General features: G+C 42.0%; 6 protein-coding genes and 2 long non-coding RNA genes across 12 annotated transcripts in view; 4 read left to right on the forward strand and 4 right to left on the reverse strand.

Moving 5' to 3' along the window:
* The first annotated feature begins 2689 nt into the window (after positions 1-2689).
* On the forward strand, positions 2690-8192 carry LOC135564564 (uncharacterized). Its single transcript, XR_010461148.1, has 2 exons — positions 2690-5314; positions 5347-8192. It is a non-coding gene; the product is annotated as an uncharacterized LOC135564564 (long non-coding RNA).
* A 1319-nt stretch (positions 8193-9511) lies between these two features.
* On the reverse strand, positions 9512-20712 carry LOC115114741 (uncharacterized). 2 transcript variants are annotated; one of them, XM_029643234.2, is made up of 4 exons: positions 20559-20712; positions 14880-15242; positions 14491-14763; positions 9512-14277 (listed from the first exon to the last, which is right to left on the reverse strand). In XM_029643234.2, exons 1-4 carry the CDS (start codon positions 20632-20634, stop codon positions 14171-14173), a joined length of 819 nt encoding a protein of 272 aa, XP_029499094.1. In that variant the 5' UTR covers positions 20635-20712; the 3' UTR covers positions 9512-14170. The 2 variants fall into 2 exon arrangements, with proteins under 2 accessions (XP_029499094.1, XP_029499087.1); XM_029643227.2 differs by lacking the exon at positions 20559-20712 and having other exon boundaries at positions 14880-15492.
* Positions 20713-31472: 10760 nt separating this feature from the next.
* On the forward strand, positions 31473-44435 carry LOC115105031 (26S proteasome regulatory subunit 6B). The gene is made up of 10 exons (XM_029626565.2): positions 31473-31579; positions 32334-32432; positions 34004-34190; positions 36232-36378; positions 39954-40157; positions 40330-40497; positions 43222-43298; positions 43463-43631; positions 43995-44050; positions 44246-44435. Exons 1-10 carry the CDS (start codon positions 31496-31498, stop codon positions 44357-44359), a joined length of 1305 nt encoding a protein of 434 aa, XP_029482425.1. The 5' UTR covers positions 31473-31495; the 3' UTR covers positions 44360-44435.
* A 204-nt stretch (positions 44436-44639) lies between these two features.
* On the reverse strand, positions 44640-47009 carry LOC115105051 (uncharacterized). Its single transcript, XR_003859832.2, has 3 exons — positions 46789-47009; positions 45068-45282; positions 44640-44933 (listed from the first exon to the last, which is right to left on the reverse strand). It is a non-coding gene; the product is annotated as an uncharacterized LOC115105051 (long non-coding RNA).
* A 99-nt stretch (positions 47010-47108) lies between these two features.
* LOC115105038 (beta-1,4-galactosyltransferase 3-like) lies at positions 47109-75602 on the forward strand. Of its 3 annotated transcripts, none has more exons than XM_029626578.2 (7): positions 47109-47272; positions 65472-66792; positions 68155-68390; positions 71175-71362; positions 71588-71710; positions 71902-72006; positions 72223-75602. In XM_029626578.2, the coding sequence occupies exons 2-7, from the start codon at positions 66507-66509 to the stop codon at positions 72482-72484; spliced, it is 1200 nt and encodes a 399-aa protein (XP_029482438.1). In that variant the 5' UTR covers positions 47109-47272; positions 65472-66506; the 3' UTR covers positions 72485-75602. The 3 variants fall into 3 exon arrangements, with proteins under 3 accessions (XP_029482438.1, XP_029482446.1, XP_064865965.1); XM_029626586.2 differs by lacking the exon at positions 47109-47272 and adding an exon at positions 47340-47632; XM_065009893.1 differs by lacking the exon at positions 47109-47272 and adding an exon at positions 57169-57193.
* Positions 75603-79108: 3506 nt separating this feature from the next.
* LOC115114756 (serine/threonine-protein kinase Nek8-like) lies at positions 79109-86825 on the reverse strand. Its single transcript, XM_029643245.2, has 5 exons — positions 86778-86825; positions 83429-83574; positions 83120-83258; positions 82810-82917; positions 79109-82648 (listed from the first exon to the last, which is right to left on the reverse strand). The coding sequence occupies exons 2-5, from the start codon at positions 83572-83574 to the stop codon at positions 81683-81685; spliced, it is 1359 nt and encodes a 452-aa protein (XP_029499105.1). The 5' UTR covers positions 86778-86825; the 3' UTR covers positions 79109-81682.
* A 9034-nt stretch (positions 86826-95859) lies between these two features.
* LOC115105058 (serine/threonine-protein kinase fused-like) lies at positions 95860-137139 on the reverse strand. Its single transcript, XM_065009941.1, is given in 6 exon segments — positions 95860-97180; positions 97183-97707; positions 97879-97986; positions 98183-98321; positions 103558-103703; positions 137087-137139. Coding segments are annotated over 5 exon segments (1497 nt in total). The 5' UTR covers positions 137087-137139; the 3' UTR covers positions 95860-96601.
* Positions 137140-137248: 109 nt separating this feature from the next.
* Positions 137249-144179, forward strand: part of LOC115105083 (lipolysis-stimulated lipoprotein receptor-like) — an 8501-nt gene continuing 1570 nt past the window's right edge. The window contains exons 1-10 of one of the 2 annotated variants that reach the window (XM_029626666.2): positions 137249-137336; positions 138538-138867; positions 139055-139174; positions 139714-139770; positions 141161-141307; positions 141898-142101; positions 142285-142344; positions 142673-142801; positions 143140-143476; positions 143610-144084. In XM_029626666.2, coding sequence (XP_029482526.1) covers positions 137297-137336; positions 138538-138867; positions 139055-139174; positions 139714-139770; positions 141161-141307; positions 141898-142101; positions 142285-142344; positions 142673-142801; positions 143140-143476; positions 143610-144084 — 1899 coding nt within the window. In that variant the 5' untranslated portion in view covers positions 137249-137296. The remainder of the gene's footprint in view (positions 137337-138537; positions 138868-139054; positions 139175-139713; positions 139771-141160; positions 141308-141897; positions 142102-142284; positions 142345-142672; positions 142802-143139; positions 143477-143609; positions 144085-144179) is intronic. The other variant, XM_029626676.2, reaches the window with a different exon arrangement.

The raw sequence follows: 144179 nt of genomic DNA on the forward strand, positions 1-144179 counted from the left end.
TAATTCTCGAATTTGGGAGGGATTATTTAGGATATTTATTGATTAAAATGTTATGAAGGAGTTTGAATTTGATCAATAATAGGTGCTTGAATATTCCGAACAAATAAAATGGGTTTCTACCGGGGGTATTAACCAGGATATCGATAAAATGAAAGCAGGTCCGAAATTGACCTGAGGTAAAGCGCTACCAACAAATAAACTAGAGCTTAATACGGCCTGGTTTTGCAAGCCAAGGATTATTAAGGAGTGATATAGTACGCATTGGAGAATTAGGACGCTTGTTCTGCACAAATAGGATGGCCAATAATTCAATAAACATACCTAAATAAAGTTTTTACCTAATAGTCTATCTGTATATGGGAAGTAGTCTGACTGTGGAAAGTAGCAGATAGATTTGTTTAAAACAGGTGAGGATAAATTAGGCTTGGTGAGAAGGCAGGGTAATTCTAGGCGAACAGAATAAATGAACCTGTACAATGCTGAAAGAAATTAATATCAAAAGATAAGTGATTAGTCTAGAGTAGTGAGATTTGAGACATTTTACGTTGAAAGTGAAATTGGATGTCCGATCAAAAGTCTTCTATAGACGTGGTTCACAGGAGAGGTCAATTTAGTCTAGAGAAGTGAGATTTGAGACATTTTACGTTGAAAGTCCCAGAAGGAATATCCTATGGGGAAAATGTGATGTCCGATCAAAAGTCTTCTATGGACGCGGTTCACAGGATGGAAAATACATACTGATTATTTTTAAATGAACGATGATTACTGTATACGGGTGAGTTAAATGTCAGATTGAACAATGTATCCAGCGGAGAGACGGAACAAGTGACCCCATAGATATAAAGGTCTTTATTTAGATTATGGGGAACAATTGAGTTGCTTTTCCGTTGGTCATTTTCAATCAACTCTACAGATTAAGCTATATTTGGGGCGATATTATAGTTCAAAGTCCTATAGGAATAGGGATTACTATATATTACTGCAGTGATCGCTATATACGGGTGAAAACTAATATCAGATTGAACGACGAGTGAACGGAGACTTTTGAGACTCGGTCTATTTGTCTTCGGTCAACTCTACAAGTAGGCTGATTTGGAGCGACAATCTTAGTAAAAGTCCTAAAAGAACAGTAATGTATTGTATACGGTGAGACTTAATGTCAGACTTTAGTAGATGAGGATTCCAATAAAAGAGATATGGGCGTTTAAATTTGGGCTATTTTCTGTTGTCTAGATGTCGGAGTAACAAATACAATTAACTGTGAGTGAAAATGGGTATATTTGCGGAGAGTCTCAGTCAAATTCCATTGTGCTGGTAGGGGAGTGGTGAGTGCGGCAGTCTCACCTACGATAATCCACGGTTCGGTTCCCGTTTAACTAAAATTGATTTTAGATCGTAATTGACCTATTTGCATGTTTTTCCTGAAAAATACGGTCACCAGTGTTTGCAAAAGATATAACGGAACGGATATTATGTGTTCTAGATAGAATTGATAAAAGAAGTCATTAAAAATAATGGCGAGGCAATGTCGATGTAAAACGCTATTTCGCCCAAAATGATCTGGTGGAATAATGTATTGAGATGAGAGTCGTAATTAAATAGATGTATCATAGAAGAGAGTTACCTAAAGTTAAATGGAGGGGATACCGGAGAGATACAATACAATTCCAGCCTGCCTGGACGTTACGGCTAATTATGAATCAATTGACATGAGAAGTTTAACACAAAAACATGGTACGTTTAATGTTAGGGTATAGTAAATTGAGAAATTCGGTTGAGTTTACTCTGATGATTAGAATTTAAAACTGAACTCAATCTGAATAGGGAATATATATTTTACAAAGGCGGGCAGATTTGTGCCTACAGCCAAGCAAAGGAATTGCGAGACACTCAATGGGGCTATATAGTGCAACGCTTTGGACTATAAATTAGGTAAGAATAGTTTAATCGTAAGAAGTTGCGATTGTTTTTCTGATTATTGATCTTTGGTTAAGGTAACACCAGTGAATTTGAACAAAAAGTAACGTATTCTAAAAATTATCTGATTTCCGTTCTCGTTGCGGGGAACAAATGAAAAGTCTTATCTTAAAGAGACAGTGCACGGTAATCACAGTGGTTTGAGTGTATGACAGTGGGAAAAAATATTGTGGGACGACAATTCAAAGAGAGAAAAATAAGTTACATGAAACATCAAGAGATTTAAAACGAACGACGTGAAGGGATCATAAGAATTATTGGGTGTCGTTGTAGGAGTAAATGTTTGGGTTAAGGGGATTTCCCTGTTCCCAGAGACAAGGCATTTTTAAGGCGAGCACTCGCTAATGCTGGTCTGAGTTGTAATTAGACAAGTGAATAACGTATTGGGAATAGAGTTGTAATTAAAATACTAAGTCAAAGACGAGACAGGTATTTAGAGCAAAATGGATTCTAAATGATAACAAAGAGACAATTATGATTTATGCCCATCGAAAAGCTTTTATAAAATTGGCGAATTTAGAGATGATTGGTTGGGGTGGTAAATTATAATTCAGGATTTGAACAGATGTGAAAAATTAGGTTTGGTTAATCGAACAAGAATTATTTACAATTCATTTGAAGTCGCTACGAATTGGCAGATTGAGCGCTTTGATGATGACGTCACTAGCGCGACACTTTTGTCACCAGAAGACTGGGAATAACGGAGCAAACTGTATGGCTAATTAGAGTGTGTATCGAGGCTTCGAGTAAAACCTTTCAGAAGTTGAGATAAAAGTGTTTTGTTTATTTGTTTATTGGTTATAGTCAATTTTTGGGTTTGATTTAACTTAGTTGAACAGTGTGTTCTGGCGGGTTTAGGTAGAACTCTTTGTTCCGGAACGGATGAAAGTTACTCATAAGTAAGTAAATTAAAAGAGCCATGAGGGAATGTAAATTAAATTACGGATTCCTTACACTGCGAAATGTACGACATTTGCGGCAGAGAGAAAAAATAATGCATTGGATAATAATGTTATCGGGTTAATTGTATCTAAAGGTAGCATGGTCATTTAAGTAAACATATCCGTAGACGATGTTTAAAACTTATGATTAATGATTTGAGTCAAAGGGGAATTATCATTAGGTTTTAGTTATAGTTCACTTATTGAGTTTCTGATTCGAGGTAGCATTAGTGAATGATAGTTAGGGATGTGGTGTCACTTTTAGAGGCCTCCTGGGATTATAATTTTGGGGGAGAGAGCAGCTTTAAACGACCAAATTGAAAAAGGTCTGCAAATTATATATATATAAAACAACTGTTACAATGATTTGTTTTAGTGCAAGGAGATTTTAAAGAGGCACGCTCACATATGGAACCTTATGAGATGTTTTTTTATGGGTTTGAATTATACAGGTGACTATTTCTATTGTAAGGATAAAAGGGATCTTTATGTCTAATATGGTATGACCTTTTGACCTTGTCATGACTGGCTTCTGGGGTCTGATCAGCCCCAGGGGAGAGTCATTTGTATAATGAATGGAGTCATATTGAGTTACTAGTGTTAAGGTAAATTCATTAGAAATGAAGCAGTTTTGGTTGAGGGTTTAGAATTACTGTTTGAACCGCAAATGAGAAAGCGGTTCAGGATTCTGTCTTATAACATTAGCTGTGAGTTTTTTTGAATGGGCTATTAGGAAGTCTGTATTGTAACAGAGAGAAAGTCATGTTCATCATTGAGAATAAATAGGGGAAGATAACATATTTTGAGCCAACAGGGCAGGGAAGAAATTTAGGTATTTTTATTTGATTTTAACACCCGTGTACAGGAGTGTCAAAAGACGGGGGACATTACCTGTGTAATGGGGGAGGGTGTCCGTATGGGGATTACATGATAACCAACTTGGAACAGTTCTGGGACTGGAGAAGAGGATATCCTTATGGCATAGGGAATCCCACAAAGGTGGATAGGTTTTCCATGATATGGGGGAAACCTGGGAGTACTGTTGAACTTTGTAAAGGTGATGAAATCCTACTAACCATCAAAACTATTAAGCTCTCTGATGCAGGCACTTACACCCCCGGACTACAAAGGACCGGGACAGACACGGCGGGTGTGTTTTCTATTAAGGTACTGCCAAAACCGGAGGTCTCAGACGGACCGGGGCCAGACACACTCCTCTATCACCCCTGGACCGAACCTGTCACCACTATGCTAAAAATCCCATTCAGGTAATTAATGTTAGACTATTCAGCTATTGATCAATTAGGCACGGAGACTGGTTTTGATGGTAGGGACAATTTGTGGCTGTCTTATACAGAATGGACTTGCTTAGAATATGCTTCTTGCTAGTCAGGGGGGAGTCTACAAAATGTTCAGTGAACAATGTTGTACGTATATCCCTAATAACACCAGTCCAGATGGTAGTATATCTAAGGGCCTTAAATGGGCTGGATGCACTATCTGCTGAGATGAGGACCATGGCGGGGGTAGAGGAGTCTGACTGTCCACCCTGGTTGGGAGACTGGTTTGATAAGTATACTGGTATGGTGGTTACTGGATTTCTGACCCTAATTCTTGTATTATTTGTTATTAATGTGATGTGCTGCTTGCATCATACCGTGTTTTAAGAAGTCTGTTACAGATGTGGTGAAGGCTTCAGGCATGATGCCTTTGCTTGATGCTCCAGTTGGAGAGGCTGAGGTGAAGCATGCTTTGAGGGGAGGATAAGACTGACTGAGGATGACCCATGTATGTTTGTTCTCCCTGTCGTGAAGGGTGGCATGGTGCCCACCTGGTGCTGGATAAGAATAGCTGAGAGGACCAGATGGGTTATAAGAATGCTTTGTTCTGCTTTACTCTGTTTTACAGGACCAAAGTTTTATTCCACACTTTGCAACACATTAAATCCATGTTATTGTCAGATAGAATACTGAGGGTCCCCAAGGAGAGGGCTTGTTAGTGTAGGAAGTATTTTTAATATGGTTAGCATTTATTAGATTATAAGTTTTTAAATAGTATTATATTTAACAGGAATATAGGACATCTATGAGGAGTTAGGATTATTGTTAGGATTAAGATAGATTGATTAAGGAATTTGGAGAAAAGCCGCTCATAGACATGTTTTTTTTTTTCTAAAAGAGGGTCCATGGGTTTGTAGTTCCCATGTAGTTCAAATTTGGAAAACATGAGAAACATACAGAGGAGCCCTCCCCCGCACTGCAGAGACCTTGAAGGTTGGAGAGCAGAGAAGTTAGAGGGGGGGCCAGGAAGAGCAAAGATAACATCCTAAATGGAATTTCAGACATAAGGATAATTCACTAAATCTTATCTAAGTCATTGTATAAGAATAAGGCAAGGTTGTTACCTGGGCAGAGCCAGGTAACAAAAGGGGGATGGGTAAATAGTGTTCTAGAATAGGATGTGACCTACGGGATAATTAACTAATAAAAAATTTAAAAAATTGTTAATTGGTTTGACGAATAAGAAACTGTTTTATTAACCAAACCTGTATGGTCAAAAGTTTTATGCCCAGCAGGAGAACTACAGAGGGAGGTGGCACACGAGATTCAACCAGGAGACTGGATCTGGATCCAATCACTAAAAAGAAAAAAAAACTGGAAGCAGCCTCGGTGGGAGGGACCATTCCAAGTACTACTGGTGACTGCCTTCGCTGTGAGATTAGCCGAAAGAGCTACCTGGGTACATATCACACATTGTAGGGGGGTAAGTCACACTAGCGCTGTCGGACGATCACAGGAGTAGGAGAGGAACCGTGACCCATATGGAACGGGGGTCAAACTCCTTCTGAAGATTCCCTATACCCGACCTTTCCCCAGCTGTGAGCGTTCATAGAAGTGAAGTGATGGCTTGGCCTCTGGCTGTTGATATGTTCTCGGGGAGAGGGTGGGGCTTCACGTGCGCACTGACCGTCCTGAGCTGTTTTATTGTGGGGGCCATATTCCTGATTCACCATGATCCCCGGAAAGTGCCAAAGAGGATAATTTGACTCATGTGCTAGATGAGGGAAATGGGATGTTACCTAAGATTCTCAGAAGGTCACTGAAACAAAATAGTAAGGAAGTGAGGGTGGAATTGGGCAAGGATCTCTCAGTAGAATTTTGTGTAGATCAATTGGGGTCATTCACCCCTTGGCAGTCTAGAACCATGGGACTCTATGGGAAGTATTTGTGTAAATCACCATATTGATCGTGGACAGGTCATAGCTCACACTGAAAGGGATGGCTACGTAAACCCATACACTCAATTTGGGACCAGGTGGAGTATAGTAAGGGTTGGCGTTTTGGACTGTGTTCCTGAACAGAGGAAGTATTGTATAAAGGTACGAATAGTTCAGACCAAAGACCTCAAAGAAGTTATAGAAGTGGAGACTGGGTTTGGGGAGTCCAACTTATGGTTGGAATGGATTCAATACGGCCAGATCAGTGGCTAAAGAAGAATATTATGTCTGTGCGAACGCTAAACCCCAGTTAACAACTATCCCTTTTCCACTGAACGGAATTAATTCCCCTAAGGGAATGGCATGTATGGTAAAGCTGTTCATGAAAGCAGGAATGCCAGATAATGACAGTTGTCACTATTTATATCCCCAGGAACCAAGTTGGTACAGAGAAAATGACCACTGACGAGACCATGTCTGAATTGACAGGCTGGTTGAACTCTGGGGATTTCAATGAAATAAAATGGGCCAGTGTCGCCATCTGGTGGTTGTGCGGGGGAATGAGTTTGACTGATTGGACGGGTTAGGAATGCCTTTTACACTCATACAACACCAAGACATGAAGTTAGCCAAAACGAGAGAGAAGAGATGCTCCATCTAGGTGTTTTGGCGAAAGAGTATATATTGATAACATTGGGGTTCCACGAGGTGTGCCGGATGAGTTCAAGGCAAGAAATCAGATACTAGCAGGATTAGAGTCAAGTATTTTTGGTGGTCTACTCTCAATAAGAATGTAGACTGGATTAATTATAGTTACCAGAAGGGTTATTAAAGGGTTTGTAGAACAGACTAAAGCAATCAGCTGGAAGGCCTGACAGAATAGAATTGCATTAGATAAAAGGAGGAAGTGGGCGTGGTAATCAGGACCGTGTCTTACATCCCGGGTAGCACAGCTCCGGACGAATCAGTGCCCGAAGCCTCAGCTGGTTTGACCACCCTGGCTCACGGGTTGGCAGAAACTCTGGGGTGGATAATTCTCTGAACTAAATTGGGTAGACAGTATTTATGGAAAAATGTGGTGTTTTGGGCTGTATCTACCTGTATGACTGTTTTAATTTTATGCGGCTGTTGTCTAATTCCCTGTGTGCGAGGCCTTGTTTCCAGGACTCTGAAAAGATCAATGACACTACAGATGGTGCGTTATGGGCCGATTCCAGGTTCTGACCCATGTAGGACTGAAGGCATGTCTACAGAGGAAGTGGACGAATCTGGATCTGTCTGGATCTGTCATTGTGGGGAATTTATGTTTGATGAGAATAGTGTTGAGATGAAGGGGAATCAGATTGTAATTTGTTTCAATGATTAAACTATTTTTTAATGAAGATTGTAAAAAGAAAAAAAGAAAAAATCCTAAAAGAGGAGTTATGATTCTGATGTAGGTTTAAAAGCAGTTGGAGTTAAGGTTAGAATTGATTAATGAAATGTGAAGAGTTGGATAAACATTTATAATTGATTTGTTGATTATTTGTCTATTCATATGATAATCTGATAAACCTCTATAAAAAGGTTAGTTAAGTTCGTTTATACTTTCATTTTTTATGGTTAAATAAAACTAGATGTAGAATGGAATGTATAATATTTGATCAAAGGGAGGATTGATAGAGGAAAATATGTTTGAAATGACTAATTATGTATACATTCCAATCAGAAACTGACTAGTCCAAATGCTATAATGTACTGTCCCTCTTGCTCCCTTTCACAATTGTATATAATGTAGTCAGGAAGTTTAGTAACAATGAAGGTCTGTTCCTTAAGTTCATTCAGTTGTACAAATCTCCAGGTGGTGGGAACGGGCCATCTCCAAAATGGTCGGGAATGTTGATTTATGCTGACTGGCCTTGACTTCGTGCTGATAACGCGGAGGCTTGAGAATTAGAGGGGCCCTCTGTTTGTGAAACGGAACGTTTGGAAAACGCTGACGTCATTTTCAGTTTATAACCTGTGGTAATGTGTGTAAGCATTTAGTACTCACTTGAATTAAACGCTATTTACCTGGCTTTTAAGACTGGTCTCAATCTATTTCATGCATAATTAATGAACTTACAATTCATTAATGAATTAGATATGAGTGTTAATTGGTTTCGGCAATTAAAGCAAACAGGAATTTAGAATTCCTCTATCAGCTACATAGAGAAACAGAATACTGCAATTCGAGGTCACATGGCATAGAGCAGTGGTCACCAACCTTTTCTGAGTCAAGATCACTTTCTGAGTCAAAATGCAAGCTGAGATCTACCGCTCAGACATGACTGAAAAAACGTAAGCCTATGCAACATTAACCAATAAAAAACAATACCGTAGCAATGAGGTTTGTTCTGTAAGCTATAGGCCCAATACATTATCATCATATATTGGCTTTGTTTGAATTGCCTTGCATTGTTGTTCATTACATTTTTAATTTGAGGTAGGCTATATGATGATCACACCGGTAATAGATCCGTTGTTGTATTACTTGTGAGGCACAGCTGAGTGAGCATACATGTAAATCATTTCTTTGTATTTTTATTTTACTGGGCTGATGGTGCTTGCATCTGATGGTCAGTCTCAGAGGACGGAAGAGAAGAGAATGAGGGTCCGCCTCTCAACATCCCTTCTCTCCCTTTCCTCCATTGACAAAATGGGACACCGTCTTCCAGCTGATTGGGAAAATCGAGTCGCACCGCATTATTTCTTCCTCATGCACAAATTCATGTTGTTACTCCTATGAACTGAGAAAGTGAAACATTTAGAAATGACCCAAGCCACTAATAATAACAACTACGCAAGCCTATAGATACAATTTCTTACTCATTCATTACAGCTGCACTGCTTGTTGTAGAGCTAAGTGGAACAGTGGAGGCTTCTCAGAGGAGGAAGGGGATGACCTTCCTCCTCAGTGAATTTCATAAAAATAAAAATGGTAAGTTAACCTTTTTAGATAAAACTATACTAAATATAATCACGTCACCAAATAAGTGATTAAAACTCACTATTTTTGCAAAGAAGGTCTACAGTAGCCTCAACAGAACTCTGTAGGTAGCACCATGGTGTAGCCAGAGGTCAGCTAGCTTCCATCCTCCTCTTGGAACATTGACTTAAATATAAAATCTAGGAAGCTCATTGTTCTCACCCCCTTCCATAGACTTACACAGTAATTATGACAACTTCCGGAGGATGTCCTTCAGCCTATCAGAGCTTTTGCAGCATGAACTGACATGTTGTCCACCCAATCAAAGGATCAGAGAATTAATATAGTATTGAAAGCACAAGCTGCAGCTAGCTAGCACTGCAGTGTATAAAATGTGGTGAGTAGTTGACTCAAAGAGAGAGACAATAGTTGAACAGTTTTGAATTTTTTATTTTTTCCAAAAAATGTCAAAAATTCACTTAGTTTCACTTACTTAGCTAGCAAATGCAGCTAGCTAGTTTAGCATTGAAGTCCACAAGCGAAGGGAATAGAAGGAATACCACGTGGCTGTTATGAGAGTGAACTCTGTTTATGCATGTTCGGGGGTGTATTCATTCCGTGGATTCTGTTGAAAAACATTTCTTCTTGTGGCTTGCGGGCAGTATATTTTGACGTCTGGATGAGAAGCATTCCCAAAGTAAACTGCCTGTTTCTCAGGCCCAGGATATGCATATAATAGATATAGTAGATTTGGATAGAAAGCGCTCTAAAGTTTCCAAAACTGTTAAAATAATGTGAGTATAACAGAACTGATATGGCAGGCTTTCTGATATAGTCATGGTTTTAAATGTTTTGAAATCTCACAGTATCAACTTTGCTGTAGCTTTCTTTTATGCCTCCTACGTTACTGCCAACACAGTAATTTGAGCCATCCGATTGGCCAGTGGTAGGCCTATTGGGCACTTGATTTGCTCTCTGGGCCCGCTGGGAAGGCAGAGTTTGTACCTTCACAGCCCGAGACGAATAAAACAAAATAGAAACAAGGCTTTATAGTTGTTTTTTTTACAGAAATGTTTGGCGATCGATTAGGAATGCCTTGGAGATTGACCAGTTGATCGCAATCGACCGGTTGTTGACCACTGGTATAGAGTCTTACAAGCACTGGAAATTGAAGCAGTGGGAACACGTCGGTCTGAGCATGTGTGATGTCCTCGATGTTTGTGTGTCTGTCTATTGTATTGTTCATTTGGGTTTGAAAAATGTAACATTTATCTTTAAAAAAAAATGAGTTGCGCAACAATTGAAATCCTGTCAAGTGTAGCACATGACAATAAACATACATTGTCTTTCTTACAAATCACACAAGTGTAGTTCATCAAAACACCTAAGTTACACGTTACACTATAACTTGCTGTGGAAAAAAGCCTACACATTATTTGGAAACCTGAGAGGTAGTGTTATAGGTTGTGAGACTTCTGAGTCATTTGGTTGTTGCAGATGGAAATTGTTTCGTTGAATGTGTCAAACTGCAATAAAAAAAATCTGAACTTCAACATGCATGATATTTACTACTGAAAGTTTGAGGGAGTAGGAAGGGGTAGAGGAATCTGTGTTGTTGACAGTGCTCCAATATGTATAAAATCCAACGTTCTTGTGTTAGATTTGGTATATAGCACTTTTAAAAACAGTTTTAGCTGTTGACAGATTTGACATAAGAGAAACATACTTTTGTATATATAGTGTATGTGGACAACACTTCAAATTAGTCGATTTGGCTATTTCAGCTACACCCGTTGCTGACAGGTGTATAAAATTGAGTACACAGCCATACAATCTACATAGACAAACATTGGCAGAAGAATGGCCTTACTGAAGAGCTTAGTGACTTTCAACTTGACACCGTCATAGGATGCCACCTTTCCAACAGTTTAGTTAGTCAAATTTCTGCCCTTTTACTAGGATTAAATGTCAGTAATTGTGAAAAACTGAGTTTAAATGTCTTTGGCTAAGGTGCATGTAAACTTCCGACTTCAATTGTATGTCATCAGCTAACAGTAAAATATACCAATTTAAAACATTGAAGGAAATTGTGAATATGGCTGAGAATTGAACAAAATATATTGAGTGTCAGTGTTGTCTGTATACAACATCTAGCAAGCTCATAGCTTGTTCCCACTGGCTGCCAGTGTCAAGATGATGATGTAGCTACCTCCAACATACAGTAGATCAAATAGTTATCCAATCAACACATGCTGCATTCTAACTTTTAATGAGACTGTATGATCTGTAATCCTAATTCTGTCTATCTTTTTCTGTTTCTAACATTTAACAACTGTTAAATGTTATGAAAAATAAAATACTAATCTCTTGATTACATAGCTATTCAACCCATGTGTCAATAAATGTTAGAATCACCTTTGGTAGTGATTACAGCTGTGAGTCTAATTGGGTAAGTCTTTAAGAGCTTTGCACACCTGGATTGTACAATATTTGCACAGTTATTTAATGTTATTCTTAAAGATCTATCAAGTTGGGTGTTGATCATTGCTAGCCAGTCATTTTCAAGTCTTGCCATAGATTTTCATGTCCATTTAAGTCAAAACTTTAACTAGGCTACTCAGAAACATTTAATATCGTCTTGGTAAGCAACTCCAGTGCATTCGGAAAGTATTCAGACTCCTTGATATTTTCTACATTTTGTTACGTCACAGCCTTATTCTAAAATGGATTTAAAAAAGAAATGTACTCATCAGTCTACACACAATACCCCATAATGACAGTGAACAAAAGTTTTTTTTTGCAAATGTATTTAAAAATTTACATAAGTATTCAAACCCGTTGCTATGAGACTCGAAATTGAGCTCAGGTGCATCCTGTTTCCATTGATCATCCTTGATGTTTCTACAACTTGATTGGACTCCACCTGTGGTAAATTCAATTGATTGGACATGATTTGGAAAGGCACACACCTGTCCATATAAAGTCCCACAGTTGATAGTGCATGTCAGAGCAAAAACCAAGCCATGAGGTCAAAAGAATTGTCCGTAGAGCTCGAAGACAGGACTGTTTCGAGCCACAGATCTGGGGAAGGGTACCAAAACATGTCTGCAGCATTGAAGGTCCCCAAGAACACAGTGGCCTCCATCATTATTAAATTGAAGAAGTTTGGACCCACCAAGACTTCTCCTAGAGCTGGCCACCCGGCCAAACCGAGCAATCGGGGGAGAAGGGCCTTGGTCAGGGATGTGACCAAGAACCTGATGGTCACTCTGACAGAGTTCCAGAGTTCCTCTGTGGAGATGGGAGAACCTTCCAGAAGGAAGAACCTTCAGGCCTTTATGGTAGAGTGGCAAGACAAAAGCCACTTCTCAGTAAAAGACACATGACAGCCCGCTTGGAGTTTGCCAAAAGGCATCTAAAGTACTCTCAGACCATGAGAAACAAGATTCTGTGGTCTGATGAAACCAAGATTGAACTCTTTGGCCTGAATGCCAAGCGTCACGTCTGGAGGAAACCTGGCACCATCCCTAAGGTGAAGCATGGTGCTGGCAGCATCATTCTGTGGGGAAGTTTTCCAGCAGCAGGGACTGGGAGACTAGTCAGGATCAAGGGAAAGATGAATGGAACAAAGTACAGAGAGATCCTTGATGAAAACCTGCTCCAGATTGCTCAGGACCTCAGACTGGGTCGAAGGTTCACCTTCCAACAAGACAATGACCCTAATCACACAGCCAAGATAATGCAGGAGTGGCTTCGGGACAAGTCTCTGAATGTCCTTGAGTTGCCCAGCCAGAGCCCGGACTTGAACCCGAACAAACTTCTCTGGAGAGACCTGAAAATAGCTGAGCAGTGACGCTCCCCATCCAACCTGACAGAGCTTGAGAGGGTCTGCAGAGAAGAATGGGAGAAACTCCCCAAGCTTGTAGCTTCATACCCTAGAAGACTCGAGGCTGTAATCGCTGCCAAATCATTGCCAAAGGTGCTCAACAAAGTACTGAGTAAAGGGTCTGAATTCTTATGTAAATGCAATATTCAGTTTTTTAATTTTTAATACATTTGCACAAAAAAACCTGTTTTCACTTTCACCAATCCAAAATTAAATCTAGAATCGGCTTCCTATGTCGCAACAAAGCATCCTTCACTCATGCTGCCAAACATACCCTCGTAAAACTGACCATCCTACCGATCCTCGACTTCGGCAATGTCATCTATAAAATAGCCTCCAACACCCTACTCAACAAATTGGATGCCGTCCATCACAGTGCCATCCGTTTTGTCACCAAAGCCCCATATACTACCCACCACTGCGACCTGTACGCTTGTAGGTTGGCCCTCGCTTCATACTCGTCGCCAAACACACTGGCTACAGGTCATCTACAAGTCTCTGCTAGGTAAAGCCCCACCTTATCTCAGCTCACTGTTCACCATAGCAGCACCCACTCGTAGCAAGCGCTCCAGCAGGTATATCTCACTGGTCACCCCCAAAGCCAATTCCTCCTTTGGTCACCTTTTCTTCCAGTTCTCTGTTGTTAATGACTGGAATGAACTGCAAAAATCACTGAAGCTGGAGACTCACATCTCCCTCACTTGCTTTAAGCACCAGCTGTCAGAGCAGCTTACAGATCACTGCACCTGTACATAGCCCATCTGTAAACAGCCCATCTATCTACCTCATCCCCATACTGTATTTATGTATTTATCTTGCTCCTTTGCGCCCCAGTATCACTACTTGCACATTCATCTTCTGCACATCTACCATTCCAGTGTTTAATTTATATATTGTAATTACTTCGCCACCATGGCCTATTTATTACCTTAACTCCCTTATCTTACCTCATTTGCACTCACTGTATATAGACTTTTGTTTTATTTTTTTCTACTGTATTATTTACTGTATGTTTTGTTTATTCCATGCGTAACTCTGTGTTGTTTTATGTGTCGAATTGCTACGCTTTATCTTGGCCAGGTCACAGTTGCAAATGAGAACTTGTTCTCAACTAGCCTACCTGGTTAAATAAAGGTGAAATAAAATAAAAACGTTCTGAATGCACTGTATATCTGGCATTGTCAGTCTTACTATCTCCTGTCTTATCTGCTTAGAACAAGAAGGGCTGTGAGCAGAGTCAGAAGCACGGTGATGGGGACCAGGAGGATGGCCACAAACAGGAAAACTGGTTCAGGAAGCACCTTCTCTACTGTTGAAAAACACAAGAGGAACAGACATAGGGGTGGCGTCAGTCATTGAGTGGTATTGCAGATACGGAGAGAGAGCTACATTTCATTGCTATGCACTGACTCAAATCGCTGTATACTGTATGATAAACCTGGATATAAGTCGACTTGGCAGTCTTCAGTAGATGTGACACACTGTAACTGTACGGTCTGTGTACGTAATGAGAAAACACTACCTGGCGTCTCAAGCGGCTGTTCGAAGGGCTGGCTCATTATCATAGTGGAGCCCAGGTGGATTTGACACTCATAATTCTTTCCCTTCTCCAAGGGAAGGATCACAGACAGGGTAACAGACAGTGACATGCTGGGGTGAAGAGGATCAATGGACTTTTGGAATACTTTAGATCCGTCTTGTAGCAAGGATAAGAAAAACCCATCATCCCGGGAAACATTCACAGCACACATGAGTTGGGTCTTATTCTCAGGGTCAAGCCCAAAGAACATCGAATCTGTTTTAGACACACAGAAAGACACACACATTTGTATCATAACATGGTCTGGTATAGGAAATGAAAAGCGGCAATTAGTGGACAACATGACAAAAGCATAGAAATTGTATCATTACCATGTATCAACAGCTTAACGCCGCTCCCTTTCGTCCTCTTATCTTGTTTGGCGGCCCTATAAGACAGTTTACACTCATACTTTCCACTGCTATCCTCCCACTGGACATTCTTCAGAAGTACAGATCTGTTCGGTGAGTTGTGGTCACTGTCCAGAACCTCCACACGACCCTTGTACGGTGACTCTGAGTCAGGCCACAGTCTTGTCATTTGGGTCAAACTTGTAATTTTATGCCAGTAGAGAATGGGATTCTTTGCCACCTGCTGGTCTGGAGTGTGGATGAACTGGCAGTCCATTGAGGCATTCTGAGCCAGTTTATACACAACCTCATCAGGTTTCTGGGTAACTGTCTGGGCCCAGGCTCCTGAGAAAGAAAGTGTATATGGAGGCTCTATGATGAGTCTGAAATTATTGGAAGCGTTGATAAAGATGAGCAAAAAAGACTGCATCAAATAAATCATACAAATATTGAGATTTATTGTATGCTCCAAAAGAATGGGAAATTATATTATGTCATCCTAATACAATTTCTCAGAGAAAAAATATTTGATTTAACTTCTTATGGCTGCAGGGGCAGTATTGAGAAGCTTGGATGAAAGGTGCACAGAGGTGCCCATATTCAACGGCCTGCTCCACAGTCATAGTTGCTAATATTTTAATATTAATATTAGTATTGGATAGAAAACACTCTGAAGTTTCTAAAATTGTTTGAATTATGTCTGTGAGTATAACAGAACTCATATAGCAGGCAAAAACCTGAAATTCCACTTATTGTTAGCTTTTTTCTGGGGGTGGCAGATTTTCAATCAAGCTCTCATTGAAATTACAGCGAGATATGGATGAGTTTTCACTTCCTACGCCTTCCACTAGATGTCAATAGAACTTTGTCTGATGACTAATGTGAAGGGGGGTCGAATGAGACAGGAAATAGTCACCACTGACACGAGTTGACCATGCATTCACTATGCGCGTTCACAGGGGAAGGACCTGCGTTCCACCGGTCATCTGAAGTCATTCTAATTCTCCGGTTGGAAGATATATGTAAACAACATTCTAAAGATTGATTCAGTACATCGTTTGACATGTTTCTACTGACTGTTACGGAACTTTTGGACATTTCGTCACGTTATTGTGGACGCGCTATGTGGCTTTGGAATTGTTTACCAAACGCGCTAACCAAAGCAGCTAATTGGACAAATAACGGACATTTTCTAACAAATCAAGCATTTATTGTGGACCTGGGATAGCTAGGACTGCATTCTGATGAAGTCTATGGGGTTTTGGTATGTCTAGGTAAATGTAGGTCTATGGCCTGAATTGGTTCCCAATCAGAGACAGCTGTTTATCATTGTCTCTGATTGGGGATCCTATTTAGGTTGCCATTTTCCATGTTAGTTTTGTGGGTTATTGTCTATGTATAGTTGCCTGTGTCAGCACTAGTGTTTATAGCGTCACGGTCGTTTTGTTAGTTTAAGCATTCGTCGTTTAATAAAGAGGAATGTATTCTCATCACGCTGCGCCTTGGTCTCCTCTTTACGACGAACATGACAAGTAGCCTAGCTAGGATTGTGGCATGTGTCTGTAAACTTTCCCTCCTCTGCACGCTGTGAATTTACCAATGCATCCGCATCTGGCAGTCATTTCATAAAGTAGATAACTCAACTGTTAACTCACTCATACTCGTTTGTGTGTCCTATTCAGCCTGTGGGCCTTGTGTTTGACACATGTGCGCTAGCCTATTAGCCACCTTTTGACTGACTTCATTGCCCTTACTCGTTTGATTATATTGACATTCCCAGCCTTAATTACAGTTGTCCGTTTTTGTTCAAAAGATTTGAGTAATTGAAACTGAAACAGTGCATCCCGAACATTTGGAGGCAGCAAACAATGTACCAAGCCAGTTGTGATTTACAACCTGATAGCAATATTTTTTGGACTACCAAGAAATGTATTGGTGAATTATACTGAACAAAAATATAAACGTGACATACAACAATTTCAAAGATTTTACATAGAAATCAGTCAATACATTCATTAGGCCCTAATCTATGAATTTCACATGACTGGGAATGCAGATACTCTGAGATTTTGTGACCAACAATCATTTGTTGGTCACATATACCTTTTTCCCATGGATCAGAAAACCAGTCAGTATCTAATGTGACCACCATTTGCATCATGCAGCGCGACACATCTCCTTCGTATAGAGTTTGCAAAGTAGTTAAAACGCTGTCCAATTCACTTTAAACTGGGATCAATTATGTTTTCAAGTCTGATGTTAATATAGATAACATTTTGGTAAACAAAATCTCTTTCTCTGAGCAATTGTATTACTATAAAATAACAATTTAATTTTTTTAGGAGCATACAATATAATAATTATGCTATTTAGCAGATGCTTTATACAAAGCGACTTACAGTCATGCGTGCATACATTTTATGGAAGGGTGTTCCCGGGAATCAAACACAATACGCTGGAGTTATAAGCACCATGCTCTACCAACTGAGCAAAGGACCACTATATACACTGAGTATACCAAACATTAGGAACACCTTCCTAATATTGAGTTGCACGGATGCCATTGATGACGCGGATGCTACCCTACCGGACTGTTTTGCTAGTACAGACAGGAATATGTTCCATGATTCATCCAATGGCATTGAGGAGCATACCACCTCAGTCACCGGCTTCATCAAGAAGTGCATTGAGGACGTCGTCCCCACAGTGACCATACGTACATATTCCAACCAGAAGCCATGGATTACAGGCAACATCCGATTCGAGCTAAAGGCTAAAGCTGCCGATTATCAAGGAGCGGGACACTAATCCAGACGCCTACAAGAAATCCCGCTATGCCCTCAGACGAACCATCACACAAACAAAGATTCTATACAGGATTAAGATTGAATCCTACTACACCGGCGCTAGTTGGATGTGACAGGGCTTGCAAACTATTACGAACTACAAAGGGAAACCCAGACGCGAGCTGCCTAGTGACGCAAGCCTACCAGACGAGCTAAATGCCTTCTATGTTCGCTTAGAGGCAAGCAACACTGAAGCATGTATGAGAGCACCAGCTGTTCCAGACAACTGTGTGATCACACTTTCTGAAGACTGAAGGGGAAGACAGATTACCAGGTTGTGTACTCAAAGCATGCGCAGACCAACGGTCTTCACCGATATTCTCAACATCTCCCTGACAGTCTGTAATAGCTACATATTGCAAGCAGACCACCATAGTCCCTGTGCACAAGAATGCAAAGGTAACCTGCCTAAATCACTACTGCCCGTAGCACTCTTTACATTTTTGTATTTTACCAGGTAAGTTGACTGAGAACACATTCTCATTTACAGCAACAACCTGGGGAATAGTTACATGGGAGATGAGCCAATTGTAAACTGGGGATTGTTAGGTGACCATGATGATATGAGGGCCAGATTGAGAATTTAAGCCAGGACACCAGGGTTAACACCCCTACCCTTACGAAAAGTGCCATTGGATCTTTAGTGACCACAGAGAGTTAGAAAAACCCTAACCCACAGAAGCCCTAGACCCACTCCAATTCGCATACCGCCCCAACAGATTCACAGATGACACAATCTCAATCGCACTCCACACTGCCCTTTCCCACCTGAACAAAAGGAACATGTATGTGAGAATGCTGTTCATTGACTACAGCTCAGCGTTCAACACCATAGTGCCCAAAGTTCATCACGAAGTTAAGGACCCGGGACTAAACACCTCCATCTGCAACTGGATCCTGAACTTCCTTACGGGCCGCCCCCAGGTGGTAAGGGTGGGCAACAACACATCTGCCACGCTGATCCTCACTACCGGGGACCCTCAGGGGTGCGTGCTTAGTCCCCTCCTGTACTCCCTGTTCACTCACGGCCAAGCACGACTCCAACACCATCATTACGTTTGCTGACGACACAACGCTGAGACATCCTAAAAGGAGGAGGTCAGCTACCTGGCAGTGTAGTGCCAAGACAACAACCTCTCCCTCAATGTGAACAAGACAAAGGAGATGATCATGGACTACAAGAAAAGGAGGGCCGAACAGGCCCCCATTAGTATCGACGGGGCTATAGTGGAGCGGGTCGAGAGTTTCAAGTTCTTTGGTGTCCACATCACCAACAAACTATCATGGTCCAAACACACCGAGACAGTCGTGAAGAGGGCACGACAATACCTTTTCCCCTTCAGGAGACTGAAAAGATTTGGCATGGGTCCCCAGATCTTAAAAACGTTCTACAGCTGCACCATCGAGAGTATCCTGACTGGTTACATCACCGCCTGGTATGGCAAATGCTTGGCATCCATAAGGCGCTACAAAGGGTAGTGCGTACGGCCCAATATATCACTGGGACCAAGCTTCCTGCCCTCCAGGACCTATATACTAGGCGGTGTCAGAGGAAAATGCCAAAAATGTCAATCTCCAGTCACCAAGGCTTAGACTTCTCTCTAAGCCAAGCGGCCCAAATGCTCCTTAACAGCTTCTACTCCCAAGCCATAAGACTGCCGAACAATTAATCAAATGGCCACCTGAACTATTTACATGAACCCCCCGCCCTTGTTCTTACACTGCTGCTACTCGCTGTTTATTATCAATGCATAGTCACTTCATGTATGAATTACCTTGACTAACCTGTACCCTTGCACATTGACTCAGTACCGGTACCCCTTTTATATAGCCTCGTAATTGTTATGTAATCTTATTGTGTTACTTTATTTAATTGTTTACTTTAGTTTATCTAGCAAATATTTTCTTACCTCTAGTTCTTGAACTGCATTGTTGGTTAAAGGCTTGTAAGTTAGCATTTCATGTGACAAATAAAATTTGAATTGATTTTAAATTTGGTTTGAATTGTCTCAAGGCTTAAAAATCCTTCTTTAACCTGTTTCTTCCCCTTAATGTACACTGATTGAAGTGGAGTTAACAAGTGACATTAAACAGGGATCATAGCTTTCACCTGGTCAGTATATGTCATGTTCTTAATGTTTTGTATACTCAGTGTATATAGCTCAGTATTTGTATTATTTATTTGATAGTCTTTTTTTTGCTGATCTTTATCAAGGGTGCCAATGTTTTCAGATGTGACTGTACCTAAAACTAGCCATGATATTTACTTGTGACAGACTTAACATAGTTTATTCTTAATATACAGTTTGTGGCTGCGTGCTTATAATGGTTTAGTAATAATTAAGGAGTCAGAATTATTTAAAACATTAAAAGGTGCAGTCAAAAACATGGTTTCATATACATTTCCACACTATGAAGTAGAAATAATACTGTGAAAATGATGATAATACCCTTTTAGTGTAAAAGCTGCTTGAAAATGTCTTGGTCAGATGGAGTTTTGGCCTGCCTGGTGACATCACCATTCGGTCAATTAGTTAATAGACCAATAAGAAAGAGAGATCCAAACCTCTGCCAATAACAGCTAGGTTTCAGTTCTCCCCTCCTACTCAGTCCACTCCTAGCAAAGTTATTGAAAAATTACTCTTTGCTAAGAAGTTACTTTTTGAAAAAAATATATAACATTTTGATTGAAAAAAAAGTCAGTTACTTAATTGTTACCCAGGAATGATTTAATATTGAGGTAAATTGGACCTTTAATACATTTGCCAAAACATTTAAAAGGTGGTAAAAGTTTAAGGAGCTTCAAAAATCTTACCTGCAGCGATGAGGGCAATACTTAGAATGTTCCACAAATCTCTCTTTGAATTTGAGGTCATCAAAACTTTTGCCATCTTCCTTTTTACTGCAATAATGACCTGATTAGACTTTAATCAGCACAGACAAAAGTGATAATACAAGCTGTGCTGAAAATGATAATTTCCTGTCTCTGTCTGTATGGTTAAGTTTCGTAATCTATTGTAGAGAACGTCATAGGAAACACACCCACTGAAAGAGTTGGGCTGATCTGTGACTCACTGATATCTTTCCAGTCAGAGGATTGAAGGGACATTTCACTCAAAAACAATTTAACCCACTGTTGATACAGTCCCAAAAATATATAGTTTTTTGTTTCCAGAGGACACCTGAGATGTAAAAACTAGGTGGCAGTATGCACCCTTTCAGTTTATCTACCAACTCATAGAAGTAGTAGAAGAAAATTGACCACTTCAAAATGGAAATGGCCTCAGTTGCGCTGCCTGTGCACTCACATACACCACAATGGGACATACACCAACCTGAAACACAATGTATTGGGGCGGACTGTTCTGCCCTCTGCATTTCAGACCAAAGTGAGACAATCTTAAAGCTCACTATAGACCTATAAAAACAGGTTAGCCTCTACAAAGTCTTTGTATGTATTTACAGTATGACTATACTGTGTTCTGTTATTTATCTGTCTTTTCCAGTCCTAATTGAATGGGCAATTCATGTATTTACAGTGTGATTGTGTGTTCTGTTTCTCCTGTCTCTGTCCTCCATAGAGGCACAGCCCCCTACTGGTTTAAGTCTCCATTTTCCCATCTTCCCAAAAAAGCGTGTATGTGAGTTAATCAAAATGACCGGTAATGACTAGTGCTTTCTAACATTTCTACGTTTTGCCATACTTTGTCATAATCACTGCAGCTGATAGCATAGCACATACTCAACTTTTACTTGACAATAATCAACGGCATCCATCAATGTCAAATCAAATGTTATTGGTTATATACACATATTTAGCAAACGCAGATGTAGCTAAATGTTTGTGTTCCTGGCTCCAACAGCGCAGTAATATCTAACAATTCACAATAATACACACAAATCTAAAAGTAAAACAATGGAATTACGAAATATAAATATTAGGACCAACAAAGTCGGAGTCCGGAGTGTATGTATATATATTATTATATAGTACCAGTCAAAAGCTTGGACACACCTATTCATTCCTGTTTTTTAATTTATTTTTTACACATTGTAGTATAATAGTGAAGATGTCAAACTATGAAATAACGCATATGGAATCACGTAGTAACCAAAAAAAGTGTTAAACAAATCCAAATATATTTTATATTTGAGATTCTTCAAAGTAGCCACTCTTTGCCTTCATTACAGCTTTGCACACTCTTGGCATTCTCTCAACCAGCTTCATGAAGTAGTCACCTGGAATGCATTTCAATTAACAGGTGTGCCTTGCTCAAAGTTAAATTGTGAAATTTCTTTCCTTCTTAAGGCTCAGACCCTTTTCTTTTCTTCAATTGTTGCCTAAAATGACATACCTCTAGCTCAGGACCTGAAGCAAGGATATGCATATTCTTGATACAATTTGAAAGGAAACACTGGAAATTTGAAAGTTAATATAGGATAAGATAATACATTTAAGCTGGTAAAATATAATACAAAGAAAAAAAACATGCGTTGTCTTTTTTCTCTCCATCTTTGAAATGCATGAGAAAGGCCATTGTCTGATTTAGGACTCTAGGCCCAATTTAGATTTTGGCCACTAGATGGCAGCAGTGCAAGTGCAACATTTTACACTGATCCAATGAACCATTGTATTTCTGTTCAAAATGTTGTATCAAGTCTGTCCAAATGTACCTAATTGGTCAATATATACTTTAAGTATATAACTGTGCACTCTCCTCAAACAATAGCATGGTATGTTTTCACTGTAATAGCTACTGTAAATTGGACTGTGCAGTTAGATTAACAAGAATTTAAGCTTCCTGCCCATATAAAATATGTCTGCCCTCGAAAATGTATCTTGTTACTTAAAATGTCATGCTAATCACATTAGCGCATGTTAGCGCAACCGTCCCGAGGGTGGGACACTGATCTGTAGAGAATCTTAAGAGGATTTATTAATGTGTTTGAGCCAATGAAATCAAAAATCTAATTTTATTTGTCACATGCGCCAAATACAACAGGTGTAGTAGACCTTAGTGAAATGCTTACTTACAAGCTCTTAACCAACAATGATTTAAGAAAAACATTAACGTAAGTGTTAAGAAAATTAAAATTTGAAAATAAAATGAACAAATATATAAACAGCAGCAGTAAAATAACAAGTGAGGCTATTTACAGGGGGTACCGGTACAGAGTCAATGTGTGGGGGCACCGGTTAGTCGAGGTAATTTAAAGTGACTACGCATAGATTATAAACAAAGAGTAGCAGCAGCGTAAAAGAGGGGTCTTGGTAGTCCTTTGATTAGCTATTCAGGAGTCTTATGACTTGGGGATAGAAGCTGTTAAGAAGCCTTTTAGACCTCGACTTGTCCTCTGGTCTGATGAAACAATAACAGAACTGTTTGACCATAATGACCATCGTTCTGTTTGGAGGAAAAAGGGGGAGACTTGCAAGCCGAAGAACAACATCCCAACTGTGAAGCACGGGGGTGGCAGCATTATGTTGTGGGGGTGCTTTGCTGCAGGAGGGACTGGTGCACTTCACAAAATAGATGGCATCATGAGGTAGGGAAATGATGTGGATATATTGAAGCAACATCTCAAGACATCAGTCAGGAATTTAAAGCTTGGTCGCAAATGGGTCTTCCAAATGGACAATGACCCCAAGCATACTTCCAAAGTTGTAGCAAAATGGCTTAAGGACAACGAAGTCAAGGTATTGGAGTGGCCATCACAAAGCCCTGACCTCAATCCTATAGAACATTTGTGGGCAGAACTGAAAAAGTGTGTAAGGAGGCCTACAAACCTGACTCAGTTACACCAGCTCTGTCAGGAGGAATGGGGCAAAATTCACCCAACTTATTGTGGGAAGCTTGTGGAAGGCTACCCGAAACGTTTGACCAAAGTTAAACATTTTAAAGGCAATGCTACCAGATAGAAATTGAGTGTATGTATACTTCTGACCCACTGGGAATGTCATGAAAGAAATAAAAGCTGAAATAAATAATTCTCTCTACTATTATTCTGACATTTCTCATTCTTAAAATAAAGTGGTTATTCCTAACTGACCTAAGACAGGGAATTTACTACTAGGATTAAATGTCAGGAAATGTGAAAAACTGAGTTTACATGTATTTGGCTAAGGTGTATCTAAACTTACGACTTAAACTGTATATATATATTTTTTTTGTCATTTCTTTTGTTGTTTGTTTTTATTGTGTCCTTTTACGATATAACAATGCAATGCAATTACATTTTGCACTAAACAATAACTTGGCAGCCATTAATATACAGTACCAGTCAAAAGCCTGGTTACACCCAACCACTCATTTGAATGGGTAGGTGTGTCCAAAACCCTGACCCGCACCGCACATACAATAGAGAAGATAGAAAGGGAAACAATCTCAACCTTGTAATTTTTCACCAACAACCCCCCAATAACAACTAAACAAACAAAACAAAAGGCCCACTCGTACCAGTCGTCTATGTATGTCTGTAGTCTATCAGGCCATTACAGATTGTTTTCTCTTCCTATCTCTGAGAGAAAATGTCCTCAGATATCAGAAAAGTTATTGAGTTTACCATTCATTTTATAAATCAATCTTTCATATGAAGCTTTGTCTGCCAAGACTATGTACCATTCCTTATATGAGGGAGGGTCCATCTCCCTCCAGTGTCTCAATGTGAATCTTTTGGCTGTGGTTAGAGCAACTTTTAGCCAGTTTAAACATGAGATTCTAAGTCTATCAATATCGTTACTGATATTCAGTAATAGCAAGCAGGATTTACAGGTGTGGTGGTACCCAGAATATCCCCAATCTTTTCCATCACCTTCTGCCAAAAGGTATGCAAGCTTTGACAGTCACAGAACATATGGTCTATGTCACATGTACTTGACTGACATCTCCAGTGTAGACTGGATTCTATCAAACCTATTCTGTTCAACCTCAGAGGAGTCCAATAAATCCTAATGAACACTTTAAATTGAATCAGTTTGAACCAGGCATCTCTCATAGGGAGGAGCATCTGTTTTACTGTTATATTCCATTCCTCCTCTCCAAAAGTTACCTCCGGGTCTTTTTCCCCATACGGCCTTTAGGGTTTTACAAATTCCATTAAATCCACCTACAGTATAAGGCAAGCCCTGCGGTTTGTGGTAATTTGCAAAGAATTTCTATCTTAACACATATCGGAATGTACAGAGAATTTGTTGTTACTCTGTCCTACCTTTAACATAAGCGGGGCATCTCTCCAAAAGTCTTGTTTCTGTCCATTATACTTGGACCTTAGTTCTTCAAAAGAGGTAAACACGTTTTCTTGATATAGACAAACAATATTCTTTATCCCCGTTCTATATCAATCTTTCCAGAAAACCATGTGTACCCCTATTTTCAATTTAGGGTTGTTCCAAAACTAAGCAGAGCTTGTCAGGAAAGGTGAAGATTTCTCTCGCTTATGAATCTGATATAATCTTGATATAGTCGAGCCAGTTCCTGTCTTCCTCTGTTAGTTTACGAAGGTTCAAATTTGGAAAGAATGCCTCTGCTCTCTGCATATCTAAAGGACCGTCTGTAGTAGAAAGGTCCTGATAGAAGTCTCAAAATATATTGTTTATTTCTTTATGATTGGTAATCAGCTTATCAGTATGTACAGTATGCTTTTCCCAGAATGCTTTTCCCATGTACCTGTTTCGCACTGTTGTTTTTTGTTTCAAAGAATATCGTAATGTGTGTTTTAGGGAATTCCTGTAAGAGGCTGGTGTTCATTTGCCAACATTTACATTTTTCTATTTCTTCTCCTATTGCAACAGTCAGATCAATGGGTGCATGATCAAATCAAATCAAACTTTTTTTGTCACCTGCACCGAAGTGTAGACCTTACCATGAAATGCTTACTTTACAAGCCCTTAACCAACAGTGCAGTTCAAGAAGAGTTAAGAAAATATTTACCAAATAAAAAAAGTAACACAATAACGAGGTTATATACAGGGGTACTGGTACCGAGTCAGTGTGCGGGGGTACAGGTTAGAGGTCATTTCGGGAATCATTTTGTCTTTTCAGTAATCATTTTGTGAAGTGACTATGCGTAGATCATAAATAGCGAGTAGCAGCAGTGTACAAAACAAATGAGGGAGGGGGTCAATGTAATAGTCCAGTGGCTATTTGATTAATTGTTCAAAAGTCTTCTGGCTTGGGGGTAGAAGCTGTTAAGGAGCTTTTTGGTCCAAGACTTAGCGCTCCGGTACTGCTTGCCATGTGGTAGCAGAAAAAACAGTCTTTGACTTGGGTGACTGGAGACTCTGACAATTTTATGGGCTTTCCTCTGACACCGACTATCATATAGGTCCTGGATTGCAGGAAGCTTGGCCCCAGTGATGTACTGGGCTGTACACACTACCCTCTGTAGTGCCTTATGGTCAGATGCCGAGCAGTTGCCCTACCAGGCAGTGATGCAACCGGTCAGGATGCTCTCAAACTCATGCCAAATCTTTTCAGTCTCTTGATTGGGAAAATGTTTTGTCGTGCCCTCTTCACGACTGTCTTGGTGTGTTTGGACCATGATAGATCATTGGTGATGTGGACACCAAGGAACTTGAAACTCTCGACCCGCTCCACTACAACCCTGTTGATGTTAACATGGGTCTGTTTGGCCCGCCTTGTTCTGTAGTCCACGTTCAGCTCCTTTGTCTTGCTCACATTGAGGGAGATGTTTGGGGTTTTAGGCTGGGTTTCTGTACAGCACTTTGTGACATCAGCTGATGTAAGAAGGGCTTTATAAATACATTTGATTGATTGATTGTTGTACTGTCACCACATTGCCATTACAAACAAAATAGCACAATTGATTACAGGCATGTAAAACGTCATCCGTACTCTTCAGCGCCATTTCAAAGATTTATCATAGCTATCATGCCCACACTGCAAGCATCCACTTTATCTATGAGAGAGTGTGAGATCAGTAAATTGTCGATGCGTGAATTAAGTGTTCATATTTGAAAATTTTGTGTAATCATGCTTACCTCCAAGTGTTTATTCAAGTTGGATAATCTTTGGATGCCGACAGCAGATGTACCATTGGAAGACATAGCTAGGATTGTAGACTACAAAAGCCTATTCCTGCTCTTTTCCCGCGATCCATCAAACCCATTTGGTGTGTCATCATAGTGGTCCTCTGGCTTATGGTCAGACTCGCTCAGGTGGAACAAACTTAAACTTGCGCCTTTTTTCAATGCTGATTTGAATGTCATTGGGAAAACAGTACTGTGACTTTATTTTCATTAATCTGATGACTGTTATTTATCTAATCAGCTAACTATGTTTAATTGTTACCCAATTAAATTAATAATTCATTCATTAGGATCTGGGGCACCACGAGAGCAGTTTTTTAAAGAGTTACCATCTCCCGAATTAAACTCTAAAGGTCTTAACCTATCACATCTATAAACAATCAATTTATAAATCATTAACTCGTATTATTTCATAATTCTGAACAGTCGTAACCTCCTTGCATCTGCAAAACCCGAGCCTTACTTATGATTCAGTACTACACAAATTGGTTTAATTATTTATTTACTAGCTAACTAAATGGTAACACAGGATAAACATACACACTTAATATATTAGAAACGGGTCCCTAGAGGACTGACACAAAATGGCTGCTTGCTACAAAGGAGAGGGCGAGAGAGAGAGAGAGAGAGAGAGAGAGAGAGAAGGGGACAGAGACATAATACTTTGGTACATTTTCTAAACTACTCTCACAGTAATCATATACTTTGCACACAAACCGTAAATGCCTTGCTTCTTCGTGTATTTCTGTTGGAACCAGGCCGCCTAGGAAAGGGAGATGGGCCATTTTGTGGCACGCTTGTAAGGCTCTGATATTCCAAAAGGAGTTCCCACCCGTCTTCTACTGTTGTTCTCCTCTGCTGTCGTCCGGTATACAGTGACTTGTCTTGTAGTCCTGAACAGAACTAAAGAGTTTATTTTACTTTCATTCGCTCTGGAAGATGCTTCTTTGAAGATAGGCTAGCCAGCAATGTCTATGGTTCCCGGTGGGGTGATGAGAGTATTTTACAATGGTGATTTGAGTAGAGTAGTAGAATGTTCCTACTTAAATTCACTTTTGAAGATACTTTACTTATGCCAGCTAATCAGCCGTACCAGTGATTATCCGGAAGGTGACTTTATCGTCTCTTCCTGGTGTTGAAATTCAGAGTTCAAACCACTTTGGATGTGAGCTGCAGCTCGACATCTTTCTGGTCTGATAAGTTCATTTGTAACCCATCATTTTATGCAGTTAATTCAAATGGGTGGTTCCGTCAGGCTGACACGCTCCCTTACCTCACTCAGGGGCGTAGCTTGTCACTTGTACAAAGTTATGTGAAACTATTATCTCTTATGGCTCCTAAAATCATGTCCCTCTCTTAATAAAAAACACTTCTTTCATAATTCTTCATATTTCATGCTCAATGCATTGAATGGACACTTCACATAAATAGTTGGTATACTTTCCAAGTTATAGTATTCCATTTTAAATGACATCACAAAATAACACCCGAAACGTCACCAGTGTTCTCCAGATCGCCTCTGACCATTCCCCACGTTCTATGTTAGAAATATTGTTCCAGTATTCACTTTAGAACATGTCAGGAAAAGGTCTGGCACATTCCTTGGGTGAATTTGGAGAGGGAGATAGCAGGATGTTCTGTCCTTTATTTATAATAGTGCATGAGCTGTCACCCACCCACCAGTTCCATTCTCCCCCCTCTGCGGGTGAGAGGGGGTCTGGTTGAAGTTATTTATTGCAAAGCTGATTTGACCTATTTGGATCTCCCCCTGACAGTCATGACAACAGAGAAGTGTAAACTAATTATTTTGCAAACATCCTTTCTGAATTTAAAAGTAATCCTCAAAGTAATCATCTAGTGTTTCAAAAGTATCTGTAATCTGATTACAATATTTTTGTTGGTAACTAAACGGATTACAGTTACCATTTTTTTGTAATCTCTGTGAGGACCCTCCCACTCTGTCTGCCGTATTCTCTCTTTGCTCTTGTTTTCCTTATTAGGATGCCAGTGGGCGGAGTTGGGAGGGTCGTCAAATACATGGGAAACACCTGGGCCAGGTGTGTCCCAGGATAAATGAACCTCTTCCACATTCATGGAAGAGACTCTCTACATGCAGACACCTTTCTAGATTTTGTTGTGTTTCTTGGAGGCCTTTTGGTTGTTTGCTTTGGCACCTTTCAACACCCTGCATTATCACATTCATGCATGCAAAACACTCACTTACACTACTGATTACACACACCATTGTATATTGTACTTAGTTTACTTTATGTAATAAATATATGTTTTGTTACTCCTTATCTCCACGTTGTCTCCCTTTTGTTACGGGCTTTGAGCCGGTTCGTGACATCTGTTACTCTCCAGCCCTGACTGTATCTAAACATATCATCTTTATCAGTAAGATGTGGTCTTTTGATATAGTTGATGACATTAATTATTATTGAAATTTTTAGTGTTGTTGTCGATACACATCAAATATGAATATTTGTCAACAGTTGACACTGTACTTTATTCATTGATTGCATGTTTGGATTTCTGTGACTTTAAATGTCAATACAATACATTTGTGACTTTACAAGTTTGCCACCCAATCTTATTTGTATTATTATTATTGTTAATATTACTCATTCATAATAGAATACATTGGACAGTAACCTGTGAAGGAACATTTTATGCTTGTGCTTTTCAACCAATTTGACTCGGTTCATTTAAGTGAATGATTGAGCTTGCCTGCGAGGAATCCTCACTATCAGTCTAATGCAATTTTGCAGTACGCCCAGAATATTGTTTTGAGAACCAAAAGGGGTGTCTCAGTTTCAAGGTCTCAGCTTAGAGAGAAGAAGCCTTGTGAGGTATTGGTCAGTCACATGCATGAACCGAACGATAATGATGAATTAATGATGAATAATGTAAATCATACAAATATAACCTGTCTGTTTAAGCAAGTGTAACAACTTTAGTCCGTCCCCTCGCTCCGAACCGGGCGCGAACCAGGGACCCTCTGCACACAGACAACAGTCACCCACAAAGCATCGTTACCCATCGCTCCACAAAAGCCACGGCCCTTGCAGAGCAAGGGGAACCACTACTTCAAGGTCTCAGAGCAAGTGACATCACCGATTGAAACGCTATTAGCACGCACCACCGCTAACTATTTCACATCCGTTACACTCACCCCCCTTTTGACCTCCTCCTTTTCCGCAGCAACCAGAGATCCGGGTCAACAGCATCAATGTAACAGTATAACTTTAGTCCGTCCCCTCGCCCATACCCGGGCTCGAACCAGGGACCCTCTGCACATATCAACAACTGACACCCATGAAGCATCGTTACCCATCGCTCCACAAAAGCAATGAAAACAATGCAGTGGAAGAGCAAAGGGAACCACTACTTCAAGGTCTCAGAGCAAGTGACGTCACCGATTGAAACACTATTAGCGTGCACCACCGCTAACTAGCTAGCCATTTCACATCCGTTACACAAGTATATAAGAGAACTCACGGGACTGCCCCGACAGAGCTCCTACCAGACATGTACTACTTTGTGTATTAAGTTTGTTGGAACCTCTCCAGATTGCTGATAAAAAAATAATTATTTAAAATTGACTCAGTGTCCCTGTGTTGATTTTCTACAACAAACCTTAAAGCCCTAGATTCCTAGAAGGTTCTTTAAAAAGTTTCCACTGGTGTTGCAACCTGAGGAACCCCTAAAGGCGCCTCCAGGAACCTTTTCATTTTAAAGCCCTCAAACTCAACTCTGGACCTCGAAGACAGTTCCACTGCATTGTTTTCATTGTTCCCCTCTAATCAGGGACTGATTTAGACCTGGGACACCAGATGTGTGCAATTAATTATCAGGTATAACAGAAAACAAGCAGGATTCATACCTTGTAGGGTAAGAGTTGAGTATCGCTGTTTAGAGTATACTGTTTGCTCAATACATTTTGATAACTCAATACTAATTGAGGGCCTTTCCGACTGTCGGCAATGCGATTAAAAAACAATCCACAGCTTATTTATTTCAAAGATGCTAATGATCCTCTGTGGCCAAATCATGCTTTCTGGTGTAGTAGAATATTTTGAATTATTTTATTTGTTTCTGTATAGACAGGAGTAGGCTAATTAGGCTATATAATTTTGGCAATTTTAATTCAATTTACTTTAGGGGAAGCTTAGCCTATGGGGGACAGTGATCCCTCGAAAACAACTGAACGTTAATCGTGATAGATTTGGTATAAAGCATGTTTTTTTTCATCTGTGGACAGACTTGAAATACAAGACAAAAAAACAACAACTATGCAACAGAGGAAAGATGCAACAGACTAGGTGTGAAAGATGCAGCAATAGAGTCAGCCTATTATAGCCACAAACTAACTGGCAGGAAATCCACAAACCTCACCTCACCTAGCCTATTGCACGTCACTGTCAACATCTTTTGCCAAACTGTTCTGTACATAAAGCTATTGTTCTGCTAAAGAGAGCATGAGCAGTCATTCACCTGCTATCCATCATATCTATCATCAGTAATTCATCTTATTCATAGTGATCTGAGGGTGCTTGCTTACTATATCAGATGGAGGCAAGGTTTAGAAAACAAATTACTCAGAAGAACGCAACATTTTATTTGTGGAGCAATCTCTCAATTAATTTACGTTTGTTGATAACACTTGTCCACAGAAACTTCATTACCCATGAATCACAAAAATGTCGCTTGGATCCTTACGTAGAACGTCACATGATAAGGAATTCAACATGGAGGACATTGGAGTAACTGTTGAAAAAATTCAGGTATGATTCATTTTGACCGTGTACATTTTCACGCCGTTTCACCGTTGTTTTTGATTATACAAAGCTTTAAAAAGTATAGACAACTTAAAACGTACTATCTTTAGTCTAAAGTCTTATTTGAATACATTTAAATCGTACGTCATCCAACTAAACGTGCCAATTTATTCACGGCACTGTAAATGCTCTGTCATGTAAGCTAACATGCTATCGCAACTGGCAAGCTAGGCAACTTTAGCTAGTTAGCTAAACGTTTGTATTTTGGTGTGGCTACGTAGCTATTTATGTTGTGGAGGTAGTATTGGTACGCTTCAAGCTACAACGTAAACAAAATAAGTAAACGGCCGACAGGTAAGGTTAGATAGCGAAGTTAGTTAACAAGTCAGAAAACAACCGAATGTAACGTTAGCGAGCTAGCTAAGTAGCTAGCGCGATAAATTAAATTGCATATGACTGAGCCTAATGTTGAATGACTTATTAATTATTAGCCAAGACACCTACCACAGTAACGTACTTATCCGTTACGGAACAGCACTGAAACAATCGTGGATTGAAATGTCTTCCAATCCGCGTCTCTCACATTTTCTGTCGGTCATCACTCACCCAGCATTAGGCAAGTAAATTAACTAGCTAGCTAGCAACACAACAAACAGTTAGCTAACGTTAGTAACATTAGCTATAGAGTTTTCACAGATTTGGGGGTATGCTCTCAACGTAGAATTTGTGTAAATGTTTGTGTTGTCTTGTGTCTACACAGGACGAAGTGCCTGCCATGCTGAACTCACGACCCCAGACGGGGCTTTCTTTCCTGGCCCCAGAACCAGAAGATCTTGAAGACCTTTACAGCAGATACAAGGTCTGTACTGCGAACAGCTTCTGTGTGTCTATGCTTGACTGTTGAGATCTAATTTCTTTCAGCACCACAAGAAATGCAATATAAATCATACAGGCCCTTTCTGTGATTTCTTCAATCACTGTAAAGATGTGAACTATTACGGTGCCTAGAGAAAGTATTCACACCCCTGGACTATTTCCACAATTTGTTGTTACACCCTGAATTTTAATGGATTTTTTTTGGTCTCTGGCCTACACCCAATACCTCAATGTCAAAGTGGAATGATATTTTTCTATTTTTTGAAACAAATTTATTAAAAATGAAATGCCGAAATGTATTGAATCAAGTATTCAACCCCTTTGTATGGCAAGCCTAAATAAGCTCTGAAGTAAAAATGTGCTAAATAAGTTGCATGGACTCACTCTCTGTGCAATAATAGTGTTTAACATGAATTCTGAATGACTACCTCATCTCTGTACGCCACACACAATTATCTGTAAGGTCCCTCAGTTGAGCAGTGAATTTCAAACACAGATTCAACCACAAAGACCAGGGAGAATTTACAATGACTTGCACAGAAGGCAGATATCGGCAGATTTTTTAATTTATTTTTAAAAACAAACATTGAAAACTGACTTTTTTAAAAAAGCGGACATTGAATACCCCTTTGAGCATGGTGAAGTTATTAATTACACTTTTGATGGTGCATCAATACACCGAGCGACTACGAAGTTACAGGCGTCCTTCCTAACTCAGTTGTCGGAAGGAAACCGCTCAGGGATTTCACCATGAGGCCAATGTTGACATTTAAACAGTTTCAGAGTTTAATGGCTGTGATAGGAGAACTGAGGATGGATCAACAATGGTGTTATTACTCAGCAATATTAGCCTAATTGACAGAGCGAAAACGAGAGCCTGTACAGAATAAACAATATTCCAAAGCGGCATCCTGTTTACAACAAGGCACTGAAGTAATACTGCAAAAAATGTGGCAAATCAATTAACTTTTTCCTGAATACAAAGTGTTGTGTTTGGGGCAAATACAACACAGTACCAGTCTGTATTTTCAAGTATAGTGGTGGCTGCATCATGTTATGGGTATTTATGTAATAGTGAAGGACTGGGGATGTTTCAGGACAAAAAAAGAAATGTAATGAAGCTAAGCACAGGCAAAATCCTAGAGGAAAACCTGGTTCAATATATTTTCCACCAGACACTGGGAGATGAATTCAACTTTCAGCAGGACAATAACCTAAAACACAAGGCCAAATCTACACTGGAGTTGCTTACCGAGAAGACTGTGAATGTGGCCAAGTTAGTTTTGACTTAAATATATGGCCAGACTTAAACTGTTGTCTAGCAATGATTTGACAGAGTTTAAAGAATAAAACAATTTGGCCAAATCTGGAAGATTGGTAGGAGCAAGCCCATGTAATGCTTTGTAGGTTAGCAGTAAAACCTTGAAATCAGCCCTAGCCATAACAGTAAGCCATTGTAGGGAGGCTAGCACTAGAGTAATATGATCACTATGATTAATCAATAAACATTAATTCTCCATGACACCATTTCCAATCTCCCCTTTACTATTGTAGAAGCTGCAGCAGGAGCTGGAGTTTCTGGAGGTGCAGGAGGAATACATCAAAGATGAACAGAAGAACCTGAAGAAGGAGTTCCTCCACGCCCAGGAGGAGGTGAAGAGGATACAGAGTATCCCCTTGGTCATCGGCCAGTTCCTGGAGGCTGTGGACCAAAACACAGCCATCGTGGGCTCTACCACAGGTACAGTATTTTTACACTTTTGTCTGTCCTCACATAGATTGTGTAGGTAAGCCTCTGGTTGTTGGATCCAGAGACTGGAGACTTGAATCCAAGTCGATATCGGTCCGATTATTGGCCCTTTTCTAGTCTATCGGCTTTGCTGATTGTCCCTCTGCCTAGCAATTCTGCTGCTATGCCAGCCGCCACTCACAACCTGAGCCACGAGCACCGCACAATGCCGATGAATGTCTAGCTGGGAAAATCAGCAGCAGGAGCAAGCTAGCTCATTCTCCAACAGAAAGGTGCAGTATTGAGAATCTGATGAATTGACACAGTGAACAAAATTGCAGATGCGCTTCCCTTATACGGTTAGTTGACAGTTTGTGCAGAAATTCTTTGGTTGTGTAAGCCCACAGTTTCATCAGTTATCCGGTTGGCTGGTCTCAGACAATCCCGCAGGCGAAGGAGGTCCTAGGCTGGCGTGGTTACACGGGGTTTGCGGTTGTGACGCCGGTTGGACATACTGCCAAATTCTCAAAAATGACATTCAATGTGGCTAATGGTTGAGAAATTAACATAAAATTATCTGGAAACGGCTCTTGTGGACATTCCTGCAGTCAGCATGCCAATTGCCCGCTCCCTCAACTTGAGACATCTGTGACATTGTGTTGTGACAAAACTGCACATTTTAGTGGCCTTTTACTGTCCCCAGCACAAGGTGAACATGTGTAATGATCATGCTGTTTAATCAGCTTCTTGTTATGCCACACCTGTCAGGTAGATGGATTTATCTTGGCTAAAGATAAATGCTCACTAACAGGGATATAAACAAATTTGTGCATACATTTGAGAGAAATAACTTTGTGCATATGGAACATTTCTGGGATCTTTTATTTCATCTCATGAAACATGGAACCAACACTTTACATGTTGTGTTTTATATTTTGTTCATTGTATTTACCGTAGTAGCAGTAAACAGCAAGTGATATGAGCGATGGAGAGATGTGAAAGGGAGCGAAGTTGCAGCCTTGCTCTATCCAAATGTAGAAGTAGAATCAAGTTCTAACCCACCCATTTCTTGACAGATAGCTGGAATAGCCAATTGAGATGTTTCAAATTTTGTCCTTGCAGCTGAGTTGTTGAGAGAGGATATTTTCTCCCGGTACCGGAAAATGACATAAAATACTAGTTTCGTAAACATCCTTGTTCACAAATCATAACGTTACGTTGGACTCATTTGTGTTAAATAGAGATTTTATATTCTCAAACGAACAGCAGCGCCTATATGATGTCATTCCATACAGGTGTGACATACTAGAGTGATGCTCCTGTGCAAATGTTGATCAGTTGGCTAATATACTGTTAGTCCAAAATGAAGGACTAACAGATTGTCATCTGTAGCGCCATAGACTCCATTGATCAGCCAAAACAAGCTCAATAACTCAATGCATGCACACACTCCTATTGAATATGGATTCACCTGTATTGTGAGTATGCCTATGACATCTTCATTTACCCAGTTTATCAAGATATTTACCATTCAAATAAAGTGACCATTGTTATTTCGTTTGGTAATAACTAAGTCAAATGTATTGTTCGGTTTTAATATTGATGCGTTATTGCATACATGGCTGTCTTTGGGAAATGTTATATTGTATATCTGCCTAAAATATCGGACAACTTTGACCCCTAAAAAATCCATACCGGTCATTCTCTAATAGCCACACACCCATAAGCACCTATATTTTACACAGTAACACCAATGCCTCTTCTTACTGTGATGCTGAACATTTGCCTCTAATATTCACTAATTACATTTCCCCCTCTCTTTCCCTGTGCCACCCTCTTTCTCTGCTTCTCTCGTTGTCCACCCCCTTCTCTGTCTCTGTCCACCCCCTTCTCTGTCTCTGTCCACCCCCTTCTCTGTCTCTGTCCACCCCCTTCTCTGTCTCTGTCCACCCCCTTCTCTGTCTCTGTCCACCCCGTCTCTGTCTCTGTCCACCCCCCGTCTCTGTCTCTGTCCACCCCCGTCTCTGTCCACCCCCTTTTCTCCTTGACTCAGGCTCAAACTACTATGTGCGTATCCTAAGCACCATCGACAGAGAGCTGCTGAAGCCCAATGCGTCGGTAGCCCTGCACAAGCACAGCAATGCCCTGGTGGACGTGCTCCCCCCAGAGGCTGACAGCAGCATCATGATGCTCACATCAGGTACACATACACACTATTCTACCCCCTGGTATGCCTATCCCTTTTGTAATATGGGTCAAAGACGTACAAGGTTTTCAAAGTAGCAAAAAAATAAAACATAAATTACAATTCCCTAAAAGGCTTTTGTACGTTCATTGGCGTGTCACCTATGCCTTTATAGAAGTTATATTCAAGAATAAAGCTAATCATTTATTTTTTATCGTGATTCATATGACTGTACCCTAGTAAAATGTATTTTAGAATAAGACTAAGTGTTTAAAAAAAAAAAAAAAAAAATTCATAATCACAACATTTCTGCTTCGACTGGCAGAAATATAACTATAACTGAGTCAACAAAACAAAGTTATTGTATTTTAATATAAAATACTGGTGTTAGACTGTATGACAATATTTTGTTACCCTGAACACATCGCTACAGCCCACAAATATTGATTAAATGTGATTCCTTGAGCAATAATTTAAGTTATAAAACTGCATAAAAAGACAGGATAAGATGTTTAAAATGTGCAGGCTAGCTGAACTTAGATCACTTCCATACTAGAGAGAGAGAAATGACCCATACGCCACACAGATAAAGAACATGGGCTTTACTATGCAGCATAGTTTAATTGGCACATGAGGTACAGTTTAATTGGTTTAATTTAGGATTAAATCAGCATTGAATATTTCAAACAAAGCATTAATTAGAAAACATTCCATAAACATTGCGCAAAAAAACAGTTTTGCTTAAAATTTAGTATCCATTTTTCAGATTTTGTCATTGTATGGATCTGTGGATGATCAGATTGACATCCTTCTCTGATAGCTGGAAAATGTAATAGTTATGACACTGGCACAGAATAAGATTCACATCCATTAAAAGTTATTAGTAGTCTTTTAATAGTAGGCTATACAATGACACTTAATCAAAGTTTAAAAGTTAAATCAACTCCCCCTCCCTTTCTCAAACATGTTTTGTTATTATTTCATTGCTTATGTTAATAATCACTTTACTATAATTTGAGCCTGTGGCAACTTTACATTGCGTTAATTTGCATTATTACATGATTATTACATAGTTAATGTTTTCATTATACATTGTTACACTATAACTGGTACATTTCGCTTCAATGCAGGTACATAAATGCAATTTCAAGATGACTATAGACATAGCTACATAAAATGGCCATCAAACTACTTCATTCAAACTTGTACAGTCTCGATTTTTCATAAAGTCCCACAAATGTGAAGCAGCTATTAACTAATATAATTCATTTTTTATCCATAATTATGTGTGTAATTTTTATTAACTAATATAATCCATCAGTTATACCTTATTAACTTCTTGCGTCGAGCCATCCCGGATCCGGGATCGTGAATACAGCCTCAAGCTCATTACCATAACGCAACGTTAACTATTCATGAAAATCTCAAATGAAATGAAATGAAATCAATATGCTAGCTCTCAAGCTTAGCCTTTTGTTAACAACACTGTCATCTCAGATTTTAATATATGCTTCTCAACCATAGCAAAACTAGCATTTGTGTAACAGTATTGATAGCTAGCATTAGCATTTAGCGTTAGCATTCAGCAGGCAACATTTTCACAAACCAGAACCATTCAAATAAAATAATTTACCTTTGAAGAACTTTGAATGTTTTCAATGAGGAGACTCTCAGTTAGATAGCAAATGTTCAGTTTTTCCTGAAAGATTATTTGTGCAGGAGAAATCGGTCCGTTTTCTGCGTCATGTTTGGCTACCAAAAAAAAAAACGAAAATTCATTTGTCAAAACGCCAAACTTTTTCCCAAATTAACTCCATAATATCGACTGAAACATGGTAAACGTTGTTTAGAATCAATCCTCAACGTGTTTTTCACATATCTCTTCGATGATATATCGTTCGTGGAAGTGTGCTTTCCCCTCTGAATCCCATGGGAAAATGCCTGCAGCTGAAGATTACGCACCAATTTAGACAAAGGACACCGGGCGGACCCCTGGCAAATGTAGTCTCTTATGGCCAATCTTCCAATGATATGCCTACAAATACGTCACAATGCTGCAGACACCTTGGACGAACGGCAGAGAGCTTAGGCTCGTTCATGGCACATTCACAGCCATATAAGGAGATGATGGAAAACAGAGCCTCAAAAATTCAGCTCATTTCCTGTTTGAGGTTTCATCTTGGTTTCGCCTGTAGCATGAGTTCTGTGGCACTCACAGATAATATCTTTGCAGTTTTGGAAACGTTAGTGTTTTCTTTCCAAAGCTGCCAATTATATGCATAGTCGAGCATCTTTTCGTGACAAAATATTGCGCTTAAAACGGGCACGTTTTTTTATCCAATAATGAAATAGCGCCCCCATAGGTTGAAGAGGTTAACAGTGCAATTAAACATTAACTACAGTGTAATAGTGCAACTTAATGTTAAGTGTTATCCACTCAGCTTTATATCCTATTCTGTTGCTGACGACTGCATGGAAACAATAACTTGCTTTTTTTCTGGCTGGTCTTTCTGGTTCTGCGCTAATCTTTTGTCTGTGCCGTGCAGCCCTCTCCTTATTAGATAACGGCATCTATGCCTTGAAATACCTTAATGCCATACAATTGTTTAAAATTATATTCAGTATTCATACAAGTAAATATGAATTGCATAATAGACTAGTGAAAACATGGGATAACAAAGCTACTGTCATTCAGCCTAACGAGTGATGTAACATGAAACTTTTGTTGTGTTGAAGGACAAAAGTGTGATACTGAAGGACAGATTTCATACAAACATATTTAACAGGCAGTTCTTTGGCAACCTCTATAAATTAATGACCTTGACCTATAAAGATTATCCTTACTTTTTATATTTAATATAGCTTTTTATAAAATAACATTAAAAGTAAGTTTTCTGTGTTGTACTGAAGGGCATGCGTTTTTGTTACAAAGGTTACTAGAGGGTGAAAAGGTGAAATCATAAAATAATTCAGCCATTTACTCACCTCATCACATTGATAGAGCGTCTTTGTGATGTCACACAATTACCATGTTATATGTTTTAAAATGGCTTTTTGCCTTTGTTCTACTTTATGACATTGATGAAGTGCAAATGCTCGGACAAAAGTTATTCTCGGTTTAAAATATTTTTTAGATACAGTATTGTCGCCCATTATTCTATATATTGTTGCAAACACTAACAGTTATGCCATGGGTGTTCATTTATATTTTTTTAGGATGAATTTCTACATTTCAAAAACGCATCATTCAAATTTTAACCTGGATAGTTGCACTGAAGGACACTTTAGAGCTCAATAACTCCCTTATTGTAATAGTTTGCAACACAAATATTTCTGGATGAAAAGAAGGGTAAGAGTGATTTAATATTATATTGATCAATATATTTTTATGTTAAATTAATGGCTTTCGGACACCAAATTTACACGTCTTTGACCCATATATATTGCACAGTTGTGAGTGGAAAAATCATGCATTCATGCGTGCTTACATACATTGCATGCATATTCCACTCATTGATACCTTATCACTTGTAGTGCAGCTCCTCTCCTCTTATGTTATATGCGTTATTTTCCTGTATCTCTCCTTGCAGACCAAAAGCCGGATGTGATGTATGCTGACATCGGAGGGATGGATATCCAGAAGCAGGAAGTGAGGGAAGCAGTGGAGCTTCCACTCACACACTTTGAACTCTACAAACAGATTGGCATTGACCCGCCCAGGGGGGTTCTGATGTATGGGCCTCCTGGCTGTGGGAAGACCATGCTGGCCAAGGCAGTGGCTCACCACACTACAGGTAGGCCATTCACCATGTTCACCATTATCTATAGGATGCACTGGTGCTAACATGATTAGGCTATGTTGTCATTTTTTTGTTGCAAATAATTGTCATGTTACCATATCAGTATTTGGTTATTGACCAATGCATTTGATATCTTGGTCTCTTTCTCTGTCGCTTTCTCTCTCAGCGGCGTTCATCCGTGTGGTAGGCTCTGAGTTTGTGCAGAAGTACCTGGGTGAGGGCCCCCGCATGGTGCGTGACGTCTTCCGGCTGGCCAAGGAAAACGCCCCCGCCATCATCTTCATTGATGAGATCGATGCCATCGCTACCAAGCGTTTTGATGCACAGACTGGAGGTATTTAGAATCAGCTGCACAGAATATGCTATGGAATGGACTGGTCATTGGCTAATCACTAGCATTGCACATAGCAACCAAATCCAATAAGACAAGCAAAATAGAGCAGATTTACAGATTTGCATTTCTTTTATCAAATGTTTCTACCTGTGTTCTTCAGGGTTCTCAAGGTGCTTAAAGTACTGACATTCAAGTACTGGAATACCTTGAAAATCTTGACGTTTTCTCAAGTTCGCACTTAAATGAAAATGAGAGGAGAGGGCCTCCTGAGTAGCGCACAACCGCCCGTGATCGGGAGTCCCAATAGGGCTGCGCACAATTGTCCCAGCGTTGTCTGGGTTAGGGGAGGGTTTGACAGGGGGGGGCTTTACTTGTCTCATCGTGCTTTAGTGACTCATTGTGGCCGGCTGGGTTACTGCAGGCTGACCTCGGGAGTCAGTTGAACGGTATATCGTCTGACACATTGGTGCAGCTGGGTTAAGCGGGCAGGTGTTAAGAAGCGCAGTTTAGCGGGTTATGTTTCGGAGGACGCATGACTCTACCTTCGTCTCCCGAGCCCGTTGGGGATCAAAATTTGGGAGAAAAGGGGTGTTAAAAAATATATATATTGATAGGAGAGGAGAACAGATGATGATCAAATGTGTTTATGAAAAATATTTTTGTGTCTTGACAAAATAATTTCCAGGCAGACTACAGAGTTTTATTTCCTCATGTGTTTCACGCTTGGTTGCCAAGGGAGCTTCCTCATTCCATACACACTGCCAATTATCCAGGCAGGTACTGAACTACAGCCATCACTTCGATGTCTAAAATACAGGGTAAATGTTGATTCAAATCCTGCCTTTTGTGCATATGGAACATTTCTGGGATCTTTTATTTCAGCTAATGGAACATGGGACCAACACTTTATATTGCGTTTTATATTTTTATTCACCTTTTTATACCACTACATCACTGGACCCAATCAACCGACGCCATGCCATGTAAGGCGCAAAAAATGCGCCAGACTTTGACATTGCGAGCACGGGTAAATCGACCCTGAAGAGCCACATGAAGGGGGAAAGTCACAACGCTGCATCTTGCGCTGGTGCCAGTTCTACGTTGTGTGACTCTCTGCTACAAACTCCAGAGCTTTTTTGCCCATCACCTCATTCACAGGGGGCATGCGATATTCCGCTTTATCAAGTGGCATCCGTGCTCCTGCCGTTCTAGTGGCTGTTTACGTGCCGTTTTTCTGACACAGCCCACCCGCCCTGCGAGACGAAAGCTGCCAGTCAGAAGCAGGACGCTTTTTCGTAGCTATTAACTAGTAGAATGGCTCAATTAAAAACATTCATTATGGGCCTCCCGGGTGGAGCAGTGGTCTAAGGCACTAAATCGCAGTGCCACCGGAGACTCTGGGTTCGAGCCCAGGCTCTGTTGCAGCCGGCCGCGACTGGGAGGTCCATGGGGCGACGCACAATTGGCCCAGCGTCATCCGGGTTAGGAAGGGATATCCTTGTCTCATTGCGCACTAGCGACTCCTGTGGCAAGCTCCTGTAGCCTAACCACATTGCGGATGGCCAATTGTGCGTCGCCCCATGGACCTCCCAGTCGCGGCCGGCTGCAACAGAGCACTGCGCCCGGCCCATCACGGGTGCACGCTGACCAGGTCGCCAGGTGTACGGTGTTTCTTCCGACACATTGGTGCGGCTGGCTTCCGGGTTGGATGAGCGTTGTCAAGCAAGTTGGGTTGTGTTTCGGAGGATGCATGGCTCTCGACCTTCACCTCTCCCGAGTCCGTACGGGAGTTTCAGCGATGAGACAAGACTGTAATTACTACCCATTGGAAAGGGAGAAAAAGGGGTAAAAAACAAAAATGATAATAATAAAGTTTAATGAAAATGCGAATAGGAAATGTGTGTTCACCAGTAGACATCTCCCAACACTCTGCTCATCACTACTCATATTACAGAATCATCAGTACTGACTTATGTATGTAGTAAATAAGTAGTGAAACAATGTTTTTGAGTAGAGCTTGTAAGGTAGCCAAGTAGTTTGTTTTTAGTTTGTGGTGATATATTGCCATCCGGTGGCGACTACGAACAATTGCGTAATATGAACTACTACAAATTGATGGTCCTTAACAATAAATATTAGTGCTTGGAAAAAGTACTTGAAAGTCCTTGAATTTGACTTGCTATTGTCTGTACGAACCCTGGATCTCACATTTTAGCTGTTTACATTGTTTTTGAAAAATTACAATGTTCAAATCAGCCTCAACTAAGCAGGTGGAACATGTTTCTGTAAAGGCCCCCTAGTTGCTGTGAGTGTTGGCTAGGCTATGGTTTCTCCTTGGCCCAGATGGAGACAACAGACCCTAGAGCATTGGGGAAATAAATAACATTCACATTTTTTGTGGCCAAGTGATTTGTTTTGACTGCCACCACCATAGAGTTGGATAAAGTTAAGGACAGGGTAGTTGCAGTTAACATCCGGTTAGAGTTGGGAATCGGAAGTTGCCCACAAAACAGAACTACCTGTAAAGATTTCAGTAAATGTCATTGTTTAAAGCATCCAGGTGAACAGATTCACACACATCCACAATAGAGACAAACTTTGTTGTGGACTTTATAATTTTGAATGGGATTGATTATTAGGACTGAAAATAAGACCAAGCAGTTATTGGTGTGGTTGAATCCCGACATTGGTAATCCCTCATTGTATTCTCTCCTTCCCAAACAGCTGACAGGGAGGTGCAGAGGATTCTGCTGGAGCTTCTCAACCAAATGGACGGCTTTGACCAGACCGTCAACGTCAAGGTGAGCAAAGTGTGAGAGCGCTATGGGCTTTGCCTCTGACATATTGTCTCCAGGGCTTATTGTATGTTGTAGTCCCATTAATGCAGCTAACCTGTAACTTTGTGTGTCACATTGAGAATATGTAAAAAAAATAATAATAACCCACCTTTTTGTTCTCTTGTCAGGTGATCATGGCCACCAACAGGGCTGACACCCTGGACCCCGCCCTCCTGCGTCCAGGACGTCTGGACAGAAAGATTGAGTTCCCCCTACCTGACCGCCGACAGAAACGCCTGGTCTTCTCCACCATCACCAGCAAGATGAACCTCTCTGAGGAGGTGGACCTGGAGGACTGTATCCTTATTATGCCCAACTTACAGCAGTCTCTCATAATGTGTGTGTGTTAATGGGTGCAGGTGTGTATTGTACTAGCAGCATCATGCAATCTTTTCCTGCTCAGAACAAATTCTGTGTCCAGTTCATTGAGTGTGCTTGTAAGTTTTCATTAAATATTTACCTCCTTGATTACCCCTCTGATCTGGAACAATAGTCTCATTAAATGTCAAATGAACCATGACTTTAGTACTCTAACTGAAATCCCGCCTTTGTAAAGTCTAATGCACTTCCCCATACCTTTCTTTGGTTGCTAAGTAACCGAAAGAACTCTACATTGTTCAGTGTCATATGTGTTTGCGGTTGTCCTTAACCAGTGTGTAGATGTGGCCAGACCAGACAAGATCTCCGGAGCGGACATCAACTCTATCTGCCAGGAGGTGAGTGGGACCCCGTGCTGTTGGGAGGAAGTCTTCCATGGGGGGTCAAACTACTCCGAAAGACTATGTCAAAGAGTCACAAGTTATTGCGTTTGCTAACTCTTGTTCCAAAGAGAACTAAATATCACCTGTCGTCGGTGTGAGAACTGGAAACACTCTTTTAAATGTTATAATTCTTTCATTCCTCCCACTCAGGCTGGCATGCTGGCAGTCCGTGAAAATAGGTACATTGTCCTGGCCAAGGACTTCGAGAAGGCCTACAAGACAGTTATCAAGAAGGATGAGCAGGAGCATGAGTTCTACAAGTAGAAAGTAACCCCCCCCCTCTCTAAAAAATAAATAAAAAGGCATTCACACAATTTTGTGTGATTTATGTGTTTGTCTACTACCGTGTCCATTTGGTTTCACAGACTGACTAACACACACACATAGTGAATGGACTGTCTTTATGTGCTCTGCAGGTTCTAAAGTATGTTTTACTTGACTGTAGCTAGTATAATGGCCGAGAGTTTGTACCTGTAATGTACTCACTGATTAAACAGTACTCTAAAACATATTAAAGAAGTTTTCCATAAAAATGTAAGAAAAGTATGCATAGTTGGTCTTTATTGTTCATGTGGACTGAAATATACATACTGGTTTAAAGTCTAGTGATGTAACAAGACAAACACACTAACATGCCCAGGGTCATCTGCAGTGGTAGCCATACATTTGATAGATAAAGTGACTGTTGGTCATAGAGCATCTGACTAGGAACAGAGCGCCAAGAATAGTCTAGGCACCACTGATGCGGGGTCCTCCGTTAGAGGGGACATGGCGGCTTCTTTCCCTCTCTGTGTCTGCCCATGATTCAAAGCAGTTCAGCCTCAGGTTGAAGTTCAGCCTTACACCACAAGGGGAGAAAGACTTTCTGTTAGTCAAGCTCTCTGGAGATGGACATTAACTATTAAGGGCAAGATTGTGGTTTAGAAAGTAAAAGGCACCTTATACAGTATATCAATTGGAATTAGTACCCACTTGTGTCCTAATGGGAAACATGGGCAGGTGGTCAGTGACTGGGTCAAGGTAGTTGGTGTAGAGGTCAATGGTTACAGACTCCAGGTCCTGTGACATCTTGGCGAAGATTGGTCCCAGGTCATGGTTTGGTAGCATCAGTGGCGGTTCTGGCTGGTATGGCTCACTGGGTGAATCCCCCCCCCCCCTTCAGCTCCTCTCTGCTTCAGCTACGGTCACTGAAAGAATAAGACAAAAATTCTGAGAGCAGTCCACAAATTTGGGTACATTTCCGAGAGATCTCTTTCGTATATAAATATCAGCAGCTCAAGCAGGGTCATTGTTTAAGATGTCAAGTTCTTCAGTTCCTGTGCAAGCTCTCTGCCATCCAAGTTTGAGTGTTCTTTATAGTTGTGGGCGGCAGCGTAGCCTAGTGGTTAAGAGCGTTGGACTAGTAACCGGAAGGTTGCAAGTTCAAACCCCTGAGCTGACAAGGTACAAATCTGTCGTTCTGCCCCTGAACAGGCATTTAACCCACTGTTCCTAGGCCGTCATTGAAAATAAGAATTTGCTCTTAACTGACTTGCCTAGTTAAAAAAAAAAGTGCAGTTGGGCCTTGTTGTTCTGTCAGCTTCTCATTTGAGAGACTTTGGAAGGTTGACCGCACTCAACTTCTCTCCCACATTTTCCAATGTGGAAAATCTTTCCTGAAGGGCAGCATCAACAACGACATTGAAAAATGTCACCTGCAGCTTCTTCAAATCATCACTCAAAGGCTCATCAAATGATTTGTATGAGAAGTGCCACTTTGTGGATCTCAGACTTTTTTGTTGTAGAACGGCCTCTAGCCTGCCTAGCTCACAAACTAGAATCAGGGCGCTCACTCCGACAAGGTTAATTGACCCACAGTGACATGAAATCATTGACGTGACGTGCAAATGTCACCATTCCCCCCAAAATTGTGCCTCCCCTGGCAAGATGAGCGCCCAGGGCGGCAGCCCATATCGCCCATACCTAAATCCGCCACTGGGGAGCATCCTTTGACCAGGGCAGAGACTGCACCACATTGCTGACACTACAGCATCCAAGGTGGACTGGGGCTTCCAGGAGTGGAACTGAGGAAGAGGTGGAAGCTTGGACATTCTGAAGAAGGGTTTGGACAACCAAATTCAAATGTGTGTGTGATCACTAACGGCCATAACTATTTGTTCATAACTACAGTTTCAGAGGATCAATCCATCACCTTAAGGTGGCATGTAGTTATTTGTCAGATTATCGAAATATATTTAGTTTAGTTATGTTAGTGATCATGAAAAGGCTATTAATTTTGGTAACCACTTCATTGCCTTTATTTAACTCCTGCCAGTGGACCAGTAATTTAACCTACATTTAACAACTACCCAGTCCCATAACGTAGAATACTGAACTATTGAGTGGATTCCTTACCTTTTAAATAAGATGTTTTGTGTTGAAATACGCCAAAAAGTCAGTACTTTGGCTATGACCACAATTGGTTTACACTTGATTTTCAACTAAGAGATGAGTGATGCACCATTCTAGAATCTAGAACACACCTATTACAATAGTATTTTCTCCCATCTGCCATTTGGTATCAAATCTATATTTTATTTGAAAGTACAATTTCTACATAAAAGCACAGCTCAGAACGTGTACGAAAGATACAGTAGTAGGTCTAAATAAACAAATGTAATTTGTATTACACAATTTCTGTAATTTATATTTACCATGTCTCATCGAGTCAAGCATATCGTGTTTTCCTCGTTCTATATTCAGTAACCCATAACACAAAAGGGTCGTTATGTCACTGTGTACTACCCAACGTCACCCCATTCAATTGTATTGTCGGTGCGTTCATTTAATTATTGTGAAACCAAAACAGCAAGTCGTGGTGAAAATCAGGACATGCATACAGCACGAAAAGGTTCGAGGAGGTGCGCTAAACTAACTCTTAAAGTCTCTGCCGACGTTACCATTCATTACTACAAGCAAAACCAAACAGCTGTGTACATCACTTCCTGTACTGGTTCTACATGTGAAGTGTGGCTGAAGAAGCCGCATTTCAACTTCGAAACGCAACCCTGGAGCAACTCGAATTGTGAAAGTGATGTTTAGTAATTCTGTTGCATGGAATAAATTAGGAAAGGAACCATTAAGCTATCCACGAACAAGAGGGGTGGAATGGTAAACACCGTCTCGTGCGTTTAGTTGGTAAGCTGGCCACAGTTTATTTATTTTATCTAGCTAACTAGCTAATAATGCTAACTGGATAGCCAGCAACGTTACGTTTAACAAATCATGACCGTGTATGAAATAAGTTAGCTAGTCGTTAGCAAGCTAGCAAAGCAGAAGGAAGTGGAGTCAGTGACGTTAGTTTTCCGGCTTTGCTTGTTTCTCCGTCACATTTGCTAGTTAGTCCGTAGCTAATGTTGGCTATCTAAAATGTTAAATATTTATTGTGGCCGCTTTAACAAGAGTTGTTGAGGCAAGGCTCGAGCCCAGGTAAATTAGCTACGCCAGAAATGGTGGAATCTTTGGTTACATCATCATGACTCTCGTACAAAATCTAAAGTAAGTCTTGAATGGTCTAATAATGTAAAAACACAAAACGGATTAATTTACTGAACACCATAGAGTGTTTGTGAGTGGGCAGGCTACATGGTATTGTTGCATCTGTTCATGTCTGTGACCAAGCAAAAAAATCTTATTCCAAAGGAATAGCTGGGTGATTTTGTTTTATTTCATCTTTATTTAACCAGACCCGTCAGTTAAGAACACATTCTTATTTACAGTGACGGATTTAGCAAATATGTTAGATTTTAGAGAGAGAATGTGAATTGTAGATTTTTTTTCTTTCACAACCTTTATTAAGACTAAAATAACCGTAAACTTTTGGGTTAACAGCCATGTTCAGGGACAGATCGACTTTTTTTGTTTACGTCGTCAGCTCGGGGATTTGATCTAGCAACCTTTCGGTTACTGGCACAACGCTCTAACCACTAGGCTACCTGCATATTAGAAGTGCATAAGCCATTTGTTACTTTAAAAAACAATTAGACAGACAATATGGTTTAAGTATTTTGTCGTTACCACCACGACAAGCAAATATATCTTGTTTTTTTCAAGTGTGTACTTTGTTACCATGTATATGAATAGTGACAGCTGAGCACATGGAGGGAAATTCACATTTTGATGCCGGGAAATTATAGAAAAATTAAGGTAAATATAATATTTGTATTGAATGTCATTACCAAGTAGGCTATAATTAAAACAAATTGTTACATTTAAAAAAAATAGTTTTGATTATTTATTTAGGATACATTGTATGCTAGCTGTTCAACTGGAGTTAGCATGTCATTCCCACCACACTTGATTACCACCACATAATGAACTGTGATGGTAAGGAAAGAATGTGGTAATGACGAAATGTATTAGGTCATACATTTTTACTAACCTTAAGACCTGAAAAGACTAATTGCGTATATGATTAAGTTGAAATTGAACACTTATTTGCTATTACATTTTGTATTATGTTAGGATGATGGAGTGATTGTGATGTCTATTTATGTGACTTACTATGGTTATTACTGACTTCAATTATTTTCTATGAGATGCCCCCTAAATCAACCAAGGAGAGGACAAGGACAATTTTGTGTATATATAGTGTATGTGGAAACCCATTCAAAATAGTGGATTCTGCTATTTCAGCCACACCCGTTGCTGAAAGGTGAATCAAATTCAGCACACAGCCATGCAATCTCCACAGACAAACATTGACAGTAGAATGGCCCTTACTGAAGAGAGCAGCGACTTTCAATGTGGCACAGTCATAGGATGCCACCATTTCCAACAAGTCCGTTCATAAAATGTAAGCCCTGATATAGCAGCACTGGTCAACTGTAAGTGCTGTTATTGTGAAGTGGAAACGTCTAGGAGCAACAACGGCTCAACTACAAGTGGTAGGCCACACAAGCTCACAGAACGGGACTGCCGGGTGCTGACGCGCGTAAAAATCACCTGTCCTCAGTTGCAACACTTGCTACCGAATTCTGCACTGCCTCCGGTAGCAACGTCAGCAAAATAACTCTCGTCGGGAGCTTCATGAAATGGGTTTCCATTTCCGAGCAGCCCCGCCCAAGCATAAGATCACCATGCATAATGCCAAGCGTCGGCTGGAGTGGTGTAAAGCTCTCTGCCATTGGAGCAGTGGAAACGCATTCTGTAGCGTGATGAATCATGCTTCACTATCTGACAGTCCAACGGATGACTCTGGATTTGGTAGATGCCAGGAAAACGATACCTGCCCCATGCATAGTGCCAACCTTACGTTTGGTGGAGGACGAATAATGGTCTTAGGCTATTTTTCATGGTTCGGGCTAGGCCCCTTAGTTCCGATGAAGGGAAATCTTAACCCTCCAGCTTACAACGACATTATAGACGATTTTGCCTTCCCAACTTTGTGGCAAAAGTTTGGAGAAGTCATGCTGAAACAGTAAAGGGCCAATGCCCCCGCGCACAAAGCGAGGGTCCCATACATAAATGGTTTGTTGAGATTGGTGTGGAAGAACTTGACTGGCCTGCACAGAGCCCTGACCTCAACCCCATCAAACACTTTTGGGATGAATCGGAACTAATGGTCTGTTCTGTATCTTCAACAAAATGAAACATACTACTGTGACATTAAAATGTTTAATGGTATTTCTCATCAGTTTTATATGAAATGCCATTTCCACCACAGTGTCATTACCACAATGCTAAGTCATTACTATCACCGTACATATTTGAAGCAAATGTGTATTAATTACAGTTGATATTGATTATTTTTGCTGTATGTGAACCTTGTATGCTTGTTCTTAAGATAATTCCTAAAATAATGTAAAATATTACAATTTTAATGTGGTAAATACATGTTTCTGAGTATCTTCAAGGCCTATATGGACATTTAGACATGACAATGATAAATACATGTAATCAAAACTACCTTAGGCACAATTTTATGTAATTTCCTTTTCAACTAAAATAGCACATTTTATGAAGTGGTGGCAATGACATTTCCCCTCGGGTATATGGGGAAACCAATAAAAATGTTTAATTTCTTTAAGTCCTATGGTCTCAGACTCTTAGATCTTGTTTCCAGACAGAGTGAAGAACATATTCAGAGATAAGAAGCAGTTTCAAGAGGTTTAAATTTAAAAAACTTTTAACATCCAGAAGTGCCTGAATTTACTAAATCAACCAGCTATGATGGAAGACTTGTATACTCAAGGTTTAGGAGTATCCTGTGTACAGTTCCTGAACCAGGATCATTTTAAATCCACCTAGCAGCCTCTCTGTAAACAGGATTAGGAGGGAGTGAATGTAATTTAAAAACAGTTTGTGCAATCAAGCTCAGAAAGTGGTCTGTCTTTTGTTTTCTATATTTGCCCAGCCATGGCTGTTTGCCATCTTTTGAAGGTGGACAAAAGGGGCAGCAGGTAGCCTAGTGGTTAGAGCGATGGTCCAGTAACCGAAAGGTTGCTTGATCGAATCCCTAGCTGACAAGGTAAAAATCGGTCATTCTGCCCCTGAACAAGGCAGTTAGCCTACCGGGGAACAGTGGGTTGTCTTTGTAAATAAGAATTTGTTCTTAACTGACTTGCCTAGTTAAAAAATAAATAATAATAAAACCTGCTCTGTCATTTGAGCTGGGCAAACCTTACTCCCTATTCTCCTCTCTGTTTTAAATAGTTTCCAGAGTGAGAAATGGCCACAACGACCCCGTCACAAGAGCTGTCAGGTTGACTGAGTGAATACTGGCTCTAACGTTAGACTTGCAGAGGGGACTGTATTATAGGACTCTGTGGTGTTCATGGGATAAGAGCCTGACTTTATTAATGCAGATGTCTGCTGAACAGCAAGATCCTATCACAGAGTTTCCAAACTTGTTTGTATTTGCCCAAGCACTACACAGCAGATTCAAATAACCAACTAATCACTCATTTGATTAATTTGAATCCGCTGTGTAGTGCTAGGGAAAACCCCAAAACGTGAACCCAGGGGGGACCCCAAGGCCGAGTTTGTGAAATCCTGTTCTGGTGCGTTTAGTTCGCGTGAACGTTTGCAACGTTGCGTAACTGTTTGTACTGAATGACACTAATCCCCAAAACGTTCTTGAACAGACATTGAGGTACGATTCCTCCCATTTGGTGGGTGTGGCTTGAAGCAATGAGTGATGTATTTAAAGGGCAGTGGCCATGCTGACAGCGTTCCCGAAAACCTCAACCCAACCCCTCACTGTTTTTCAGCTGGTCGTTCAGTACGGCACTGTTTGCGATCAATTGAACGTTCCAGAATGTAAAAACATACTGAACTCAGCTCTGGTCTGTACAGACATGCATTACTGTTCGAAAGTTTGGGGTCACTTAGAAATGTCCTTGTTTTTGAAAGAAAAGCACATTTTCTTTGTTCATTCAAATAACATCAAATTGATCAGAAATACAGTGTAAACATTGTTAATGTTGTAAATGACTATTGTAGCTGGAAACGGCAGATTGTTTTTATTTTATGGAATATCTACATAGGTGTACAGAGGCCCATTATCAGCAACCATACCTCCTGTGTTCCAATGGCACATTGTGTTAGCTAAACCAGAGTTGCAAAGAAAAAGCCATATGTCACTGGCCAATAAAAATAAAAGATTAAGATGGGCAAAAGAACACACTAAACCAGCATCCCGGAGTCGCCTCTTCACTGTTGATATTGAGACTGGTGTTTTGCATGTACTATTTAATGAAGCTGCCAGTTGAGGACTTGTAAGGCGTCTGTTTCTCAAACTAGACACTAATGTACTGTCCTCTTGCTCAGTTGTGCACCGGGCCTCCCACTCCTCTTTCTATTCTGGTTAGAGCCAGTTTGCGCTGTTCTGTGAAGGGAGTAGTACAGAGCGTTGTACGAGATCTTCAGTTTCTTGGCAATTTCTCGCATGGAATAGCCTTCATTTCTCAGAACAAGAATAGACTGACGAGTTTCAGAAGAAAGGTATTTGTTTCTGGCCATTTTGAGCCTGTAATCGAACCCACAAAATGCTGATGCTCCAGATACTCAACTAGTCTAAAGAAGGCCAGTTTATTGGCTTCTTTAATTAGCACAACAGTTTTCAGCGGTGCTAACATAATTGCAAAAGGGGTTTCTAATGATCAATTAGCCTTTTGAAATGATAAACTAGGATTAGCAAACACAATGTGCCATTGGAACACAGGGGGGATGGTTGCTCTCCATTTGTGGAAGAGACTGCAATGATTGCTTGTTCTTCTCCTACAGTTTGATGCTGAATATGCAAAAACAGGATTTTACAACAGTTAGCGAACTACTGTTTACACAATCAGCCAACCAGTGCTGTGTAACCATTCATTTGCTACCATTTAACATGTATTGGACATTACAAAAATCCGGATTTTTGTAACAAAGCCCTTTTACTACTTCCCCAGAGTCAGATGAACTCATGGATACCATTTTATGTCTCTGCATCCAGTATGAAGGAAGTTGGAGGTCGTTTTGTTAGTGTTAGCGCAATGACACAGTCTATGGTATCTACTAGTATCCTAGCAGTTACCATAGACTTCCAGTCATTGCACTAACGCTAGTTAGCAATTGTGCAAACGCTAGTTAGCGATTTCTTTCCAACTGCGCTCAGAGACATAGAAATGCTATCCACAAGTTCATTGGACTCTGGGGAAGTAGATAAAGGGCTTGGTTGACAACATCCTGAAGTATCCCTTTTATGGTCTGAAGTGCACTTGCCCATTAGCCAAGTAAGGAGTAGGCTTTTGGTTGCCTGTCAGATATGATCACTTACATGCAGAAATGTAATATTCTGTCTTTTATATGAACGTAGTGAATGAACCACACATTTTTATGTTGTGTGGTTGTTTTCAGTGTAAACTGTCACCTGCCCAATGGAACAACCACAGAGTAAGCTCAACTTGCACGAATGCTCAGTTCACTTGCCCTTGGTGACAAGGCAACTTGTTATGCCTGTTGATACTTGTGGCTGTTTCATTAGTGTTAGCCTTCCTATTTGTCAGATCCATTGCTGACCCTGCTCCCTTTCTGTCCAATCAGGGCAAGACATTACATTTTCCCCCAACACAATCTAACAATGATGTTGAACCTGTCCCAGGCTGCCATCTATATGTTTTCTGTCCAGTACTCTGGAATGATAGTAGCGGTGGAAAGGCAACACATTCGCCGTTCATGTCTGTGTGACTCTTAGTGCCCTTTTTTGTTATGTTTATGTGGTTATCCTCAGTTTTTCTGGTTGGTCCCTATGGTTGTCATTGCTTAGCTACTGAGCCGTGCAGCTTGTCATCATGGTTGCAATGAGTGCTGTCCCAGAGGTGTGTGTGGGTGCTTGTGCCACAAATAAACTTTGCACTATGGAAACTCCTCAAACTAGTTACTACCCAAGCAGCAGTAGACAGTAAAGGAGAAGCTGTAGACAATTATTTTTCTTTTTTTCTCTTCAGCGGTGAGCCTGTCCCAGTGGACTCAGACCTGAGGGAGCAGCTAAAGAGACATGTACCAGCTGCAATGACAATGAATGGCCAGTGTGTTGCCATGGGTTGCTATGACAAGGGCGCTAGCCCTCATTAATATGCTGACACTTTTTTTCACACTGTGTATGCTAATGTTTTAATTGCCTGGAGCGCGTTCTACGGGTGCGTGCTGCTATGGTGACCAGTTAGCTGAGAAGGCGGGGCTTTACTTAGAAAATACTTGTAGATGACCTGGAGCCAGTGGGTTTGGCGACGAGTATGAAGTGAGTGCCAGCCAACGAGAGCATACAGGTTGCAGTGGTGGATAGTATATGGGGCTTTGGTGACAAAACAGTTGGCACTGTGATAGACTGCATCCAATTTGTTGAGTAGTGTTGGAGGGTATTTTGTAAATGACATCGCCGATGTCAAGGATGGTCAGTTTTACGAAAGTATGTTTGGCAGCATGAGGATGCTTTGTTGCGAAATACGAAGCCGATTCTGGATTGGAGATGCTTAATGTGAGCCTGGAAGGAGAGTTTACAGTCTAAACAGACACCTAGGTACTTGTAGTTGTCCGCATATTCTAAGTCAGAACCGTCCAGAGTAGTGATGGACGGACAGATGGGCAGGTGCGGTTGAAGAGCATGCATTTAGTTTTACTTGCATTTAAGAGCAGTTGAAGGCCACGGAAGGAGAGTTGTATGACATTGAAGCTCGCCTGGAGGTTAGTTAGTGTCCAAAGAAGGGCCAGAAGTATACAGAATGGTGTAGTCTGCGGAGAGGTGGATCAGAGAATCACCAGCAGCAAGAGCGACATCATTGAGGTGTACAGAGAAGAGAGTTTTCCCGAGAATTGAACCCTGTGGCACCCCCATAGACTGCCAGAGGCCCAGACAGCAGGCCCCCCTGATTTGACACACTGAACTCTATCGGAGAAGTAGTTGGTGATCCAGGCGAGGCAGTCATTTGAGAAACCAAGGCTGTTGAGTCTGCCTATAAGAATGTGGTGATTGACAGAGTAGAAAGCCTTGGCCAGGTCGATGACTACAGCTGCACAGTATTGTCTCTTATCGATGGCGGTTAAGATATCGTTTAGGACCTTTGAACGTGGCTGAGGTGCACCCATGACCAGCTTTGAAACCAGATTGCGTAGCGGAGAAGGTACGGTGGGATTCAAAATGGTCTGTAATCTGTTTGTTAACTTGGCTTTCGAAGACCTTAGAAAGGCAGGGTAGGATGGATATAGGTCTGTAGCAGTTTGTGCCTGGAGTGTCTCCCTATTGTGTATTGTCACCTTACACCTGAGAGTGGTAGTGAGCCGAGGGGGAGAGCTGTTTCGTCTACTCTTTCCCCTCACATGGTTTCTGTAAGCTTTGTTCATATCGTATCTTTCTTCCTATACCCTCACACAGGGTGATAACAGCTTTGTTGAGCAAGAGGTGACACATAGAGACGTCTTGTGACTCATGGCAATAGATAAAGAATGAGCTAGTGACACTAGATAATGCAGTGGATATGACCAGTAACTTCATCAGACAGGCTTGACAGGTATAGTATTTGTGGCAGTTTGCTTCGTAATGGAACACTGGTGGCAGGTGATATGTTGGTAAGGTTCTTTTGACAATCCTGAGGTAGCAGAAGTCTGCATGACTCTAAGTGGAGCCGATCTTCAGTGTGGAGAACTGAATGGTTCTGAATAGAGTGCAAGGATTTGAGGGCCTTTTCCGCCCAAGCTTCAAAGCTGTTTTGGAGCAGATTTGCAGACTACAGAGATCACAAGGTTAAAGCTGGAGAGCACAGTCTTCCACAGCTGACGGATGGATGGATATAGTACGCGTTCCTCTAATCAGACGAACATGGCATCGCTCCAGTCCCTCATCCTTCTTTTCGTGTCTGGCATCCCGCTCTGCTTCGGCAGGTTAAGGCTTTGGCAGCAGACTAACGCAAGGCCTATCAACTGTTTCTACCCCATCCTCTTCCTCCCACTCCTACACCCCCACTGCTGCTCTGCAGCTCTCCTTTGGGACAGACACGCACCAGATGTTTTCGAGTACTTGGCTACTTTCCGCCACTCTTTTCTTCTCTTCTGTTGCGCTGCCTGTCTTTGCTTTTTGCTGTGTGGGGGGGGGGTGTCGTCGTTCTGTATTTCCCAGCAGTCTGTTGAGCTGGCTGGCTGACTGCTCCCCTCCCCCGGGACTGCGGGTCTCTTAGTGGGTCCCCTGTGCCTGGCGACAGACTGGTCGGCTGGCTGGCTGCATGGCTATGGGCTGCGCATGTGTGGGATCCTGAATAACCAGCTACGCTAACAGAGATCCTTAGATAATGATTTATATATACATTTCGCATACTTCTCGCTCTCTGCCCCCCCTTCCATCCATCCCCACCTCGTTTCTCTCTCTACCCTCAGCCCCCTCGATGACTACTATTCTCTCATCCATTCCAGTGTGTGCGAGTATGCATGTGTACATACAGTATACATGTAATAGTGATGGCTCCAGGCAGAAAAGGATTGTCCCATATCTTGCCTGTAATCTTCCATAGCTGCCATCACTCAGTTTAAAGTGTGTGCTGCTGTACTGTCTGAGGAGGAGGGGGCGACGTGAGGAGGTGGAAGAACACTGGAGGGAAGATATTTGTTTTGGCCGACTCGGGCCTGCATGAGCTAGTCATGCCAGTTCTACCTCTTTGACTTTCAAATGTCGGGACTCGAGAGAGAGGGAATGTAGCCTAGATTGAATGCTGGTGAGACAACTAAACTAGCTACTTGCATTGGGCCTACTCTGCGTCCTCTCTCCCTCTCCTTTTGTCATTCTCAGATTCCCTCACATAGCCTGAGGAACAGGGGCATCGAAATCAAGTCACTGGCTCTTTTTATATGTGTGCTGAGAAGGCAAGGCCCTGGCTTTGTCAAGGGAGTTGCCAGCTGCCAAGTTGTCCTGCTACACTAAATCCCAGGCAGCAACCCTATATCCCATTTCAAGTCAATACGGCCCCTGAGAGCTTAACCGGGCTGGGATGATACTATACACACCCTGTTGATCAGCTGACTATTCATGTTAACACCTGTGAAACTGCAATGGACATTGGACATGCGGCAGTATAGTGTGCATTGAAACCATAGTAAATGAAGGGTATCATGTTTGCTCTAAGGATTTAGCCACTATGCCTATATGGTTGCTGTCTATATGATGCTGCTGGCCACACTCATTTGAGAGGACTACCTGAAGTTTCACCTTCCACCTGCTCATATTTAAAGTTGAAAGAAAAAAAGTACTCATCAAAAGCAAATGTTTTTTTTCCTTCTTCCTCTCCTCACTCCCTCCCCCTTTCTAACTCTCCTTCCTGTTCCAGTATCTCCACATTTTGCTGACTCATGTCATGCTCTCACCCTCTTGTCTTTCCATTTCTCTCTCTCTCTCTCTCTCTCTCTCTGTCTCCCTGTCTGTCTCTCTCTTTGTCTCTCTCTCTGTCTCTCTCTGTTTCTGTCTCTGTCTCTCTCTCTCTCTGTGTCTGTCTGTCTCTCTCTCTCTGTGTCTCTGTCTGTCTCTGTGTGTGTGTAATGAACTTGTTTCCTCATTGTCTGGAGATTAAGGAGTATTGAAGCTGAAAAGGCTGGGTAAGGGAGATTTCTGTTGAAACTGATGTGCTCACATTTGCAGATCTCACACATGCATATCAGGGTTTTCAGGGCTTCTGTTATGTAAATGTGGAACCGGACATTTGACCAGCAGCACTTTAATTTACCAGACATTTGAGAAATGTACCGAACCCATGTGCATTGGGTGCATAACCTGAATAGGGCGTCCACCCACGGTGCTCAGAATGACAATCACATTTAGAAAATGTAAATAAATAAATGTAAGTTGAGGATGCAAGGACGTGTATCCTTACTGTGCACTTTGAAGATGAGAAACAAAGCCAATCACTAGCATAGGCCGAGCATGAGTTTCAAGTTTGGGGAAGCACATTTTCACCATCAAAATGCACCATTATAATATAGCATTCCATGCATCATCGCATTTGCAGATTTATGTAAGAGCCTACTATTTGTAATGTGATGAGTAGATTGGACCCTTTACTCAGTCCTTTGTTGAAGCACCTTTTTAGCAGCGATTAGTCTCGAGTCTTCTTGGGTATGACACTACAAGCTTGGCACACCTGTATTTGGTGAGTTTCTCCCATTCTTCTCTGCAGATCCTTTCAAGCTCTGTCAGGTTGGATGGGGAGCGTCGCTGTAGAGCTACATAATTTTCAGGTTTCTCCAGAGACGTTCGATTGGGCTCTGGCTGGGCCACTCAAGGACATTCAGAGACTTGTCCCGAAGCCACGCCTGCGTTGTTTTGACTGTGCTTAGGGTCGTTCTCCTGTTTTGAAGGTCAACCGTCCTGAGCGCTCTGGAGCAGGTTTTCATCAAGGATCTCTCTGTACTTTGCTCTGTTCATCATTCCCTCGATCCTGACTAGTCCCCCTGCACCTGAAAAACATCCCCACAGCATGATGCTGCCACCACCATGCTTCACCGTAGGGATGGTGCCAGGTTTCATCCAGACGTGATGCCTGGCATTCAGACCAATCTTGGTTTCATCAGACCAGAGAATCTTGCTTCTCATGGTCTGCGAGTCCTTTAGGTGACTTTTGGCAAACTTCAAACTTGCTGTCATGTGCCTTTTTACTGAGGAGTGGCTTCCGTCTGGCCACTCTACCATAAAGGCCTGATTGGTGGAGTGCTGCAGAGGAACTTTGGAGCTCTGTCAGTGACCATCGGGTTCTTGGTCACCTCCCTGACCAAGGCCCTTCTCCCTCGATTCCGGAGTTTGGCCGGGCGGTCAGCTCTAGGAAGAGTCTTGGTGGTTCCGAACTTCATCCATTTAAGAAAGATGGAGGCCACTGTGTTCTTGGGGAGCTTCAATGCTGCAAACATTTTTGGTACCCTTCCCCAGATCTGTGCCTTGACACAATCCTGTCTCGGAGCTCTACGGACAAATCTTTTGACCTCATGGCTTGTTTTTTGCTCTGACATACACTGTCAACTGTGGGACCTTTTTATATAAACAAGTGTGTGTGTCTGTGCCTTTCCAAATTACCTGTGGTAAATTCAATTGATTGGACATGGAGTCCAATCAAGTTGTAGAAACATCTCAAGGATGATCAATGGAAACCGGATGCACCGGAGCTCAATTTCGAGTCTCATTGTCACGGTCGTCCTCCTCTTCATCTGAAGAGGAGAGGCGAGAAGGATCGGAGGACCAAAATGCGGCGTGGTATGTGTTCATCATGAATTTTAATAAAGAGAACACTGAACACTGAAACGCTACAAAAACAATAAACGGAATAACAACTATGAAGCTAATGAGAACTGTGCCGAAACAAGCAATCAACATAGACAATCACCCACAAACAAACAGTGCAACCCAGGCTACCTAAGTATGATTCTCAATCAGAGACAACTAATGACACCTGTCTCTCATTACCATACTAGGCTGACACATAGAAATCCCCAAAATCATAGAAAATCAAAACAGACTGCCCATCCTCGCTCCTACCTGTGCTCGAACCAGGAACACAACGACAACAGCCACCCTCGAAGCAGCGTTACCCATGCAGAGCAAGGGGAACAACTACTCCAAGTCTCAGAGCGAGTGATGTTTGAAACGCTATTAGCGCACACCATTTACATTTACATTTAAGTCATTTAGCAGACGCTCTTATCCAGAGCGACTTACAAATTGGTGCATTCACCTTATGACATCCAGTGGAACAGTAGTGCATCTAAATCTTTTAAGGGGGGTGAGAGGGATTACTTTATCCTATCCTAGGTATTCCTTAAAGAGGTGGGGTTTCAGGTGTCTCCGGAAGGTGGTGATTGACTCCGCTGTCCTGGCGTCGTGAGGGAGTTTGTTCCACCATTGGGGGGGGGGCCAGAGCAGCGAACAGTTTTGACTGGGCTGAGCGGGAACTGTACTTCCTCAGTGGTAGGGAGGCGAGCAGGCCAGAGGTGGATGAACGCAGTGCCCTTGTTTGGGTGTAGGGCCTGATCAGAGCCTGGAGGTACTGAGGTGCCGTTCCCCTCACAGCTCCGTAGGCAAGCACCATGGTCTTGTAGCGGATGCGAGCTTCAACTGGAAGCCAGTGGAGAGAGCGGAGGAGCGGGTTGGCCTCGAGAGAAATTGGGAATGTTGAACACCAGACGGGCTGCGGCGTTCTGGATGAGTTGTAGGGGTTTAATGGCACAGGCAGGGAGCCCAGCCAACAGCGAGTTGCAGTAATCCAGACGGGAGATGACAAGTGCCTGGATTAGGACCTGCGCCGCTTCCTGTGTGAGGCAGGGTCGTACTCTGCGGATGTTGTAGAGCATGAACCTACAGGAACGGGCCACCGCCTTGATGTTAGTTGAGAACGACAGGGTGTTGTCCAGGATCACGCCAAGGTTCTTAGCGCTCTGGGAGGAGGACACAATGGAGTTGTCAACCGTGATGGCGAGATCATGGAACGGCAGTCCTTCCCGGGAGGAAGAGCAGCTCCGTCTTGCCGAGGTTCAGCTTGAGGTGGTGATCCGTCATCCACACTGATATGTCTGCCAGACATGCAGAGATGCGATTCGCCACCTGATCATCAGAAGGGGGAAAGGAGAAGATTAATTGTGTGTCGTCTGCATAGCAATGATAGGAGAGACCATGTGAGGTTATGACAGAGCCAAGTGACTTGGTGTATAGCGAGAATAGGAGAGGGCCTAGAACAGAGCCCTGGGGGACACCAGTGGTGAGAGCACGTGGTGTGGAGACGGATTCTCGCCACGCCACCTGGTAGGAGCGACCTGTCAGGTAGGACGCAATCCAAGCGTGGGCAGCGCCGGAGATGCCCAACTCGGAGAGGGTGGAGAGGAGGATCTGATGGTTCACAGTATCGAAGGCAGCCGATAGGTCTAGAAGGATGAGAGCAGAGGAGAGAGAGTTAGCTTTAGCAGTGCGGAGCGCCTCCGTGATACAGAGAAGAGCAGTCTCAGTTGAATGACTAGTCTTGAAACCTGACTGATTTGGATCAAGAAGGTCATTCTGAGAGAGATAGCGGGAGAGCTGGCCAAGGACGGCACGTTCAAGAGTTTTGGAGAGAAAAGAAAGTAGGGATACTGGTCTGTAGTTGTTGACATCGGAGGGATCGAGTGTAGGTTTTTTCAGAAGGGGTGCAACTCTCGCTCTCTTGAAGACGGAAGGGACGTAGCCAGCGGTCAGGGATGAGTTGATGAGCGAGGTGAGGTAAGGGAGAAGGTCTCCGGAAATGGTCTGGAGAAGAGAGGAGGGGATAGGGTCAAGCGGGCAGGTTGTTGGGCGGCCGGCCGTCACAAGACGCGAGATTTCATCTGGAGAGAGGGGGAGAAAGAGGTCAGAGCACAGGGTAGGGCAGTGTGAGCAGAACCAGCGGTGTCGTTTGACTTAGCAAACGAGGATCGGATGTCGTCGACCTTCTTTTCAAAATGGTTGACGAAGTCATCTGCAGAGAGGGAGGAGGGGGGGAGGAGGATTCAGGAGGGAGGAGAAGGTTGCAAAGAGCTTCCTAGGGTTAGAGGCAGATGCTTGGAATTTAGAATGGTAGAAAGTGGCTTTAGCAGCAGAGAGAAAAGAGGAAAATGTAGAGAGGAGGGAGTGAAAGGATGTCAGGTCCGCAGGGAGGCGAGTTTTCCTCCATTTCCGCTCGGCTGCCCGGAGCCCTGTTCTGTGAGCTCGCAATGAGTCGTTGAGCCACGGAGCGGGAGGGGAGGACCGAGCCGGCCTGGAGGATAGGGGACATAGAGAGTCAAAGGATGCAGAAAGGGAGGAGAGGAGGGTTGAGGAGGCAGAATCAGGAGATAGGTTGGAGAAGGTTTGAGCAGAGGGAAGAGATGATAGGATGGAAGAGGAGAGAGTAGCGGGGGAGAGAGAGCGAAGGTTGGGACGGCGCGATACCATCCGAGTAGGGGCAGTGTTGGATGAGAGCGAGAGGGAGAAGGATACAAGGTAGTGGTCGGAGACTTGGAGGGGAGTTGCAATGAGGTTAGTGGAAGAACAGCATCTAGTAAAGATGAGGTCGAGCGTATTTCCTGCCTTGTGAGTAGGGGGAAGGTGAGAGGGTGAGGTCAAAAGAGGAGAGGAGTGGAAAGAAGGAGGCAGAGAGGAATGAGTCAAAGGTAGACGTGGGGAGGTTAAAGTCGCCCAGAACTGTGAGAGGTGAGCCGTCCTCAGGAAAGGAGCTTATCAAGGCATCAAGCTCATTGATGAACTCTCCGAGGGAACCTGGAGGGCGATAAATGATAAGGATGTTAAGCTTGAAAGGGCTGGTAACTGTGACAGCATGGAATTCAAAGGAGGCGATAGACAGATGGGTAAGGGGAGAAAGAGAGAATGACCACTTGGGAGAGATGAGGATCCCGGTGCCACCACCCCGCTGACCAGAAGCTCTCTGGGTGTGCGAGAACACGTGGGCAGACGAAGAGAGAGCAGTAGGAGTAGCAGTGTTGTCTGTGGTGATCCATGTTTCCGTCAGTGCCAAGAAGTCGAGGGACTGGAGGGAGGCATGGGCTGAGATGAACTCTGCCTTGTTGGCCGCAGATCGGCAGTTCCAGAGGCTACCGGAGACCTGGAACTCCACGTGGGTCGTGCGCGCTGGGACCACCAGATTAGGTGGCCGCGGCCACGCGGTGTGGAGCGTTTGTATGGTCTGTGCAGAGAGGAGAGAACAGGGATAGACAGACACATAGTTGACAGGCTACACAAGAGGCTACGCTAATGCAAAGGAGATTGGAATGACAAGTGGACTACACGTCTCGAGTGTTCAGAAAGTTAAGCTTACGTAGCAAGAATCTTATTGACTAAAATGATTAAAATGATACAGTACTGCTGAAGTAGGCTAGCTGGCAGAGGCTGCGTTGTTGACTATGTAGGCTAGCTGGCAGTGTCTGCGTTGTTGACACTACACTAATCAAGTCGTTCCGTTGAGTGTAATGGTTTCTACTGTGCTACTGTGCTGCTATTCGGGGCTAGCTGGCTAGCTAGCAGTGTTGATTTACGTTACGTTGCGTTAAAAGAACGACAATAGCTGGCTAGCTAACCTAGGAAATCGCTCAAGACTACACAATTATCTTTGATACAAAGACGGCTATGTAGCTAGCTATGTAGCTAGCTACGATCAAACAAATCAAGCCGTTGTACTGTAATGAAATGAAAAATGTGATACTACCTGTGGAGCGAAGCGAAATGCGACCGGATTGTTGAGTGCGGAAGTTCTGTTACGTTAAGGACGACGAATAGCTGGCTAGCTAACCTCGGTAAATTAAGATAATCACTCTAAAACTACACACTCTAAACTACACAATTATCTTGGATACGAAGACAGCAAAGACAACTATGTAGCTAGCTAACACTACACTAATCAAGTCGTTCAGTTGAGTGAAAGTTGTGCTGCTAATCGGTAGACGTTAGCTAGCTAGCTAGCTGCAGGGCGGTGTAGACTGCGTTAGGACGACGAAATACGATAATTACGCAATTATCTATGATACAAAGACGGCAATGTAGCTAGCTAAGAAGAAAAATTGCTAAGATTAGACAAATCAAACCGTTGTACTATAATGAAATGTAATGAAATGTACTACTACCTACTACCTGCGGACCGAGTGCAGATGCGACCGCTCGCTCCAACCCGGAAGTCACTGCTAACTAGCTAGCCATTTCACATCACTTCGTTACACCAGCCTAATCTCGAGAGTTGATAGGCTTGATTGAAGTCATAAACAGCAGAGCTGCTGGCAAAACGCACGAAAGTGTTGTTTGAATGAATGCTTATGAGCCTGCTGGTGCCTACCATCGCTCAGTCAGACTGCTCTATCAAATCATAGACTTAATTATAACATAATAACACACGGAAATGCGAGCCTTAGTTTCCGGATTCGACCATATTAATGACCTATCATCTGGAAACCAAGACGTTTTATTCTTTCATTGAAATACGGAAACGTTCCGTATTTTATCTAACGGGTGGCATCCCTAAGTCTAAATATTCTTGTTACATTGCACAACCTTCAATGTTGTCATAATTACGTGAAATTCTGGCAAATTAGTTCGCAACGAGCCAGGCTACCCAACTGTTGCATATACCCTGACTCTGCGTGCAATGAACGCAAGAGAAGTGACACAATTTCACCTAGTTAATATTGCCTGCTAACCTGGATTTCTTTTAGCTAAATATGCAAGTTTAAAAATATATACTTCTGTGTATGATTTTAAGAAAGGAGCAACGACAGTCCTTTTTCGCGAATGCGCACTGCATTGATTATATGCAACGCAGGACGCGCTAGATAACTACACATGGTTGTTGATATTACTAGTTTAACTAGTGATTATGATTGATTTAAGTTTAATGCTAGCGGGCAACTTACATTGGCTTCTCACTGCATTCGCGTTACAGGCGGGCTCCTCGTGAGGCAGGTGGTTAGAGCATTGGACTAGTTAACCGTAAGGTTGCAAGATTGAATCCCTGAGCTGACAAGGTAAAAATCTGTCGTTCTGCCCCTGAACAAGGCAGTTAACCCACCGTTCCTAGGCCGTCATTGAAAGATAAGAATGTGTTCTTAACTGACTTGCCTAGTTAAATAAAGATTAAATAAAGGTGTAAAAATAAAATCGGCGTCCAAAATTACCGATTTCAGATTATGAAAACTTGAAATCGGCCCTAATTAATCGGTCGGCCTCTAATACACATGTTTAGCATACGTTTTCAAAATGCATACTGCCTCCAGCTCATTGCAACGTGGTGTGTGATGCGTTGATGAAGCCTGCCTTACGTTGCCTATGCATTTGAATGAGAAGCGCACTTCAATAACCAGTTGATTAAAAAAAGCTGCGTGTTTATTATAATTAAAATGCTCTCTTTTTAATCGTGGCCCTAAAACTATGGTTAACAGATTGCATGAATAGTTTTTGTGAAATGGTTTGGCCCTAAAGGGCTAGCTGACAGATTTTCCACAAAAAGGCTGTATTGTGCGTGTGATGCATAAAGAATATACGTGCCAATTTAATTCTACAAAATTATGCAAATTAACCCATAGACCAATAAGCATGACTGGTCAAATGTATTTCCATCAATGAGTAGGCTATAAAGCATTATTTCGCAATGTGTTTTTTGAGGTGGGGGGGACAATTGTCCGTTGCCAATTTCATTTATCGGTGTTTAAATGGTTTTATGGCCAAAAGCCGGCTATTACTGGCTAACAGCAACCTTGATACATATCATTATTATACATGCACACACCCTCGCCCATTGACTCTCATCCTGTTTTCTGCAACTCTATCTCTCTCTTCCATTCTGCCAATCCCTGGGCTCTCAATTTGGGATTAGGATTAGAGTTAGTCTGAGGCTGGCGTCTTTAATGTGCACTAATTGATTCGTGAGTGCCGACGTGTCGGGTTCTCCAACAGATAGCCTTCGCAAGGAAGGAGGATTACGTGAGCACACGTAGCAGGACCGTTTAACGACCCACGATCATTCTATGGTCTGTCTGAGGGGTAGTGGTGGTAGTAGTAGGACATTTTCCTAGAGCTAAAACGTTTTACACTGCTTTCTATCTTGATTCTCTGAATCGCTTCAGCTTCTCTGAGCTTGTTTCTTTCTGCTCCTCGGTTGCTGCCAGCGGTCTGTTCTCTTCGAAGGCGTCCATATTGAAGCTCCTGTTATGCCTGATTCCTCCTGGCTCTTTCCAGCTGGGCTGTTTAGCTGAAAACAAACAAGCTGTTTGTTCCGGCTGTGCATTATTTATGTGGTAAACAGTTAGTCTAATTGGGAAAGATGCCAGCAGCAACAATAGATTATTATAGGATGTCAATTGTAACAACTTCTTAACCACCTACCTCTCTCTCGTTGTCTTTCAGAGCACCATTCTCGTGATTGGTCTGAGCCCCTGTCTGCCAGGCGTGGTGGACCCCTCCCCCTTGGAAGTGTCTCTCAGCCCAGAGTGTCCGTCAGAATGGGACAATAGCCGCAGTCACCATCGGACCTTCCCCTTTCTCTCTTTGCTCTCTGTCTGCCCTGTCCCCACACCCTTCCCCTAACACACACACACACACAGCCAGCCCCTGACTACTCCTCCTCTCACTGTACTGGTTTCGGTCCACTCCCTCTTCCTACCTCTAGCCAGCCTTGTCAAGCCAAACGAAACCATAATCCTCTGTAAAAGATAGGGGCCCATACAGCTGCCTGTGCTCTCTTTTGTTGTTGGCGGCTGTTTGTTTAGAGGGCCCCATGAGAGTAGCGGCTAGAGAACACAAGGCAGCACAACAGCACCCAGTCAGCCATTTTACTGGAAACAAACGAGCTGTGGTGGTGGTTTGGACACTGATGGAGTTCTAGTAGCATGATGTTGGGCTGGCATCGCCACCACACGCCATTGATGAACCAGAGGGCCACCAGCAGACTTTGGAGATCAACACATCTCAACTTGTGGTGGGACAAGAGATTGAAATAAAGACCTCTTATCTTTTTTCAGAATATTTTTTTTTTACCTCCATTTTTTTGCCTCTCCAGTGATCAGCTAAACCAAAGTGCCTTTCTTGGTTTCTCACTGTGCTTTTACTATAAACTTGATCTAACTTCATATCACACTCCAATATCTGAAAATAGATTAAAAAAGAAACATTTCAACATCTCAAGGATTTTGCACTTTTCATTGATGCACCTCCATACCATTGCTTGTTGCACTTGTCATATCATACAGTTGCACAATACTGACAGTGCACACTTGTTTACAATAAAAACATACACCTGTTGACAATCCCACCCCGTATTTCACCCAGCCACAAAGTAAGCATTCTCTCACAGCGTTCCTCTAGTGTAGGTTGCTAGGACTAACGAAGCCAAACCTATCACCAAACCGCTCTCCAAGTTCCTTGTGACGCAGAGCCGGCGAAATGGCGACGTGGCTACAGTCAAAATGGCGCTACCTGTTCATGTTCCTGGGTGTCCAGCTGGTCGTCATGGCACTGCTGTCCCGTGAGGGCTACCACAAGCGAGTGTCGTATTTCATCAGGATTTTCCGCAAGCTGGAGACCACTGCGACGGGGACGTCCGGTGCCGGCTCGCCCCACGCACGCAATCACACGGGCAGTGACGTCTATGCCAACTTGTCCCTCCTGGCCAAGGCCCACGGCCGGGGCGAGGACATGCCCTACTGCCCCAAGACGTCTCCCCTGATAGGTGAGTTCACACACAGAAATAGAAGTCCTAGAACTGGCAGCCCCATTTATATTTCTCTGAGTTCACCAGCCGTCATCTTCAGTTACCCAGCGCTCCCCGTACCTCTTACTTCAATCCCTCTCCAGACTGAAACGGAAGAGGGAATGTTTTTTACAATGTACGCCAGAACAATACTTTCTGGTAAAAAGAAAGTGGCTCGGATACTTGATTAGTGTGCCAGAAAACAAAATGTGGGCAGTCAGAAAGCCTCGGTTGGTTTGTTGTGGAAGGGAATTTCCAAATAATTCCACACATAAAACCGTCCTTACTTGTTAGTTGGCTACTGATCTGACCAGGTTGGATGGGTACCCAAGGCACCCTGGATTCCTGGGAAAGTTACCAGAATTTTGAGTAGACATGATATGGTGGAACCTTTGCTTCACCTATACAGTCAGGAATTGTTCAATGATGGCCCCTAGTAAGGGAAGGAAGGATGTGTTTTGACTTGGAGATCATTCAAACTGAGCCAAGACTTGGTGGCGGCTGACCCAACAGGAGTGTTTGTTGTACGCTTCGACTAGAGGGACTGAATATACTTGTTCAAATGGTCAGTTTACCTTGTGTCCAACTTCCTACTTTTTTGCATTCAAATTTGGATAAACACACTGAAGCCAAGAGATTTGCCTACAGCAAAGGCTCCTATAATGTTTTGCTTTTATTTATTTGTATATTTTTTTTGTACTTTTTTATTTAACTAGGCAAGTTAGTTGAGAACAAATTCTTATTTTCAATGACGGCCTAGGAACAGTGGGTTAACTGCCTTGTTCAGGGGCAGAACGACAGATTACCTTGTTAGCTCGGGGATTCGATAAGTCCAACGCTCTAACCACTAGGCTACCTGCCGCCCCAATCAGTAGGTTGTCCATGCTAGCATGCTCCGTTCTAACAGGGTTTTGGGGATTTGAGATCAAATGTTTGACATGAGACGACCGTATGTTCCACAAGTATTTGTTTGCAGTGGTTACTAACTTTGAAGTGACAAACTTCAAAGCACATAGGCTACATAGCCTAGGCCTACACTCCCCCATGTATTTATTTGGACAGTGAAGCTAAAATGTTTTAATTTGTCTCTATACTGCAGCATTTTGGATTGGAGGTACGTTTTATGAGACAACAACAGAATGGATTAAAGGGGGCACACTGCATTCTGTACTGTCGTCTCATGTAAAACATTTGATCTCAAATCCCCAAAACCCTGTTAGAACGAGCATGCTAGCATGGACAGCCTACTGATTTTTAATTAATTGGTGTGTTACGATATCGGTCTAGCAATAAAATGCTGTTATGACATCTAGCTTCTTCTCATCCCGTTTCTCTTTTCAGGTGGACCGATCCACGTCAGCTTTCCTTCCGGGTTGACGCTGGCCCAAGTTGCGCGGAAGAATCCATTGGTGGTCCTCGGGGGGCGCTACAGGCCGCCTGACTGTGAGGCGCGGCACCGCACCGCCATAATCATTCCCCACAGAAACCGGGAGCACCACCTGAAGTTCCTCCTCTACTACCTTCACCCATTTCTACAGCGACAGCAGCTCAACTACGGCATCTACATCATCCACCAGGTGAAATGCATTCGTATATATACACACACACACACATTGTTTCAACAGGTTCATTTTTAAAGGGGCAGTCGTCAGTTGCTACATACCTTTTTGGATGTATAAATTAATGATATGTACCCATTGATTCTTGAAGAATATAACTTATAAATGCCTCATGAGCCTAGTTCAACTGTCACACTCTATGAGAACCCAACATAAGTTTGTTTTTCTTCAATGTTTGTAAACAAACACTGTCTAGCCTCAAAACATGGTTAAAACGGTCATGAATGTTCAGTCCTTGCATCCATAGCTCTATGAATTGGAGTGGTAACACATTTCTCCAGCCCCATCCCTCAGCCTTTTACCGAAAAGCGGTTGTGAGAAACACTTTGTTTCAACTGCTGATTGCTGTTTTAAAGACAACATTAATGTTATCAATTGATTGTGCAATCTGTAATACAACCTATCAGTATGAATATGTTCTTTACACTTCCTGCAATTGACCAAAAGATATATTCATTTGGACTACCTTCTAGCTGTAGTGGTGAGGCCAAGTATACATTCAGCCTAGATCAAAACCACCCTCTGGTGTCCTAACCATGGAATCACACACAGCCTTATGGTTGAAAGATGCTTACTGGAAGGCTTAACCGAGTTTAATCTTCTTAACAACTTGTAGCAATCCCTTTGTTTACACTTTAAACAAGCACTTTGTTTTACCCTCACACTGTTAGTCAAGTTGTCACTGCCTGCTTGTTGTTTACCTGCAACATATGAATGCCAAGCTAACCTCTACCAAGTTAGAGCCAGGTTAATTTTGAGACGCTAAGGCATTTACCATTAGAAAGATGTTACAGCATTATGTCTAAAGCATTTATTCATGACTCTGCATGTGTGCAGTATTTTTGCGTAACCACTGCCAGATTGCACTCAACTCAAACAAGATAATGCAAGCTAGCAGCAGTTCAAGCATTTGTGTGTCTTCAGCTGTGGTTGGTTGTCATAGTTACACACACACACACACACACTGAACCACAGGAACAAATACTACTCATGCTATTGACCTCGGTGAGGAACTAGAGGAACTAGTAATTCAATACCTAAAGTGACCTAAAGCAGTGACCTAGGCAGTGACGTAGTTCCTCTATGCCAACAGAGTCCATCATTGAAACCAGACCTGTGTTGCCTACGGTCGGCTTTATGAGACTACTAATGGAGATTAAACTGTATAAAAATGAAGTCGCACACTCCTTATATTTAATACACTTATGGAACCAATGTCAATGTTTACCCTATATTCATTTATCAGCGGGGGCCCAAATATGATATATGCACTACATGGTCAAAAGTATGTGGACACCCCTTCAAATGGTTTAGGCTATTTCAACCACCCTTTTGCTGACAGGTGTGCAAAATCGAGCACACAGCCATGCAATCTCCATAGTCAAACATTGGCGGTAGAATGGCCCGTACTGAAGAGCACAGTGACTTTCAACACGGCACCGTCATAGGTTGCCACCTTTCCAACAAGTCAGTCAAATTTCTTCCCTGCTTGAACTGCCCCGCTCAACTGTAAATGCTGTTATTGTGAAGTGGAAACGTCTAAGAGCAACAACGTCTCAGCCGCGAAGTGGTAGGCCACACAAGCTCACAAAACGGGACCGCCAAGTGCTGAAGCACGTCGCACGTAAAAGTCTGTCCTCGAGTTGCAACACTCACTACCGGGTTCCAAACTGCCTCTGGAAGCAACGTCAGCACAAAAACTGTTCGTCTGGAGCTTCATGAAATTGGTTACCATGGCCGAGCAGCTACATACAAGCCTAAGATCACAATGCTCTATGCCAAGCGTCGGCTGGTGGTGTAAAGCTCGCAGCCATTGGACTCTGGAGCAGTGGAAACATGTTCTCTGGAGTGATGAATCACTCTTCACCATCTGGCAGTCCGACGGACGAATCTGGGTTTGGCGGATGCCAGGAGAATGCTACCTGCCCTAATGCAAGTGCCAACTGTAAAGTTTGGTGGATGAGGAATAATGGTTGGGGGCTATTTTTCATGTTTTGGGCTAGGCCCCTTAGTTCCAGTGAAGGGAACTCTTAACTTAGTGGCAACAGTTTGGGGATGGCCCTTTCCTGTTTCAGCATAACAATGCCCTCGTGCACAAAGCGAGGTCCATACAGAGATGGTTTGTTGAGATCGGTGTGGAATAACTTGACTGGCCTGCACAGAGCCCTGACCTCAAACCCATCGAACACCTTTGGGATGAATTGGAATGTAGACCACGAGCCAGGCCTAATCGCCCAACATCAGTGCCGACCTCCCTAATGCTCTTGTGGCTGAATTGAAGCCCCCGCAGCAATGTTCCAACATCTAGTGGAAAGACTTCCCAGAAGAGTGGAGGCTGTTATAGCAGCAAAGGGATGACCGACCCCATATTAATGCCCATGATTTTGGAATGATGTTTGACAAGCAGGTGTCCACATACTTTTTGCCATGTAGTGTATCTTTAGCCATCTATGGTTCTGCTGAGACGCGCTTTTAAATGGATCGTCATTAGCTCAATGACAGGAAGTCTATGGGAACAGCTAGCATGTCATTGCACTACCGCTTGCAGCAATGCACCCTGTTACCCTTGCCACCACTGCAAAAAAAAAAAACTAGGGGAAATGGTGAACGTTCATAATGAATAACCTATTTTTATTGTTATAATTTGTATAGAGACCATGTCAATATTGAATATTTGCAGGTTGTTGCTGACATAAGGGTCTCTAAATGCCATTAAAACATGTCTTACTTGGCCCTCTTTAGGCTGGTAACTACACGTTTAACCGGGCCAAGCTGATGAACGTTGGGTTCCGGGAGGCCATGAGGGAGGAGGACTGGGACTGCCTGTTCTTCCATGATGTGGACCTCATCCCTGAGGACGACCGCAACACCTACATGTGCGACGCCAACCCGAAGCACGCCGCCATCGCCATGGACAAGTTTGGATACAAGTCAGTCAATTCTCATTTTTATTTTTTCCCCCTCTTTTTCCTCTTATGGTTATTAGTTCCTCTTTTCACTGTGAGTCTCATTGATTTTCACAAGTTTATTCAACAAAAAATGTATTATTTTAGTTGTCATTTAGTTCTTTCATTATGCGTGGCTTCACTCATTTCTGATTTCACTTGTTCCCTATCTGATCCTTCATTTTTATTTTAATCCTGTCATTCTCCTAGGCTGCCTTACAAGATGTATTTCGGAGGGGTGTCCGCGTTGTCTCCACTGCACTACTTGAAGATGAACGGCTTCCCCAACAACTACTGGGGCTGGGGAGGAGAGGACGATGACATTGGAGTCAGGTGAGAGGGGTCCTTGGGAGTTTTGGGGGTGGAACATTGAGCCAATTCATTGAGCTATGGACCCATTGTGGTTTGTTCTGTCTAACAAAAGGATACAATTTAAAGACACTGAATAATCCTATTATTTATAATAGATAATAACCCAATTAAAATTCTTTCTCTCTCTTTCCTTCCCTCTCTCCCGTTCTCAGAGTATCCCTAGGAGGGATGTTCATCTCTCGTCCATCGGTGAAGGTGGGCCGATACAAGATGATCAAACACAAGCTGGACAAGGGAAACGATGTGAACCCCAGGAGGTATGGTACAGGACTGACACGTGTTTGTGTATGGCTGGGGTCCATTCAGTAGGGTGACACGTTCAGATTCTTTCAAATAGGCAGCACATTGTATCTGTACATTTTTTTGATTTCCATCTGCTACCTCTGAATGTTGCCCTCTATCGAATAAGACCTAGGTCTGTTGAATAAACCCACAGTCCATCACTAAGCTCCCCTCTCCCTGCCTCCTCCTAGGTTCAACATGCTGGCCAAGACACGTCAGACGTGGAAGCTGGACGGCATGAACACTGTGGAGTACGAGGTGCTGTCACGTGACCACTTCCCCCTCTACACCAACATCACTGTGCACATCGGCACTGAGGCCGGCCTGCATGCCATGGCGCCGTCCCCCAAGATCCTTGCCAAAGCCCCAGAAAAGCCGCCAGTCGAAGCCCCCACCAAACCTCCAGCCAAGCTCCAACAGGAACAACAACAGAACCAACCCACGAACCACTGACTTGGACCACCTTTACCCACTCCACTCCCATCCACCACCGACTCTTCCCTCCTAACTTATACCTGGGAGCAGGGATGTGAGAGGGGGCCCTGGACCCTTAAATCGCTCCTTTCTTTGCCTTCACACCTCCTATCAACGCCTACAGTGGGGAGAGGTGGGTGGCTCCCCCTATTGGACTAGAGGCCATTATACACACATGCCTTTTCCTTCTGTTCCTTCCTCTGGTCTGATCAGCATTCTCAACTGAGACTTTAACAATAGCAGAGACTGAACCGAAGACCAATGCTCTCCACTGCCTAGATAGAATCTGTGGGCCGAGTCTTTGTCTGCCTATATGAATTACTGTCGCATTCTCCACTCTAGTTGTGATTCTCGAGCTTGTCCAGCTATGTCTCACCACTCCACTGACTGACTCTGTGAAAGGGACTTATGGTAGAGGAGAGGAAAAAAGACTGACTCTATGAGTTTATATCGCTGCCAAAAAAAAACGTTGCCTTAGAAAAACCTGTCTTGTTCTATTTGTCCTTTTAGTAGAACTTCAGGTCGAGAGTTATGAATGGAACCGGTTTCTAGTGATAGCAAAATTAGGGGATAGAATAAATAAATGAAAAACCATTTTATGCTACTGATATTGCAATAGCATATGGGTCTTTCTGCTGATTAGGTGGCTTTTGAGTAGGAGAACTTGATTTCACCCAATTTTAACATTCTGCCATAAAGAGCACATGTTCAAAACACGGTTTCCCATCTTGAGGTCAAATGAAAGAAATGACCATATAAAGTAACAGAGTTGACCGTAACCGGGTTAAGTCAGCCATAAATCCCCCATCCGAGGGAATGGAAGCTTGTTGTGTGCAACAGGGAGGGGCAATTGAATGCAAATTCAATTGTTCAAACATTTCTAGCCTGTTTATTTATGGGTAAAAGGGTAGACGTGTTATGTTCGACCTGCTCTGTTTTCCATCAAAAAACACAAGACAATGGCCAGAAAGAGTAGAACCAGCTCACCTGCTTGTACACTATGATTTGATGTTCAATCTTTCTTTTTAAATAAATATTTCAAGAGGAATTTCACCATATTAAAACGAGAGTTCAGTTCACTTTTTTTTTTTTTAAAATGAATCACTAATCACATTAAGTCATTAACTCTTCAGAAATGACAAAATAACTAGGGCTTTCAAATAATGGTGAGTTAAGTAGGTTAAAATCTTCCTAGAAGTCACAGGATGCTTAGGGATATGTCAAAATGCTGAATTTTGGCAATTTAAAAAGTCTTTATTAAATCAGATTTATTACATTTTCCTTGTGGTCAGCATTAAATGACACTTCATTTAATAGAACAGGGTTTTAAAATTTAATTTCTACTTAATATAGCAAAGGGACACAAAAGGCACTAATTTCAGAACGACCCATATGTAACTGGTTTTACAGTTTAATATTATACGAAGTGAAGCTGCTACCCTGAATATTGACAGGGGTAAGTGCTGTTTGCAATTAGCGTGGTAGTCACTCCCTGGGCCCGTCTTCATAAAGCATCTGAGTAGGAGTGCTGATCTAGGATCAGGTCCTCCGTGTTCATATCAAATTCTTTATGAAAAAGGCAACAATGATCCTATATCAGAACACCTAGTCTGAGGCACATGCACAATACAGGCCCTGAATATCAGGCTGATTATTGAAGGATTTTCTCACAGTATGTTCACAGTTCTGGCACATCTTTTTGGTATGGTTGGGTTTCATCTTATCACTACAATCAGAATGTCTTTTCTCCAGTTATCTCCTTCAATCTCTAGATTGCATTGACATGGGGTTGCATTTTGCCTTGTCAAATAGAATAGGTGCGGTTGACATGATCAATGCACTGCCTTCAGGTGGGCTGGCTATATTCACATCAGAATGGTGGTGTGTCATGGTCTTTTATCTTATTTGTTACCTTATGGAGCTTTTATGTTGGTTTCCTATGATTTGTCAATGTAGCTTAAAACTGAGGGATTCAAGTCCTAGTGGGCTCTCCATAGTCAGAGACTTGGGATCCATCTCCATACTCTAAATTGGCTGAATGGTTTGAAAACCAGGAGAGCTGAAAACCAGGAACTTTGTCCATGGATGACCAGAAACCACTATAATTAATTAGGTCTATAAACGGAATCAGGCACTGGTAAGTGACGTGGAAACAAGTGGTTGTAGTACACTCATTGGTTGTACTGATTCTGCTGAAGCACTGATTTAAAGATTGATATAGGTATACTGGGTTAGCATTTACAGCATTTCTCCATTAGCCATTCTTTCAACATATTACCTTTTTTTATTTTGTGCTATCTAAAATCTGTCACCCCTAGAATTCCCCAGTGCAATGTACTCCTCACTGCATGGCTTGTCCCCTGACTTTCCTCTTTGCATGCTGTCTGGACCCCCTGACCAATATGATTGTTTACACTAGATCCCTACTAGGAATTGAACCTTTGTGTGTACATTACATAGAGGACTCAGGCCTCTTGGCTGAAACCAAAGATGGCTTCGAGAGAAAGCATTGGACGCCTGATAGTTGTGCTGGCGGTTGCATGCTGACATGGGAATAGATAGGATTCCACTTACTCCAGGTATGCTGAGGTTTTTGTGTATGTTCTATTATCTGATCTATGAATCTCTTGACCTTTTCTACTCCATATGAAGCCTGATTATGCATGACACACAGACCCTGTATTAGATGAGTGGAATGTACAGAAAACCACACACAGACCACTGACATGAATTCACATTTGAGTTTTTAGAAGCATGCTGAAGTGTATGCTTGTGTAGTGATTCGTAAGACGTATGCTATATGTACCTTTTAACACTTCATGTAGTGGTTTATTATATATCATGCGATTGCATTATCATGTCTATTTGTGCTCTGCAGTTTGTTTCAGTTGATGTATAGCTTGACTTTCACTCCATTATGATGTGGATACGCTGTCCAGGGTGACGGCGCCAGAAGATGGAACTCACCGCAGGGCATTGAAAATGTAACAAGGACAATGTGATACTGTATTTCTGATTTTTAATTCCTCTATCAATGAAGTCTGCACAGTCCAGAGTGGCCTTATACAATGATTAATAAACAAAAAGATTAGTCAAACACCTGTGAAGTTCCTTCTGACTGGATGAACTGTGTGGGATACCCTTTCTGTAGCTGAACACAGCTTTGGTTGACAGTCTTGCAAGAGGCCATTTCTTTACACTATTGTAAAGTAGTCTGTCTGACAGCTCTTGGTCACAGCTTTTTGCTGTGTAGTCACGTGAGTTGCGTCAGCCAGGCTAATTGTATGTAAAGAGGATAGAACACAATCTACAGTATTTGAGAAAAGTGACGTAAGAAATAATGAACAGCTTCTTGTCATAAATGATACAAAACAAATGCTTTTTGCTAGGTACACCAGGGCTCTCCAACCCTGTTCCTGGAGAGCTACCCTTCTGTAGGTTTTCACTCCAACCCTAGTTGTAACTAACCTGATTTTCAGCTTCTCAACTAGCTAATTAGTAGAATCGGGAAAAGGGTTGGAGCGAAAATCTACAGGAAGGTAGCTCTCCAGGAACAGGGTTGGAGAGCCCTACAGTCCTAAAGATGCAACTGATTTACAAGAGGAATAAGATTCCCAGAACCGATACTTTTTTTGACTCCAATTGCCTCTGAACTTGCACCTAACCAGATGTGCAACATTGTAGCCATACTGTAACATACTTACTGTAGCATTAGAAGAAGTGGTAGTACTTTCAAGATCATCCCTAAATCCTTACTCAACCTTAACTCACTCAAAAGTTTCCTTCTTACCAATGAAAGAAAACATTTATTGTTGATTTAGTTAAAAAAAATTAGGTCTACTGTAGTGGGAAATCGTCACTGTTAGATACGTCTAGTATAGTTTTATTGGACATTTAGACTTATTCCATTCGTTAATCCCGTCTCCCAAGTATAATATTCCCTCTCCATAAACATGTCAGACTTTTCCAATGAAGGACGTAAGGGGTGTGGCCCACCCTCTGGAGAAGCAGTCATATCAACTATTTCACAAACACTCCATAACCTTCTTATGACTTGTTAAACATCACATCCTAAAACTTCACTACCCTCCCTCCTTTAGTCGTCACCTTGTTCTGCTCTAACTGAACAGCGTTGCATATATCCAGGTTATATACCCTTGTCCGGCCACTTTCCAAAACAGTAGCCACACTTTTTTTTTTTCTCCTAAAATATAACCAAATACCTAGATGGTCATGGGTACTGAAACAAAGGGCGGCTCAGAATCTCTCTGTTCAAGCCAATCCTTAGCTTCTGCCACTTGTCAATACTTAGCCTATCAGTGAGCAGTGGTGGATATGTTCTAATGTAGAAGGGGGATGCCATTGGAGCAAGGGATTGGTTTGAGATTCTCATCGTCTGTTCCCACCCCTAGACTCTTTTAGATCTGAAAGGATTATATGGATATGTACACGATATGGTCATAGCTCCAGGAGGGTGGTGTTTCCCATCTTAGCTATCCATTCATAGGGAACAGGTCTGCTTCTGGTCAGGGATCTGTAATGACTGAATGGGTGCACAGTGGATTGAATGCACGCACACACACACAATGTGGCTCGATCAACAAAAAACGGCTAAAATTTTTAATTGATTATCGTATGGCATGAATATGTAATGTTCCTTCATCCTTCTCCAAGATGATGAATGACCTTTCACCAATCGTCTTGACCTCAGGATTTGACATCAATGAGACGCTAGAGTAAAATGATCAATGATTAATCAAGATCGATCAATGAGCATCTAGTAAAACGAGCAGGACCAAACAAAGGTGCAAGTCATGTAAAACAAACATGAAACTAACAGTAATATCCCTCCCCTTTTCTGTTGGCAAATGTACAGTCACTGGATAACAAACTGGATGAGCTCATTTTGAGTTTATCAACGGGACCTGAAAAATAGATTTCATTTGCATATATACTGCCAATTCACCTGCCCCATATCACAATTTGCTCCACCCATAAGTGAGAAACCAACATGCCAAGTATAGATCATATATTGTGTTCCTACCGTTTATAGAAAAGAGCAGACATGCTAAACAATCTATTCAGACCCCAGTCCTACCTATCTAGATTATAGAAAAAGTGATCTTTTACTAAACTCAGCAAAAAAAGTAACGTCCCATTTTCGGGACACTGTCTTTCAAAGATAATTCGTAAAAATCCTAACAACTTCACAGATCTTCATTGTAAAGTGTTTAAACACTGTTTCCCATGAACCGTAAACAATTAATGAACATGCACCTGTGGAACAGTCATTAAGACACTAACAGCTTACAGACGGTAGGCAAGTAAGATCACAGTTATGAAAACTTAGGACACTAAAGAGTCCTTTCTACTGACTCAGAAATCAAAAGAAATATGCCCAGGGTCCCTGCTCATCTGCATGAACGTGCCTTAGGCATGCTGCAAGGAGGCATCAGGACTGCAGATTTGGCCAGGGCAATACATTGCAATGTCCGTACTGTGAGACGCCTAAGACAGCGCTACAGGGAGACAGGACGGACAGCTGATCGTCCTCTCAGTGGCAGACCACGTGTAACAACACCTGCACATCCGAACATAACACCTGCGGGACAGGTACAGGTTGGCAACAACAACTGCCCGAGTTACACCAGGAACGCACAATCCCTCCATCAGTGCTCAGACTGTCCGCAATAGGCTGAGAGAGGCTGGACTGAGGGCTTGTAGGCCTGTTGTAAGGCAGATCCTCTCCAGACATCACTGGCAACAACGTCGCTTATGGGCACAAACCTACCGTCGCTGGATCAGACAGGAATGGCAAAAAGTGCTCTCACTGACGAGTCACGGTTTTGTCTCACAAGGGGTGATGGTCGGATTCGCGTTTATCATTGAAGGAATGAGCGTTACACCGAAGCCTGTACTCTGGAGCGGGATCAATTTGGAGGTGGAGGGTCTGTCATGGTCTGGGGCGGTGTGTCACAGCATCATCGGACTGAGCTTGTTGTCATTGCAGGCAATCTCAACGCTGTGCATTACAGGGAAGACATCCTCCTCCCTCATGTGGTACCCTTCCTGCAGGCTCATCCTGACCCTCCAGCATGACAATGCATGACAATGCCACCAGCCATACTGCTCGTTCTGTGCGTGATTTCTTGCAAGACAGGAATGTCAGTGTTCTGCCATGGCCAGCGAAGAGCCCGGATCTCAATCCCATTGAGCACTTCTGGGACCTGTTGGATCGGAGGGTGAGGTCTAGGGCCATTCCCACCAGAAATGTCCGGGACCTTGCAGGTGCCTTGGTGGAGGAGTGGGGTATCATCTCACAGCAAGAACTGGCAAATCTGGTGAAGTCCATGAGGAGGAGATGCACTTCAGTACTTAATGCAGCTGGTGGCCACACCAGGTACTGACTAACTTTTGATTTTGACCCCCCCTTTGTTCAGGGACACCTTATTCCATTTCTGTTAGTCACATGTCTGTGGAACTTGTTCAGTTTATGTCTCAGTTGTTGAATCTTATGTTCTTATTTACACATGTTAAGTTTGCTGAAAATAAACGCAGTTGACACAGAGGACTTTTCTTTTTTCGCTGAGTTTATTGCCTTGACTTTTTCCACATTTTGTTACGTCACAGCCTTATTCTAAAATTTTTTTTTAAATTCTCCCTCAGCAATGTACACACAATACCCCATAATGAAAAAGCAAAAACATTTTTTTGACATTTTTACAAAGGCATTAAATATTAAAACAGACATTATTTACGGAATAATTCAGACCCTTTGCTATGCGACTCGATATTGAGCTCAGGTGCATCCTATTTCCAGTGATCATCCTTGAGATGTTTCCACAACTTGATTGGAGTCCACATGTGGTAAATTAAATTGATTGGACATGATTTGGAAAGGCACTCGCCTGTCTATGTAAGGTCCCACAGTTGACAGTGCATGTCAGAGCAAAAAACAAGTCATGAGGTTGAAGAATTTGTCCATAGAGCTCAGAGACAGGATTGTGTCGAGGCACAGATCTGGGGAAGCGTACCAAAAAACGTCTGCAGCATTGATGGTCCCCAAGAACACAGTGGCATCCATCATTCTTAAATGGAAGAAGTTTGGACCCACCAAGAAAGACTCTTCCTAGAGCTGGCCGCCCAGCCAAACTGAGAAATCGGGGGAGAAGGGCCTTGGTCAGGGCAGTTTCTTCAAAACAATCTAACTTTATTATTTAATTACTGCAGTAATGGAGCTGGTCGGTAATCACCCCTGGAGGTGATCACTGAGAACTAAACAAGTGGATTTGAGCCACAGCATTTTATAGCAAAGTCCGTCCTCCTGGATGTTCATGACAAACAACAGATGTATGGAATGGGTCACAAGGTAACATTTTGTATGAAAGATACTTATAATTCACAGCAGACAGTATCTCATTGTGTAGAGACCAAGGTCTAGCCCTGGAGCTACCCCTCGGTCCTGAGCTACCCCTCGGTCCTGAGTTACCCCTCGGTCCTGAGCTACCCCTCGGTCCTGAGCTACCCCTCGGTCCTGAGCTACCCCTCGGTCCTGAGCTGCCCCTCGGTCCTGAGCTGCCCCTCGGTCCTGAGCTGCCCCTCAGTCCGGAGGAGTTTGTTTAGTCAAGGGGTTGGTCAGAACGTGATCTGAGTGGGCATTCTATGTTGTATGTCTAGTTTGTCTATTTCTATGTTTGGGCTGATATGGTTCTCAATCAGAGGCAGGTGTTAGTCATTGTCTCTGATTGGGAACCATATTTACGTAGCCTGTTTTGTGTTGGGTTTTGTGGGTGATTGTTTCAGTGTCTATGTTAGTTGCTGGTGTCAGCACAGTTCTCATTATAGCTACACGGTACTGTTTCAGTTTTGTTCACGTTTATTGTTTTTGTATTTTAGTGTTCAGTTTGTCTTTCAAATAAACAATATGGACACTTACCACGCTGCGCATTGGTCCTCCGATCCTTCTCGCTACTCCTCCTCAGAAGAGGAGGACGATAACCCTTACACCTACTTTGTAAACTTTTTTCGTAGGCTAGGTTGTAGCAACCTCATGATGGCTATAGGGAATTTTCCAGTATCATGTAGTAGCCTAAACCTATCGATGTTACATTGAGCTCGGTGAATGGAATATGAATGACAGTCATTCAATATGCTGTAATAGAAATAAAAATGTCTTCCCTGATCTAAAACGGCACGACCGCCACTGATATGCACTATGTACCTTTTAAAAGTTCATGCAGCGGCTTATCAAATCATGATACTGTATTATCATGTCTGTATGTGTGCTCTTTAGTTTGCTTCAGTTGATGTGTAACTAGACTTTCACTTCGTCGACTGCTCCAGAAGATAGAGCTCCCCGCAGTGCACTGAAAATGTAACAAGGTCAAGGACAATGTAAAACTGGATTTCTGATTTAGTTTCTCCTCTCTCAATGAAGTCTGCACAGTCCAGATTGGCCTTAATAAGGTGATTAATACAAAAAAAAGGATTACTCAAACACCTGTGTTGAAGTTCCTTCTGATGGGATGAAGTGGATGAACTGTGAGTTGGATACCCTGTCTGTAGCTGAACACAGCTCTGGTTGACAAAGTCTTGAAGAGAGGCCATTTTGTTGTTGTAAAGAGGATATAACACAGCATCTATTTGTGAAAAATGAAGAAGAAGTCCTAAGTGTAAGCTAAATGTAAGATCTTCTTGTCTTAGATGATACAAAACAAATATATTTTTTTATTATGTTCACAGTCAAATGTATATCAAGCTAAAGATACAACTGATTTGCAAGAGGGATGAGATTTCAAAAACGTTCACAGATAGTTATTGTAGCAATACTGTAAAGTGATATGGTCCTTCAAACATCATTCATGAATCCTTACTCAACCTTAGGTTTCCTTCTTAGCAATACAACTTTCATTGTTGTTGAGATATATATATATTCATACAGTATATACATTTAGTCTACCGTAGTAAGAAAATGCGTAAATGTATGGTTACATAGTGTAGTTTCACTGGACATTAGAATTATTCCATTAGTTTATCCCCTGTCCCAAATACAGTCTTTCACCTTTTTCAGAAACATGTCAGACTTTTACATTGAAGGACAGAAGGGGAGTGGCCCACGCTCTGGAGAAGCACAGTCAAATTAACTCCCAACTATTTCACAACCTCTCAATAACCTTCTTACGTCTTGTTGTTAAACATCACATCCTCAAACTTGACTATCCTCCCTCCTTCAGTCACCACCTCCTTTTGCTCCCAAGTCTCCACTTCCCCATTCCTTTGCTCATAGCGGCGGATTCGCACCTTTCCCGTCGCGGGGAGTGGGCATGGGAGACCCCTCGATGCCTCTTTGTAGAGAAGCTGTTTCATGACATCTTGACTGGGTTGAGTTATGCCTGATGGAAACAGAGCATTACCCTCGTCTACCTTTGAAAGGGGAGATGGTGAGTTCTTGACCTCAGTCTTTGGCAAGGCTGCCCGCTCCCATCTTGATAGGGAAAGTGTCTGCTGTGCGGGTTGTGGTCTCAGTGCTGTCTTGACCTCAAACTTCAACTCAGTCTTTGGCAAGGCTGCATGCTCCCATCTCGATGGAGAAGGCGCTTGCACAGGAGCTGGCACTACTGTCTTGACCTCAGGCATTGGTAAAGCACTGCGCTCAAATCTCGATGGAGATGGTGAACGCTGTACAGGAGCTTGAGGACGTGGCAATGCATTTTTTACCTGAGTGTGAGGAAAGGGTGTCAGAAGATGTCCTCTTTTCTGCCTCCCGGTGCTGCCGCCACCGCCATCTACCCCTGCCCTTTGTATCTCCGGCATGATTCCAGCCATGGTGGCTCGCATTGTGGGGTCTCTCTGCACCATCCTACAGACAGCGTTACAGTACTGCTGGCCTTGGAGACTGAGGGTCTCCTGGATCTTAGTTGGACAGACGCTGGGGGTGTGCAGCCTGACTCTGGCACAGAGTTCGGCAATGATTTTACCCATAGCCCACACGTCCGAGCGCTGATCTCGCTGGCCCCGCCTTTGCAGGACCTCAGGGGGAGAGTAGGCCTCGTTGCCCATATCCATAGCAGAATTTAGGCCATTGCAGAAGAATTTGGCCAGTCCCATATCAATGATCACAGCTCTGTGAGTGTCATGCTCTACCTGGATGAGATCATTTGAGAGGGTTTGAGAAATATTGTTTTATTTATAGTCTATTCATTAATGTGATAGTGATAAACAACAGGTGAACAACTGCTTCTAAAGTCTTGCATCATTAATGAAGAACATCAGAATAACAAAAACAACTTTATTGCCTTTCTCACCATGATGTTGTCAGGCTTGAGGTCCTGATGGACAATATCTTTGCTGTGTAGATAAAGTAGTCCTTCACACATGCCTGTGATGATGGTGGCCTTTATAGATGGAGTCAACTGTGGGGGAAGAAAGGCTTTGATTATCAACTGATGAGCTAACTTGCACATAGAAATGTTTTAATAATGTTGGGAAGGCCCCCCTGAAAATCCTGTAGGCCTAGATACTTCTTTATCAGATATTTCAGATATTTGCTATGTGAACTTTCATCAACACCGTCGTATGCATGTTTGGTGGGTGCGGTGGGATCCATAGGCCTACCTGGATTTGAGATTGTTGTGATTTGAAGATGGTTGTCTCCAGTTCTTCTCCAAAGATGAACTCCATGGGGATGATCCACTTAGAGTCCTTCAGTGTTGGATTACCCAGAAGCTTCACTATGTTAGGATGAATTGCCTTACTGGAGTCCCAGGTCACAGAGAGAGTGTGAAATACAATGGGGAGAAATGGTTATGAGGGCACAGCTAAGCACTTCTGTAGTGACCATCATCAGCACCCTCATCAACACCATCTCTGATAACATCACCATTTAGCAACCTACCATGATAGCACATTGTCTGTCACACTCACTTGTATACTTGACACTCTCTCTCCAGGTCTCTCCTCTTGATTAAGTGTTGTGGCACCTTCTTGATTGCAGCCCAGGTGTCATTGTACTTCTCCCTGTAGATCTTCCCAAAGCAGCCAGCAGCAAGAGTGCTGGTGGAATACGCCATCTAGGGGGTTTGGTTGGGAGTGGGCAGTGGGGTCAAGGTCCAATAGAAATGACTAAAGCAGTGGTTCTCAATCCTGGTCCTGGGGACCCAAAGGAGTGCACATTTTGGGTTTTGCCCTAACACTACACACCTGATTCAAATCATGAAAGCCTTTTGATGAGTTAATCATTTGATTCAGCTGTGTAGGGATAGGGAAAAACTAAAATGTGCACTCCTTTGGGTCCCCAGGACCAGGATAGAGAACCAGTGGACTAAAGCATTCACCTCTGCATAACATTTGTTATAGTACTATTGTTACGGTAAGTACCAGTATGTACACCCTACAGTTACTTCTCTCAAAGTTACAAAGAGAGAATTCCAAACAGAAGACGATAATGAAGTGGGTGAGAAGGGTGTGTCTGTTGACTACAAACTAAAGAAAACAGTGCTGCAACTGTAGAACAAAGGAATTCTACTGACAGTTTCTCACATAGTAAGGCGGAAATTCTGTTGAAAATCTAAACTGGTATTCTAATCCATTCCAACCATCTCTAACTGAGGAATTCCCAAATCCCTGATAGCAATGTAGCCTATTTATGCCAGCACAGTCGTCAGGTCGTCAAACGCTACACAGAAACATAAAAGTCACATGCTGTGTTATGACATTGTCATATACAGTACCAGTCAAAAGTTTGAACACACCTACTTATTCAAGGGTTTCTTTATTTTTAATATTTTCTACATTGTAGAATAATAGCGAAGACCTCAAAACTATGAAATAACACATATGGAATCATGTAGTAACCAAAAAAAGTGTTTAAAAAAATCTAAATATATTGCCTTGATGACAACTTTGCACTCTCTTTCCTGACTTGCTAGAGCTGCCTCGGTCAACTGTAAATGCTGACATTGTGAAGTGAAACGTCTAGGAGCAACAATGGCTCAGCCACAAAGTGGTAGGCCACACAAGCTCACAGAACGGGCCCGCCGAGTGCTGAAGTGGGTAGCACGTAAAAAATAGTCTGTCCTCGGTTGCAACACTCACTACCTAGTTCCAAACTTCCTCCGGAAGCAACGTCAGCACAAGAACTGTTCGTCGGAAGCTTCATGAAATTGGTTTCCATGGGCCAAGCAGCCACACAGAAGCCTCGCCACCATTGGATAATAAGCTCTGGGGCTGTTTTTCATTGTTCTAGTCCCCTTAGTTCCAGTGAAGGGAAATCTTAACACTTCCGCATACAATGACATTCTAGACAATTCTGTGCTTCCAACTTTGTTTAAACTGTTTGGGGGAAGGCCCTTTCTTGTTTCAGCAAGACAATGCCCAAGCGCATAAAGCGAGGTCCATACATAAATTATTTGTCAAGAAGGGTGGGAACTGGCCTGCACAGAGCCTTGACCTCAACCCCATGAAACACCTTTGGATGAATTAGAACACCGACTGCGAGCCAGGCCTAACTAATGCTCTTGTGGCTGAATGGAAGTCCCCTCAGAAATGTTCCAACATCTAGTGGAAAGCCTTTCCAGAAGAGAGGAGGCTGTTACAGCAGCAAAAGGGGGACCAACTCCATGATAATGCCCATGATTTTGGAATGAGATGTTCGACAAGCAGGTGTCCACATACTTTTGGTCATGTAGTGTATATATACACAGTCCCTTCAGGGCCTACACACAATACCCCATAATGACTAAATGTTTTTAGAAATGCTTTTGATCATGTTGTGTACCTTTCAGTGACCATTTGTGGCCTGCCATCATATATAATGTGGCCCTTACTTCTGTTTCCAACACTACAATGATTTTAAAAGATTTGATGTTGGGAATGACAACACATTACAGTAATATATTCAGAGCGTATGCTATTCAAACAAAGATGGAATTGTTCAACTTTGAGCATGTAAGTACGCACAATATGAAAATGCCATTTCTTCCCATCAATATGCAGCTTTCTTGACATTGGCTTTACAGAAATGGCCACATTTGGCAAATTAAGTTGACACCTCTAGAATGGAGCATCAACTTTTGCAATCCTCTTTACATTACATCTATTTCATTGAGTGGAGGCTACTGAGGGGAAGACGGCTCATAATAATGGCTTGAACAAAGTGATTGGAATGGCATCAAAATCATGTGTTTGATGTACTTGATACCATTCTCCCATTCCGCTCCAGCCATCACCACAAGCCCGTCCTCCCCAATTAAGGTGCCACCAACCTCCTGGGATTTCATTGGATACTGATATAACACACGAAATCTCATTTGTTCTATTTTACAAAAGCAAACTTCATGATTGTTATGCATGGGAAGTTAATCAAATGCAGTTAATATAATCTAAAAGGCAGTGTAGCACCTATTTCTAAATGCCAGAAACTCAAATATAAAGAGTAATTTAGAGCACCCCCAAAACAACATTCCCAAATTGCAAACTCTTAAATCAATTGTTCTAATATTGTAATGCTGTTCTAAAAGTTGTGTGTGAGGTTTTCTCCAAATCAGCTCCAACTTTGGAAACAATCCCACAACACCCTGTGGTCATCGTCACACGGTGAATAAAACTTATAAAAAGTGCAATACATTTGTATTTTAAAACAAGAAAACTGTGCCGTCTGGTTTGTTTAATGTAAGGAATGTGAAAAGGTGTATACTTTCACTTTTGATACTTAAGTATATTTAAAACCAAATACATTTATACTTTTACTCAAGTAGTATTTCACTGGGTGACTTTCACTTTTACTTGAGTCCTTTTCTATTAAGGTATCTTTACTTTTACACAGGTACGATAATCGGGTATTTTTTCCACCACTGGTTTTTCCACATGTTATTGCTGAAATAGGATTTTGATGATATGAAGATAGTAATTGTTTCAATATGTTGTGAATAGTGTACAAAAATCCTCACAGCCATTTTCCATAACTAAGTGAAGTGATGTGGAGTTAAGTGCCACTTGGTGCGCAACAGCTTACCATGTAAAGTAGGCTACAGGCAATATGTTCCTCTACTATGTGAGTCATAAAAATGACAATCTTGTGCTCAGGGCATTCCAGCAGTCTTACTGGTTTTTATATGCGAGTTGCATAAATTGTAAACTAACAAAGAATTTTGTCAGAGTTAGAACCCATTGTTATTAGTTACATTAATATACAGAACCAACTACATACATGTCAGATAAGGTCCATTATCTGCTACCTGGACATTAAGGTCAAATCTTATTAAATGATCCTTACCTCTTGTCAGTTTACTTCAGGTATGGCTGCTGTACTGCTGTGTCAGGTGTAAACATACAATAACACAGCTGTGTGTCTTTTTACCTCTTTGCATGTCCCACCCCTAAAGTAGTCACACCCCTTTCTCTGGATATGACAGAAAATGTGGTCGATCTGTCATACACAGAAAGTGTGCGAGGCGCATGTGCATACTATTGTTGCATAACATTTGTTAGGGTAAGTAGTGGTAAGTACACACTACAGAGTCAAGTCTCTCCAAGTCACAAAGACAGAGAGAATTCCAAAGAAAATATGACAATGAAGTAGGTGAGAAGGGTGTGTCTGTTGACTACAAACTAAAGGAAACAGTGTTGCAACTGTAGAACAGAGGAATTCTACAGACAGTTCCTCACATGGTAAGCTGGAAATTCTGTCGAAAATGTAGCCTGATATTCTAATCCATTCAAAACCAACCAACCATCTCTAACTGAAGCATTCCCAGATTGCACAGTACACTATTTATGTCAGCATAGTCAAATGTTGTCAAACTCTACACAGGCACAAAAAGAGAAGAGGTATTTGGAGTGGGCTTCGAGGCAGACTCAGGAGACATGGACACCATCCATCGCTTCAGAATATTTTATTTGCTAATGTTCAGTCCCTGGACAATAAAGTATATGAGCTCAGGGTGAGGATCTCCTTCCAGAGAGACATCAAGTACTTGTAACATACTCTGTTTCATGGAATCATAGCTCTCTCCAGATACACTGTCCCGGTCCATACAGCCAGCTGGGTTCTCAGTACATTGCGCAGACAGGAATAAAGAATTCTCCGGAAAGAAGGCAGTGGTGTATGTTTCATAATTAACTACTCATGGTGTGATTGTGATAACGTACAGTAACTCAAGTCCTTTTTTTAACCCGACCTAGAACACCTCACAATCAAATGTAGACCGTATTACCTCCCAAGAGAATTCTCTTCGGTTATAGGCACAGCCGTGTATATTCCCCCTCAAGCCGATACCACGACGGCCCTCAAGGAACTACATTGGACTTTGTGAAAACTGGAAACCACATATCCTGAGGCCACATTTATTGTAGCTGGGGACTTTAACAAAGCAAATTTGAGGAAAACGCTACCGAAGTTCTAACAACACATTGCGTGTACTATTCGCGCATTAAAAACTCTCTACCATTGTTACTCCCTCTTCCGGGACGGCTACAAGGCCCTCCTCCGCCCTCCCTTCAGCAAATCAGATCACGACTCCATCCTGCTCTTCCCTTCCTATAGGCAGAAACGCTTGTCTGACCAATTGGAATCCATGCTTCAAGATTGTTTTGATTACGGGGATTGGGATATGTTTCTGGTTGCCTCTGAGAATACCATTGACGTATACACGGACACGGTAACTGAGTTCATCAGGAAGTGTATAGGGGATATTGTTCCCACCTTGAGTATTAAAACCTACCCAATCAAAAAAACGTGGATAGATGGCAGCATTCGTGCAAAACTGAAAGCATGAACCACCGCATTTAACCATGGCAAGGTGACTGGGAATATGGTTTAATACAAATAGTGTAGTTGTTCCCTCCATTAGGCAATCAAACAGGCAAAACGTCAATACAGAGACAAAGTGGAGTCGCAATTCAATGGTCAGACACAAGATGTATTTGGCAGGGTCTACAGACAATCACGGATGACAAAACCCAGCCACGTCTTGCTCCTGGACAAGCTAAAAGACCTGCTTCTCGCTTTGAGGATAACACAGTGCCAGCGACGTGGCCCGCTCCCAAGTACTGTGGGCTCTAGTTCTCCGTGGATTTCCCTGTACTTTGCCTAGTTCCTCTTTACCTCGATCCTGACTAGTCTCCCAGTCTCTGCAACTGAAAAACATCCCCACAGCATGCTGCCGCCACCACCATGCTTCACCGTAGGGATGGTGCCAGGTTTCCTCCAGACGTGACGCTTGACATTCAGGACAAGGAGTTCAATCTTGGTTTCATCAAACCAGAGAATCTTGTTTGTCATGGTGTGAGAGTCTTCAGGTGACTTTTGGCAAACTACAAGTGGGCTGTCGTGTGCCTTTTACTGAGGAATGGCTTCTGTCTGGACACTATACTATAAAGGCCTAACTGGTGGAGTGCTGCAGAGATGGTTGTCCTTCTGGAAGGTTCTCCCATCTCCACTGAGGAACTCTAGAGCTCTGTCAGTGACCATCGGGTTCTGGGTCACCTCCCTAACCAAGGCCCTTTTCCCCTTATTGCTCAGTTTGGCTGGGTGGCCAGCTCTAGGAAGAGTCTTGGTGGTTCCAAACTGCTTCTATTTAAGAATGATGGAGGCCACTGTGTTCTTGGGGACCTTTAATGTTGCATACATTTTTTGGTACCCTTCTCCAGATCTGTGCCGACACAATCCTGTCTCGGAGCTCTATGGACAAGTCCTTTGACCTCATGGCTTGTTTTTTGCTCTGCCATGCATTGTCATCTGTGGGACCTTATATAGACAGATGTGTGCGCCTTTCCAAATCATGTCCTACCAATTTAAATGTATCACAGGTGGACTGCAATCAAGTTGTAGAAACAGCTCAAGGATCATCAATGAAAACAGGATACACCGGAGCTCAATTTCGAGTCTCAGCACAGGATCTGTATACTTATGTAAATAACGTATTTCTGTTTTGATTTTTTTAAATAAATGTGCAATCATTTCTAAAAACCTGTTTTCGCTTTGACATTCTGGGGTATTGTGTGTAGATTGCTGAGGATTTTTAAAAAATCTGTTAGAATAAGGCCACGTAACAAAAATTTAATTGGACATTGATGAAACACAAATATCTAATTTGTTCTCTTTTACTAAATCAATGTTGATTAACTTCATACTTGTTAAAAATGGGAAGGTAATCAAATACAGTTAATATAATCTTAAATGCAGTATAGCACCTATTTCTCTATGCCAGAAACGCATAATGCACCCCCCCCCCAAAAAAAATCCCAAATGACAAACTCTTAAATCAATTATTCTAATATTGTAGTACTGTTCTAAAAATTGTGTTTGAGGTTTTCTCCAAATCAGTTCTAACAGTTCTAACAATCCCACAACGCCATGTGGTCATCGTCACACGGTGAATGAAAAACTTCTAAAAAGTGGCATACATTTGTGAAAATGAGGCAGACGAATTGGGCGTCTACTCGTCAATCTGCGGGGCACATTTCACCCCTGAGACCTTCCACAACTATCAACAATGGAAGGAGGGCTTCAGCAAGAAGTTGCTTCTCAAAGAGGATGCTGTCCCTTCCATCAATGTGGCTTCTAAAGTATCTCAAACAGCCAGCAGCACCAGCACAGACCACAAACATTATCACTGGCATAGAAGTGAACCGGGCAAGTGTCTACTCCCAGGTTAGCTAATGTCTCTAAATAACACGGATAAAACTAACCAAATCTAAACACGCCTAACAGCTGTTGGCAGCTAACTGCTGATGTTGTCATAGATCGTACACGCCTATGGGAAATAGTTGTTTTCAATGTGTTTGGGCGCTGCGCGTTGCACCAATTCGGTCTTTGTGACTCTGGGGGAGTTTTCTATACGGCGTTCCGAGTGCGGGCTAAACTGAAATGCAATACTTTGTCCATAGATCAGATCGCGGATTGGGTGGCATTTTGGAGAAGCCCCGGAGCCATGTTTTCTTAAATAAATATATTATTCCAAATCAATGTTTTGTAGGGGGGGAAATTGTGCTCGAATATAAATTGTCCAGAAAATAACATTTGCTGGTGATATTTAGACAATTTCACAGGGAATTTTAGAGGGTCAAAATTTCATGAGGAACACCACGTCGCTGTTAGCGATATGATACCACATAGAGGTAGGATTAGACAGACATAATTTTAACCATTTAATTCCAAAAGCACCCACTAACGACTCAAAATCAGTAGCCTGTAAACCTCCATGACCATAGTCTTTCACGAATTGAGATTTCAGAATATAATTTCATTCCTCCAAATAAATCTAAATAACAAAATAGTTGCATTAGATTGACGATAACAGTAGATAGATTAGGCTATAGCCTAAAAACAACTGGCTGTTGTTCACAAGCATATTAGGTTCATATACATATTATTCATATTTAATTCAGTGATTGAAATTGTGACCCCATCCTCAGTAGCCTATTCCAGCAGGCTATTGGGAAACAAGCGCTTTTTACCTCGCTATTAATGTTGAATAAACTAGTCTGTTCATTTGAACTAAGCAAGCAGCTAAATCGTTCAGTTTACATCTTGCCGACATCTTGTCTAGGCCACTATAGAATATCTGAAATGAGATGTAGGCCTATCAGGGACAAGGCTACCTGCATTTATCCAAGCAAACCATTGCAAAATGTAATTACAATCATAAATACAGATTTTAGTCTGTAGTCTATGTTAGGCTATTGCAATGACAAGTCAATCTTGCAAATGGACCATTTATAACGGTTTGTAGTAACATCCGTCACATAATAATGGCACAATTGCCAGAATATAGCCTAACATTCGTTTTTTAAAAGTTTGTCCAAGTGTTTCTTGCTCAGAGATTTCGAAATTCTCTGTCCAACTGTCATCACTCAACTCTACAGTCGGATTTATCTACAGTTATGAACATGCGCAAAAGGGATTTATTTGGATATTCAGCTAGCGGGATACACGCTGCACCGGCAGGGTAGAACAGCACACTCTGGTAAAACGAGGGGGGGGGGGGGGTCTGTGCATATTTGTAAACAACAGCTGGTGCACGAAATCGAAGGAAGTCTCTAGATTTTACTCGCCTGAAGTTGAGTATATTGTGATAAACTGCAGGCCACACTACTTGCCTAGAGAGTTCTCAGCTATACTTTTCGTGGCTGTTTATTTACCACCACAGACAGATGCTGGCACTAAGACCGCACTCAGTCAGCTGTATAAGGAAATAAGCAAACAGGAAACCACTCACCCAGAGGCGGCACTCCTAGTGGCCATAGACTTTAATGCAGGGAAACTTAAATCAGTTCTACCAAATCTCTATCTATCTATCTATATGTTAAATGTGCAACCAGAGGGAAAAAAAATTGTAGATCCCCAGTACTCCACACACAGAGATGCGTACAAAGCTCTCCCTCACCCTCCATTTGGTAAATCCGACCACAACTCTATCCTCCTGATTCCTGCTTACAAGCAAAAATTAAAGCAGGAAGCACCAGTGACCAGCCCCCAGGTGGTGAGGGTAGGTAGCAACACATCTGCCACGCTGATCCTCAACACTGGAGCTCCCCAGGGGTGCGTGCTCAGTCCCTTCCTGTACTCCCTGTTCACCCACGACTGCATGGCCAGGCACGACTCCAACACCATCATTAAGTTTCCTGACGACACAACAGTGGTAGGCCTGATCACCGACAACGACGAGACAGCCTATAGGGGGGAGGAGGTCAGAGACCTGGCTGGGTGGTGCCAGAATAACAACCTATCCCTCAACGTTACCAAGACTAAGGAGATGATTGTGAACTACAGGAAAAGGAGCACCAAGCACATCCCCATTCTCATCGACGGGGCTGTAGTGGAGTAGGTTGAGAGCTTCAAATTCCTTGGTGTCCACATCAACAACACGACAAAGCCTATTCGCCCTCAGGAAACTAAAAAGATTTGGCATGGGTCCTCAGATCCTCAAAAGGTTCTACAGCTGCACCGTCGAGAGCATCCTGACCAGTTGCATCACTGCCTGGTATGGCAATTGCTCGGCTTCCGACCGCAAGGCACTTCAGAGAGCAGTGCGTACGGCCCAGTACATCACTGGGGCAAAGCTGCCTGCCATCCAGGACCTCTACACCAGGCGGTGTCAGAGGAAGGCCCTAAAAATTGTCAAAGACCCCAGCCATAGACTGTTCTCTCTGCTACCGCATGGCAAGCGGTACCGGAGTGCCAAGTCTAGGACAAAAATGCTTCTCAACAGTTTTTACCCCCAAGCCATACGACTCCTGAACAGATAACCAAATGGTTACCCAAACTATTTACATTGTGTACCCCCCCCCCTTTACGCTGCTGCTACTCTCTGTTTATCTTATATGCATAGTCACTGTAACTATACATTCATGTACATACTACCTAAATTGACCCGACCAACCAGTGCTCCCGCACATTGGCTAACTGGGCTATCTGCATTGTGTCCCATCACCCGCCAACCCCTCTTTTTACACTTCTGCTACACTCGGTTCATCATATATGCATAGTCACTTTAACGATACCTACACATATGCATACCTATCCCCTCAATAAGCCTGACAGGTGTCTGTATATAGCCTTGCTACTCTTTTTTCAAATGTCTTTTTACTGTTGTTTTATTTCTTTACTTACCTACACACACCTTTTTTCCCGCACCATTGGTTAGAGCCTGTAAGTAAGCATTTCACTGTAAGGTTTACACCTGTTGTATTCGGCGCATGTGACAAATAAACTTTGATTTGAATAAATAAACATAAACACAAAAATAAGGAACACAAACAACACACAGACATAACACTGGAACAGAAACAATAACGCCTGGGGAAGGAACCTAAGGGAGTGATATATATAGGGAAGGTAATCAGGGAGGTGGTGGAGTACAGGTGAGTCTGATGACACACAGGTGTGCATAACGATGGTGACAGGTGTGACAAAAAATATATTTCTGCTACTCTAATTAAGTTGGTAACCAGTTTATAATAGCAATAAGGCACTTCGGGTTTGTGGTATATGGCCAATATACCACGGCTAAGGCTATATCCAGAAGAACAACCCTTAGTCGTTGGTCATCTAACACACCCCCTCGGACCTTATTGCTTAAATATACTGTATGTACAGCACCAGGGTGGCTGCTGAAAACCATGTTGCCTTAGAACAAAACGGGTTTTCTATTTGTCCTTTCACTCATACTTTACTTTTAATAAAACTTCAGGTCAAGAGTTATGAATGGAACCGGTTTCTAGTGATAGCAAGATTAGGAGATAGACTGAAAAACATCTTTCAGTCACTGATAATGCAGTAGCATATGGGTTGTTCCACCAATCATAGTGCCTTCAGAAAGTATTCATACCCCTTGATTTTTCCCCACATTTTGTGTTCCAGCCTGAATTTAAAAACGATTAAATGTAGATGTTTTGTTTGTTACTGGCCTTCACACACAATACCCAATAATGTCCAAGTGGAATTATGTTTTTCGAAATGTTTACAAATGTATTAAAAATGAAAAGCTGAACTGACTTGGGTCAATAAGTATTCAACCCCTTTGTTATGGCAAGCCTAAATAGCAGCAAATAAAGTAACAGGGTTGACCGTTTATCTTAGAAGGCATTGGATGTCTGATAGCTGTGCTGGTGGTTGCATGCTGACATGGGAATCGATGGGATTCCACTGACTGCAGGAATGCTGAGGTTTGTGTGTTTTTGTGTGCGCACTACTATCTGATCTAGGAATCTCTTGGATGACCTGCTTCACTATGTAGGCTATGTCTTGACCTTTTCTACTCCATATGAAGCCTGATTATGCATGATACACAGACCCTGTATTAGATGAGTGGAATGTACAGAAAACCACACACTGACCACTGTGACAGGAATTCACATTTGAGTTTCTAGAAGCATGCTGAAGTGTATGCTTGTGTAGTGATTCATAAAACGTATGCTATATGTACCTTTTAACACTTCCTGTCGTGGTTTATGATAAGGTATTATAATGTCTGTATGTGTGCTCTTTGGCTTCAGTTGATGGATAACTTGACTTTCACTACATTATGATGTGGATCTGCTGTCCAGGGTGACGGCGCCAGAAGATGGGAGCTCACTGACAACGTGATATTTCTGATTTCATTTCTCCTCTATCAATGAAGTCTGCACAGTCCAGAGTGGCCTTATACAATGATTAATAAACAAAAAGATTAGTCAAACACCTGTGAGAAGTTCCTTCTGACTGGATGAACTGTGTGGGATACCCTTTCTGTAGCTGAACACAGCTCTGGTTGACAGTCTTGCAAAAGGTTATTTTGTACACTGTTGTTGTAAAGAGGATAACAGCATATAGTCATGAAAAATTACTTTTATTCTTAAGAGTAAGAAAAATTTGATACAAAACAATTGCTTATTTCTACACTACCAGTCAAAAGTTTGGACAAGTTACTCATTCAAGGGTTTTTCTTTATTTTTTATATTTGAGATTCTTCAAAGTAGCCACCGTTTGCCTTGATGACAGCTTTGTACACTTGGTATTCTCTCAACAAGCTTCATGAGGTAGTCACTTGGAAAGCATTTCAATTAACCAGTGTGCCTTAAAAGTACATTTGTGGAATTTCTTTCCTTCTTACTGCATTTGAGCCAATCAGTTCTGTTGTGACAAGATAGGGGTGGTATACAGAAGATAGCCCTATTTGGTACAATACCAAGTCCATATTATGGAAAGAACAGCTCAAATAAGCAGAGAGATGACAGTCCATCATTCCTTCAAGACATGAAGGTCAGTCAATACGGAACATTTCAAGAACTTCAAGAAAGTTTCTTCAAGTGCAGTCAGTCGCGAAAACCATCAAGCGCTATGATGAAACTGGCTCTTATGAGCCCCATCACAGGAAAGGAAGACTCAGTTACCTCTGCTGCAGAGAATACGTTCATTAGAGTTAACTGCACCTTTAGATTGCAGCCCAAATAAATTCTTCAGAGTTCAAGTAACAGAGACATCTCAACATCAACTGTTCAGAGGAGACTGCTTGAATCAGGCCTTTATGGTCAAATTATTACAAAGAAACCACTACTAAAGGACACCGATAATAAGAAGAGACTTGCTTGAGCCAAGAAACATGAGTAATCGACATTAGATTGGTGGAAATCAGTCCTTTGGTCTGATGAGTCCAAATTGGAGATTTTTGGTTCCATCCGCCGTGTCTTTGTGAGACGCAGAGTTGGTGAACGGATGATCTCTGGATGTGTAGTTTCCACCGTGAAGCATGGAGGAGGATGTGTGATGTTGTGGGGGTGCTTTGCTGGTGACACAGAGTTTTTTAGAATTCAAGGCACAATTAACCAGCACGCCTACCACAGCATTCTGCAGCGATACGCCATCCCATCTGGTTTGCGCTTTGCTACTTTGAAGAATCTTAAAGGTAAAATATATTTTGATTTGTCGAACACTTTTTTGGTTACTACATAATTCCATGTGTTATTTCGTAGTGTTGATGTCTTCACTATTATTCTACGATGTCGAAAATAGTACAAATGAAGGAAAACCCTGGAATGAGTAGGTGTGCCCAAAACTTTTGACTGGTACTGTATGTACACAGTCAAATGTATGATATAGAGCTAAAGAGACAACTGATTAGCAAACAGGGATAAGTTTCCCAAAACAAAAAGGTTTCAAAACCATTCAAAGATAGTTACTTGATTCCAGGTGCCTCTGTACACTGTCACTTAAACAGATGAGCAACATTGTAACATGATGTAGCATTAGAAGAAGTGATAGTACTTTCAAGATCATCCCTAAATCCTTACTCAACCTTAACACACTCCAAGGTTTCCTACTTACCAGTGCAAGACAACTTTTGTTGTTAATATATATATATATTTTGGTCTCACGTAGTGGGATATTGTGTCGCTTTGTTTTTAGGCACAGTACGTCCGGTATAGTTTCACTGGACATTAGAATTCTTCCATTAGTTTATCCCACCTCCCAAATATACTCTCCCCCTCTCCATAAACATGTCAGAATTTTACAATGAAGGATGGAAGGAGAGTGACCAGAGTCAAATCAACTCCCAACTATTTCAGAAGCAGAGTCAAATCAATTCCCAACTATTTCACAACCTCTCAATAACCTACTTATGACTTGTTGTTAAACATCACATTCTCAAACTTGACTATCCTCCCTCCTTCAGTCTCTACCTCATTTTGCTCCCAAGTCTCCACTTCCCCATTCCTTTGCTCATAGCGGCGGATTCGCACCTTTCCCGTTGTGGGGAGTGGGCATGGGAGACCCTTTGGGGCCTCTTTGAAGAGAAGTTGTTTCATGACATCTTGACTGGGTTGAACCATGCCTGATGGAACCACCAGTGCATTACCCTGGTCTACCTTTGGAAGGGGAGATGGTGAGTTCTTGACTTCAGGCTTTGGAGAGGCTGCATGCTCCCATCTTGCCGGGGAAGGTGACCGCTGTACAGGTTGTGGTTGCAGTGTCGTCTTGACCTCAGTCATTGGCAAGGCTGCATGCTCCCATCTTGCCGGGGAAGGTGACCGCTGTACAGGTTGTGGTTGCAGTGTCGTCTTGACCTCAGTCATTGGCAAGGCTGCATGCTCCCATCTTGCCGGGGAAGGTGACCGCTGTACGGGTTGTGGTTGCAGTGTCATCTTGACCTCAGTCATTGGCAAGGCTGCATGCTCCCATCTTGCCGGGGAAGGTGACCGCTGTATGGGTTGTGGTTGCAGTGTCGTCTTGACCTCAATCTTTGGCAAGGCTGTGCACTCAGCTCTTGATAGCGGGGAGCATGAGGACGTGGCGATGGGTCTTTTACCTCAGTGTGAGGAAAGGGTGTCGGAAGATGTCCTCTTTGTTGCTCCCCGGTGTTGCCACCTCCCCCTGCCCTTCGCATCTCTGGCATGATCCCGGCCATGGTGGCTCGCACTGTGGGGTCGCTCTGCACCATCCTACAGACAGCATTACAGTACTGCTGTCCTTGGAGACTGAGGATCTCATAGATCATAGCCGGACAGACACTAGGGGTGTGCAGCCTGACTCTGGCACAGAGTTCAGCAATGATTTTACCCATAGCCCACATGTCTGAACGCTGGTCTCGTTGGCCCCGCCTCTGCAGGACCTCAGGGGAAGAGTAGGCCTCGTTGCCCATATCCACAGCAGAATTTAGGCCATTGCGGAAGAATTTGGCCAGTCCCATATCAATGATCACAGCTCGGTGAGTGTCATGCTCTACCTGGAAGAGATCATTTGAGAGGGGTGGAAAAATATTGTTTTATATCTAATCTAAGCATTTAGTGTGACAATGTCCTTTATTCCCAACAACAGGTGAACAACTGCTTCTAAAGTCTTGCATCATTAATGAAGAACATTAAAACAACAAAAATTATTTTAATGCCTGTCTCACCATGATGTTCTCAGGCTTGAGGTCCTGATGGACGATATCTTTGCTGTGTAGGTGAAGTAGTCCTTCACACATGCCTGTGATGATGGTGGCCTTTACAGATGGAGTTAACTGTGGGAGATCAAAGGCTTTCATAATCAACTGATGAGTTAACTTGCACTTTTTTGTAATAGGTATGGAAGGCACCCTGAAAATCCTGTATGCTTAGATACTTATTTATCAAATATATTTAGAGTTTTTCTATGTGAACTTTCATCAACACTGTCACATGCATGTTTGGTGGCAGCAGTGGGATCCATAGGCCTACCTGTATTTGAGATTGTTGTGATTTGAAGATGGTTGTCTCCAGTTCTTCTCCAAAGATGAACTCCATGGGGATGATCCACTTAGAGTCCTTGAGTGTTGGATTACCCAGAAGCTTCACTATGTTAGGATGAATTGCCTTACTGGAGTCCCAGGTCACAGAGAAAGTGTGAAAGAAAATGGTGAGAAAGGGTTATGAGGGCATTGGAGTCTACAGACAGCACAACTAATCACTTCTGTAGTGACCTTCATCAGCACACTCATCTTCACATGTATCCCAAAGTAAAGCAAAATCCAAGAAGAGATCATCTTTTCCCCCTTCGTTTCCCACTGGGCTCCCAAGTGGCGCAGCGGTCTAAGCCACTGCATCTCAGTGCTTGATGCGTCACTACAGACACCCTGGTTCGAATCTAGGCTGTATCACAACTCTCCGTGATTGGGAGTCCCATAGGGCTGCGCACAATTGGCCCAGCGTCGTCCAGGTTTGGCCGTATAGGACGTCATTGTTCTTAACTGACTTGCCTAATTAAATAAAGGTTAAATATATATATATTTTATCATAGACACAAATGAGCTCACTTTAACACCAAAATGAGAAACAGATAATTTTCTTATTTTTAAAAATGTCTAGAAACAACCACATACACTATATACAGTGGGGCAAAAAAGTATTTAGTCAGCCACCTATTGTGAAAGTTCTCCCACTTAAAAAGATGAGAGAGGCCTGTAATTTTCATCATAGGTGCACTTCAACTATGACAGACAAAATGAGAAGAAAAAAAATAATCTGGAAAATCACATTGTAGGAGTTTTAATGAATTTATTTGCACATTATGGTGGAAAATAAGTATTACACATACCTTTGGTTATGTCGTGTAGCTCATATTCGTTTTATTCAAATCAAAATAATAGATCTAAATTATCTTAAATAATTGAATTCACCTGTACAGGTCTCCATGCATGAGACAATGAGATTACAGCTATATCTGAAATAAAACTTGATTTGACTATATTATGACTGCAATTATTTGTATGCTCCTTCTCAAACATGTCTGTTTTCACATAATATTCTCATTGCTGCATTTCTTTTGTGACCAACTGCTGTAACTGGCCCACAACCACATCACGTTCGGGCAGGATTTTTTAAATTTCAGTGCGAGTTATCTAGCTCACTAGAGATTCACTCACTGTAGTCTTTTCAATTATCAAGCCTCTACACAATATTAGCCGTGATTTCAACGAGAAGACTTCAAAATTTTCAACAAAGTAGACTACTAAAAGACTTCAAAAAAACTGGGGTAAGGGAACAATGTACACAGTATATCTAACGTTAGGTGGCTAACACTAGCTAATGTTATCCATATCATACAAATTCATAACATATGTATTTTCAAATTTGTAACATATTGTATGAATTGCAAATTGCTAACGTTAGCTGTGTTTAGCTAGCTGGCTAATGTTAGTATAACAACATTTTCAACCCACTAGTTATGATTTAGATAACTAGCTAGCTACATTAACAAAATGTAACATTAGCTAGGTAGATTCTTTGGCTCACCTTGACTAGCTAACTAACGTTAGTGTCCGAACAGCAAATGCTGTAAATTGAACTATTTATCAGCTAAAGTCACCTACTTAACTTAGCTTGCTACCAGAGATTAACATATTTTCTCAAACTAACTTTAGCTAGCTAGGTTATTTGCCAACTATCTAGCAAGCAAGCTAACTTGCTATATCAAACTGAGTAGCTATTTAGCTAGCAGCTAACCATTTTTATTTTTTAATTTTTTAGATATAGCTAGCTAGGTGACTAATGTTAGCTAGGCTAGGGGTTAGGGGAAGGGTTAGCTAAAATGCTAAGTAGTTGCAAAATTGACAATTTGCTAAAATACTAATGTCTTCCGTGATGAGATTCAAACACGCAACCTTCAGGTTGTTAGAGGTTCGCGTTATACCCCTACCCATCGACCCCGACTAACCACCCTCATTTTGTTTTTGCCAGAAGTAACCTTCTGTCTTATGTAACCATACCAAATGTAACATATTCTAATTTTAGTGTCCTGGATTTACATTTACTATGTTACATCTAGTCTATGAGACCAGGCTGATAGACTGTGTATTCTTACCTCTGGAATCGTGAAATGTATAGCTAGCTAGTTAACAAGTGTCTATTTAGTGTTGATAATTTTAACTGTCAGTGCCAATATGTGTTTAGGCTAGTTCTTATGATAAACATTTACAATGCATCAGCTGCCAAACTAACAGGACTAAGGGGACTGCGGGAAAGCTGGGTAGCTAGAGACTAGAGAGGAGGAACAGAATGGCCTTTTTTACACGATGCATAGAGTTGTGTCATAGAGACATGAGAAATTATTGAAAACTAGCCACTTGTGAAATGCATTCATTAAAAAGAACCTCTGATCTCCATCTTGCTAGCTACTATTTTATCCAAGCAGATATAGTGACCTAGTTCCTCTATGCCAAACGTATGTTCTATTACATACAGACGCTGTTAAGTTAGAGCATGGAACGATGTGCGCTGAGAGTCGGGAAGCAAGTTCAGGGAGTGAGTGTTTTAATAAATAAACACAACGTAAGACAAAATAATAAACACGAACAACGCACAGGTGTGCGCCATAACGAGCAGCCTGGTGACCTAGAGGCCGGAGAGGGAGTACATGTGAAAGTACACCCTCCCCGACGCGCTGCTCTAGCCGCAGAACGCCGACCAAAATGACGATCCAGGGGATCCGGAGCGGACCGGTCACCTCTGCTGAGGTGCTGGAAACCTATCAATCTGGCTGAGCAGGGAGAATGGCGACCTAGAGTGCCGGAGAGAAAGCATATGTGACGGTACCCCCTCCCCGGCGCGTTCGGCTCCAGCCGCAGGTGGCCAACCAAAGGGACGACCCCGGGGATCAGGAGCGGACCGTCACCCCTGCTGATGCACGGTAACCTGACAAACCAACTGAGGCACAAGAGCCGGCGGAAGCAGGCGAGTCTGGGGGAGGCAGGGGAGCCTGGCGGAGGCAGGGCAAGCCTGGTGGAGGCAGGGGAGCCTGGCGGAGGCAGGGGAGCCTGGCGAGCCGGCGGAGGGATGAAAGATTGTAGCGGCTCCCTGACCCGACTTCATTCCACCTGACACAAAAAACACACTCCCTGATGCTTCCCTTAGGTGTGGCGTTATTCTGTGACGATGTGTGCTGAGAGTCGGGAAGCAAGTTCAGGGAGTGTGTGTTTTAATAAATAAGCACACCATAATACAAAATAAGAACCATAAATGCAGACATGACACATAAACAATAACGCCTGGGGAAGGAACCAAAGGGAGTGACATATAAAGGGAAGGTAATCAGGGAAGGGATGGAGTCCAAGTGAGTCTGATGATAAACAGGTGCGCGTAATGATGGTGACACATGTGCGCCATAACGAGCAGCCTGGTGACCTAGAGGCCGGAGAGGGAGCACGTGACAGAGCATTTGTATTCCCACCACTCGCACCACTCAGAGCGAGAGAGAGGGGAGAGGGTCTACAGATGAGACAGCCTGGGCTCCAGAGACCACGGCAGACACCGTAACCACCACTCACACAACAACAGCAGCTACCAGAGTCATATACAGTTTGTGAATAGCGTGAGGTAAAATTCAGTGTTATATTGATACAAGATGTGGATATCAGTGATATGTCATTTACACACATTATTTAGTTCAGTTCATTACACCCCATCATTGTGAGGTATTGTTTTTGTACACATTCTAGTCAGAGCGCTGTTTAATTCCATATTAGTCCTCCTGTGTGTCTTAGTTTTTGGCCATCCTCACTGACAAGGTTTTTGGCCTGTTGACCTTCTGCCTGTCCCTGGACCCTGCCAACTCCTGTGTTTTCCTTTACCAAATAAAACACCTACCCTGCGCTTGAAACCAGCACTCTGTCTCCCATCATACTCATTACACATGCATTGTTTTGTGGGTAATATTTTGGCATCAGGACAACCCTAATAGTAATAAAGCTAAGCATCAATACAGTTAAATATCGGGATATAATCTTTGATGCTATATTGTATCGTTTTGACAATGTCGCAATATAATTTTGTGCGCTAGTTGGCTGTACCTGCACCAAAACTCCAGTATTTTTCCTTCATTGCTTGTTCTCCCTCTTCTTTTTAAAAAGGGAGCCAATTTTTTCTCAACACTTATTTCCGTGACTGATCAAAACTTGTTTTCGCATGGCTCTCATCTCTCTGCAGCAGACATTAGGTCGGTGAGCAATATGTTTGGAATATCGAATCGAAATAAAATCTCAGTATGGAATTACAATACATATAGAATAGTGAGAATCGCAAAAACATATCGTATCACGATAATATTGTATCACGAGGTCCCTGGCAATTCCCAGCCCTAATCCCTATAAATTATGTAATTTAATTTGGGTTGATCTGCATTTCAGGTGAACCCCAGGTTCATTTTGACACATGTAAGATGTTTACAATCATCTGTTCAAGTGTTCACGGGTTAGTGATGACACCTTCAATTTCAAACTTCAGTATTTATACAGAGTTTCGCTAAGTGTGAAGTTGGTACAGTTTGTACCAATTATGAGCTGGTAGGTGCTGACTGACAACTTTTTAGACAGCCCCCCCAGGCATTTTGCAGGGAGTTTTCCACTTTGGCTCTGTCTAAATAGGGTGGCGAAACATTTGTGGTTTACCCAATAAATTACTGGGAGCCTGTATATAGTGTTTGACTCTATTTTTAAATAGCATACAGTTTTACTTGCCATCAGTCAGCACCTCTACCAACTTTTTTTATTGTGTGCGCCAGCCCTTTTTTTATATGGGGTTAATGACAGCACTTTCAATTTCACACCTATTTTAGAGGCCATATTTGGACTATTTTGATATTTTACAAGCAATACTATTTTGTATTAAAAGCAATCTAACCTCTTCTCAGTCATTATCTTTGTATGTTTGACAATGTTGTATAAAACAACCCCATTAAACATTAAAAGTTGTTACCATTTAAGGAATCTGTTGTTGTGATACGTGAATGTGTTTAATGAATGCACATTTTTATAATGCATCTCCTTAATGCTCAAAAAGGCATTTCTGGTGCAATAAATTAGCTCATGAAGATACAATGATAAGATCTCATCTATTTCTCATGCTTCTCAAATGGAAGTCTCAATCCGAGCTCATTTGTCTCAAGAAAGTTTCAAGAATTAATTATCTTAGGAGAAACAGTTCAGATAAATTATACAAAATTGAGATCTCCCATATTTCTACAGAGATGAAAAAAAGACCACTGAGCAAAATACTTTCCCTCTGGGCTGATATCACCATTTAGCAACCTACCATGATAGCACATTGTCTGTCATACTCACTTGTATACTTGACACTCTCTCTCCAGGTCTCTCCTATTGATTAAGTGTTGTGGCACCTTCTTAATTGCAGCCCAGGTGTCATTGTACTTCTCCCTGTAGATCTTCCCAAAGCAGCCAGCAGCAAGAGTTTTGGTGGAGTACTCCATCTAGGGGGTTTGGTGGTCAGTGGGGTCAAGATCTGATAGAAATGTGACCAAAAACTACTAAAGCATTGACCTCTGCATAACAATTGTTATAGTACTATTGTAAGGTTAAAGTACACCCTACAAAGTCAATTCTCTCATAGTTACAAAGACAAAGAGAATTCCGAAGAAAATCATGGAGTGGATGAGAAGGGTTTGTCTGTTGACTACAAACTAAAGCAAACAATGTTGCAACTGTAGAACAGAGAAATTCTACAGACAGTGGCCGTGTCCGAATAGCCTACCCATACTTGCGTCCTAAATAGTAGGTTGTTTGAGTATGTGAAAAAATAAAGTTTAATAGTATGCAACATTTCAAAAATCAAGTATGTTTTAAATGCCCAGATGTCATTCTCAGTTTGGCTTTGACAACTGCTGAACAATTAGATATACGCATGGTGGAAAAAGTACCCAATTGTCATAATTGAGTAAAAGTAAAGATACCTTAATAGAAAATGACTAAAGTAAAAGTCCAGCAAAATACTACTTGAGTAAAAGTATGAATGTACCTGGTTTTAAATGAACTTGCGAGGGGTGGGGGTGTGTCAATTTGTCAATAACAGCTGGTGCGCAATGTCTAATATTAAAGAAATCTTGAGTTATGGCTCGCCTGAGGTAGAGTACCTCATGATAAGCTGTAGACCACACTATCTACAAAGAGTGTTTTCATCTATATTATTCGTAGCCGTCTATTTACCACCACAAACTGATGCTGGCACTAAGACCGCTCTCAACGAGCTGTAAAAGGCCATAAGCAAACAAGAAAATGCTCATCCAGAAGCAGCACTCCTAGTGGCCAGGGACTTTAATGCAGGCAAACTTAAATCCGTTTTACCTCATTTCTACCAGCATGTCACATGTGCAACCTGAGGAAAGAATACTCTTAGCCACCTTTACTCCACACACAGAGACGCATACAAAGCTCTCCCTTGCCGTCCATTTGGTTAACATGAATATAATTCTATCCTCTTGATTCCTGCTTACAAGCAAAAACTAAAGTAGGAAGTACCAGTGACTAGCTCAATACGGAAGTGGTCAGATGAAGTCGATGCTACGCTACAGGACTGTTTTGCTAGTACAGACTGGAATATGTTCCGTTGTTTATCCAATGACATTGAGGAGTATACCACATTATTGATGAAGCCGGTGACTAAGTGCATAGACGACATTGTCCCCACAGTGACCGTGTGTACATATCCCAACTAGAAGCCATGGATTACAGGCAACATCTGCACCGAGCTAAAGGCTAGATCTGCCCGCTTTCAAGGAGTGGGACACTAATCCGGAAGCTTATAAGAAATCCCACTATGCCCTCAGACGAACCATTAAACAGGCAAAGCGTCAGTACAGGACTAAGATTGAATCCTAATACTCCGGCTCTGACGCTCGTCGGATGTGGCAGGGCTTGCAAACGATTACAAAGGGAAACCCAGATGCGAGCTGCCCAGTGACTCGATCATACCAGACAAGCTAAATGCCTTTTATGTTCGCTTCGAGGCAAGCAACACTGAAGCATGCATGAGAGCACCAGCTGTTCCGGACAACTGTGTGATCACGCTCTCCGTAGCCGATGTGAGCAAGACCTTTAAAAAGGTCAACATTCACAAGGCCACGGGGCCAGGCGGATTACCAGGACGTGTACTCAGAGAATGTGCAGACCAACTGGCAAGTGTCTTCACTGACATTTTAAAACTCTCCCTGACCCAGTCTGTAATACCTACATGTTTCAAGCAGACCACCATAGTCCCTGTTCCCAAGAAAGCAAAGGGAACGTGCCGAAATGACTACCGCCCCGTAGCACTCACATCGGTAGCCATGAAGTGCTTTGAAAGGCTGGTCATGACTCACATAAACACCATCAAAACCTCAAACCCTAGACCCATTCCAATTCGCATACCGCCCCAGCATTCAGTGTTCTCAGCGTTCAACACCATAGCGTTCAACACCATAGTGTCCACAAAGCTCATCACTAAGCTAAGGACCCTGGGACTAAACACTACCTCTGCAACTGGATCCTGGGCTGCCCCCAGGTGGTAAGGGTAAGCAACAACACATCCGCCACGCTGATCTTCAACACTGAGGTCTCTCAGGGGTGCATGCTTAGTCCCCTTCTCTACTCCCTGTTCACCCACGACTGCGTGGCCAAGCACGACTCCAACACCATTAAGTTTGCTGACGACACAACAGCCTGATCAACAACAACGAGAAAGCCTATAGGGAGGAGGTCAGAGACCTGGCAGTCTGGTGCCAGGACAACCTCTTCCTCAATGTGGGCAAGACAAAAGGAGCTGATCATGGACTACTGGCAAAGGAGGGCCGAACAGGCCCCCATTAACATTGACGGGCTGTAGTGGAGCGGGTTGAGAGTTTCAAGTTCCTTGGTGTCCACATCACCAACAAACTATCATGGTCCAAGCACACCAAGACAGTCGTGAAGAGGGCACGACAACACCTTTCCCCCTCGGGAGACTGAAAAGATTTGGTATGCGTCCCCAGATCCTTAAAAAGTTGTACAACTGCACCATCGAGAGCATCCTGACCGGTTGCATCACTGCTTGGTATGGCAACTACTCGGGATCCGACTGTAAGGTGCTACAGAAGGTAGTGCGTACGGCCCAGTATATCACTGGGACCAAGCTTCCTGCCATCCAGGAGTTATATACTAGGCAGTGTCAGAGGAAGGCACAAAAAATTGTCAAAGACTCCATTCATCCAAGTCATAGCCTGTTCTCTCTGCTACCGCACAGCAAGCGGTACCGGAGCGCCAAGTCTGGGTCCAAAAGGCTCCTTAACAGCTTCTACCCCCAAACCACAAGACTGCTGAACAATTAATCAAATGGCAACCCGGACTATTTACATTGACACCCCCCTCTTTGTTTTACACTGCTGCCACTCGCTGTTTGTTATCTATGCATAGTCACTTTAGCCCTACCTACATGTACAAATAACCTTGACTAACCTCTACCCCCGCACACTGACACGATATCGGTATGTATATAGCCTCGTTATTGTGTTAATTTGTATTAAAATATTTTACTTTAGTTTATTTAGTAAATATTTGAACTTTCTTGAGCTGCGTTGTTGGTTAAGGGCTTAAGTAAGCAAGCATTTCATGGTAAGGTCTACACTTGTATTCGGCGCATGTGACAAATGCATTTTTATTTTATTTGAAAGTATCAAATTTAAAACTGCTAAAATATACTTAAGTATCAAAAATAAAATTATAAATAATTTCAAATTCTTCATATTAAGCAAACCAGACTGTACATTTTTTTTTTTAAATGTACGGATAGCCAGGGGCACACTCCAACGTAATTTACAAACAAAGCATTTGTGTTTAGTGAGTCGCCAGATCAGAGTCAGTAAGGATGACCAGGATGTTCTGTTCCTATCCTGCCAAGCATTCAAAATGTAATGAAAATGCATGGAGTAAAAAGTAAATACTTTTCTTTAGGAATATAGTGAAGTAAAAGTTGTCAGAAATAGAAAAGTAAAGTAAAAATACAGCATAACTACTTAAGTAGGTTACTTTACACCACAGGATGTGGGTGGGGATGCCCTAGCTGATTCAGCGAATAGCGGGAAACAACGCGCATGACCCATTGTCAGTATGAGAAAATCAAATGTTTTAATATGTGAATTTTTGAAAATCGAATATGGTTTAAATTCGATGCACACTATTCCACAATGAATTGGAAGAGGTGGGCTGCGAGTGAAAGGCCCCAGGTCTCTTCAAATAGCCAAACAAAATTAGGATACTTAATTGTGAAGATGCCAAATAGCGAAGGTTCTGTGGTAGTGTTCATATGTAGGCTAAGTAGTTTTTGTTTTCCTTAAAATGATCACGAGTATTGCATCGTAGGCTACTTCTTTGAAAACGGAAGTTTTATTTATTTTTTAATCCAAAGTGGATTTCTGTTTTCGCATAGAAAAGTTGTTATTGTTCGCTTGGCCTTCCTCTGAGCTTTTTAAACTAAATAGGCCTACTAAAGCATCGTTTGATTTCTGAATGTGCCTGCACCGGGGACTCGGGATGTGGCTGTGTTATTGATGTCATTTTTGAATCAGGCCTTTTGATTTGAACATATGGCTTGTTTAAGTTTTAGGCTAGGCTACCTATTTATTTACTTTATGGATCAAGCCTTAGCAGTCATTCTGATCTCGTTCTCAATGATCTGTGCTTTAGTTTATTATGTTGCTGTCACGCAGTTCTGAATTTGCGATGCAATAGCCTTTCGATTTGAACATTTGAAGTGTTTTGCTATGTGTACTAGGCTATTTGGTTTCACTAATAAATATGTTGAAATGGAACCAAATTATATTTTTCTGTCTTCAGTCCTTTTTAAATAGGAGAGATGCTGTATGGGCTATGGGGTCGAATCTGATTAGGCAGACTGAGTAGGCCTATAACTCCATTCCTATTCTATTCCGAGTTTACAGAAATTAATCAAATTGGAAATGAGCTACTATCAGGCTGGTTAATAGGATGCATGTCTGTTGAATTCGGAAAAAATCTACCTGCACTCGGTCCCGCCCCACCTACTCAGCCAGTCAGGAGCTGCTCCTGCGTTGCAGCCGTGACATACTTTTTACTAAATGGTACGTGCTAAATATTATGCAACGATGAGTACATAGTATGCAGTTTAAGTATGTAGTATGGGTATTCGGACACTACACTACCAATTTCTCATATATTAAGGTGGAAATTCTATTAATTCTAAACTGGTATTCTAATCCATTCAATACCAACCAACAACAATTGAGGCACTCCCAGATTCCTGATAGCGCAGTACCCTATTTATGCCAGCGGGGTAAAATGATGTCAAACAGGTTATTTCATACTCTGCACAGAAACAAAAAGTCACATCCTGTGTTGTGTCATCCATTTGCATAGTAACAATATACACTGAGTGTACAAAACTGACCAGGTGAAATCTATGATCCCTTGAGGTCACCTGTTAATCCACTTCAAATCAGTGTAGAAGAAAGGCAGGAGACAGGTTAAAGAAGGATTTTTATGAGACATGAATGAATGGAGGGTGGATGGGCAAGACAAAATATTAAAGTGCCTTTGAAAGGGTTATGTTAGTAGGTGCCAGGCGCACTGGTTTGAGTGTGTCAAGAACGGCAACACTACTTGGGTTTTTAACACTCAACATTTTCACATGTGAATTAAGAATGGTCCACCACCCAAAATACATCCAGCCAATTTGACAACTGTGGAAAGTATTGGAGTTAACATGGGCCAGTATCCCTACACATTGTAGAGTCCACGCCCCAACAAATTGAGGCTGTTCTGAGGGCAAAAGGGGGTGCAACTTAATAGTAGGAAGGTGTTCCTAATGTTTTGTACACTCAGTGGAGATTAGACAGAGACATAGCAAGACATAACTTATGTATAGGAGGAAAGCTGTCTGAGGGACAGCCATCAAGATAGGTAAATACCTTTCAGCGACCATTTGTGGCCTGCCATCAAATATAATGTGACCCCTACTTCTGTTCCCAACACTACAATTATTTGAAAAGATTTGATTTTGGGAGTGAACGCATTACAATAATGAATTCATAGCTCATGCTATTTAAGCAAAAGAGCGAATTGCTAAACTATGAGCATGTACAGTGTCTTCAGAAAATATTCATACCCTTTGACTTATTCCACATTTTGTTGTTACAGCCTGAAATCAAAATGAATAAAATTGTACAAAATTCTTACCCATCTACACACACAATAGCCCATAATTACAAAGTTAAAACATTTTTAATTTTGCAAATGTATTGAAAATGAAATACAGAAATACATATCTCATTAACAAGAGTATTCACACCCCATAGTCAATACTTTGTAGAAAGCATTTGGCAGCGATTATATTTTTTTGTAAAAAAAAAACAACATTTAACCTTATTTAACTAGGCAAGTCAGTTGAGAACAAATTCTTATTTACAATGACGGCCTACCCTGGCCAAACCTGGAGGGCGCTGGGCCAATTGCGGGCTATGCACTATGGGACTCCCCATCACGGCCGGATGTGATACAGCCTAGATACGAACCAGGGTGTCTGTAGTGACGCCTCAAGCACTGAGATGGCGTGCCTTGAGGCGTCACTAGTGTGAGTCTTTCTGGGTAAGTCTAAGAGCTTTCCACACATGGATTGTGCAACATTTGCCGATTATTCTTTTCAAAATTCTTCAAGCGCTGCCAAATTGGTTGTTGATCATTGCTAGATAACCATTTTCAGGTATTGCCATAGATTTGCAAGTAGATTTAATTAAGTCAAAACTGTAACTTGGCCACTCAGGAACATTCACTGTCTTCTTGGTAAGCAACTCCAGTGTAGATCTGGTCTTGTGTTTTAGGTTATTGTCCTGCTGCAATTACAAGCATACCCATAACATGATGCAGCCACCACTATGCTTGAACATATGGAGAGTGGTACTCAGAAATGTGTTGTATTGGATTTGCCCCAAACAAAAAGTTAATTGCTTTGACACATCTTTTGCAGTATTACTTTAGTGCCTTCTTGAAACAGGATTCACGTTTTGGAATATGTTTTACTCTGTACAGACTTCCTTCTTTTAACTCTGTCAATTAGGTTAGTATTGTGGAGTAATTACAATGTTGTTGATCCATCCTTAGTTTTCTCCCATCATAGCCATTCAACTCTGTAATTGTTTTAAAGTCAGTCCATGCAACCTATTATGTGACTTGTTAAACATATATTTACTCCTGAACTTAATTTAGGCTTGCCATAACAAAGGTGTTGAATAGTTGACAAGACATTTCAGATTTTCATTTTTTATTTTATTGCAAAAAACATTGATATTATGAGGTTGTGTGTGTAGGCCAGTGAATAAATATCGAAATTGTATCCAATTTAAATTCAGGGTGTAACACAACAAAATGTAGAAAAAGTCAAGCGGGGTGAATACTTTCTGAAGGCACTGTAAATATACAGGAATGAAAATTACTTCCCCCCCCAGCAATGTGCAGCTCTCCTGACATTGCCTTTACACAATTGGCCACATTGGGCAAATTACGCTGACACCTCTAGAAACCAGATATACATGTTTTTTTAATGCCTCATGATAGGCAATAACATTTGCAATCCTCTCGAGTAGCTACTTACATTTAATCGGATATTGATACAACATATTCATATAAAATCACAATTTCCTTTGTTCTACTTTAAAAAGGAAAGTTGATTAACTTAATGCTTGTTATGAAATGGGAAGTTAATCAAATACAGTTTATATCTTAAAAAATTAAATAATCTTACCTCTACCTCAGTCAGTTTAGTTCAGGAATGACTGCTGTCTTGCTGTGTCAGGTTTAAACATGAGAGAACACAGTTGTCTGTGTTTTTGACCTCTCCTCTGCCCCACCCCTAAAGTATTAACGCCCCTTTATTTGGTGTCATACTGTGATGAAACTGTGGGACAGCTTGTAAGAAAAGACATGTCCAAATAATTAACTAATTGCTCATACCTGCTCCTGCTTGCTAAACTCTGCCCGGGACTCTGATATAAGGCAGAGAAACTGATATAAGGCAGGGCCGAGAGCGCAGGCATGTCTTGACGGGGGAGCTGGCGCTTTGATGTATATTGTGTTTTGTAACCCTTGCAAGTATCCGCAGTTCAAGTTTTTTAGGGTGTCTGCTGGTGTGTTCCATAACCAGCCTTTCAAAGCACTTCATGATTAGATGCGAGGGCCACAGAGTGGTAATCATTGTGGCAAGAAGCCTTAGAGTTCTTGGGAACAGGAATGATGGCAGTCATTTTAAGATGTTGGGATTACAGACTGGGACACGGAGAGGTTGAAAATGACCATGAATATGCTTTCCAGCTGATCTGTGAATGCGCTGAGAACTCGCCCTGGAATACTCTCCGGCCCACGGCCTTGCCAGTGTTGATCTCATTAAAGAACTTAAATCACGTCGGCCTCGAAGCGCGAGATCAGTCCTCTGGGTCGGTGGGGGCCCTCATGCACAGTACAGTGTTAATGTCTAAGCATGCATAAAATGCATAGAGTTTTTCTGGAAGAGAGGCATTGTTGGGTAGACCATAGCTGCGTCTTTCTTTGTAATCTGTAATGGACTGTAGCCCCTGCAACATTCGGCGGGCGTCGGTGCCTGTGTAGTATGATTCCACCTTATTCCTATATTGACCTTTTGCTTGTTTAATGACTCTGCGGAGGTCGTAGCGGGACTTATTGTACTCGTTCCTATCCTCAGCCGTAGCCTCAGGGTTGTCTGTGATAGCCCTGTGTGCGGTAGCCCTGTCCTTTAGTTTATCCAGGGCTTTTGATTGGAGGAGCAGCGAACCTTCGCCGATGCATTCACTTATGAAGCTGGTGACAGAGGTGGTTAGCTTGTCGATGTTATTGGCGGAGTCTCAGAACATATTCCAACCAGCGCTAGCAAAGCAGTCCATAATCTCAATTTCTGATTTCTCAATGGAGCGAGTCACGAGTCATGATCTGATTTGCCGATCTGAAATGCAAAAGGTCAGTGCTATCCAGAATCCTTGGAATGTCTCAACCCTAACCTAACTTTAACCGCTACCCTAATCTTAACCATAACCCTTACCTTAATATTTTTAAATGTTAAACTTCAAATGGGGTAGGGATGTCCCAAGGATCCCAGATAATTCTTTGAGCCTAATTCAGATAATGCATGTCATCACTAGATACCCAGCGCTTGCCCACTCCATAGCAAGCTGCTCTATCCGTAGTAATTTCATGTTAAAATCAGATTTCAAAGGTTTAAAAACCGATTCAGAACTGTATTTTGCTGGTTATAATGGTTCTGTCCAGAATGAAATGATTGGGAAATCATTTTTTGGTTCCAACCCCTGCATAAGACAGAATGTTACTTCAACATTTTGTCAATAAAGCCCTTTATCTACATTCCCAGAGTCAGATGAACTGTGGATACATTTTTATAGCATGCTAGTAGATACCATAGACTTCCAGTCATTGTGCTGATGCTAGTTAGCACTGGCTTGTGAAACTACCTCCAAATTCCTTCATACTGGATGCAGAGACATAACAATGGTATCCTTGAGTTCATCAGACTCTGGGGAAGTAGATAAAGGCCTTCATTGTCAAAATCCCATGGTATCCTGTCTGAATGTTAAATGACGAAACAGAGGCATTGATGTGAGTAACCAGTCTTGTTCAGTACATCACAACACATCTGGGTATCTCAAGCACCCCGGTAAAACACAAGAGTTGCAGTAATGAACATTTACCAACAGATGGCATCACTGTGCCATCTTACACCCATAACGATCCCTTTAACGCAAGATGGGTGGGCGTATAATGCGAATGTCTAGAAACCTAAAAGGTTGCCCGTTAGCATTTTAGCAACTACTTACTACTTTTTAGCTACTTTAGCTAACCATTCCCCTAACCCTTTACCTAAGCTTAACCCCAAGCCTGGCTAATGTTAGCCACCTAGCTAATGTTAGCATTAGCCACCTAACTAATGTTAGCCACAACAAATTAGAAATTTGTAACATCATATATTTTTCAAATTTGTAACATATTGTACAAATTCCTATTCGTAACATGTCATACGAAATGGATGATGGACATTCACACCATACGAAACGTAACATATCATACTAATTGGAGTGTCCTAGATTTACGTTTAATCAATCAAATTGATTTGTAAAGGCCTTTTTACTTCAGCAGTTGTCTCAAAGTGCTCATACAGAAACCCAGCCTAAAATCGAAAAAGAGCAAGCAATGCAGATGTAGAAGCACGGTGTTAGGAAAAACTCCCTAGAAAGTTTTTAGAGCGTTGGGCCAGTAACCAAAAGGTTAGATTGAATCCTGAGCTGACAAGGTAGAAATCTGTCTTTCTGCCCCTGAACAAGGCAGTTACCCCACTGTTCCTAGGCCGTCATTGTAAATACATCTTTGGTCCAAGCTGTCCTATGAATTGGTATTTTCTAATAAAGATCATTGTTTGTTATAACGGTGTTGAGTGTCCAAGCCTCGGACACCTGAGCTACTCTGCTCAATCCAGTACTTGTCCCACCTCTCGAGTGGTCCGCAAGATTTTTTACAACACATAGAGAAAGTGTGCCATGAGTTGAGCCATGGTATGGAAAGGACATGGATTCAAATGTGACATAAGCTGAATTTTTTTAGGGGACAAAAATGTCACATGATTCAGTTAGAGACCATCTAACGCTGCTGCTCTATAATACACACACTGCTGGGTTCTGTTCTTCACCAAATTAGGGCTATCTTTTGGCATCCTTCCATAACAATGTACATGACAACACTTTATGACTGCAATGAGCCTTTGTTTTTTTGCAGCCTAACAGGCAGCCTAACTTTGGTAGCAAATAATATTTAGTGCCTTCAGAAAGTATACAGACTCCTTGACTTTTTCCAAATGTTGTTGTGTTACAGGCTGAATTGTAAAATACCTCAATTTAGATGTGCTTGTAACTGGCCTATACACAAAAACACATCATGTCAAAGTGGAACTATGTTTTAGATTTTTCTTTCTTCAAATCGATTAAAAAAGAAAAAGCTGAATTGTCAATAAGTATTCAACCCCTTTGTTATGGCAAAACTAAATAAGTTCAGGATTAAAAATAAGTTGCACTCTGTGCGTAATAAGTGTTTTACATGATTTTTTGAATGACTAACTCATCTCTGTACCCCACACATACAATTATCTGTATGGTCTCTCATTCGGGCAGTGAATTTCAAACACAGATTCAACCACAAAGACCAGGGACGGTTTCCAATGCTTTGCAAAGAAGGGCACCTATGGGTAAAAATGTAAAAAAGCAGACATTGAATATACCTTTAAGCATGAAGGTATTAATTACACTTTGGATGGTGTATCAATACACCCAGTCACTACAAAGATACTGGTGTCCTTCCTAACTTGCCAGATAGGAAGGAAACCGCACAGGGATTTCACAATGAGGAAAATGGTGACTTTAAAACAGTTACCGGGTTTAATGGCTGTGATAGGAGAAAACTGAGGCTGGATCAACAACATTGTAGTTACTCCACAATATCCTAATTGACAGAGTGAAAGCAGCCTGTACAATACAAACATTCCAAAACATGCATCCTGTTTGCAACAAGGCACTAAAGTAATACTGCAAAAACAAATTGCAAAGCATTTAACTTTTTGTCCTGAATACATGTTATGTTTGGGGCAAATCGAAACTCTCAATATGTTCAAGCATATTGGTGGCTTAGTCATGCTTTGGGTATGCTTGTAATCGTTAAGTAATGAGGAGTTTTCAAGATAAAAAGAAACGGAATAGAGCTAAGCACATGTAAAACCTTAAGAGGAAAACCTGGTTCAGTTTGCTTTCCACCAGACACTGGAAGATTAATGAACCTTTCAGCAGACCAGGCACGACTCCAATACTATCATTAAGTTTGCCGATGACATAACATTGGTAGGCCTGATCACCGACAACGATGACACCGCCTATAGGGAGGTCAGAGACCTAACCGTGTGGTGGTGCAAGGATGACAACCTCAACGTGATCAAGACAAAGGAGATGATTGTGGGCTACAGGAAAAGGAGGGCAGAGCACACCCCCATTCTCATCGACAGGGCTGTAATGGCGCAGGTTTTTAGTTTCAAGTTCCTTGGTGTCCACATCACCAACAAACTATCATGGTCCAAACACACCAAGACAGTCATTAAGAGGGCACAAGAAAGCCTATTGGCATGGGACCTCAGATCCTCAAAAAGTTATACAGCTGCACCATCGAGAGCATCCTAACTGGTTACATCACTGCCTGGTATGGCAACTGCTTGGCCTCCGACCATATGGCAACTGCTTGGTTAGCAGATGTTGATGCGAGTGTAGCGAAATTCTTGTGCTTCTAGTCCGACAGTGCAGTAATATAACAAATTCACACCAACTACATTATACACACAATGTAAGGGGATGGAATAAGAATATGTACATATAAATATGGGGATGCGCGATGGCCTTGCGGCATAGGCAAGATGCAATAGATGGTATAAAGTAGAGGTCGACCGATTCTGATTTTTCAACGCCAATACCGATTATTGGAGGATAAAAAAAGCCGATACGGATTAAATCGGTCTACTTTTTATTTATAATAATGACAATTACAACAATACTGAATCAGACTTATTTGAACTTAAATATAAAACATCAATAAAATCAATTTAGCCTCAAATAAATAATGAAACATGTTAAATTTGGTTTAAATAATGCAAAAACAAAGTGTTGGAGAAGAAAGTAATATGTGCCATGTAGAATATGTGCCATGTAAAAAAGCTAACGTTTAAGTTCCTTGCTCAGAACATGAGAAAATATGAAAGTTGGTGGTTCCTTTTAACATGAGACTTCAATATTCCAAGGTAAGAGGTTTTAGGTTGTAGTTAATATAGTATTTATAGGACTATTTCTCTCTATACCATTTGTATTTCATATACCTTTGACTATTGGATGTTCTTATAGGCACTATAGTATTGCCAGTGTAACAGTATAGCTTCCGTCCCCCTCCTCGCCCCTACCTGGGCTCGAACCAGGAACACATCGACAACAGCCACACTCGAAGCATCGTTACCCATCGCTCCACAAAAGCCGTGGCCATTGCAGCGCAAGGGGAATAACTACTCCAAATCTAAAAGCGAGTGACGTTTGAAACAGTATTAGCGCACACCCAGCTAGCTAACTAACTACCATTTCACATTGGTTACACCAGCCATTAGCTGGGTGTGCGCTAATACTGTTTCAAACGTCACTCACTTTTAGATTTGGAGTAGTTATTCCCCTTGGCTTGAAGTCATAAACAGCGATGTGCTTGCGAAGAGCTGCTGGCAAAATGCACGAAAGTGCTGTTTGAATGAATGATTATGGGCCTGCTGCTGTTCAGTCAGACTGCTCTATCAAATCAGACTTAATTATAACATAATAACACACAGAAATACGAGCCTTTGGTCATTAATATGATCGAATCCGGAAACTATCATTTCGAAAATAAAACGTTTATTATTTCAGTGAAATACAGAACCGTTCGGTATTTTATCTAACAGGTGGCATCCCTAAGTCTAAATATTCTTGTTACATTGCACAACCTTCAATGTATGTTATAATTATGTACAATTCTGGCAAATTAGTTCACAATGAGCCAGGCAGCCCAAAATGTTGCATATACCCTGACTCTGCGTGCGATGAACGCAAGAGAAATGACACAATTTCACCTGGTTAATATTGCCTGCTAAACTGGATTAGTAGTTATAACTAGTGATTATGATTGATTGTTTTTTATAAAATAAGTTTAATGCCAGCTAGCCATTTACCTCGGCTTCTACTGCATTCACGTAACAGGCAGGCTACTCGTGGAGTGCAATGGTTAGAGCGTTGGACTAGTTAACTGCGGTTGCAAGATTGAAACCCCTGAGCTGACAAGGTGAAGATCTGTCGTTCTGCCCCTGAACAAGGCAGTTAACCCACAGTTCCTAGGCAGTCATTGAAAATAAGAATGTGTTCTTAATTGACTAGCCTAGTGTGTGTTAGTGAGTTTATTCTTGGTCGGGAGGAGGAGATTCATTCTAGAAGCAATGAAATGACGTCATGTTTTGTATATAAACTGTTGTTCGTGGTTACGTGGCAGTTAGCTCCAAGAATAAATACTATTATCCATTTTTGATAAGACTGGTCTCTGTCTATTTTATGCAAATAAGAATCTTACAAATTTTCATAAAATAGACTAAGTGAATTCAATTAATGAAAACATATTTGAAATAATGAAATTACAGTAACAGCCGTCGAGGTATCTGCTTGGGGTGATATACACGGCTGTGACTAGAGGGTAGTGTGTACACGGCTGTGACTACAGAGGGTAATGTGTACGGCCCAGTACATCACTGGGGCCAAGCTTCCTGCCATCCAAGACCTCTATACCAGGTGGTGTCAAAGGAAGGCCCCCAAAAAATTGTCAAATAGTTCAACCACCCTAGTCATGGACTGTGCTCTCTGCTACCCCATGGTAAGCGGTACCGGAGCGCCAAGTCTAGGTCCAAAAGGCTTCTTAACAGCTTCTACCACCAAGCCATAAGACACATGAACATCTAATCAAATGGCTTCCCATAGTATTTGCATTTCCCCCCCTCTCTTTTACGCTGCTGCTACTCTGTTTATTATCTATGCATAGTCACTTTAACTATACCTACATATTACCTCAATTAACTAGACTAACCTGTGCCTGTACCCCCTGTATATAGCCGCTCTGTTATTTTACTGCTGCTTTTTAATTATTTGTTATTTTTAACTTATTTTTTACTTAACAGTTATTTTTCTTAAAACTGCATTGTTGGTTAAGTGCTTTTAAGTAAGCCTTTCACTGTAAGCATTTAACCTATTGTATTTGGCATGTGACAAATAACAATTTATTTGAATAACCTAAAACATAAGACCAAATCTACACTGGAGTTGCTTACCAAGAAGTCAGCGAATGCTCCTGAGTGGCTGAGTTACAGTTTTGACTGGCAGTCCTCAACTGGCAGCTTCATTAAATAGTACCCGCAAAACACAGGTCTCAACAAGGCCAGAATCCCGGAGTCGCCTCTTCACTGTTGACATTGAGACTGGTGTTTTGCGGTTACTATTTAATAAAGCTGCCAGTTGAGGACTTGTGAGGCATCTGTTTCTCAAAATAGACACTCTTATGTACTTGTCCTCTTGTTCAGTTGTGCACCGGGGCCTCCCACTCCTCTTTCTATTCTGGTTAGTGCCAGTTTGTGCTGTTCTGTGAAGGGAGAAGTACACAGCGTTGTACGAGATCTTCAGTTTCTTGGCAATTTATCGCATGGAATAGCCTTCATTTCTCAGAACAAGAATAGACTGACGAGTTTTGGAAGAAAGGTCTTTGTTTCCGGCCATTTTGAGCCTGTAATCGTACCCACAAATGCTGATGCTCCAGACACTCAACTAGTCTAAAGGCCAGTTTTATTCTTTCTTTAAATTAGCACAAGAGTTTTCAGCTGTGCTAACATAATTGCAAAAGGGTTTTCTAATGATTTATTAGCCTTTTAAAATGATAAACCTGGATTAGCTAACACAATGTGCCATGGGAACACAGGAGTGATGGTTGCTCATAATGGGCCTCTGTACACCTATGTAGATATTCCATAAAAAAAAAATGTTTTAATCAGGTGTTTCCAGCTACAATAGTAATTTACAACATTAACAATGTCTACACTGTATCAATTTTATGTTATTTTAAAAAGGGACAAAAAAGTTGCTTTTCTTTCAAGAACAAGGACATTTCTAAGTGACTCCAAACTTTTGAACGGTAGTGTAGGTAAGTGGTTGCAAAGGGCATCAGTGTCTTAACAGCGTGATTTGCCAAGGCAGGATACTGAGTGCAGCCCAATCCAGAAATCTGGCAGTGGTTTCTGATTAAATTAAATTTTCACAGAACCGCTTGTTGCAATTTCGATGAGGCTCTCTTGTTCAGATATCGGTAAGTGGACTGGAGGCAGGGCATGAAAGGGATAACGAATCCAGTTGTTGGGGTCATCCGTTTCAGGAAAGTACCTGCGTAATTGCGCACCCAACTCATTCAGGTGCTTCACTATGTCACATTTGACATTGTCCGTAAGCTTGAGTTCATTTGCACACAAAAAAAACATACAATGATGGAAAGACCTGTGTCTGTCCTTGTTAATACAGACAGAGAAGAGCTCCAACTTCTTAATCATAGCCTCAATTCTGTCCCGCACATTGAATATAGTTGCGGAGAGTCCCTGTAATCCTAGATTCAGATCATTCAGGTGAGAGAAAACACCCAGATAGGCCAGTTGTGTGAGAAACTTGTCATCATGCAAGCGGTCAGACAAGTGAAAATTATGGTCAGTAAAGGAAGCTATAAGCTCATCTCTCAATTTAAAAAAAATGTGTCAATACTTTCCCCGTTGATAACCAGCACACTTCTGTTGTAAAAGCGTTCAGGGGCCTTGCTTTAACAAAGTTAACCATTTTCACTGTAGTGTCCAAAACGTCTTTCAAGCGGTTTCTTGGCAGCAAGAGCCTCTGGGTGGATGCTGTAGTGTTTCCAAGTGACGTCGGGAGCAACTGCTTGCACGTGAGTTACTACTCTACTAGGTCTCCCTGTCATGGTGTAACAGTATAGCTTTAGACCGTCCCCTCGCCCATACCCGGGCGCGAACCACACATCAACAACAGTTACCCACGAAGCATCGTTACCCATCGCTCCACAAAAGCTACGGCCTTTGCAGAGCAAGGGGAACCACTACTTCAGAGCAAGTGACGTCACTGATTGAAACGCTAACTAGCTAGCCGTTTCACATCCGTTACACTCACCCCACTTTTGACCTCCTCCTTTTCCGCAGCAACCAGTGATCTGGGTCAACAGCATCAATGTAATAGTATAACTTTAGACCGTCCCCTCGCCCATACCCGGGGGCGAACCAGGGACCCTCTGCACACAACAACAGTCACCCACGAAGCATTGTTACCCATCGCTCCACAAAAGCCGCGGCCCTTGCAGAGCAAGGGGAACAACTACTTCAAGATCTCAGAACAAGTGACGTCACCGATTGAAACGCAACTAGCGCGCACCGCTAACTAGCTAGCCATTTCACATCCATTACAATGGCTTTTGTGCCAACAGTACAGATGCCAACACATCTTGACCACCAAAGTCCATTTGATGTAACAAAGCTGTCCAGTACTTAAAAAATATCCTCTCCTGTTGTCATAGTTTCCAGTGGTTTGCAGAAGAGGATGTCTTCCTTAATTGACCCCCCATAAATGTAAAGGATATATACCAGGAGCTGTGCCAGGCCCGCCAAGTCTGTTGACTCATCCAGCTGTTAATGCATAGAATTCACTGGCTTGTATGCAAAACAGATTTTTTTTCAAAACATCTCCTGCCATGTCACTGATGCGTCATGAAACAGTGTTGTTTGAAGACATTATCTGTGTAGTTTTTTTGGCCTTTTCCCCCAGCATTGTCCCAGCCATATCTGCGGCAGCAGGAGCAATTAAGTCCTCCATAATAGCATAGGGGTTGCCTGTCCTAGTCACTTGGTAGCTCACCATATACGACGCTTCTAGCCCCTTCTCATTAATGGTATCTGTTGCTTTTATACATGTCTTACTACTCAAAAGTCATCTTAATTCTCGCTCAAATAACTTCTGTGGCTTATTTTTCAAATTGGCATGTTTTGTTTCTAAATGTCTGCGCAAGAGTGAAGGTTTCATCGAGTTATGAGATAATACTTTTGTAAATATAACACACTGTGGCTGAGGAAAGACACTACTCCCAATATAAGTGAACCCCAAATAAATGTAGTTCTCATCATATTTGTGCCTCTTCCATTGTCCAACGTCCCGGTCTGTTCGGTGCTTTCCCAGGTAAGGGGGCATTAGCTCCTCGGCTGCATCAGATTCACAACTGTCTGTGTCCATGCTAGCTGGGCTAACAACAAATGTAGAATTACTGATGCTAGCAGTGGATGTGCTCGTGGAAGCAGAACAACTTGTGTCATCAACAGGTGCAGATGTAGTACTGCTGGTAGTAGCAGTACTACCTGTAGAGCTGGTATGTGCATCTATGGACGCGGGCCTTACTTTTTTATTGTATTATTAATGTTCAAACAAACGGAATGAGCAGCAGTTACGTTTGCCTACATACGGACGTTTAGTGGAATTCCCGCAAGAGAGTTACGGTTCATGTGATTGAATGTTAATTATTTGACTAGGCTACCTGTATTTCACATTGTGTTGTTATTATTTCTCTGAACACTAGATGGTTTAATTTTATTTTTGAGTAATGAAACGAGACTACTCAGGCAAGAAAAAAAAACACCCAAATGTATAGCCCCGTTGGAAAATAGAAATGGACTGTTTGAAAATGTGATGTGAAATATATACATGTATAAATGTGAATCACATTTGTATTTGGCTATCCCCCGACGGTACTGCGCGTACCCCAGTTTGGGAACACCCGACCTAGAACAATAAAGGGTTCTTCAGCTTGTCCAAGGTGAAGAACCCTTTATGGTTCCAAGTAGAACCTTTTCACTCAACAAAGTTTAGAAGCCTTTATTCCAAAGAGAATGAACCCTTGCCCCTGTAGAAGAGCCCTTTAGAACCGGTTTTCTATATGTAATACAGCTTTATTTTTTAGGCTAATATGAATAGGCCTATTATGCCCATTTGAAACACCAGGCGGAGATGTTTCTCAAATTTCAATGACTCTTTATATAAGGATCATACCGGTACTATCCAGTCCAGCATGTGTATTTCCTTGAAAGTCGGTTAAAGCATACTGTAGGCTACACCGGACACGTACTGGGCTCACTCAAACTTCGCGACAATGCTTATTATTATCACAAAGTTGAGTAAGTCTACATTCAAATATATCATCTAACTTAACTTGTATGATTTGAATGTTCATTATTGTGCTCGGAATAGCCTATACGGTGCCGGAGTTTTTTTAACGGTACCGGTTGTGCTGAGTAAGGCCTGCCAAGCTATTTCTGAACTTTGTAGACATGTTGCGCAGAAGCCCGATAATTGTTCTCCGATAATACGGTCACGGAGGAAAGGTGAAAACTGTATGGGGTTAGTTATCATAGTCTTTGATAATGCTGTCTAGAGTAGCCCATTTTAGCATACTAAAATTGAATCGAAGTTTATACATTTTCACAGCGGGGGTCTCAGTCTGCATCGAATAGCCTAAACAGGCCTATTTATTTGTTTTTTTTGGCTAGAACCACGGAGTTACCACAAGTCGCGAAGAAAACAGGAGCTGCCTCCACTATTCCAGCCTCATCAAAACACCTATGCTTAGTCTAATACAGTGACAACTAAAATATATCAAAACAATTTAGTCCAATTAACGTGTGTAAAATATCATGTGGCTGTCAATGGTTCGGACTTCTGTGTGCTCGTGCAAGTAGAAAAAGACATGTTGACTCACCCTACTTGTAGATAAACACCAATGCAATCATCCTCTCTTTCACGTTGATGAAACAGTCTATCACTCTGTCAAACAGTACTTATGATACTTTTTCAATTAATTCATGTTCAATTCCAGCGTGTGTAAGCAGAGGTCATAAAATAACACGTTTAAAAGGTGTCTTTCTTAAAACAATGTCTATGAACTTGGGTGGCAGTCAGAATTGCAATGAATGCTGTTATGCTGTATCAATAAATGGTATAGCCTGGGGCTCCCAGAATGCCTGAAAAAAGTAAATAGCCTGCTAGATAAATCAATCTACTACGGAATCCAATATTGGAGAGATATTCCATGCTGAAACCTTTTGGTAGCTAGGCTAAATCTTGAATAAATGATGAATAGTTTGATAAAGCATAGCCGAAACGGAACATTTAAAAAAATGTCTAGCCCGTGCAGAATAGCCTGTATTTCGTGGGGTAGTACTAAATAAAATGTTTTGCCCGCCTTAAACTCGTAGTTTTAATACGACTTCAATTTTGCCAGGTGAATCATGGACATAATCATAAATGATCACATTTTTGAAGATTAGTGGTTAATTCAGCTTAATCGTTATCCTATTTAGTGTGTGTGTAATTGGACAAATATAAGCTATTATAGGACTTTTGTATTTATATTAGCCTGTGCTATTTCTCTTGACCTGTTTAAAAAAATATGTTTAGATAAGGCGCATGTAACTCCAATAACGTGTGACATGCCATTTACAATTCCAATAGTTAGTAGCCTAGTAAAGAAAAAAGACCTGTCCTCAGACATCACAAGGTCCATAACCCAACTCATACTCTACAAAAACGTAGCGTTTTATTTTTCTTGGCGTTATTTGGCAGTAGATTATTAATGTGTAAGCATTTAACGGCTGATGAATTTAACTATGCCAACATCATATTCCCCAGGCCCCTATTTACGTTTTCCCAACGTGACGATAATGATTCATAATTACTGTTTTTATTTACCCCACAGGTGGATCATTGCAGCATGCTCAGGAAAGTAGGTAAGTCTACAAATAACTCGTCTGTGTGTGCACATATTTGCTTAGAACATGGATTGGCATTGACCATGGCAGGTGAACCCAGATGATAAATGGATTAAATGTCTTTCTATTATGGCTTCTCAGCAGATATGCAGCACAGCATCTGGACTGATCATTACCCTGAGAAAACATCACATCAAGCTGAGAGTGACAGTTTTGTAAGGCCTATCCCTAGCAAAACAGAGAGAATAAAAGGACTCAACAGCTACAGGACACTAGGAGTGCCTGTTACTTGTGCTAATCTACCCGTGCGAAGTGTCTGAAAGCCCTGAGGATCATCGAGTTATCTCTGGTCATGTTAAGAAAAATGCTCAAGTGGATCATTTCTACACTCATGGGACTGACCAGAGATCTACCCGCCCAGGTTGTGTCTCTACAGTGGTGAAGAAAATGTATGAGTCCTCAAGAGGATCACCAATCCGAAATGGGGGTGATAGAAGCACCCAGCAAATCCATATCTGCCTTTGAACCAGAGACAAACTCTGGAAAAGATGCTGAGGCAGTCCATCCCCGACCATCATACTCTGGATCGAGCTCTGGTTCCAAAGAAAGGCCCAGCAACAATGGATGGTGTAACGGGGTACAAGAGAGGTGCAAAATGGAACATTGCTACCTACAGAAGAGATTAAGTTAACCGTGGCTCAAAGTCAGGAGTTGAAAGGCCTCCCACTTCCTGTTACCCAGCGACTTCCTGTTACCCAGTGTGTGAGTGAACTTGCAGCTCGTCAACAAATTAAAATGACCTTTTACAGAAGAGGGGCTGGGATGGAGCATGTGACATATACTGGTATGTATTATTCCTTTCACTTGCATTGTTACGTGTTTGCAGTAGCGGTGCGAGAGTAAAAATCACTGGGGAAGCCAAGCCATGCGTTGTTTACTCTATAACCTGTTAGTTCATATGCCTTGCGATCGTGATATATAGGCCTAAGGCCGAGACAATAAGAAGACAGTGGCAGAACAAAAATTCAAACACCTTTGTTTCATCACAAGACCAGAGAGCAACCTCTGTCCGGTGAAGTCCACAAAGCATTCAGCCTGTAACAAACAGTTACATGATCTAGAGCATGGTCAAGCAAGTTCATGTTTCAGAAATGGTCTAACCACTAAACTATTGATTTAGAACCACGGAGAGTTACAAGTCGCGATGAAAACAGGAGCTGCATCCACTATTCCAGCACCATTTCAACTTCAACCTTATCAAAACACCTATGCTTAGTCTAATACAGTGACAACTATAATATATCAAAAACAACTTAGTCCAATTAACGTGAGCTAAATATCATGTGGCTGTCCATGGTTCGGATTTCTGTGTGCTCGTGCAAGTAGAAAAAGATATGTTGACTCACCCTACTTGTAGAGAAACACCAATGCCATCATCCTCTCTTTCACGTTGATGTAACAGTCTATCACTCTGTCAAACAGTACACTGTGTTTGCAGTACTTACAATACTTTTTCAATCCATTCATGTTCTATTCCAGCTTGTGTTGGAATCAATAACGTTGAACAAAATAGGTGATTGTTACAATGAAAACAAACAAAATAACCATAATGTCCTGTGTTTCCAGTGTTTCTTCAGTTCTTAATCATCACCGCACTAATTCTAGACTCTGATGGTGAGCTCTGCCTTTTTATCCGTTTGCTCTTTAAATGTATTGAGATTATTTTTTGCAATGAAAAGCTCTATACATTCTGATGTGTGTTTAGATTGATAGAGCAGCCAGTCATGTAATTAGCTCAACTTGACTGACACACATGCAGGAAGTGGAACACTCGCTCTCAGGAACACTCCTGTAAGTGAGGCTGTGTGATCAGTTGAAACTAGTAGTGTCATTCTCTCACTCCCTCGGTTTCACCCTCTCCCTATGTCTCTTTCCCACCCTGTATGAGATATGTACTGCTTTAAACAACCACAGATTTTTTGTTGTGTGGCATTTTACTATTATTTTCAAATCCATCAATAAAACTGTAATGGAGATTTTAAAGTTAAATCCATCTATATGGTCAACCTTCTGAGGAAAACATAATATTCCAAATGTGTTCATTTTAATGTTCCTACTTGCTGCCTTTGTGTTTATCCATGCCTCCTTTTCGTGTTACCTCAGGAAGCTGTTCAGCCTGCAATGACGACGGATGTGCAAAAGTGCAGACAATATATGGATCGAATGACACCATAGTGTATCAGAGAAGTAACCCCATCGAAAACCTCACAAGTTGTTCCACCACCTCTGCACCACCTCCTCAGAGTCGGAGTTGTGTTTTGTGTCTTGCTGATATCAGAGATATAACCCTCTTTTGCTCAGACAGCTGGGAAGCAGCTGGGCCGCTCGACTGGGAGGTTGATGGCATCCGATTGAAAAACATCTTTATGGTTGGTAAGTATAACATATGGCTAAAATCGGACTCAATAGTGAATTAAAGCAAATGTGACAAAACAGGTTTTGATATAACATTACTATTCAACTGTCAGGATGGGAAATGTATCTTCACAGTTGCATATTGTCTTTTTTTTTTTTAAATGTGATTTGTTATTCTAGAAATGAGTAATTTAAATACCCTTCCCTCGATTGATGTTTATAATCATGAACTGTTTTAATGACAGACTGCCCAGCCATGAGGACTGATCGTGTAACAGGTAAACATCTTAAAAAATAGAAAGTGATATTCACCTAAAGATCAATACCATATTTCTTAATCAAATATGATTTTGTATCCCCTAAGACCTTATCCCTGGTGATATTTCTGTTACCCTCAACCCTGGTGGAATTGCCGTTATTGGTATGTATCCATGTACCAGTAGTGTTTTTTAAAATTTTATATACTTTTGGTGTTTTGTGTAACTTGAATAAACACCAATTACCTGTTGTTGTTTTTTGATACTAGAGTTGGGAATGTCAAGACCAAAATATATTTTGTAGTTTTTTTTTAAGTATGAAAATAAAGTCAGCAAAAAAGAACCGTCCTCTCACTGTCAACTGCGTTTATTTATGTCTAAATATTTGTTTGAACATAAGATTCAACAACTGAGACAAACTGATCAAGTTCCACAGACATGTGACTAACAGAAATGGAATAATGTGTCTCTGAACAAAGGGGGGGGGGGGGGGGGTCAAAATCAAAAGTAACAGTCAGTATCTGGTGTAGCCACCCGCTGCATTAAGTACTGCAGTGCATCTCCTCCGATGGACTGCACCAGATTTGCCAGTTCTTGCTGTGAGATGTTACCTCACTCTTCCACCAAGGCACCTGCAAGTTCCCAGACATTTCTGGGGGGAAATGGCCCTAGCCCTCACCCTCCGATCTAACGGGTCCCAGACGTGCTCAATGGGCTCTTCGCTGGCCATGGCAGAACACTGACATTCCTGTCTTTCAGGAAATCTCAGGAAATCACGCACAGTATGGCTGGTGACATTTCATGCTGGAGGGTCATGTCAGGATGATCCTGCAGGAAGGGTACCACATGAGGGAGGAGGATGTCTTCCCTGCAACACACAGTGTTGAGATTGCCTGCAATGACAACAAGTGCAGTCCGATGATGCTGTGACACACCGCCCCAGACCATGACGGACCGTCCACCTCCAAATCGATCCCGCTCCAGAGTACAGGCCTCAGTGTAACGCTCATTCCTTTGACGATAAACGCAAATCCGACCATTACCTCTGGTTTTACAAAACCACGACTTGCCAATGAAGAGCACATTTTGCCAGTCCTGTCTGGTCCAGCGACGGTGGGTTTGTTGTGCCCATAGGTGAGCGACGTTGTCGGTGATATCTGGTGAGGACCTGCCTTACAAACAGGCCTACAAGCCCTCAGTCCAACTTCTCTCAGCCTATTGTGGACAGTCTGAGCACTGATGGAGGGATTGTGCGCTCCTGGTGTAACTCGGGCAGTTGTTGCCGCCATCCTGTACCTGTCCCGCAGGTGTGATGTTCAGATGTACCGATCCTGTGCAGGTGTTGTTACACGTGGTCTGCCACTGCGAGGATGATCAGCTGTCCATCCGGTCTCCCTGAAGTGCTGTCTTTTCCGTCTCACAGTACAGACATTGCAATTTATTGCCCTGGCCACATCTGCAGTCCTCATGCCTCCTTGCAGCATGCCTAAGGCACATTCACGCAGATGAGCAGGGACCCTGGGCATCATTCTTTTGGTGTTTTTCAATCAGTAGAAATGCCTCTTCAGTGTCCTAATTGCCTACCGTCTGTAAGTTGTCTTAATGACCGTTCCACAGGTTCATTAATTGTGTATGGTTCATTGAACAAGCATGGGAAACTGTTTAAATCCCTTACAATGAAGATCTGTGAAGTTATTTGGATTTTTACAAATTCTTTGAAAGACAGCAAAAAAAGAAACAACCTGAGTTTGTTTATCCATAGTGGTCTGCTGTGCTGGGATTGGCATCGTGTCAGTGTCAATCTGTTTCTATTATCGCAAGATTGAACGGTATGTACACAATTTAAGATTAAAAAGTTTAAAGGGTCCTCTTATCCAGATTTTATGACCTCTTTAAAACAGATGAAATGATATCAAGTTATAATTAGGAAGACTATTCTCTATTTTATATCATAATCCAACCACAACATTCTATACAATAAAATGCTAATGTATTTATTAAAACAGCAACAACCAATAAAATTGCTAAACTTATGGCTCAATGTTATTTTCTCTTTCCCCTTTTGTGTTTTTACAGCGATCGTCAAGAGAGGAGGTAGGTTTGGTCAAATTTGTCCCCCACCCCTCAGGTGATGGATAAGACAGCTATTAACAACACACGTTTATTCTTATTGGCCTAAGTAAGGGTTTTGATCCATTTTCATTTCTTTCTATAGGCCTGAAGCTCTGTAGATGACAAAAGTATGAGGAACATGCACTGGAGCATTTGGGAGAGGAACAGTGAAGCATTCTACATTTTCAAACAAACATGTCTTATGAGTTGTTAACACTAGTAGAAACTACAATTGTATCATTTGTGCTGGACACTTCTATAAGGGGTAAAAGGTTACAATGACAGTGCATGCCTTTAGAAAATTTATTTCCTATATGTTTTCCATATGCTTACCTACAGTTGAAGTCGGAAGTTGACCTACACCTTATCCACATGCATTTAAACTCAGTTTTTCACAATTCCTGACATTTAATCCTAGTAAAAATTCCCTGTCTTAGGTCAGTTAGGATCACCACTATTTTAAGAATGATGCTGAATGAAGAATAAAGTGATCATGTAAATTGAGCTCGGTGCATTTTAAACCCTGTCATTTGTAGTTCTAGACAGCTGCCCACAGGGAGAGATGCAGTCTAGAGGCATGGTGGATCCTGTTTGCTGTTTGATGAGAGCACATGGCTAATAAAGTTTGAAAGCTGTAATGGTAATAATTCTAAAGACGGACGCCTGCCTTTTGTGCTGCACTGCTTTCCGTTTCTTTGTTTTTCCAATTTTAACTGTTTTTTTAAAAGTAAACAGTGATTGATAAGAATAGTAAAGAAATCACAAAAGAATAAGATAATATTCTGGAACTTGTGATTGCAAACAGTTGTGGATAAAACCATGCTTGTCTTTTTGAAATTAACCTTTATTTTAACAGGTAGTCACATTGAGATTACAATCTCTTTTACAAGAGAGCCCTGTACATATTACAATAAACAGAATATTAAAACAATAATTCAGCACACAATTAACAAAAATAAACATTTAATAAAAACAATCACATTTAACTACATAGAGGTCCTCAATCAATCATTTAAACTGCCTGAGTGGCACCATCACATCTAGCTGCAGTGAACTCTTTCTATTGGTCCACAAATTAGGGGCAAAAACCAAACATGATTTTCCCAGATCTGTGGAGACTGAAGGGATCTGTAGTGCTGTCCATTCCTGTGAACGGGTTTGGTAACTTATGATTCTTATTTTAATTAATGAAGTTATATACCGAGGGAGTTTCTTTAAGATTACTTGGTAAATAACTAAAAGAGAATGCAGAACTCTTCTTACAGACAGAGAGGTCCATCACACATTTTATACAGACTACAATGATGAGTCCTAAAATTGTCCCCTGTGATAAAATGTATTGCGGAAGGGTTTTAAAACAGAGGTTGCCGCATGCATGTAAACAATTTCACCAAAATCCAATACAGGGAGAGGTGTTGTTTGAACAATCTTTCTCCTATTTTTAATACTAAGGCATGATTTATTTCGATATAAAAAGAACAATCTTGGATCTTAGCTTCTTAGTCAGATTTTTTATATGCATTACAAAGGATAACTTGTCATCAATCCAGACACCCAGGTACTTATATTGAAAAACAAGCTCAATTTGTGCTCCATTTATAGCGCACATCTGCAGGTCCTTAGGGTCAACATTTCGTGACCTAGAGAACAGCATGAGCTTGGTTTTTACTTGTATTTAACACACGAATTTAAGGTCTGTAAGTGATTTCTGAATTGAATCAAAGTCATGTTGAAGTTCACGAATGGCCTGCTGCACTGAGGTGGCACAGGAATACAAAACTGTGTCATCTGCATAGAGATGAATGCTAAAAGAATTGTTTCCTATTCATTAATATACAAAGTTAACAATAATGGACCCAAAATCAAACCATGAGGAACACATTTTTGAATCAAGAAATACTGATTTAACCCCATCGATCAAGATGGCCTGAGTTCTGTCACTAAGATAATTCTAAAACCGTAAACAGTCTCTATATCCCAGGCCTACTCTTGATCATTTCTTCAGCAAAACAGAATGATCAACAGTGTCGACTGCCTTTGACAGATCAATAAACAAGGCAGCACAGCTCTTTTTAGCATCGAAGACATTGACAAGATCATTAACAAGATCATTAACAACTAGCGTGGTTGCTGTGGTAGTACTATGCCCAGGCCTAAACCCAGATTGGTTTATATTAATACAATTATCAGATAAAAAGGAACAAAGTTGTACATGAACCAAGGATTCAAGAATTTTAGCTAAACAATGAGTCTTGAAGTGGGGCAATAGTTGTCAAGATCTTTTGTGTCCCCACTGTTATGGAGTGCCAGCACATATGCAGATTTCCAAGCGTTTGGAATACTTCCTGATAACAATGTTAAATTAAAATGTGGTCTACTGAGCCAGCAATAAGGGGTGCTGCACACTTAAGCAGACAAGGCTCCAAATGATCAGCCCCTGTGGATTTTTTGGGGGTCTAATGTTAACAAATCATCCAGGACTTCTTTATCAGTGAATTTCCGAAACGAGAACTCCTGATTCGCATTTTCAGTATCATTCAATAAACTTTCACCATCTACATACGAACTACTCTTTTCAAGAGCTGGCTTGAAAATACATTCAAATATAAAGCCTGCAGAGATAAAACGCATTAATGATATAAATTTTGTCAGTAATAGGGATAGAATCTAATTTCATTTATTGGGGAGAGAAGAGGAGATACAACCCTTCAGTGAATTAACAGCTTTCCAAAATAGAGCTTGGTTCCCTGTACATTCAGATATCTGATTATTATGTTAATACACTTTTGCTTATTTTTTCTTCTTTAAAAAAAAACAACTAATTTTACACAGATTTCTCAACCGCCTAAAAGACTGCAAGTCTGGGCCCGAGTCTGTGAACCTAGCTTTGGCCTAGGCAGCATCTCTGTTTTATAGAACTTGAGATAGCTCTGGCCTGAACCAAGGGCAAGATCGATTTTGTATTCACATTTTTTAAAGGGAGCATGTTTATCTACAATACAATTGAAAACATTTCAGAAGTGGTTCAGAGCCAAGTCTGGGTCAGGTATAGATGCAATACAATCAAAGTCACCAAAATAAAAAGGTCAAAAATAAAAGGCCTGCTCATTGAAATGTATCTTGTTGATAAAACGAGGTTTGGATCGAAGCATCCGTATAGCCCTGACACATGCAATGGGACAGTGGTCACTAATATCCAAAGCAAATACCCCACTCCCAGCATATTTCTCTGGAGTATTTGTAAATATGAGGTCAAAGTCGACTTTGTAGGGTCCTTTAAGTTTGGACGTGTGGGCTTTGTAATCAGCTGAGTCAAATTTAGATTAGTACAAAAATAATTTAGACAATCCGCATCCTGCGTTCTCCATGCAAGATTAAAATCTCCAGAGATCGACACCTCTGGGGTAATGAAAATGGCAATTTAATCAGTGAGTTCATTTAGTACACACTTCTTGGCAGAAGGTGGACGATAGATTCCGATACCTGTCATTCTTGAGTTTGTACAACTGAATACTTAAAGCCAACAATTCAAATAGTTTAGGACTGGAAGTAGCCTTTAACAGAGACACAGAAAGATTATTTGTGTAAATAGCAACACCACCACGTTTGCCTTTCCTACCAGCCCTGAACACGTTGTAACCATCCGTAGCAACATCAGAATCCAGGGTTTCCTCAGTTAACCAGGTCTCAGATACAATAAAAATATCAGGGTCTGCCTGTGAGGCCCAGATCTTGACATTATCAATTTTAGGTAATAAACTACAAATATTCACATGTAAAAATGTCAAACCTTTTCTGCATTTAAAATCATATGGATTCTATACTTTGAGATTTCAGAACAGGATATTCAAAGATTGGATTACTCTCTCCACTGGCTTCCAGTTGAAGCTCGCATCCGCTACAAGACCATGGTGCTTGCCTACGGAGCTGTGAGGGGAACGGCACCTCAGTACCTCCAGGCTCTGATCAGGCCCTACACCCAAACAAGGGCACTGCGTTCATCCACCTCTGGCCTGCTCGCCTCCCTACCACTGAGGAAGTACAGTTCCCGCGCAGCCCAGTCAAAACTGTTCGCTGCTCTGGCCCCCCAATGGTGGAACAAACTCCCTCACGACGCCAGGACAGCGGAGTCAATCACCACCTTCCGGAGACACCTGAAACCCCACCTCTTTCAGGAATACCTAGGATAGGATAAAGTAATCCTTCTCACCCTCCCCCCCTTAAAAGATTTAGATGCACTATTGTAAAGTGGCTGTTCCACTGGATGTCTTAAGGTGAATGCACCAATTTGTAAGTCGCTCTGGATAAGAGCGTCTGCTAAATGACTTAAATGTAATGTAAATGGATTATACCTGTTAGGAAAACAAAGCAGGAATAGCAATGACATTTCTCCAGTTAGCACCATTTGGCATGTCACCACTTTCAGACAACATGTGGAACTCTCACAGCGACCAATGAGATGGTAAAAACGGACTTATATGGAATGCTAATATTGTCCTCATGTCTATTTAGTTGACCAACAACGTTCTCAATGTTTGATAACAGCCGGGAGCCATTTTCACCCAGGTGAATTCCGTCTTCCACAATAAATCTATCAAAGCTGTCCTTTGTGTTCGGTCTCTGCTTCACACTGCATGCTCAACCCAGATCCAAAATAACCTGTTGCTTTACACCCTGAGACATACATGTATACTGACATTCATTTGTTGAGGTGTCTGCTTTCTAACCCCAACTATGTGTCCTATATTACAGTAGGCATATGCACCTTCTGTGGAAGGTTGTGAATTGATTTACTATTGAATCAAATCTGACAAAAGTAAAACAAAATGATTGGACTGCCAATATTTTGTCACCATCTATGTAGCCAGGCCTACTGAGAAAACTTCATAGTGTGAAACCAGAATAATTGTCTCCTATGTTATGCATCTGGATTACATTATTATTATGTTCATTGCATTGAAAGGGACCTCTTATCTTTCATATCTGATAGTGATGTGAAAAAGCCGAACCAGCTAAACTAAAAATGTACTTCATGGGTAAGCATCTGTATGAAGGGGATTGAGGAATCCCAATCAAAACAACCGAGGTAAAGCCAGATTCGGGTTGGATATTCAACAGATATTTGTCTGTAGTTTTCCTTACATTCACAAACAGCAGTTAGGGGCCGTCAACATAGTGACAAATCTAATTTATCAAATTTCAATAGCTCTTTTACCATTACTCCTAAAACTGGTTGTAGCTAACCGAATGGCAGACACACATTGCACACACTTTTTGTTGTTGTTGATTTACATCTTGTACTATTTTAAATGATTTAAATAGCGAGACATCCAGTGCAGTAACGCGACCGATCCCGGAGAGGCTGGCGGGAGCCCTGGGGAGAGTACTCTTTTCTTTGTGAAGGGCATCGCGTTTCCTCCTTTACTTACGGGTTACCAGGTGAACGCAGAAAGACTCAGAGTGTGAGAGAGCCCAGGCAGGTGGGTCGAAGGCATAAGACATTTGGCTCTGGATAGGTAGGGGGCTAGGTTGTGGTCGCCCATCCGCCCAGGCCCATCCTCTGATGGGACTGTGAGTCAGGTTAGGACTCGCTGTGGAAGTCAAATGGTCACCAGGTGCACGAGGAGGCCTCCCCCAAGGCAGGGGGCACTCAGAGTCCGAGCAGGGGCGGCCAGATTCAGGGGCTGGGGGTGGCACTCAGGCTGTGGAGGTTGGGTTGGGGACTTTGACTCTGAGCGGATAAAAGCGGGCGGGTCACCAGGTGCACAGAGCTTGTTTCAGGTTACCAGGTGCATGTGGTTCCTGACAGCGGGACTATAGACATTTTAGTAACTCCAGGGTGTAAGCTATACTCTAAGGCCAAGGGAGAGGGGTGTTGACCGGGTAGGGAGAGTAGGTGTGGAGGCCTGTAGTTCCAGGGAGTAAGCTGTACACTCAGGTCCAGGGAGAGTGCAGGCAGGTGGGCGGGCAGGGAGTGTAGGTCTAGAGGCCAGGAGTCAGAGGTCACCAGGTCAATGGGGGCCTGCCTGGAGATCAGGAAGGCCCCAGGGAGAAGGCCCAAGTGAATAGGTGTATGAGTGACACTGTCCTTCAGAAGGGCAGAGCAGGCTAAATAATATTTTTAAAAAGTGTGAGATGAAATTGGACAAGCTAGAGGGTGTGCAATATAAAAGGATAGTTAGTGGACATTCTGAATCTTGTTTGAGGTCAGTAGGTCACATGACCAAGGAGCTATTGAAATTAGTATCATGGAAAAACATTGAAAATTCATGTAAAATTTCATGAAATGAAGATGAACAAACTAAAGCATGTGCAGGCCCACTGAGTGTACAGTCATGGCCAAAAGTTGAGAATGACACAAATATTAATTTTCACGAAGTCTGCTGCCTGTTTGTTTGATGGCAATTGCATATACTCCAGAATGTTATGAAGAGTGATCAGATGAATTGCAAAGTCCCTCTTTGCCATGCAAATGAACAGAATCCCCCAAAAACATTTTCACTGCATTTCACTGCCACAAAAGGACCAGCTGTCAGTGATTCTCTCGTTAACACAGGTGTGAGTGTTGACGAAGACAAGGCTGGAGATCACTCTGTCATGCTGATTGAGTTCGAATAACAGACTGGAAGCTTCAAAAGGAGGATGGTGCTTGGAATCATTGTTCTTCCTCTGTCAATCATGGTTACCTGCAAGGAAACACTTTCAGTCATCATTGCTTTGCACAAAAAGGGCTTCACAGGCAAGGATATTGCTGCCAGTAAGATTGCACCGAAATCAACCATTTATCGGATCATCAAGAACTTCAAGGAGAGCGGTTCAATTGTTGTGAAGAAGGCTTCAGGAAAGTCCAGCAAGAGCCAGGACCATCTCTTAAAGTTGATTCAGCTGCAGGATTGGTGCACCAGCAGTACAGAGCTTGCTCAGGAATGGCAGCAGCCAGGTGTGAGTGCATCTGCACGCACAGTGAGGTGAAGACTTTGAGGATGGCGTGGTGTCAAGAAGGGCAGCAAAGAAGCCACTTCTCTCCAGGAAAAACATCAGGGACAGACTGATATTATGCAAAAGGTACAGGGATTGGACTGCTGAGGACTGGGGTAAAGTCATTTTCTCTGAATCCCCTTTCCGATTGTTTGGGGCATCCGGAAAAAAGCTTGTCCGGAGAAGACAAGGTGAGCGCTACCATCAGTCCTGTGTCATGCCAACGGTAAAGCATCCGGAGACCATTTATGTGTGTGGTTGCTTCTCAGCTAAGGGAGTGGGCTCACTCACAATGTTGCCTAAGAACACAGCCATGAATAAAGAATGGTACCAACACATCCTCCGAGAAGTTAATTGACAGCATGCCAGGGCAGATTGACCCTTCTCCAATACCTCTGCAACACTGCAAATATTGACTCTTGGAATCAACTTCATGTTATTGTTAATAAAAGCCTTTGACACTTATGGAATGCTTGTAATTATACTTCAGCATTCCATAGTAACATCTGACAAAAATATCTAAAGACTGCAGCAAACTTGAAAAATGTATATTTGTGTCATTCTCAAAACTTTTGGCCACGACTGTACATTCTGAATTGTGTTTAAAGTCAGGTCACATGACCAAGGACTATTGAAATGTGAATGTTTAAATTCATGTAAAATCTTGAGATAAATGGACAAACTAACATGCTGCACCTTGTTTGAGTCCAGTAGGTCACATGACCAAGGAGCTGTTGAAATAATAAGTTTGAAAAATTAATGTAAAACCGTGTGAGATGAAAATAGACAAACTAAAGGGTGTGCAATGTGTAGGCCCACTGAGTGTACATTCTGAACCTCATGAGTCACATGACCAACACAATTCAACTTGGAATACAAAATGGTGCTCACATGTTTATTAGCTTTGCAAGGCAAATTAATGTCCAAATTGTGAAAATAAGACCTCTGCAATGTTGTGTGTGCAATTTTTCCAACATCATGACACTTATCTGGAGTGTGGCTCAAGTGGTTTGAATGCGCGATTATTGAATATCCAACCTGAAACTGTCTTTACCTCGGTATCAAAACAAATGTGAAACGTGTAGGATACCATCGCTAAGGATATTCAGTGTGAAAACTGTGTGTAAAACGAATTTTCTTCAAAGAAAATGAAACAGTTGAAGTCCACAACTCAAACTCAAATAGAAATTGAAACCCACAATTGAAAGCCCTGGCAATACTGGCATTTCACGCATAGGGTTATACTTATAAACAAACCATCCTCATAAAACAGTGTTTGACTAGGCAATGAGCTTGAGATCACCACATTGCTGCTGCTTAGCATACAGGCAAAACAAAAAAAAACTAGTTTCGAGCTAGGCCATACCAACTATCGCTACCGGTAGTTTGAGGTGGAATGGGTGTATCCCAGGTCACGTTCAAATGTAGATTATCAATGCAGAGAGCGATAAACTAAATAAACTGTAATAAAACCTTTTTTTATTTTTTATTCCAACATATTTCACATTCAAATCCTAGGGCTGGCCATTGGAAACTAATATTAGTTTCCAATGGCTAGCCCTAGGATTCGCATCAAAAGTCAGAGGCTTGGCAATCTCACCTGTCTGGTCCGCCTCCTACTCGCATACCTACGCCGTAAGAGAAAATGTCGGAAGGCCTACCTAGTTAAGAAAAAAACAATACATGCTTGGGGTTCTACAAGGTTTCTAATGGCATTTATGCAGGCCTTGAATTAATTACTATACATGGTTTTTACATTAAGGTTTTTGAATTGAGACTTCTCTAAAATATACTCACTTCGGATCGAAAGATGTTCCTGATTTTCGTCGTGACCGTCTTTATGGCAACAGGTAGGGAGAGGAAATGCATTGTTTTTCGAGAAGGGAGGGTCAGGGCACAATTTAATCAATAAGTTAGTTACTGATTTGTGTATTTCTTAATAAACGTCTTCTTTTAAACCGTTTATATTAACTTATTTTTGATGTCGAATTCGTAAGGAAAAGTAGCATTGTGCTCAATTGTATTTTTTATGTTTCATCGTTAGAGGTGACCTGGATCTCTGGAGTTCGTTGTTTTGTCAGGTGTTGATCACCAAATGGCTACATCTGTATTAATTTGAACATGTATAAATGCTATGTATCCGTTGGCATCATCACGTGCCCGAAATACTATGTTTATGTATTTTTTACAGTTTTGTGTAGGCTTTGTAACATCACCACCGTATAAGTAATATTGAGTGTTTTTCCTATAGAAAGAAAATGTATAACGTTAATAATAGTCCTATGTATTTTTCAAATAATCATTAGTGGATTTGTGATTCATTAGTTAAATCACAGATATCCAGTTCTCCAGTGGTGGACAACAATCTATATTTACATGTCAGAATACAGTAAACTAAGGTTTACTAGACACTTTCATTTTAATGCCTGAATCATAGTCAAAGCCTTTTCTTTTTTTAAACTTTCAGATGAAGTATTCATCATATCATAATATGTTTGACTCCTGACATTGTTTTGTGCACACACATGGCCTGGAATAAGGTGAAGGGGTGTGATTTTCATAATATCACATCAACGATACTAGTCATTGGCATTTGTTCATGCCAAATGCCAATGTCTGCCTTATACATTTGATACCATTTTACCCCCTATGAAATGTATAATTCAGTCAAAGCTGAACTATTACAGCATTTAGGGCTAGGCTATTACTCAAATGTAGAGTTTTGTTGATGGAACATGCACAGCTTAAGGTCTTGGTGACTCATTGCATCTATTCTCTATGATACCAGTCTTTAGTTATGACATATCGTTGTGACTGTCACTTGCAGACTGGTCAGCTTCCTGCTACACCCAGAGTACCTTCACTCTCACAGAGCTGCTGAATTACAAATTAGAAAATGTAGCAAATAATGTACTCACGAGAAAAGTACACTGCCTTCAGTTAACAACAAACACTTTCTTGCACACTGTTATGGGTGGTGAAGATATCTAATCTCTACCTGCATGCATTGAGATAAACTATCCTCTTTAAACACTCCTATTCTCTCTCCAGGCTCCACCATGGCCATCTCTGTCCAGTGTCCTGTCAAGAGGTACGTGGTCATCCTGTTCCAGCCGGTCACGCTCACCTGCAACTTCCAGACGTCTTCCACGCAGCCGCCCGTCATCACTTGGAGGTACAAGTCCTACTGCAGGGACCCCATCCAGGCAGCCCTGAACCCCAGCAGCGCTGACAACATCCTGTCCCAGAACAACCCTAACTACAACGCCAACATTGAGTGTGCCGACAACATGCGGACAGTGCGCATCGTGGCCTCCAAGCAGGGCAGTGCTGTCACTCTGGGCGAGCAGTACCAGGGGCGAAAAGTCAGCATCTTGAACAGTGAGTTTGACTTTTTGTGATTTCAAATGTGATGTGTGTGAGGGGGGCAAGCGCACCGGTGTGTGCGCGTATGTATGCCTGTCTCTCTCTGTCTGCGTGTTACTTCCATTACAAGGCTCCTATATCAGAGTGAGTCTTGTCTGTTGCCAGTGTCCCCTCATCAAACCCACCCTACTTGTCTCTTTAGACGCAGACCTGAACCTTGCCCAGACGGCGTGGGGAGACAGCGGCGTGTACGTGTGCTCTGTGGTGTCTTCTCAGGACCTGACAGGGAACAGCGAGGACTACACAGAGCTCATAGTGCTGGGTGAGTGGCTCCTATCCTCACAGACCCTTTTTAGAGCTCCCCTGACCTGCTGTCATCTTCCACCTGTCCACCACCACCCCCACTCCATTTCCACCAAGTCCTATACTACCTCTCCTCACAGAACTGCTGTCCTATGAGGAACAATCACTCGTTTTCTCTGTGCTAGTTTCCCCTTAGTTCTCTTGGGTTTATTTGATGAGTTAGCTGGACACCGTGTGGAGCAACACAAAATCTAATAGCAGTAGCAATCAAATGTAAAAGATCTTGAAAAGCCAAATCCAATTTTCAGGCAGTTCCACAATTTCCAAATATGCTATTTGACTCCGGATTCTGTATAAATGAGACGGCACCCATCAAGGCTCTCCGGAAGGATCCATGACTTCTATTTTGAAGTGATTCATGAATCATGAACCACTTAGCAGGGACTTCCAAGAAGGACAAGTTGTTGTGAGGGAGACTCAAGAGGGCAAAAGTGTAGTCATTTATTAGAAAGATAGTTGGGGCTTTTTAAAATAATTGTGGCTTTCTTTCTTTCACAGAGAGAAAGTCAAATACCACTGATCTCCTGCCTGAGATTGACTTACTGGTTATGGAAGGTACTTTCCAGTTTGCCCCTTAAAACCAGTAGAGCTCAACCCTAGCCTAAGAGCCCTGTTTTTTAGTAAACTAGGTCACTGTTTAGGTTCAGTTTCAGGAGAATGACATTTGGCCTGAACCCTCTTGCAAATACCTCACAGCTTTGAATGAGACGACATGTGGTCAATGTTGTTCGAAAATATAGAGTCAAAGAAGCAGCCTCCCTTGAGAAAGGCCGACAAAACTACGGTTTTGCTGGTTTGATTGATCAAGCCTGGTTGACTTTAACAAGCTTGTTGGTGTTTTTATCAAGGTAGTTCGTGCAACGATTTTGTCTGTACTGAATCAAGCCTTTGTTGTCTATTTTTAAACATTACAGCACCTTCAAGGTCTAACTTTAGAATGAGGAACCACATTGCTTAACATCTCAAAATGTGAACTGACAGACAGCTAAAAATCTACCAAAAAACACCTCTTTAAAATATTTTTTGGGGGGAAGTCCCCTCACAACAACTCAAACAATGGATAATTAACCCTTGAAATATAAAATTAGTTGGTTGCATTGGTTAAAAAGTTATATTCAACTGTAACATTTTTTTCTCTCCTTCATGGTCGAGACCACAAAACTCTCAGCAGAACATCACGATAGCCCTAAAAGCTGTGACATTGTTGTAATATGGGGCCACTCAGCACATAGCTCTGGTCTGTTTTGTGTTGACTCAAACCGCAAAAGAACTCTTCAGTCAGACTGCAGCCTATGACATTTATAGGAAATGTGTGGTTGAATATATCTTTCAGTATATTGGCATGTATTGTTTTTCTTTCCCGTGCAGCTAGCTCCCTCATCTGACAGAATGACTCACTGAACCCATTGTTTGAAAAAAATGAAAACCGAAACCTGTGTTATCTGGTTTCTCTGATGTCTGAAATTAACCTGTCGTGTAGATGCTCCATTGTTTACTGCTTGTCCTTGTGACTTTTCACACTACTCATACTGTAGCCTTGCATACTAGACCGACCATTGGACTAGCCAAGCTACAGGTTCTAATACAAATGTTTATTTTTCGATACTAGGGCTCTGTTCTCCAGTGTTCTTGATAGACTAGTAAATTGTCACTTTCTTGTCCACATTTTTGAAGAAGTTAGCTTTGTCAAGTTGGCTTTTTGAACAATGGAAGTCCTCTACTTCTCTGGTTTAAACAGAGCCACAGGAAACCTAGAACTGCATGAACAAGTGCTATGTAAATACAGAAACGTTAATATTCAACCACGCTGATAGTCACCCAGAGAACGCAGAGGAGATGTTTCATTTTGACTGAATGGCACACACATTAGCTTGCCTATACATGCATAATTATAATCTCCCCCTACTCTTTCTCTCTTCCCCCTCTACTCTTTCTCTGTATACAGACTGGTTGTTGGTGGTACTGGTAGTGTTTGGCTTCCTGCTGCTGTTGCTCCTCATAGCGATCTGCTGGTGCCAGTGCTGCCCCCACACCTGCTGCTGCTACATCCGCTGCCCCTGCTGCCCAGAGAAATGCTGCTGCCCTCGGGCACGTAAGTACCACCCTCCACCCCTACTTGTCCCTTTTTCCACTTGGCACAGAGCATCCTGCTTCGATGCCACTTTCATTTTAGTATGCCCATTCCATTCAACGAAACTCCCTTTTCTCATTTAGTTTCACGTTGTGAATTTGTGACCCTGGCACTGTTTACCTTTCATTTGCCATTCTCATGTACATATTATTTATACACTATGTGCTGCTACTCTTATCTTCTTGGGGCTCCCGAGTGGCTCAGTGGTCTAAGGCACTGCATCTCAGTGCTAGAGGAGTCACTACAGACCCTGGTTCGATTCCAGGCAGTATCACAACCAGCCATGATTGGGAGTCCCATAGAGTGGCGCACAATTGACCCAGTGTCGTTTGGCCGGGGTAGGCCACCATTGTAAATAACAATTTGTTCTTAACTAACTTGCCTAGTTAAATAAAGGTTACATCAAAATAAATAAAATACAATTCATAGAAAGACTCACACACAACACACTGGCAAATTAAGTAAGTCCTCCAGAATATGTATTTACAGTATGCCACCTAACTACAACGTCAATGTGTCGTAACACTGTGAACTCACTCCTCTCAATTCAGTGTACGAAGCAGGCAAGGCGGTGAAGTCAGGCATCCCCAGCAACTACGCCCCCACGCTCTACGCTCCCAGCATGTACGCCCAGCCACCCTACGGAGGGGGCATGCAACAGCCCGGCATACCCATGCTGCCCTTACCCCAGGGAATGGGCGGCCCCCCACTACACCCCAACGGCTACGGACGGGACTACGACGGAGCCAGCTCGGGTAACTACAGCCCCTCTCCAGTTTTAACATGACAATTAGCTTGATAAAAGCAAGGACTTGATGCGCAACTTTTTTTTTTCTCTGTGGGCTAATCCCAGTATTGCACATTTTCGCAGCAATGTGGTTTTCAATGCTGGTGTGAGGAACCTTTTGATCATCTCTGTTTTTGTTTTCTGCTTGTAGTTGGACATGGCTCCCAGGTGCCTTTGCTACATGACCAGGACAGTGGCGCAGGAGACCAAAGTGAGTGGTTAAAATGCTTAGTACAAATTCTCAGTCTGTTTGATTATTTGTGATAATACAAAAGTCTAACCAGAGCTAGGGCTCCGCTCCCGAATCATCTCGGGGGCTGAAAAATGTCAGCATATTTCATCTTGTCACCGGGGTTGGGCTCATTACCATTTCCGTTCAGTCAATTCACAAATTAAACTGATATTCCCATTCAAATTTTCCACATTGCTTTTCAAAGGAATTTTAGTTTACGAAGCAAACAACCTTTTTTTGTTTACTTGAAATGGAATTGAGACCAACCCTGCTTGTCACAATCTCTCATGATTTACTCTCTCCTCAGCTCGGAGTGGCTACCGTATCCAGGTGGACCCAGATGGGAATGCAACGCGGGCCATCTACTACATGGAGAGACAGCTAGCCAACCTGGACCCCACCCGGCCTGGTGACGCCGCTGGGAATTACAACCGCTGTGAGTCTTACACCTACACATAAACACAGCCATGTCAACTGTACTGTACTGCAGAGTTCGGGGCCTGTAATCACAAAGAGCCTCAGAGTAGGAGTGCTGTTCTAGGATCAGTTCAATGTTGTGTTTTGTGGGTGTTGTTCAAGTGAAAGGGGGAAGTGTTTGTTCATTTCACACGGAGCCTTCAACTGGCTTCATTAACTTGAATGTGTTGTAATGTTAATGTGATAGGGCTTTTTTAACTCTGACTTGCAGTTTATCTCTCTCACTGTCTTTCTTGTGTGTTTCTCCATCCTCTTCCTTTTTCCTTCTCCCCCCCCCCATCTCTCTCTCTCTCTCAGTGGATGGGGGGATGAGCGAGGTGAGCTCCTTACACGATGACCCACGGGGCCGTGGCGGTGGACGCTCCCAGGCCCCGCCCCTCGCCACCGTGTACGACCAGGACGAGGCCATGAGCACCATCAGCAGCGTGTCCACGCATGGCCAGCGGGGGCGTGACGACTACCCGCGGCGAGGAGGTGGGCCCTCCCCCCACATGGGGGCCCAGGGGCGTGCACGCTCCATGGACAACCTTGATGACATCGCCCGCCGAGACCGCTACCCCAGAGACCCCCGGGATCCCCGCGACGACTACCCTCCCCACCGCCGCGACGGAGGAGGAGCCAGAGAAAGGAGAGGGTGAGGTTCTTATTTGGCGCCTCTCTCACTCTTTCTCCTTCTAGTGCATGAGTCCTACTTCTCAAAGGTCAAATCTGCGGAAGACAATGATTCGACCCAGTTGTTTACCCAGTGGTTTTTTTTCTCCCCTCAGCTCGGATGATGACTTTAGCAGCCGCGGTGGCTACGACCGCGGCCGTGACTTTGACGACCGCAGACGGCGCGAGCCCTCCCCTGACGACCGTCGCCGCGGAGGCAGCCCGGTCAGTGGTCTCCAGGGGAGACGCAGCCGTAGCCGTGACGACCTGATGGACATCGAACGTGATCGGGAGCGCGGTGGCGGCCGTGGTGGTGGGCGGGACGCCTACGATGATAGCTTTCTGCGGGAAGCCATGGAGAAGAAGCGTCTAGGCGAGCAGCAGAGGGCGAGGAGCCGCGAGCGCCTGGACAGCGACAGCGAACGCTCAGACCGAGGCAGGGCCCCCCGCGGACCCCCTCCACTTCCCATGTCCCCGCCTTCCAACTACCCCGACCGTCGCTACGACGACAACTACCCAGCCCCTCACCCGCCTCCCTACATTAGCGATGACGAGAGCTTGACGTCCTCCAAGAAGAGCAACCTACGCAAGGTCAGTCAGTCATCACAGGGTTCTGCATATGGGCGTTGAGCATTCAGGGTGCCACTCAAGGCCACAGCGTTATTTACTGCATTGCCATAATGCCT

Source organism: Oncorhynchus nerka, linkage group LG3, assembly GCF_034236695.1.
Source record: "Oncorhynchus nerka isolate Pitt River linkage group LG3, Oner_Uvic_2.0, whole genome shotgun sequence".
NCBI classification, from domain to species: Eukaryota; Metazoa; Chordata; class Actinopteri; order Salmoniformes; family Salmonidae; genus Oncorhynchus; species Oncorhynchus nerka.

Coding starts and splice junctions, on each gene's coding strand:
- LOC115105038 (XM_029626578.2), top strand. CDS start 66,507: ATGGCGACGTGGCTACAGTCAAAATGGCGCTACCTGTTCATGTTCCTG. Junction 66,793..68,154: donor CAAGACGTCTCCCCTGATAG/GTGAGTTCACAC, acceptor TTCTCTTTTCAG/GTGGACCGATCCACGTCAGC. Junction 71,363..71,587: donor ATGGACAAGTTTGGATACAA/GTCAGTCAATTC, acceptor TCATTCTCCTAG/GCTGCCTTACAAGATGTATT.
- LOC115105031 (XM_029626565.2), top strand. CDS start 31,496: ATGTCGCTTGGATCCTTACGTAGAACGTCACATGATAAGGAATTCAAC. Junction 36,379..39,953: donor CATCATGATGCTCACATCAG/GTACACATACAC, acceptor CTCTCCTTGCAG/ACCAAAAGCCGGATGTGATG. Junction 40,158..40,329: donor AGTGGCTCACCACACTACAG/GTAGGCCATTCA, acceptor TTTCTCTCTCAG/CGGCGTTCATCCGTGTGGTA.
- LOC115114741 (XM_029643227.2), bottom strand. CDS start 15,339: ATGATTTATTTGATGCAGTCTTTTTTGCTCATCTTTATCAACGCTTCC. Junction 14,764..14,879: donor CGTTAAGCTGTTGATACATG/GTAATGATACAA, acceptor TGTCTAAAACAG/ATTCGATGTTCTTTGGGCTT. Junction 14,278..14,490: donor ACAGCCGCTTGAGACGCCAG/GTAGTGTTTTCT, acceptor GTTTTTCAACAG/TAGAGAAGGTGCTTCCTGAA.
- LOC115114756 (XM_029643245.2), bottom strand. CDS start 83,574: ATGGCGTATTCCACCAGCACTCTTGCTGCTGGCTGCTTTGGGAAGATC. Junction 82,918..83,119: donor CACAACAATCTCAAATCCAG/GTAGGCCTATGG, acceptor CTTCCCCCACAG/TTGACTCCATCTATAAAGGC. Junction 82,649..82,809: donor TCAAGCCTGACAACATCATG/GTGAGAAAGGCA, acceptor GATCTCATCCAG/GTAGAGCATGACACTCACAG.